The sequence below is a fragment of the Danio rerio genome, chromosome 7 (assembly GCF_049306965.1).
Source record: "Danio rerio strain Tuebingen ecotype United States chromosome 7, GRCz12tu, whole genome shotgun sequence".
Lineage (NCBI taxonomy): Eukaryota > Metazoa > Chordata > Actinopteri > Cypriniformes > Danionidae > Danio > Danio rerio.
The window spans coordinates 8084494-8228672 of NC_133182.1; the positions used below are offsets into that span (position 1 = coordinate 8084494).

The 144179-nt window shown below is 38.9% G+C and overlaps 6 protein-coding genes, 1 long non-coding RNA gene and 1 pseudogene across 13 annotated transcripts; 4 read left to right on the forward strand and 4 right to left on the reverse strand.

Annotated features, from left to right (window-relative positions):
- The window catches only part of LOC141375457 (B-cell receptor CD22-like), a 6716-nt pseudogene extending 4973 nt beyond the window's left edge, over positions 1 to 1743 (reverse strand).
- An 11811-nt stretch (positions 1744 to 13554) lies between these two features.
- Positions 13555 to 34157, reverse strand: LOC137496073 (uncharacterized). 2 transcript variants are annotated; one of them, XM_068222438.2, is made up of 6 exons: positions 34063 to 34157; positions 32067 to 32105; positions 30771 to 31022; positions 17763 to 18023; positions 14965 to 15105; positions 13555 to 14878 (listed from the first exon to the last, which is right to left on the reverse strand). In XM_068222438.2, exons 1-6 carry the CDS (start codon positions 34091 to 34093, stop codon positions 14856 to 14858), a joined length of 747 nt encoding a protein of 248 aa, XP_068078539.2. In that variant the 5' UTR covers positions 34094 to 34157; the 3' UTR covers positions 13555 to 14855. The 2 variants fall into 2 exon arrangements, with proteins under 2 accessions (XP_068078539.2, XP_073764136.1); XM_073908035.1 differs by lacking the exon at positions 30771 to 31022.
- Positions 34158 to 34441: 284 nt separating this feature from the next.
- Positions 34442 to 37087, forward strand: LOC141375292 (uncharacterized). The gene is made up of 2 exons (XR_012383094.1): positions 34442 to 35205; positions 36262 to 37087. It is a non-coding gene; the product is annotated as an uncharacterized lncRNA (long non-coding RNA).
- f13a1b (coagulation factor XIII, A1 polypeptide b) lies at positions 36707 to 81178 on the reverse strand. The gene is given in 15 exon segments (NM_001077154.1): positions 36707 to 37087; positions 41206 to 41342; positions 43789 to 43949; positions 46398 to 46673; positions 48734 to 48887; positions 52320 to 52408; positions 52808 to 52911; positions 54649 to 54787; positions 56421 to 56598; positions 61803 to 61910; positions 62011 to 62129; positions 62409 to 62657; positions 67497 to 67685; positions 75314 to 75515; positions 81087 to 81178. Coding segments are annotated over 14 exon segments (2229 nt in total). The 5' UTR covers positions 75498 to 75515; positions 81087 to 81178; the 3' UTR covers positions 36707 to 36945.
- Positions 81179 to 90464: 9286 nt separating this feature from the next.
- si:dkey-185m8.2 lies at positions 90465 to 107395 on the forward strand. Its single transcript, XM_005166357.6, has 3 exons — positions 90465 to 90810; positions 94828 to 95586; positions 101019 to 107395. Exons 1-3 carry the CDS (start codon positions 90792 to 90794, stop codon positions 107393 to 107395), a joined length of 7155 nt encoding a protein of 2384 aa, XP_005166414.1. The 5' UTR covers positions 90465 to 90791.
- Positions 107396 to 110818: 3423 nt separating this feature from the next.
- Positions 110819 to 128854, forward strand: jac7 (jacalin 7). 5 transcript variants are annotated; one of them, XM_073907180.1, is made up of 6 exons: positions 110819 to 111055; positions 118072 to 118270; positions 118601 to 118733; positions 124617 to 124705; positions 125138 to 125170; positions 127211 to 128854. In XM_073907180.1, the coding sequence occupies exon 6, from the start codon at positions 127235 to 127237 to the stop codon at positions 128213 to 128215; it is 981 nt and encodes a 326-aa protein (XP_073763281.1). In that variant the 5' UTR covers positions 110819 to 111055; positions 118072 to 118270; positions 118601 to 118733; positions 124617 to 124705; positions 125138 to 125170; positions 127211 to 127234; the 3' UTR covers positions 128216 to 128854.
- A 4853-nt stretch (positions 128855 to 133707) lies between these two features.
- On the forward strand, positions 133708 to 137592 carry zgc:172143. Of its 2 annotated transcripts, none has more exons than XM_005166352.6 (2): positions 133708 to 133873; positions 136232 to 137592. In XM_005166352.6, the coding sequence occupies exons 1-2, from the start codon at positions 133732 to 133734 to the stop codon at positions 137194 to 137196; spliced, it is 1107 nt and encodes a 368-aa protein (XP_005166409.5). In that variant the 5' UTR covers positions 133708 to 133731; the 3' UTR covers positions 137197 to 137592.
- Positions 137593 to 139151: 1559 nt separating this feature from the next.
- aep1 (aerolysin-like protein) lies at positions 139152 to 141077 on the reverse strand. The gene is made up of 2 exons (NM_001013304.3): positions 140973 to 141077; positions 139152 to 140697 (listed from the first exon to the last, which is right to left on the reverse strand). Exon 2 carries the CDS (start codon positions 140678 to 140680, stop codon positions 139733 to 139735), a length of 948 nt encoding a protein of 315 aa, NP_001013322.1. The 5' UTR covers positions 140681 to 140697; positions 140973 to 141077; the 3' UTR covers positions 139152 to 139732.
- Between the last annotated feature and the right edge of the window lie 3102 nt (positions 141078 to 144179).

The following is a 144179-nucleotide window of genomic DNA, read 5'->3' on the forward strand; positions in this document are numbered from 1 at the left end:
TTTATTCTAGCTGAAATAAAACAAATAAGACTTTCTCCAGAAGAAAAAATATTTTAGGAAATACTGTGAAAATTTCCTTGCTCTGTTAAACATTTGGGAAATGAAAAAAAAAAGACCTCATCTGTGTGTGTGTGTGTGAGACAGAAAGAGAGAGAGAGAGAGAGAGAGAGAGAGAGAGACAGAGAGAGAGAGAGAGAGAGAGAGAGAATTACCTTGAGCGTATGTAGGGAGAACGTTTGAAATGGCCACTAAAAAGACAAAGAGACAAATCACATTTATTTTGCTTCTTGACACACAGAATTTGTCATTTGTATTTTCACATCAGATTTTTCACATTCTGAGATTATCCTTTACTATTTATGGGTCAAACTGAGTTGCAATCCAGAGCTGCATTTAATGCTGTGTTCTCATGCTATCATAAAATCACGGGGAAATCTCTTTGCAGCCCAAATGTTTTGTGGAACTTCAGTCAATATCCAACTGATTATGAACTAACTGTAACACTCATTATTTAATAAATATATAAACATTAGTTTATATTAGAAGTTTAAGTCACAGTAAGTTTTGACTAAATAAAATATAAACAATGCTTAATTTTATTATTATTATTAATATTAGAAATAATAATATACAGTAAAAAAAACAACTACTTAGCAGCCTATTTGAAACAATAGATATAATAAAAATAACATACTGTATAGAAATAAATTAGTAAATCAGAAAAAGCAGCTTATTGCCCTTTTTTGTAAAAACAAAACAAAATTACATGACCAAGACAAAGAATTTCAAATGGAAAAAAGGTCTGCTGAAGCTGAGATCTCAGAAACATACTGTAATGCATTTTGAAAACCAAATAAGAAAATCCTCAATAAATCACGAGCTATGAAAATTGCTAATAACATACTTGCTTCAGCGTAAACATGACCATGAGAAAGCAGTGCATGTGGGGAAAAAATAATATATCTGAATCATGCATTTGTTCTCTTTTCCACAATGTTTAAAGTTAAGACATTCTCATCCTAAAAAGACCCCGAAGTATGTCACATGCATCACTCTGACCAATAGAAGAGCAGCTCGTCTGCACACAACAAACCGGATAATCAGAAAGAGAGACGATGCTGCAAGGTGGAAGCAGAAAAATTGATAAACGATTTGTGGAGCATCCCACTGAAAAACACTCTACTTTAACTTCAAAAACTAACAAAGTTCACAAAAGCTCAGCTGTATCCCTCTTTATAATAGCTAAACTTTTAAATCAATGTTCTGTCTCACTGTTCTGTCTATTAACTGTAAATCTATCTCTGTAAATGGTAGTCAATAAACTGTAAAAGAGGAAGAATAAAGAAAACACCTATGTGTGCATTTCTGAGAGTAAAGTTAATCTGAATATAGTCATTGCTTCAGATGGAAGTGCTTAATCACTGTGGTCAATAATGTCACAGTTAAGCGTTTGAGTAGAAAAAAACACGACCTCAAACCACATTTCACTATATCATTAAACACATGGTCATTCTGCTGCTGCTGGGTTTAGTATTGATTCAACAGCTGAACCCAGAACAGCAAAACCTGACATCAAACAGACAATCTGAGCTCGGCATCACTGCAGAGAACCAGTGAAGAAACTGAGACCAAGAATCTAAGGGTCAGCCCGTGAACTGCTGTATACCTTAAGAAGGGACAATTTAATGCATAAATGGTAAAACGATACTCACAGAGCAATAGAGGAAGTGCATTGAGCTCCATCCTGATCTATTAATGACACACTGCCTGTCTCAGACACAGACGCAACACTTCCGTACAATCACACACACAAAAGAGAAGTTAGAAATTCAGGGGTTGACAATGAAGCGGAAACACTGGCCAATTTAGTTTTGGAGGTTTCATGGCTAAATTTGCACAGCCTGGTGGTCAGTCTTCATTCTTTGCACATTCCACCAGTAAGAGCAGAGTGTGAAGGTTTATTTAGCAGAGTAATCTCAGTTCTGCTTAAAATATTGCAATGCACACAATTCAATTCATCTTTATTTCTATAGCGCTTTTACAATGTAGATTGTGTCAAAGCAGCTTCACATTGAGGATTATAGTAAATTGAAACAGTGTCAGTTTAGTATTTAGTGTTGAGGTTCAGTTTAGTTCAGTTCAGTGTGGGTTAATATTCACTGCTGAGAGTCCAAACACTGAAGAGCAAATCCATCGATGGATCCGGAACCTCTCCTGAAGCTCTAAAGATCCTGATCCATGCAAGCCAGTGGCGACAGCGGCGAGGAAAAAACTTCACCAATTGGCGAAAGTGAAGAATTAAAAAAACAGAGAGAAACCTGGCTCAGTTGGGCACGACTATTTCTCCCATGGCCAAACGTCTTGTGCAGAGTTAGAAGTCCATTGTGGCAATTCTTTGTGCTGTATAAAGAGCCACGATGCCCAGAGTAACGTCAGCAAACCACCAAGAACAAACAGAATCCAACAGGAGCCACTGTAGAGGCGAGAGAAAGCTTTCTGAAAGACTGTAAGCCAACTGTATAAGCTAGATTGTATCCAAAAAACATAAGATCACAGCTGCCCTCAACTTTCCACCAAAACCGCTCATCGGGAGCTCCACAGGGTCTATATACTGTACATGTCTGGGCCTCTCTAGCCAAACGTTTGTACTCGTGCGACTACCAAATGTCAGTTTCAATGGTGCCAGCAGTGAAAATCTTGGGCTGTGGACAATGTGAAACATGTAGTTCTCAGATGATTCCACATTCACTGTATTTCACACATCTGTGAGAGTTACGGTGTGGAGAAGCCCCAAAGAAGCGTACCACTCAGATTGAAGCTTGGGGGTGGATCAATGATGGTTTGGGCTACAATATCATGGCATTCCCTAGGCCCAATACTTGTTTTATATGGGCGCATTACTGCTAAGGACTATCAAACCATTTTGGAGGACCATGTGCATGTGTATCAGGATGATAATGCACCAATACACACAGCAAGACTGGTGACAGAGTAGTTTGATGACCATAAAATTAAAGTTGAACATCTCCTTTGGCCTGCACAGTCATCAGATTAAAATATTATTTAACACTTCAGGATGTTTTGAATAAGCAAGTCAGGAAACATTTTCTTCCACCAGCAAACAGTGACCTGGCTAAAAATCTCGCAGGTAGAACCGCTCCTAATCTCTCTGGGCACTGTGCACAGTCAATTCCCAAGATGAATTGACGCTGTATTGGCTGCAAAATGATTGAATTTAATTGAATTTTGACATTGAATGTGATGTAATCTGGATCTCTTTACTGTGTATTGAAAAATGAAGCATATACAATTATGGCAGAATATTAAAAATATTCATACTATACAGTGTGAATTGTTTTAACTAAAACGTGACAAGAGAACCTAATTCACGGTCTTAGGGGTATGGATGTGAGGGTGAGTACTTAACCCTTAACTAACCTAAACAGTACTTATTTGAAAAGTGAAGTTTATTCATGACATAATTTTGAGAAGATCACGTGCTTATGATTCATCACGGCCGGTCTTGTATTAGCTAATCATTATCTTCCAATCATATGAGCCCTGAGCTACTATAAATAACCACGGTTTTCAATCCATTTTATCTTCCTCCCCTATTCTCCTCCTTTACCACTTATTGGGCGGCACGGCTGCCCAGTGGTTAGCACTGTGAGCCCCACAGCAAGAACACTGCTGGTCCTGGTCCAGTGGCGTAGCGGACGGGCCCGCAGGGCACGTGTAAGCGGTGCTTCCCAAACCAGGATGATGCGTACTGGCGTCATTTGCGTCTATGACGTTTCCAGGAGATGAACAGCTGAGTTCAATTTGTAATGAGTCCAAGCCTTTAAAAGCGATTGTAGTTTCTGGGTCAGGAGGGGTTTTTCTTGGTTTTTGATTGCAGGTGCTGCTGAGCCGCTGGCCAAGGCTATCGTGCCGGGACGTGGGCATGATGTTGTGCGCGAGCGAATGACTGGGAGGGATAGTTGGTAGTGCTGGGGTTTCCCCGGACTAAAGTTTCGGCGGCCGCTGTTGACTTTCCAATCGCTGTATCCCACGTCCGGTAGCGGGTAAGCGGGCCAGCAGCACAGTTATACTGTTGCGGGGTCATTGTGTGTGCATTGCATTTTGTTCGCCGGGAGTTTGAGTGAGTTTGATTGCTCCCGGCGCTTGTACTCTGTCTGTCTGTCTGTCTGTGTGTGTGCGTGCGTGCGTGCGTGCGTGTGTGCGTGCGTGTGACGGGGGATGAGCGCAGGCTAGCATTACGCTCCGTAAAGGAAATGTTAAATGACGACGGCTTGATATTTAGCTGGAGTGGTATTGATGGTAGCTTATGATTTGATTGCTGTGTGGAGTCTATTTATGGGTGTTATTTATACATTTATATTTATGAGATTTACTGTGTGGTGTATTACAACTCTGGGTTGATGTGAAATGATGATGTGTTGCACAATTACGGTTGATACCCCTTGTTAAATGCCTTGTGGTGGTCATTTTAATTGCCTTACCTAATAATTTTTATGCAGTCCACTAACAATCTTTACATCATGAACTTTATGTCCTTTTGATTCCCTACCTGCTGCTCCCCTTGTGTGGAAATTTAATCTTTAGGATTATTGTATAAAATAAAAGTGAAATTAGTATTTAAATGAATTGAGTGTTTGACGTTTCCTTGATTATTGTGGCCCAAAATAAATACTGTATTTTGTCCAGCAAAGAACTTGTGTTGTGTGTGAATACTTTATTCCCTTTTTGGGAGGGTTACAACTTGGCGTAATTTTGGCAGTCTGGACTTTGGGCAATAATCAGGAAAATGTCAACCACACAACAGTTAGACCAGTCACCTTCTACATCTAGTGAGCAGCAGCAGGGGGCTGATAGCTCACCTAATATAGCCCAGAATCAAGCCATGCTTATGTTTCCTTTGATGATGGGGACACCATGGTGTCAAAAATTTAGTGGGGAGAAAACGGCACAGGAGAATAATTTTCAGGATTGGCATAATATGCAAAAATCAATGTTTGATATGTACCCTTTTTCAGAGGCTCAAAAAGTTTCAGCTTTAATAAGTAATTTAGATGGGGAAGCGAAGAGGGAAGTGTTAGCTTTGCCGATAGCAGAGCGTGTAACATCAGGACAGATATTGACATTTTTGAAAAATAATTATGGGGATACAGTCCCTCTTGCAACCCTTCGTTCCCAATTTTTTACTCGTAAACAAAGGACCGATGAGAGTGTGAGACAGTTTGCATTAGTACTTCAGGAATTAAGTAATCGGTTGGAGAGTAGGGGAGATCACACTACTGGAGGCTATGTGTTACGGGATCAGTTTATTTTGGGACTTTTTGATGCCGGGCTGCGGAGGGAACTTCAGGGTATGGTAAGAGCATCATCAGATATTGCTTTTGTTGATATTAAACGAGAAGCCATCCTACAAGCAGATGCGTTTGGAGAGGTAAGGCAAGCAGTAGCTGCAACCGTACAAATGAAACCAACTCTAGATACAACCAAATTGGTAGAGGAAATTAAACAGGAAGTATTTTTGCAGCTGAAAGGAGAAATAAAAGAAATAGTAGCTGGAATGATGAGTGAAGTCCGTGAAGGAGTACAGAATATGTGGCCTAAGAGTGAGGGTGTTAGACCTAGGTATGAGTTGATGGGGGGTCGAAGAAGTTCTGATCAATTCGACCATCAGGGAAGACCTCTTTGTCGGCGTTGTAAACAAGTGGGTCATATTGAAAGACGTTGTAGGACTGTAGAAGGACCACAAGGGCCTTTAAACTCATAGAGCCCACTGTACAGGCCCAAACGGTGGGTACATCAAGTAGTGGCCAATTAGAAAAGAAAGATCACCTAATAGGACAATGTCCAGTCGTGCAGGTAGAAATACAAGGAGTTAAAACATCTTGCTTAATTGATACTGGCTCGCAGGTAACCACATTGACTGAAAGTTATTTTAAGAAACATTTCAAGACCGAAGGGCCAACGATGTATCCACCCATTCAAAAATTTAACCTAGTGGCTGCTAATGGGTTAGTCATCCCATATATTGGCTACATTGAGGTGGATTTAAATATTTGTGGCAAAGTCATACCAAAAAGGGGCGTGCTTATTGTCAAAGATTCACACGGATCATCATATCCAGGGTTGATTGGCATGAATGTAATTAAGGAATGTAGAGAATTTTTAATGACAAAAACTGGAGATGATTACCTAGGCTCAGAAAGTGAAGTACAAGTTAAAGTATGGCGCCAGATGTTTTCTGTGTGTGAAGATTTATTACATTTTGCTGACGAGTCGGGGCAGATAAGTTCAATTTACTGGCCCCAGGGAAGGAAAAAAATAATACCACCACAGTCAGAGATGGTGATCGAGGCATGTGCACGGGTTCGGCCTGATAAGAGGGATTATGTGGGTTTGGTAGAACCATGTCCAGATGTATTGCCAGGGCAGTTATTGGTAGCCCGATCATTGAGTACAGTTTCAAAGGGAAGGGTTATGGTTAGAATTCTTAATCTGTCCCCAGTGGCTGTGATCCTCTCCCAACGCTGCCGGATTGGACAGCATTCAGATGTGGAGTTGTGTTCTTCTGGCCTGCAAGGAAATGTGGAATTAAGATCATTAGATGATGACACTGTGGAGGTAAGCGTGAGACAAAATAGAGTGCAGGATGACGAACAAGTGCAGATGCCATGGCCTGTTGCTGTATCGTTAGATCCACAGCAGTTTAGTCTAAAACAACAAGAGATGATTTCTGGTTTGCTGGCTAAACATCAGAAGGTTTTCTCAGAGCATGAGGAAGATTATGGATTTACAGATAGAGTCTTGCATGTAATACCAACAGGTGATGCAGCCCCAATTAGAGAACGTTACAATAGGATTCCACCAAAATTGTATCAGGAAGTTAGGGGACTTTTAAATAACATGCTTGAGAATGGTATTATTAGGGAGAGCTATAGCCCCTGGGCAGCACCTGTAGTGCTTGTCAGAAAGAAGGACGGCACCCTTCGTTTCTGCGTAGACTACAGGTGTCTGAATGGTGTTACACATAAAGATTCATATCCTTTGCCTAGAATTGAGGAATCACTAGCCTCATTGAAAAAATCTACAGTGTTTTCAACTTTAGATTTAGCACATGGGTATTGGCAAGTGGGGGTGCACCCAGCTGACAAAGAGAAGACCGCTTTTGTTACCCCAATGGGGCTATATGAATTTAATCGGATGCCAATGGGGTTATGCAATGCTCCAGGAACTTTTCAAAGGCTGGTTGAAAGCTGTCTTGGGGATCAAAATTTTGAAACTGTGTTGCTTTATCTGGATGATATAATTATTTTCTCCTCCTCTTTTGAGGCTCACATTGACCATCTGGACTTGGTTTTTAGTCGTCTTGGGGATTTTAACCTGAAAGTAAAACCAACTAAGTGTTCTCTGTTTCAGAGCAAAGTGCATTATTTGGGCCATGTGATTTCAGAAGGAGGGGTGTCACCAGACCCAGGGAAGTTGCAAGCCGTGGAGACATGGGCGGCTCCTCAGAACATTACCCAGCTTCGGGCCTTTTTGGGCCTAGTGGGTTATTATAGACGTTTTAAAAAAGACTTTGCAAAGATTGCAGCACCACTGAATTCAATGTTATGGGGGACATCGAAACGACGAACTCAACCAGCTGCAGGTAAAGCAGAGCGTTGGGCATGGGGGGAGATGCAAGAAAGCGCCTTCAAGAAATTAAAGGAGAGCCTCCTGCAAGCACCCATATTAGCATATGCTGATTTCCAGCTGCCATTTGTGCTGTATACGGATGCCTGTCAGACGGGTTTGGGAGCAGTACTTGCTCAGGTTCAAGAAGGGAAGGAGAGAGTAATTGCTTATGCAAGCAGAAGCCTACGCCCTACGGAGAGGAACGATAAAAACTATAGCTCATTTAAATTAGAACTGCTGGCTTTAAAATGGGCTATAGCGGAAAAGTTCAGGGACTATCTTGCTGTGTCTCCCTTTACTGTGTTCACAGATAATAATCCGCTGGCTCACCTGAATACGGCTACGCTGGGGGCAGTGGAGCAACGATGGATGGCCCAATTGGCTGGATTTCAGTTTGATGTGCGCTATAGACCAGGACGGACAAATGGAAACGCTGATGCCCTCTCGAGATGGCCTGGGAAAGAGACAGATGGCCAGTCTATAGAGGATGAAGCAGTGCCATGTGGTGAGCCGGGATATGTACCATCTGAAGTGGTTCATGCTTGTGTCCATGCCTTTGTTCCAGTAGTTAAGGACCAGGAGAAGGAGCCAAGCAAAGAACGAGAGCCACAGTTGACCCAGGAGGAGTGTGTCGGACCTAGTTTGTTGGATGACTGGGTGAGGTCACAGCGGGCGGATCCAGTGCAGTCACGATTGTGGATGTATATGGACAGAGGAAGAGGCCCTGGACCAAGAGAACGAGCAGCAGAGGATCGACCTACTCAAGTGGTGCTGCGACAGTGGGGTCGTCTGGGCACCGATCGAGGATTGTTGTGCCGTGAGGTATGTGATCCAAAGACATTTGACAAACTGAAACAAGTTTTGGTGCCTCAAAGTTTGCAGAACCAAGTCCTAGAATGGGTGCACGATCGTGCCGGACACCTTGGAGTGGAAAAAACTCTCGGCTTGGCCCGTCGCCGTTTCTTTTGGCCGGGAATGACACAAGGAGTGGAGAAGTGGTGTCTTAAATGTGTTCGATGTAATCTGCATAAGACCCCAGCTAATAAAGTGAGTGCCCCGCTTGTATCCATAGATTCAGATTATCCATTACAGATTGTGTCTGTGGACTTCCTGTCACTGGAGCCTGCGCGTAGTGGGAGGTGTAACATTTTAGTTATGATGGACCATTTTACCCGTTATGCTGTGGCAGTGCCAACCATGGATCAAACAGCGGTGACAACTGCAAGGGCGTTATGGGAACATTTCATTCAGCAGTTTGGGGGATTTGATCAGTTGCACTCTGATCAGGGTCCCAATTTTGAGTCTAGAGTCATAAAGGAACTGTGTGGATTATATGACATCAGAAAGTCCCATACAACACCCTATCACCCTGCAGGGAATGGACAATGTGAGCGCTTTAATCGGACATTGTTGAGCATGCTGGGTACATTAAGGGATGACCAGAAGGAAAATTGGGACCAGCATGTAGCAGAGATGGTACAAGCCTACAATAATACCCCCCATCCATCTACAGGGTATGCCCCTTACTTTTTGATGTTTGGACGATATGCTAAGCTGCCCATGGACATTATGTTGGGTCGGGGAGATGGGTTTTCAGGAACAGTTGGCAGCTGGGTGCATCATCACCATAAAAGACTGGTAACTGCCTATAGTCAAGCGAGAAAACAGGTCCAGAAGGCTCAACTTCATCAAAAGAAGGGGTTTGATCGTAGGGTAAGAGGGGAACCTTTGCTAATAGGACAGAGGGTAATGGTTCTTAATAAGAGGGCCAGAGGAAAAGGTAAATTGGAGGATAGGTGGGAGAGGAATACATATGTGGTTATTTCTCAACCTAATCTTGACATACCAGTTTATGTTGTAAAGAAGGAAGGGGGTAATTGTGATGAGAGGGTGTTGCACCGCAATATGTTAAGTCCCTGCAAATTTGAGGTAACCTCACATTCAGAGAATGAAGTAGGGGAGCAAGCTCCTGCTCTTCAGGTTGATCCACTGAACAGTAATTGGTGTATGTATCCTTGGGTCGGGGGCTGTCTAACAGATTTGCCTGCACCTGTAAGGGAAAATGAAAGGACTGTTATGGACAACGCTGAAACAACTGCTCAGACTATACAGAGAGAAGGACTCTCTAGCCCACCTGATGTATCAGTGGAGGGTTTGAGGCGATCTGCACGGGCCACCAAGGGCCTGTTGCCACAGCGTTACAGAATTTAAGTGGAAATGTGTGGACACATTTTGAGTAGGGGGGGTGGATGTAAGCGGTGCTTCCCAAACCAGGATGATGCGTACTGGCGTCATTTGCGTCTATGACGTTTCCAGGAGATGAACAGCTGAGTTCAATTTGTAATGAGTCCAAGCCTTTAAAAGCGATTGTAGTTTCTGGGTCAGGAGGGGTTTTTCTTGGTTTTTGATTGCAGGTGCTGCTGAGCCGCTGGCCAAGGCTATCGTGCCGGGACGTGGGCATGATGTTGTGCGCGAGCGAATGACTGGGAGGGATAGTTGGTAGTGCTGGGGTTTCCCCGGACTAAAGTTTCGGCGGCCGCTGTTGACTTTCCAATCGCTGTATCCCACGTCCGGTAGCGGGTAAGCGGGCCAGCAGCACAGTTATACTGTTGCGGGGTCATTGTGTGTGCATTGCATTTTGTTCGCCGGGAGTTTGAGTGAGTTTGATTGCTCCCGGCGCTTGTACTCTGTCTGTCTGTCTGTCTGTGTGTGTGCGTGCGTGCGTGTGTGTGTGCGTGCGTGTGACGGGGGATGAGCGCAGGCTAGCATTACGCTCCGTAAAGGAAATGTTAAATGACGACGGCTTGATATTTAGCTGGAGTGGTATTGATGGTAGCTTATGATTTGATTGCTGTGTGGAGTCTATTTATGGGTGTTATTTATACATTTATATTTATGAGATTTACTGTGTGGTGTATTACAACTCTGGGTTGATGTGAAATGATGATGTGTTGCACAATTACGGTTGATACCCCTTGTTAAATGCCTTGTGGTGGTCATTTTAATTGCCTTACCTAATAATTTTTATGCAGTCCACTAACAATCTTTACATCATGAACTTTATGTCCTTTTGATTCCCTACCTGCTGCTCCCCTTGTGTGGAAATTTAATCTTTAGGATTATTGTATAAAATAAAAGTGAAATTAGTATTTAAATGAATTGAGTGTTTGACGTTTCCTTGATTATTGTGGCCCAAAATAAATACTGTATTTTGTCCAGCAAAGAACTTGTGTTGTGTGTGAATACTTTATTCCCTTTTTGGGAGGGTTACACACGCACCGCGGGGGGGCCCCGCGTGATTAGGGGGCCCGGCGTCGTCGCGATTTTCAATAAACTGTTGGGAACAACTGTGGTCGGAACCAAAGTTCACAGGTCTGTGTTCTCTGAACACCTCTCAAGCGGTGGACTACTTCATTCTGATTGCTTGCCGCCAATGTTGCCAACTTAGCGACTTTGTCACTAGATTTAGCGACTTTTCAGACCCCCTTAGCGACAAATCTAGCGACTTTTTTTTGTGTTATTGGAGATTTTTTTAGACTGTCATTTTTCCATACTGTACCGTCCCTACTCTTCTCAACGAGCTGCGTGTGATGCCGCCGGCCCCTCCCCCGCCTCACAGCACTGACAGGCGGCCCAGTCAGTCCTCGTACAGCAGCCTCTCCCACCTGCAGCCCGAGATCAGATCACCCCTCTGCGTACCGACGACAAATGATTTAGCACAGGCAGTGTGAAGGTATTACCCTTGTACAGTCAAACCGATCTACTTCTACTTTATTTTAACAATTTATTTGGAGCGTTTATTCTTTTCTTGTTCACATTCACATATATTTTAGTGACAGTTTCTGAACTTGTCTGAGTTTATTACATATGAGAGATTACTGCACATTCACTAACGTTACACATCTATAATGATATACTGTATTCAAACAGCATTAAATTTAGTTAAATAAATATGCTTATAAAGTGTAGTGCAATTATAAATACCCCTTTATTAACCATAGGCTGTTAAACAGAAACGGTAGAACGTGATGACGTCAGTGATATGCAAATTGACGTATGACGTCCCCCCCACCCCCTCATCAGGGGGCCCCGTCAGCGATTCCTGCAGGGGGGCCTCCGCATTTTGCGCTACGCCACTGTCCTGGTCCAACCAGGCCGGTGGGCGTTTCTGTGGGGAGTTTGTACGAGCGTTTCGCGCAAATCTCTCGAATTCGAAAATCTGAACTTCAGCATACATTCGTGCCGCGTTAACCAATCAGAAGCTTGCTCTTGTGGGGGCGTGATTGTGACGTAGAACCTGTTTTCGGTGTTCCGAGGGAAATCCTTCAGCCTTCACCGACAACAGTTCATCAAACTCGGCTTGGCTTAGTCAGAAGCACCGCTGAAAGCCTCCGTCATCCAGGTTCAGTTTCTGGAGGAGTTTATGAGCTCACAGAGCTGGATGCACCTCTGAAAGAATGTAGTGGACTCAGACACGACCCTAAACATATCAACACTGTTTTTCAGTCTTCATAAAGCACATAAACACTGTTATTTTCTTCATAAAATCCATGTTAGCCATATAGCTATGAAGCTAGAGTCACTGTGCAGACAGAAGCCCTGCGTCTGTTCTGATGTGAGTTTGACACGTGAATGAAGCGGGGTTCGATGCGCGAATGAAGCGAGTAGACTCAAATGTTCACACGGCTATTTACGCGCGAATAGCGTGATTTATCCGCGCGTTCCGGGTCTGGTGTGAACACAGCATCAGAGAAGGCAGCCACATTGATGCTGATTCATTCTTCTGGATCAAATGAAATTAACAGTTTGCATTTGCGCCGTCCAGTGGACACAATTGGAACAGCAGTTTCTTTTATTAAAAAATTGCATCTCGCGGGCCTGATAAAACCCATTTGTAGGGCTGATCCGGCCCACGGGCCGTACGTTTGACACCCCTGCTTCAAGCCCTTGTTTCGCATTAACAAAAAGACCTTTGACTCTTGATAGACTGTATTAAGGGCAATTTACATAATCACTTAACAACAATCATCATTATTATAAACAACTTCATGGTCTAGCTCAGGGATGTCAAACTCAATTACTGGAGGGCCGCAGCCCTGCACAGTTTAGTTTCAACCTTGCTCCAACACACTAAAGCTCTGGTCACACTAGAGTTTGTGCGTGAAATTCTGTCATACGGTGCTGCAAAAAGGGGCGGGATTAAACAAGATAATTAGACATTACAAAAGCGAACGATTGCTCCATGTTTTAAATTTCTGTCCAGAGAGGTCATGTTTTTGCAGGTCAGAGTTATCCAAGCTTAAACTTTGCACAGCAGCAACTTGCGAAACTTGACGCATGACCTTGCGTTTCTTGTCTGATGCATTCGCGTGTGTATGAATGGAAATGTATGGGGAGACAAATCCAGTGTTTCCCTGTAGGTTTCAAACAAGCCTGAAGGAATTACAGTAGTTTCATTAGGTGTGTCAACTTAGGGTTGGAACTAAATTGTGCAGGGCTGCGGCCCTCCAGGAATTGAGCTTGACATCCCTGGTCTAGCTATTGTATTGATTGGAAAAAAGGGAAGTGGATTTCCAAATATCGACAGTCTTGATTCAGAGTAAAAAAAGGGAAGTGTGAGAACGTAATACAGAAAATTTCACAACAACATGGGCTTTTTGAGGTTACAGACACACTTTTATGCACACATTCATCTTAAATCAAATGAGTCACAAATATGAAGTGTCTCCATTATGTCTGTGTAGATACAGAGATATTCAGTTTAAAATGTCATATATATTTACTCCAACATTAATAACTGCAATTTCATTAAATCAAATGCATCATGCCACTTACACAGAAAAAAAGGGTCTTTTAACGACTGTCTTTATTGTTATTTTTTATTACCAAGTATACAAAATGCAAACACGTTGAAACAAAACAGGATTTGACACAAAATTACAGCAACTACAAAGACATGGTCATATTTGAAAACTATTTCAGCAAACAAACAATAAGGACATTTGATAATTAGATTAAGCATATTCAGACATAAGAAAAGAAACAAAATAATAGAGAAAGAAAAGCTTCTGTAATAACTTAATAACTAATAACTAAAAACTCTGGCGTTTATTTAGCAGGACTGCAGACTTTCACTCCTCCTCTCTGACGGCTGATTAAAGGTACAGTTCACCTCCAAAATAAATATATTACTCACTATTTACACACCCCAGGTGGTTCCAAATCTTTATAAGTTTCTTCTATTGAACACTAAAGAAGATATTTTGAGGAATGCTAAAAAAAAAAAAAAAAAAAAAAAACTGTAACCATTGACTGCCGTAGTAGGGAAAACAAATACTATAAACGTCAGTGGTTACAGATTTCCGCAACACAGGCTCATTGTGAATATGTATCCTCGTTTACATTTCTGGAGAGCACGAATTATATAGCCAGACGTAGGTATGGCTGCATTTTGTCTTTAAAACGAACGCTATGGGGCAGTATGAGGCCGCTGATGGCTTGTGTTTCTTTCTTGCTTACCGGCTGACTGCTTAACTCCATGTTGATGGCTTTTCTGCTGTTACTAGTTTGCAGAGTGGCTCGATAAGAATGTCTGAGAACTCGAGACACAGAGTGAAGGTGATGATGGGGTTCGAGTCCAGCGAAGAACGGTTTCAGAAAGCAGGTAAAACAAAGGCTAAGGCAAAAAATAAAATAAAATAAACAAGTAAATGACAGGGTGAGAATGTGGTAAGATCTTAAAACGGAGTAAAAATCAGGTGGCTGCGAGGGCGTTTCTTTTTCTGGATTACTTTTAAAACCTCTATCAGTTGGGTTTAGAGAAGTGGGTGGGTGGGAGTATTGGTCGGACGGTCCGTCAGTCGACAGTGGCCTCTGGTGGATTTATGTGAAAACAGCAGGCACTAATGGCTCTTGCGAATGAAATTTGATATGTGAAAAAGCGTACACAACAGCCTCTGGAGGATTCGCGAAAACAAAAACTGCAAAAAAAGTAGCTCCTGGGACAGATTTTCCGCTCTCCAGAAATTTATACTGGGGTATGTATCCATAATGAGCCTGGGTTGAATTTTCATTATTCTTCAAAAAATCCTTTGGAAGAAACAGGTTTGGAATAATTAGGGTGAGTAAATGATGACAGAAATGTTAGTTTTGGGTGAACTATCCCTTTAATTAATCTCCTCAGCTTGAGCTGGAAAATACAAAAAATGAATTAAGGGATGTCTAATTAAAAAAAATATAAAAAATTGATTTATACATTATAATTGGAGATCTCACCATGAGCTCTGTAGCATTTGACTCCCAATAAGATGGACACCAGTAGATATGGAGAAGCTGCTAGTAGAAAACTGACCAGTTTAAAATTGGTCAGTTTACTTTTGGCAGCTTCTGGTTGTTTTTTGATATTAGATGGATAAACTGGAAATAAAAACATGGAATACAACTGATTAGATTAATCGACATCAAAACATAAAGACTTTCACTTCTATGATAAAACTGTCATAAAATGTGCAGCTCCAATTCACCCTCTAGCACCAGCAACTGCTCACATTTGACTTTTCTTCTTATTAAACTTAGATTAAAACAATATTTTTCCTCTGACCTTTCATGTAATGTAGGTCTTTGTGAAATCATGGTTTGAATTTTTACTAATTGGCTGAGTTATGTGAGTTTGACAAAAACAAATCCAGTCCAAACATCAAAGTTAGCACTGGATGTTTAATTTAGATATAAAGTACATCTAGGAGGTTGTTACTGCAGAATAAAGCCCAGCAGGTTTATCAGGAGCCCATTGAAAAGCTGAGTACTGTTGAAGAAGACTTAAGGGCTTTATTCTGAGAGAATAAACAACCACCTGCGTGTACTTTATCATGCTTATTACAAGGCTACTTGCCACAAAACATAAGAATTACACACAAAAACTGTTCTGAGTCGTAATAGTTTATTAATTCTTTAAATAAATGCAAGGCTGACTGAAATGAAAACAGCTGATGGAGTATACACTAACCTATGGATTTGTCACAATCACCAGTGATCCCTTTCAGATCACTGAAGAACACATACTATCATTCACACTCCTACACATCTGCCACCGAACTGGACTATATATCCCATCATGCAACACACACAAACCCTTTCCAGATCAGCACTGATTGCAAACACACAGCTGAAGCTCATGAGGACTGATTACCAGGTTACACCTGATTACACCTCACTCACACACATTTGCTGAGTCTTGTTTCCTGTGGTGAACAGTCCTAGCATTGTCCATGTTGTCTTGCCACCTTTGAGCCAGATCCCCTTGAATCCCCGAAATGTCGGTCAGCAGAGCTTGTTGAATCCCCCGAATGGCAGGTGCCAGATCCTTTTGAATTCCCTGAATGATGTGGATCAGACCATCTTAAATCTCCTGAATGGCAGGCACTATATCCCCTTGATTCCACCAAATGGCCAGAGCCGCCGCCTGATTCCCACGAATGGTTCCAGAGCTTTGGGACTTCCCAGTGTCACCTGGGCCATGTGACTTTTCAGTGCCGTCATAGACGTGCGACTTAACAGGGCTGGCTGAGCTCCAAGAATGGTCGCCACCAGAGCTACAAATGCAATAATTGTCAATGCAGCTGTCTGATCCGCTAATGCCTCTTGATCCGGAACGTCCTAATCTGCCTTTGTTTGCCAGACCCAAGGTACCTGACCCACTGAGGTTATCTGAACCGCCAGTCCTTCCCGGCCCACTGGAGTTATCTGAACCCCCAGTGCCACCTGATCCACTTGGGTTGTCTCAACCACCAGTGCCCTGTGACCCGGAACCTCTTGACCCACTGGGGTTGTCTGACCTATCACTGCCAGCTGAACCAGAGCCCTCAGGCCTACTTCAGCAACACAGACTAGACTCTCTGCAGCTCCACACTCTAGGCTCTCGGCAGCTCCATGCTCCAGATCATCCTCAGCTCCACGGCCTCCTCAAGTCCACTTTCCAGGCCAGCCCTGTGCAACTCCACGCTCCAGGCCATACACAGTTCCACGCTCCAGGGCATCCTCAGTTCCACGCTCCAGGTCATCCTCAGCTCCATGCTCGAGGGCATCCTCAGTTCTATGCTCCAGGGCATCCTTAGCTTCATGCTCCAGGGCATCCTTAGCTCCACACTCCAGGTTCACCACTGCTGCATGGACCTGCCCCCCTTGTTCCGTCTCTGCTTCAGCTCTCTCCTGGACTGTATTTGAAACATCTGGAATCCTCTCCTACAGGGAAGGCTTTGCCAGGATCACCAGTGATCTACCCCTAGCGGATCACTGAAGAATACTCACTATCATTCACGCTACTTCACATCTGCCACTGAACTGTAATACATATCCCATCATGCACCTCACACACTCCAGATCACCACTGATTGTGCTCATGAGAATGGATTACCAAGACTATAATATACCTCACACACACACACTTTGCTGAGTCTTGTTTCCTATAGTGAGCAATCCTAGCGTTATCCTTGTCTTGTTCATGTTGTTTTGCCGCCATGCCTGTACGGTTTTGACCATGCCTGTACAACCATCCCAAATTAAAGCTGCATTTGGATCCTAACTTTTGTTTCCGACCCAACTCATTACAGGATTATTCAGACACAAGATGGCGCCAAACAGTCAAAAACTGGCTGGATGGAGCATATACAAGTACAAACCTATGTATTATTAATTTGCAAGATGCCTTAAACAGTTGAAAACTGCAGCAGGACAGACAAGCAGATACATATGATTGTGGATGTAAGTATATGGATTTCAAAGTATACACTAACAGTCAAGGTGATTCAAAGTGACTCCCGGGTAAACCTGTGTTATTCAGAGGTTGTTTTCTTGGAAAAACATAATTGGAATGTCGAGACTGACCAATAAGTATTGAGTATTCCAGATAACAAATGGTTAAGATATGGTATTAGGTAGCAACGCTATGGAGAGGATACCAACCAACATTCTTCAAGATAACTTATTTTGTGCTCAACAGTAGAAAGAAACGAGTGACAGATGAGTAAATGACAGATTTACTTTTTGGGTGAACTATCCCTTAAATGGTCACTCACCTACAGTCAAATTCACTTCATCACTCCACTGAGAGCAGCAAGTCCGTGACTGTATGCAGCAGTAACACATACAGGTTTGACTGAAGTGTACAGTGATGTTGATCTCCTTCCTCATCGTGGTGATATCTTTACCTCCACACTGCCATATACAAGCCCTGCTTTCCCCTTCTACATCACACGTGAGAGTGACAGTGCCTCCTCCGAGTATCCATGACGGTTCAGGCTGAACAGTCAAAACAGCTTTAGGTTCTTCTATAAGATCTGGACAAACAGAAATTAAGGTAAAACACACGAAGCAGCAACAATTATCAGCACATGTGGCAGTGTTCAAGGTGCTGACTTTGTGGTTTGGTACAATCAAATTAAAGTCTGCATGAACTAGAAGCTGCACCCATTTCTTTCCATATTGTTATACAGTTCCTAAAGAAATATAATATTACACAGTGGGCGTGACTTGTTGTTTCTACTGCGAGCTGATTGGATGTAGTGGTAACACCTTACAATAACAGTACATGAATAACGATGTATTAATATGTAAACTATACATGACTTTATTATGTATTAATGAGTTAAGGCATGCACTAATCATGAACTAACTTTAACTACAACATGGGTCAAAAGAGTTCATGAGTAAATAATGGCTACTTTAACTACTTGTTAGTACATGTTGTTAATAGGTGTAATAGTTAACATTTAAGTTTAAAGGGCACATAGTTTACCCCTTTTTTATTATTTAATACTAATATTATGGTTGTTCTGAGTGTGCCAGTTTAGGTTCAGTTCAACACACAGTTCAGATGTTTTTATTATAATGTGTTCAAAAGTGTCATGTTGGGGGCGTTTACACAGTTTGCTGTTTTAGGGGCGTGTTGCTTCAGTTTCGGCCTCCCACCCAACGTAACAAGGGGGCGGAGCCAAGAGCTCCCACGCTCTGTGTTTGCAACAGACAGGCTGACAGACAGAGATAGAAGCTAAGCTAAGCTAAGATGAGCATTCAGCCGTACATGTACGAGTCGGACACAGACCAAGCAGAGAATACAAAATCAAAATTTGCGTCTTTGTATAGTCTCGGTGTATAAGTGCCGAGCTTGTACACCGAGACTAATAACCACACACACTGAATTAACTTTGACTGAGGCACCGAATGAAGCCGCTGACCCGAAGCTCTGCCGCGTGCACCTCGACAGAAACCCACATCACGCAAAGCCGCTGACCTGAAGCTCTGCCGCGTGCACCCCAACAGAAACCCCTGGCGCGCTGAGCCGCTGACCCGAAGCTCGGCCGCGTGCACCCTAACAGAAACCCACGCCACGCCGAGCCACTGACCCGAAGCTCCACAGTTTGCACCCCGACAGAAACTCCGCCCAGAACTCCGAAATGCACGGCACCGCGCCACGCAAAAGATACAAGCAATAATTCAGATTACAGCGATAATGTGGAGAATATTGATCTTGTGTTAAGCCCAATGAGCTTTTCATCAAAAAATAGAGCAGGGGTGTTCCTTTAATGATATCCCTTTGACTCACACGCTAAAAATGGCAGACATGCAACAAGTAACTGAGGATATGATTGTGACGCAAGGCTGTCAATCAATATTGATGGGCGGGGGGACCGCACTCCTACGTAAAGTTGTGGTCGGTCTGAAAACTGCTCCAATTGGTCAACTGTTTTTTTTTTTTTTGTTAGATTGAAAAAAAAAAAAAAAAGAACTGTGTGTGTTTATATCACCCCAATATGACCGTCTATACCAAGGATGGGCAAACTTGATCCTCGAGGGCCGCTGTCCCTGCAGAGTTTTGTTCCAACACTAGTCAAACACACCTGAACAAACCAATCAGTGTCTTCAAGATCACTTGAACTCTATAGGGAGGTCTGTTTGAATAGGGTTGGAGCTAAACTATGCAGGACACTGGCCCCCCAGGATCAAGTTTGCCCACACCTGGTCTATACACTATACTTGCACACGTCTGTCCAAACAGCTTGGAAAGTAGGTTCCCCTTCGGTTGGGGAACTTCAGTGCCATGAATGGGAGGATTCGGATCAGAAGCCGCTTATCTGGAGAGTATTGAACGGGCCAATGAATGAAATTAATTGGCAGCGTAAGCTTGCGCAGGTGTGCGACATCTGCAATCATCTCAGCATATAAGCACACCTGAAGCCAGCAGACGCCATCCTTTTCGCTTCAGATCCTTTCTGAGTGAGTCGATGAGGGTTCCTCTTGCTGATCAGCACTTCAGAGCGAACGAGTGTGTCTCCCGGTCCAGAGTGGGTCTTCGCGGTGGCAGACGGTCGAGCTGGGTTACTCCCTTGCCTGCGGTTCTTTGGGTCCGGTCCTCCAGAGCGGTGCGTATAGTTGCAACTTTCCTAAAAGAGCAACACAGTCGTGCAGCACGTCCTTTTCAGGATGGCGCTCCGACTGTGCGTTTCTGGATGCGGGGGTTTCCTGTCTCCGGATGATGGACACGATCACTGCATTGCATGTTTGGGGGTCCAGCATGTTAATGCGGTGCTCGCGGGCGGTTCATGTCGTCATTGCGATGCCATGACCGTTGCACAGCTAAGATCGCGGCTAACTTTCGCAAGAGAGCGAGCCACCCCAGTTGCCTCCTGTTCTAAAAAAGCAGCGGGCGCTCGGGCAGATCTGAGGGTTTCAGCGGGAGCTAATCCGCCGCCCACGGGCTCGCGGACCTCTCGCTCCTCACGGCGCTCCATCCAAGCTTCGGGTGGTGAGAGTGATCCGTCTAACCAGATGGTAGCTCTCACACTCGCTGACACCGGAGATCAGATGTCCTCCGCGGCATCGGAGGGTGGGCTTTCACTGTCTGACGAAGATCCGGACCCGCTCGCCCCCTCCGGGCAGGTGAGCGCTGTCAAATCGGATCCTGAAGCGGACATGTTAGCCGTGCTTTCCCGGGCTGCTTCGGCCGTGGGGTTGGAGATGGTTTATCCCCCAGCTCCGCGGCCGGACCGACTAGATGGGTGCTACGTAGAGGACCAGAAGGCGAAGCCTTCGAAGCCTCTCGTCCCCTTCTTCCCGGAAGTGCACAGTAGGCTCACGCAGTCCTGGAGGGCACCTTTCTCTGCCCGTGCTGCGAGTGCCTCCGCCCTCACCGCCCTTGACGGCGGAGCTGCCAGGGGGTATGAGGCGATCCCGTCAGTGGAGCGCGCTATCGCGGTCAATCTTTGTCCGCGCGGCGCCTCTACGTGGCGGGGTTTGCCCCGCCTCCCGTCCAAAGCTTGTAGGTTGTCTGCCTCCCTCGGAGCCAGAGCTTATAAGGCTGCGGGCCAGGCTGCTTCTGCTTTGCACGCGATGGCCACCTACCAGCGCTACCAAGCGCAGGCGCTGGCCGAGCTGCACGAGGGCGGGTCCAACCCAAGCTTATTACATGAGCTGCGCACCGCGACCGACTATGCTCTTCGGACTACTAAGTCCGCCGCGTGTGCGCTGGGGAGGACGATGTCCACACTTGTGGTTCAGGAACGCCACCTCTGGCTAAACCTGGCCGATATGCGCGACGTTGACAGTTCGCTTTCTTGACTCGCCCATATCCCAGGCTGGCCTGTTCGGCGACACCGTCGGTGAATTCACCCAGGAATTCAAGGCGGTGAAAGAGCAGTCGGATGCGATGGGCAATGTCATCTATCGGCGTGGCCGTAAGCCCGCTCCGCCCGCCGAGCCATCCACCTCCGCTGTTCCTCGCCGAGGGCGCCCGCCAACGAGTGCTGCCCCGCCCCCGCCTGCGCCTCCGGCCAAGCGGGCGCGGCGTTCACCTCGAAAGCAGGCAGCCCCTCCTGCCCAGGGCGCCGTTAAGTCCGGCAAACGGACCGCGAAGCGTCCCTGAGACAGGCCATCCGGAGAAGAGGAAACTTGCTCTTTCCCCGCTGGAGGGCGGGGCCCGATAACAACGGTACTTTTCAGTGCCACCAAAACATCAGTAAAAGAGCACTTTTTCCCTTCCCCGGATGTGACTGCACGAGTTCTGCCAGTCCGGGACGCGCTGCCTTCCGGCTCGCAGACTCTACGTGCTTCGCCAGTGGCTCACGAGCGCAGGGGGGACGGTCTCCCTTCCCTCAGCCCTCCAGCCCCCTCTCCGGAGTCAGGGTGCGGAGCCAGAGCGAATCGCTCTCCTCCAGCTTTTCCGCGGGACCCTCGTGCTTCCCGGATCAGCACACCCACTCCGCGCTGCCCCACCGCTGGTACGTCAGCGATTGTAGCGATGACTCCATTAGCGAGGGCTCTGCCTGCCTGGTTAGCGCGGGCCAGCCCCTCGCGGTGGCTCATACGCACAATCAGACTCGGTTACGCGATTCAGTTCGCGAAACGGCCCCCCAAGTTTACGGGCGTGTATTTCTCCAGAGTCAACCCCCTGTCCGCCCCTGTCTTGCGAGAGGAGATTGCTGCCCTCCTGGCGAAGGGTCCAATCGAGCCGGTTCCTCCAGCCGAGATGGAGAGTGGGTTTTACAGCCCATACTTCATCGTACCCAAAAAGAGCGGTGGGTCACGGCCAATCCTAGATCTGCGCTTTTTGAACCGCTGTCTGCACAAGCTGCCGTTCAGAATGCTCACGCAGAGGCGCATTCTCCAATGCGTTCGTCCTCGGGATTGGTTTGCAGCCATAGACCTGAAGGACGCGTATTTCCATGTCTCCATTCTTCCACGCCACCGCCAATTTCTGCGGTTTGCGTTCGAGGGTCGAGCGTGGCAGTACAAGGTCCTCCCCTTCGGGCTCTCTCTGTCTCCGCGGGTCTTCACCAAACTCGCGGAGGGTGCCCTAGCGCCCCTTCGGCTCGCGGGCATTCGCATACTCAGTTATCTCGACGACTGGCTGATTTTAGCCCACTCGCGGGAGCAATTGATTATGCACAGGGACGAGGTGCTTCGGCATCTCCGCCTACTGGGGCTTCAGGTCAACCGAGAAAAGAGCAAACTCGCCCCCGTGCAGAGGATTTCTTTTCTCGGGATGGAGCTGGACTCGATCACCATGGTAGCGCACCTCTCCGAGGAACGCGCTCGCCTGTTGCTGAACTGTCTGAGGGAGCTCGACAGCAAACTAGTGGTCCCACTGAAGTTCTTTCAGAGGCTCCTGGGGCATATGGCATCCGCAGCCGCCGTCACGCCGCTCGGGTTGCTCCATATGAGACCACTTCAGCACTGGCTTCACGATCGGGTCCCCAGACGCGCATGGCACGCGGGCACACACCGGGTCTCGGTTACTGCGCTGTGTCGCCGCGCCCTCAGCCCTTGGAACGACCCCTCGTTCCTACAGGCCGGTGTGCCTCTAGGACAGGCGTCCAGCCATGTTGTTGTTTCAACAGACGCTTCCAACACGGGTTGGGGGGCCGTGTGTCGCGGGCATGCGGCTGCGGGCCTCTGGAAGGGTGCCCAGCTGCATTGGCATATCAATCGCCTAGAGCTGTTGGCAGTGTTCCTCGCTCTCCACCGCTTTTTACCGGTGCTGGAGCGGCAACACGTGCTGGTCAGGACGGACAGTACGGCGGCAGCGGCGTATATCAACCGCATGGGGGGTATGCGCTCTCGCCGCATGTCTCAGCTCGCCCGCCGTCTGCTCCTCTGGAGTCACCCGCGGCTGAAATCGCTGCGCGCCATTCACGTCCCAGGCACGCTCAATCGTGCAGCCGATGCGCTCTCACGACAGCTGTTACGCCCTGGAGAATGGAGACTCCACCCCGAGTCTGTTCAGCTGATATGGCGATTCGGGGAGGCCCAGATCGATCTGTTTGCTTCCCCCGAGAACGCTCACTGCCAGTTGTTTTTTTCCCTGACCGAGGGCTCTCTCGGCACGGATGCACTGGCCCACAGCTGGCCTCGGGGCATGCGCAAGTATGCGTTTCCCCCAGTGAGCCTGCTCGCGCAGTTTCTGTGCAAGGTCAGGGAGGACGAGGAACAGGTTCTGCTAGTTGCGCCCCTTTGGCCCAACCGGACCTGGATATCAGAGCTCTCACTCCTCGCGACGGCCCTCCCCTGGCGGATCCCTTTGAGAGAGGACCTACTCTCTCAGGGACAGGGCACCATCTGGCACCCTCGCCCCGTTCTTTGGAACCTCCACGTGTGGTCCCTAGACGCGAGGAAGACTTGGGTAACCTACCGACTGTGGTGGTTAATACCATCACTCAGGCTAGAGCCCCCTCCACGAGGCGCGCCTACGCCCTGAAGTGGAGTCTATTCACTGAATGGTGCGTCTCTCGCAGAGAAGACCCCCGAAATTGCCAGATTAGTGTTGTGCTCTCTTTCCTTCAAGAGAAGTTGGACAGCAGGCTGTCGCCCTCCACTCTCAAGGTTTACGTGGCCGCCATCTCCGCTTATCATAGCGCGGTAGCTGGCGGCACCGTGGGAAAGCATAACCTGGTCATCCAGTTCCTTAGGGGTGCTAGGCGAATTAATCCATCTCGCCCCCCTCTCATGCCCTCTTGGGATCTCGCCCTCGTTCTCACGAGTCTGCGATCCGATCCCTTTGAGCCACTCGAATCAGTATCTCTAAGATTTCTGTCCCTGAAGACAGCTCTGCTGGTTGCGTTGGCCTCCATCAAGAGGGTCGGGGACCTGGAGGCATTTTCGGTCAGTGACTCGTGCCTGGAATTCGGGCCGGATTACTCTCACGTTATCCTGAGACCCCGCCCCGGTTATGTGCCCAAGGTTCCTACCACCCCCTTTAGAGATAAGGTAGTGAACCTGCAAGCGCTGCCCCCGGAGGAGGCAGACCCAGCCCTTTCTTTACTTTGTCCAGTTCGCGCTCTGCGCATTTATGTGGACCGTACTCAGAATTTTAGATCATCTGAGCAGCTCTTTGTCTGTTATGTCGGCAGCAGGGAAGTGCCGTATCGAAACAAAGATTATCCCACTGGATTGTGGATGCCATTTCACTCGCTTATTCGAGTCGAGGTCAGCCGTGTCCCCCGGGAGTACGTGCACACTCCACTCGGAGCGTTGCATCCTCTTGGGCGCGTGCACGCGGCGCCTCTCTAACAGACATCTGTAGAGCTGCGGGCTGGGCGACACCCAACACATTTGCAAGGTTTTACAATCTGCGAGTGGAGCCGGTTTCCTCAAGGGTATTAGGTAACCCTTTGGTGATTGAGGAGACAACTCGGTAGGGTGTTGAAACACGCTTGCTGCGCCATTCTCCCTAACACGGAGGTACGTGCGCCTTTTTTATCTGTCAGTAAAGTTCCCCGTCAGGTGAGCCCTGCAGATTCCTCCGTGGCCCCCAGCACTGACTCGGCGGAGGAGTCACTTGCTGGCCCACTACGTTGTAGGTCTGCCCGCTGGTCAGCCCGCGTTTTGGGTATAGGTGCCTGCTATGCGTGATCCCCACTAGGCGATCCCATATGCTTATTCCGCCACGGTTAAGTCCCCCCCCTGGGCGGACCCGTGTCTTCCCTCTCCGCTAACCACTCTTTGCTATGCGTACTCCCCCTTTTTAGGGCTAGTCCATAGGTAAATTCTGCCATCTATCCCCCCCTTGGGTAACGGATGGCCTCCGCAGCGTCCTCCCTATCGGGATTGCACGCTTCCCAACGTACTGTCGTATTTCCTAGAATTATCTAGATGCTCACGACTTCCCAAAAAATATATCTAAATCCGTAAAACTTCTGTTGAAGTAGGATAAATTAGGGCCAGGGACACGTTGGAGGACCGCGCCCCCCATGATGTGGGTGCGTCACGCTTGCTTGACTATCTCCTCATCGGGGGTGTTGGTAAGGTGCAGTCATTATGGCGCTTTCCATATTCTCCCATTCATGGCACTGAAGTTCCCCAACCGAAGGGGAACGTTCGAGGTTACAGAAGTAACCCTTCGTTCCCCGAGGAGGGGAACGGAAGTGCCATTCCGTCGCCATAATGACTGTCCCTTAGCTGTTTGAAAGTCTCTTCAGCTTAAAAGGATGGCGTCTGCTGGCTTCAGGTGTGCTTATATGCTGAGATGATTGCAGATGTCGCACACCTGCGCAAGCTTACGCTGCCAATTAATTTCATTCATTGGCCCGTTCAATACTCTCCAGATAAGCGGCTTCTGATCCGAATCCTCCCATTCATGGCACTTCCGTTCCCCTCCTCGGGGAACGAAGGGTTACTTCTGTAACCTCGAACGTTTTTCATCATAGGTGCCCTTTAAGCTAAATGTCATCAACATGAACTTATGAGCTGTTAATGTCTAATTATGTCATGACTTAACTTGGAGGGGCACATCATCATTACCTCATCCTTAACTACTCATGAACTCCTGTGTTTAAACTGTTGATCTTGAGTGTACACTTTTCTATTGTTATTTAACATAAATGCACTAGTTGGACGTGCATAAGGAGTTCATAAGTAGCTAAGAATGGGTTAACCCTTTGAGAAGTACAGTTCCAAATGTGGAACTTGGAATGTACAGAATTTAGAATGGCAGAATTACAATCCAATTATCAAAATTGGTTGCTCATCTTAGCTGAAGCTTAATGTGTTGCTATGGAAACACAATGGAACAGAGTGTACAGTTCTAAAGCTGTTAAGAACTCACTCCAGGGAAACAGCTGACATATTTGAAACTTACAGGTGAAAAGGTTTACATGTTTATAATTTAGAACAGTGGTCACCAAACTTGTTCTTGGAGGGCCGGTGTCCTGCAGATTTTAGTTCCAACCCTAATCAAAGTCTTATTAGGTATACTTGAAACATCCAGCCAGGTGTGTTGAGGCAAGTTAGAGCTAAACTCTGCAGGGACACCGGCCCTCTAGGACCGAGATTGGTGACCACTGATTTAGAATGTTCATAAAACAGACCTGTTAAAGATCCCGAATAGTGCTTTGAAATGTGATTTTTTTTTATCTATGTTTGACGTAGTCTCAGCTGAAACATGAAGATAGGGCGGTACATAGAGTAGCTCCTCCTCTTCCTAAAAAAACACCCGATAGAGTTTTGTTTCTCACAGCTCTACCAGTGAGAGTGGTTGAGCTCAAGTGTTTCGACTGAAGTTTATTCATTTATTTTTGCGAATTTTATGGACTCTGTCTTTTTCTTTTTCCCGTCTTCTTGTTGTTTTTCTGTTGTCTCATAGGCTCCCATACCGGCGTCATCCCTTGTTCTGATTGGCTGCTGGTCTCGGAGGCCTGTATATAAGGGAGCTTCTGGCAGAGTTCGTTTTTGTGCGTTCGGTGTTTGGAGTGGAGCTCCTGGGTTTCCCTCACCCCTCCGGCCGACGACCAACAACCGATATTGTACTGATGTTCATCATACGTTAAAATATTTTGAGAGTTTGAGCGTGTAGGGGTGGCCTGCCTATTTATTTGATTACTTTTGACTATGTTTATGTGTAGGGAGTAAGGTAAGCTTTCTTGTATTTTTCTTTAAATAGTAATAGGTAATTTAGTGCATTTACTTTATAGATTCTTTTGTTTGTTATTTTGGCCTCATGTGGTCACCCTGAAGAGATGCTCATTTATATTAACCACATTTTTTCTATAATAAATCTATTCATATACTCTCAACTGAGTTTCTGAGTTTGGTTGTTGACCGAAGGGAATCTTTTGTCTTAGATTTTGTTGTGTTTGGAAAATCCACCACCCCAACACATTTGTTTTCTTTGTTTATTATGCCCATGTTGTTTTCCCTAGACTTGGGGCGTAATATCAAGCGAATCAAATGAAAAGCAAATGAGAAACGTCTTGAAGGGGGCGGGGCATGTCAGATGCAAGAGAGTATTTGATTGGTCAGAAGGTTTGATCAGAAACTAAAGTTGGAGGTGACCTCCAAAAATCATTGATTCATTTAGGTGTTTATGTTTATATCAGGCTTGCATCTTCTAAATACGAATTTTGACACTGTCTTGGACCATACTAGCTTAAGACTAACATACTGATACTAATACTCAGTGCTTGACATTAACTTTTTTGATCACCAGCCACAGTGGCTAGTAGTTTTCCAACGTTACTAGCCACTCTTCATTTTCGCTAGCTACAATTTTGTTGTTGGGAAAATAGTTTTATGCATAAATATGACTTTGACACGCTAAAATGGCTAAAATAGTAAAAATAGAGTGTAAACACTATAAACACGCTAAAATAGTGTGTAAAAATTGCCGACAGCTAGCTCTCTGCAACATGATCGGCCACTGAAGCTAAGCAGGGCTGCGCCCGGTCAGTACCTGGATGGGAGACCACATGGGAAAGCTAGGTTGCTGCCGGAAGTGCTGTTAGTGAGGCCAGAAGGGGGCGCCCAACCTGCGGCCTGTGTGGGTCCTAATGCCCCAGTATAGTGATGGGGACCCTATACTGCTCAGTGAGTGCCATCTTTCGGATGAGACGTTAAACTGAGGTCCTGACTTTGTGGTCTTTAAAGATCCCAGAATGTCCTTCGAAAAAAGAGTAGGGGTTTAACCCTGGCATCCTGGCCAAATCTGCCCACTGACCTCTGTCCATCATGGCCTCCTAACCATCCCCATATTCAATTGGCTTCATCACTCTGTCTCCTCTCCACCAATCAGCTGGTGTGTGATGTGCAGTCTGGCGCAATATATCTGCCGTCGCGTCATCCAGGTGGATGCTGCACATTGGTGGTGGATGAGGAGATTCCCCCCATTGTGTAAAGCGCTTTGAGTGCCTAGAAAAGCACTATATAAATGTAAGGAATTCTTATTATTATTAATTATTATTAAAAGTCATTATTAAAATGACTGGATTTAGATTTTGTGTTGTCCACATGCCTCATTCATTTCATGTTTTGTGAGTCGTGTATGAGAAATTGGGTCATGGTTTCATGGTGTTATACTGCAAACAGTTTTTATTTCACATCACTTTTCCGAACTCAAAATTAAGGATTTACCAAATTTATCTCTGACCACACCAAACAATAATTATTTCTTAGCCACAAATTTTAAATGTGTCAAAACAAGGTAATTATAGCCGTATACTATACTTTAAAAACAATTGACTTTTAAAAATAAGTATTGTCATGTATCAAAAATATGCACAGTAATCTGTCCTCGCTAAAGGTCTCTCAGATCACCAACTACACATAAATAGAGGGGTAGTCTCATATTAAAGCAATGTTGTTGTAAAAAAATGATAACCATATAAACAAAAATAACTGTAAGCAAAAGAAGGCAAGCAAAAAAAAAAAAAAAAAAACATACTGTGTGTAATAATGAAAGGATGATCACACAGTTAAGGCCAATTAATAATCTGTTCAAAGCAAAGGCAACCGATGCTGCTTAGATTTTTGTCTAGTCTAAATGAAAGAGAACCGATCTGTCAGGATCACCAGCGTTCTAACCACCAGAGGTTGCTGGAAAACATTCACACTCACACAAACTACAAGTCCGCCAGTTCATGGACTACAACTTCATACATGCACTCTGTTCACACACATGTTCTAGATCCTGACTGATTACTTTTGCACAGCTGAAGCTGCTCAAGGATTGAATCATAGACAATAGCTGCGACCCAAATTGCATACCTATGCACTATTCTACGCCATTTTGTATTATAATTAGTGTTCACACTGAAAACTCTAAAAATAATAAGTGCACTTTAATTACCCGGATGATGCACTCATTTAGCCGCTAAAATGAAGTGTGGAATGATGGACACTTCACGCACTCAACGACCGCAGGTTTGCTTACGTCGCGGAAGAGGCGGAGCTATCGGACGCACATGTTGGATAACTTAATTTATTTTGTATGATAAAAGCAAAAATCTCCTACGAGAGTGATTATAGCGCCTCCCGATGGTGAATGCGGCAATACTAACGGCAGGTATTATTTGATAATTCGGTCGCTTAGTTCACTGATTTGGCAACCGTCAAACGTCATAAGGAAAACGGTTTGAATTTCCGTTTAGTAAAAAAACATTAATGTGCCATTTGGGATGACACTACATACATATACTACTGTTGAGTGTGTAAGTGCATAAGTACATAGTGCATGAGTGCATAGTGTATAGTGTGCCATTTGGGACGCAGCTTACAAGTACTGCTCAAACACAAACACTATAGCTGAGTCTTGTCTATGTTTTCCAGCGACCTCTGGTGGTTAGATCGCTGGTGATCATGACACGATCACAGTTGCGTTCCAGCCACGGTTGCTTCAAGCAAGGAAACTTAAGCGTGCACGCACTTTAAACAGTCGCACGCATCACATCAGCTGTTAGCGCGACTGATCCTCCTCTCATTCGGTATTCATCTGCTTTCTATTGCTCGTGCGAATGCTATTATTTTTGCTAGTCGTGCCGTTTCTCGATTCTAAGATTACTTTTGCACGCATATTGGGTCATCCTTATAGTCGAACCCTGCTTTTAAGAAAACTACAATTTAAAAATGATCTTCAAACAGCCAAAGTGGCTAGTGGGAGTGACTGTCTAACCCACCTGCATTTGGCGGGTTGGTGGGTGTTGATGTTAAGCCCTGCTAATACTTAATTTCACAGGACCTTTAAAGATGTTTATCAGATCCTTGTAAACAGCAGATGTTTTCCAGACCCAACAGATCTTTAAAATACGTCTTGCAGATGTACTTGTGTTATCTATCGGGTCCGTGTTTCAATCATTGCAGAAAATTCCTCACTTCCCGCTTCTTCATTACACTATTCGTGAATTGAGATGTCATTCAGGATGACTAAATTTAGTTTTTCAGTCACTGGCTGACAAATGAAGGAGCGAGGAAACAATTAGAGAAGCGTCATTTTTTAAATGAAGTTGTATTAAGCAAAACCCCCTTTTTCATCCTTGACATCACCTTCATGATGATTTCAAAGTGTTTATTTTTGGGATGCTACTGAGCTCATTGTATTATATGCAGTGAATATGGAACAAAAGTAATGCCAAAAGTGTTTGTATTAAAAAGCTTTATAGTATATCTGCCCCTCAGAACTCAAGAGGTGATCCAGCGACAGACAGTACAGTCTGCAGTCTTTTTAACCTCTACATCTGTTTGTCTCCCATCCCGACAAGCTTTTTTAAAATTTCAAATAGTTTTGGCATTATTGTTGTTCCATAAGTGAAGAGCATCTGACTCACGGTATGAGAATGTGACGGCGTCGCTGATCTCTGACTTCACTTTACTGTTTTTCTCTCCTCTACAGGTGATGTTTGTGCTGCAGTTGGTAATATCTGTGTTCACACTCAGCGCTCTGGCAATGCTGAAGGGACGAGATGATCCCTCTATAAACCAGCTGTACGTCCAGTCGTCATCAGCTCCTGATATTTCACATTTGACAGTGACACTTTCATGATTGTTTGGCTCTACAATCACTGCAGCTTTTGGTCTCTCTGTAACATCACATTAAATATATAAGTTAGACGTTTAACTATTTTACACAACATGCTTTTGCTGTGTAAAAACACCATACTGCTTTTAATGGAGTATATGCACAGTTTTTCAGCCAGTGATAAACTTCTGGACTATTTTCAATTTCATAATGTTCCTTTTCCAGCATCGACGTTGTAATTTCATTAAAATACATTCAGTTAAATAGACTTCATCATTCATTTAGTTGTTCAAGCGTAAAACGAGATGAAAGATATGTAAGCGCAGTCAGGCTCACCAGGTGAGCCGAGAAACTCCATTCAAAATACTGGGGTAAAATCAACCCAGGCTCATTCTGAACACGTAGTCCCATGGACGTTTCTGGAGACTGCGAAATACATCCCGGGAGGAACGTATTTTTGCAGTTTTTGCTTTGGCAAATCCGCGAGAGGCCACTGAGCGCGCTTTTTCACATCTCGAACATCTCTCGAGCTGTTTTTTTACCGTAAAATATGACGAAATCAATATTTTGTGGAATAACCTTGATTTTCAATCTTAACAAATGAAACAATTGCTTTTCTGAACAATTGTCATTTTATGCAAAACAACAACAGCACTAACAAAAAAGACAATATTTATGCTGTGAACAAAATGACAGTATTTAACCGTTATATAAACTCTATTTTACTGTAGGACAGTTAAGTAAATTGTTGCTGCATTTTAAAGTTGCATTGTGAAAATTGTGGTATGTTTTAGGCTTACAGTAAAGATATATACAAAATTCTGTAAATATGTTTACAGCAAAATAAATGGTGCTCTAAATGTAAATACAGTATTTTTTGCAGGAATTGATTTACAGTAAGTTACTGTAGATTCTACAGAAACTGTTAGCAGTGTTTCAGATTTGGGAGGAATGTTATCAAAGCTTTACAGAAGAAAACTAAATATCAACATTTTACTCCAATCAAAGACCTACTAAATCCAGAGAAATCTGTTATTTTTAAATGATTAAATTTTTTTTTCATAGCTGAAAGTGTGAATATGAATAAATATATAAAATACATCACCTTCCAGGGTGTGTCCACGGTCGATGTTTGAAATAAGCACTAAAAAGAGGAGACAAGCAATTTTTCAAATGTATTTTTCATTACATTTGGCACATAGAAAATGACTATATAAAAATAGAAATCTGATATGGCACTCTATTCAAATGACATGTGACATAAGTACATGCCTGGTTTTTAAACATATAAATTCTCATATGGGGCGTCACGGAGGCTCAGTGGTTAGCACTGTCACCTCACAGCAAGAAGGTTGCTGGTTCGAGTCGGCCAGTTGGCATTTCTGTGTGGAGTTTGCATGTTCTCCCTGTGTTTGCGTGGGTTTCCTCCGGGTGCTCCGGTTTCCCCCATAGTTCAAACACATGTGCTATAGGTGAGTTGATAAGCTAAATTGGGCGTAGTGTATGGGTGCGTGTGGGAATGTGAGAGTGTAAAGGTGTTTCCCAGTGCTGGGTTGCAGCTGGAAGGGCCTCCGCTGCGTAAAAAATATGCTGGATTGACTGGATTGATTGTCGCTGTGGTGACTACGTCCAAGGAATATTAATAAAATTGTCATATATGCAAAAAATATTTCAAAATAAACCGAGACTGAGGCTGAAAGAGTAAAATATCTGTATAAACTTCTAAGAATATTTATATTTATATATTTATATGCTGTCAGGATATAAGTAAAACCAGACAAAGGACAGCAGCATTCAAATCAACCAGTACTTCACTGCAAAACCTGATTATTCAAAATATTTGTGGAATCATTTTGCTTTAAAAAATGTAAACAAATTAGAAATACTGTAGTGCAGTGGTTCTTAAACTGTGGTACGTGTACCACTAGTGGTACGCAGGCTTCCTTCTAGTGGTACAAGAAGGAATGAAATATGTCATGTACATGCTACACATTTCAAAATTTATCAAAAATGATCTATATAATATACCATATATGCCATATAGCCTATATTTCTGAGGTAATCTGCCAAGTTTTTTTTAACTGTGCAGAGTTGTAGCTGCTTTACTGGGCCTACTACGCTACTGTATTTCAATACTGCTCATTTTTGGTGGCACTTGGAAAGACCTTTTTTTTTCTGAGGTGGTACTGATGAAAAAAGTTTGAGAACCACTGCTGTAGTGTTTTTACCCATAGTAAAGCGTATAACATTGAAGTATTTAGTAAAACACTTTAGTAATGAATGCTCCAGCATACTGTAGTATTAACTATAGTGAACTCATAAACTGTATTAATATAGATATACTTTATCTAATAACAAATTATTATCCATTATTATCTTGTTTAAATAAGTTTTATTCATAAACTTTTATTATTATCTAATAAATTATGATCTATCTTTATATATATATATATATATATATACTGTACAATCAACAAATGATGTTTGCTGTTTGTTCAAACTACTTATTTAAAATGAGCTTTTGTAAAAAGCAATAAGTGAACTTAATTCCTTCATGTTGGCCAACACAAATTGATTTTTTACAGTGTATACTTTAGTTTTACTGCAGTAAACTGTGGTGTGTTGCATTATGATATATAGTCAAAAAACTGTGTAGTAATTTGTTTATATTACTATAGTTGTTGTGTTACTATAGCAACTATGGAATTACCCAAACATATTAATTCACACACTTAACTTTAATGTGGATCAAAAACACTGAAGGATTGCAATAAACAGTAAATATGAAAACAAATATATCAACTCATGACAGCATATTCAGTCCCACTCATGAACAATCACAAACCTTAAACAGTACGACTAAAGAAACTACAGTAATGATCTCATTCATAAACGGCATATCAGTGCATTTATATATATATATATATATATATATATATATATATATATATATATATATATATATATATATATATATATATATATATATATATATATATATATGTATATATTTATATTTATATATCATAAGCTACACATTTATCTTAAAGTCAGATCATTAAAAAAATAAAATGATGGATAAATGATATACTGATACTCACAGAGGATTAGAGGAAGTGAGATGAGCTCCATCCTGATCTATTAATGACACTTGCAGAACATCCAGTCTGTGTTTAAGATTCAACTCTTCCTGTGTGTGCACAAACACACACACACAGACAGATAGACAGAAACACACACACACTTACTCACACACACGCACACACATACACATGCACACACAGAGAGAGAGAGAGAGAGAGAGAGAGAGAGAATGCCCTCTTACCACAATTCTAGGATTTGATTCCATTTATGCTAATACAATCATCATACATATATATGCAAATCACATATATGACTTACAAGTTTGCTTGAATTTTTACACAAAATAAAAATAATAAAATAATAAGTTGCATTTAATAGCAATAAAAAATGTTTTTTGTACAAACTATATTAAGCAGTTTTTATTTTTTATTTTGCAAAAGTTAATATTTGCATAAATACAGCAAATGGAAAACAAATGAGGACAACTGAAAAGTAGCAAAATAAACAACAAGTGGGGTGAAATGGACTGAACAGAAAAACTCTTTAACGTAAATGTCCAGAAAACAGCGAGGACAACACAGGAGTAGTAACAGTAAATGACAGTGAGTGTTAAAAAAGACAAAACTTAAATAGTAGATCACACCACATTCTAAAAGTTTATACAAGACAAAGCAATTTTACATAGCATTGGATCTAGGTTCTTTAACAGGTTAAGTTATTTCAGTCATCTTTGAAACTTCTCCATTGTCTATTTCTGAAGCAACCAAATGTGTTCGTTCATTCATTCAATCATTCATTCATTCATTCATGCATTCGTTCGTTTATTCATTCATTAATTTATTCATTCATTCAATCAAGTATAGCAGTGTACCATCTTTGTATGTTTAAAGTCTTCAATTATATACAGTAGATATTCCAAATACTTACAGACAGGGCCGGATTAAAAACACATTGGGCCCTGGGGCTATAGCAAATACAAGGGTCCCCTTTTAATTTTTTTACCTCACAAAAGTATATACAGTATACTTGTTGTTATTCTTATTATTTTTATTATTATTAATAACTTCATTTATTCATTTTCTTGTCGGCTTAGTCGCTTTATTAATCCAGGGTCGCCACAGCGGAATGAACCGCCAACTTATCCAGCACGTTTTTACCAAGTGTGCCGCAAGCCTGCAATTGAGTAAAGGTCTCGGCCGTTAGATCGCCCCCTGGGGGCTGGCTACGGTACAAGTCATAAAGCCCGCCTCCTCCGTGTTAATGAAGGAGACTTGAGCCCAAATAAAAAAATTATTACACTTGCCATAAAATGTCCCGAAAGATGGTTCTGGTGGATTAAGGCACTGGTTATTGTGCTGAAATAGGTGCAGATCTTCATTTTTGTAAACAGTTTGTTTTTAGCAGTAATTTAATGCTGGGCGTGTCATCGTGATTGACAGCTGTGATTGACAGTTTCTCAAAGCAGCGCGTCTGAGCTTCAGCAGGAGTCTGAAGTGTTATTATTCGATTTCTGTGTTATTTTACCATGACAAAATGAGTTCAGCAGTAAACTACAGTTTCTGACATACATGATCCTGGTGGAACACTGTTTATTCGCTAAGGTCAGGGCTTTTTTCGGGCTTTATTAGTTTGCTGATACACGCCTAACCACCCAGATAGCAAAACGCACTCGGGCCAGTTCCGGCTAGATTCTCGCCTGCTGGAGACTTACCCCTCAGAGCTCAGACTGACTGCCTCTGCTGGACCTACTCCGGATGCCTGGACTCACTGCCCGATTCCAGCCCGAGTCAATCGAGCCAGATGCGGCGGCCGAGCGAGCCGGCGCTGCCGCATGCGAGCCGGAATCAGCCCGCGACGCCGCGAGTAGGTTATGCGCTGCGGCCTGGAGCTGGCGCGATTGAATATATAAAACCCTCATATTTGTTAACGTTATTACATCCATTTGTGTTGATATGACAGCAAACGCATGCTGAGAAGTTTGGGGGGCGTGGTTGATTTTACCTAAAGCGTTTGGTTGGAAGCTCGACTCCGCTCATTTTCGCGGCCCCTCCTCTGGCTCCATCAGACAGTCCTTCTGCGCATGTCAAGGCTCCAATTTCAGCAGTCTTTTGCGACAGTTTGTGCCCGTCAAGCAGGCGTTTTGCCCTCAAGGCGTTCAATGGGAAAAGGGGCTGTCGCGTCGTCCATATTTTTTACAGTCATTGGTTTTTACTCAGCGGATGCCCTTCCAGCCGCAACCCATCTCTGGGAAACATCTACACACACACACACACACACACACACAGCTGTGAATGCTGCTCTCTCATTGGCTGTAGGCGATCGCTGATGGTATTTTCAGTCAAAACTCATTTCACACAGCATTATTTAAATCGCCGACAGCTCCAGATATTCAGCACACCAAATATCTCACAGTCACGGCGACTCATCTGCGATTCTCTCAGATCGCGTCTTTGATAGGTTATACTGTGTGATTGACACTCACGTGCATGAGCATCGATTTGCCTGTGATTTCAGGAATTTGTCTGTGATTTCTCAAAACCTGTCGGCGAGCCAAAATCAGGGCTAAAATCATGCAGTCAGAACTCTGCATAAGTGTGAACTCTTGAAAAAGAGTTCTGCTTATTGAGATGTCACGTTCACGGAAAAAAGAAATGCAAACACTTTTTTTGTTGGTCGTTTATTTTCTATGCAGTACAGCATTACTCTTCTTACATAAAGGACAAGGATGGCTAAATGACAATATACACTGTGATAACTATTTAACTGAACACACAATAATATCATGCACTGGTAACATGCAGCAATATGATGTTTCTCTTGATTACTCTCGAGTTCACATGCAAATTCTCTTTGGTCATAGACTACAGACGCCAGTTTCTTGTCTTCATGTTCTGCCATTTTCATTCTTGGACAGTGAGCTCCGTCTCTCCGTACACCTGTCTGAGAGCAGCACAGTCCAGTTTGGCAAACACTTTAGTAGATCCGGCCCGTCGAGGGCTGAACGCCTCAGTCCACGTTATAGAGGTGCCTGGAGCAATCACACTGAAAAACACACACATCACACATAGACACACAGAGAAAAAACTCATTCATTGGATTTACTACATTGTTTTAAGGTAAGTCAATTTATATGGCCTGAATTTAAACAAACAAATTGGGCCCTATCATACACCTGGCGCAATTCAACTCACTTCAATTCAGCTTTATTTGTATAGCGCTTTTACAATGTAGATTGTGTCAAAGCAGCTTCACATAAATGGTCATAGTAACTGGATGCGGCGCAAGGTGCGACACAGATGTTATTTGCTATTTTCAACAGATGCAAGTGTCATTTTAATGTTTTGCACCATGCTGTTTAAATAGCTGTAACCAGGGCTTTACATTAACTTTTTTGATCACCAGCCACTGTGGCTAGTAGTTTTCCAATGTTACTAGCCACTCTGCATTTTTACTAGCCACAATTTTGTTGTTGGGAAAATATTTTTATATGCATAAATATGACTTTAACATGCTAAAATTAGTTGATTTAGATTTTGTGTTATGTCCACACGCCTTCTCATTCATTTAACGTTTTTTGTGTTGTATCGTATCATATGAGCAAATGGGTCACATGACTTTTCACAACTCAAAATTAAGGAATTACCTAATTTATCTTTGACCACACCAAAAAAAAAAAAAATTCTTAACCACAAATTTTAAATGTGTCAAACAAGCTAAATATAGCTGTATACTATACTTTTTATTTAGCATTTCTTTTTAAATGAAACCAAAAAAATACAATTGACTTTTAAAAATAAGTATTGTCATGTATCAAAAATATGCACAGTAATCTGTCCTCACTAAAGGTCTCTCAGATCACCAGTTAACACACAAATGAAGAGTTAGTCTCATATTAAAGCAATGTTGTCGTAAAAAATGATAACCATATAAACAAAAACAACCGTAAGCAAAAGAAAGCAGGTGAAAAACATACTGTGTGATAATGGAAGGATGATCACACGGTTAAGGCCGATTAATAATCTGTTCAAAGCGAAAGCAAGTGCTGCTTACAAAAAGACATGTTTGGAGCTCTTGAAAGCAGCAACACTGTGTGTGCATTAGCATTACTTTTTTGCCTGACTATTTGAAAGAGATCCGACCACAGTTGCGTTCCAGGCACGTGTGCTTCAATGAAGGAAACAGGAGCGCGCACACGCTTTAAAAAGTCACGCGCACCACATCAGCTGTTAGCGCGAGTGATTATCCTCTCATTCCGTATTCATCTGCTTTCTTCTGCCCGCGCGAATGCTATTTTTTTTGTTAGTCGTGCTGTTTCTTCACTCTAAGATCACATTTACACGCCTATTGGGTCATTCTTATAGTCGAACCCTGCTTTTAAGAAAACCACAATTTAAAAATTATTTCCAACCAGCCAAAGTGGCTAGTGGAGGTGTCTGTCTAACCCGCCAAAGCTGAAATCTACCCGGCGGGTTGGCGGGTGTTAATGTAAAGCCCTGACTGTAACATATGGGCCGCAGCTGAAGAAAGGGATGGCCCTTAAATACCATATTTCTTACTGGTGTGACATTCATGACCGTAGGTGCCTCCTGCTATTTTACAACACATGATGCTGAGAGCATTATAATAACTTATACGGCTTGCATTCTTTAATGCTCTGAGTTAAAGTCCATCTGTATGTTCAGGGAGGATCCTCATTATGCATATCAGCGGTCGAGAGACAAAGAAAATCTCCCGCTCAAAACTTTTCCACTAAACCATTGGTCAGTTAAAATGGGTGTGACTTGACCCATAATTAAAACCCATCTATGCCTCAAAATCGGGGCAGAAAGGTGCCGGCAGAAAGGTCTCCGCAGAAGTGCCCCTAAGGGGGCAGATCATGTTTCTGTACCCACGTGACTCGCCTGAGTCCACGTTTTTTTTTTTTTTCCTGCAAATTTAACTCAGTTTAAAGTTTGCGTCTCGCGTATCCTCTGATCTCCGTCACAAGCTCCACACATCTTCTTAAGACTTCTTAAAGGACTCCATCTTCCACGCATCAGAGAAACTCGAACAACAAGAGAAAGAGACAGACCCACTAAATCCAGGTATTCAGTTGTTTGTTTAAGGCTGAGCGCCCCTTTATTAAAAGCTGTTTTTATAATCTTGGTGGTCCCTAATAGTTATGTGGAACTGAACTAGATTTGCCATTATTTTACCTAAACTCTTAATTTCCTCGCTTTCTGTATGTTTTTCTTATATTGTGTACATTTGTTTATTATATGTTAGACTAGTCAATAAACCACGCTATAACCACGCTGGATCGTCTTTGTTTTGTCTCACAGAAAGGGTTAATTTAGACCCTTGCTACAAGCTACAAACAAGTTTATTAAAACTGCTAAACTATTCATCTACTTCACAAGAAGTAGTTATAATTCTCTTTCTAAATAAATAAATAATTACTTAGTCCACTCAGACGAGCGAGCAAAGTCATTTTTATATTTATTTGGTTAACTCGTCATTATTGATCATTAATATTCATAAACTGAGCTAATTTTGCAACACAGCAAATGCGTTTGCGCTCATATGTGCACCCATAAGCATTCTGGTCTAAAAAAGGAGGTGTGTTAAGGCGCATTGAAAACTGAAAAAGAATTAAAGGAGTTCTCTATCTATCTATCTATCTATCTATCTATCTATCTATCTATCTATCTATCTATCTATCTATCTATCTGTCTATCTGTCTGTCTGTCTGTCTGTCTGTCTGTCTGTCTGTCTATCCATCCATTCATCTATAGTATCCGTCCGTCCATACATCCATCTCTGACTGTCCAGCCATCCATAGTATCTGTCTATCCATCCATCCATCCATCCATCCATCCACCCATCCATCCATCCATCCATAGTATCCGTCTATCCATCCATCCATCCATCCATGTCTGTCTTTCCAGCCATCCATCCATCGGCCTGTCCGTCTCTGTCTATCTATCTATCTATCTATCTATCTATCTATCTATCTATCTATCTATCTATCTATCTGTCTGTCTGTCTGTCTGTCTGTCTGTCTGTCTGTCTGTCTGTCTGTCTATCTATCTGTCTGTCTATCTGTCTGTCTATCTGTCTGTCTGTCCGTCCGTCCATCCATCTATAGTATCCGTCCGTCCATCCATCCATCCATCCATCCATCCATCCATCCATCCATCCATCCATCCATCTCTGTCTGTCTAGCCATCCATCCGTCTATCTATCTATCTATCTATCTATCTATCTATCTATCTATCTATCTATCTATCTATCTATCTATCTATCTATCTATCTATCTATCTATCTATCTATCTATCTCTTTTTCTATCTATCTATCTATCTATCTATCTATCTATCTATCTATCTATCTATCTATCTATCTATCTATCTATCTATCTATCTATCTATCTATCTATCTATCTATCTATCTATCTATCCATCCGGCACAAGTTTTTCAGAATTTAATTAAAATGAGAATTTATTTTGATGTCATATTTTAAAAGAAGGTCAAGAATATTGAAGAATTTGAAAGCCTGTGGATTTACAAAGATAGTGATTGTTGTGCTCTGTCAAAGCTGAAGAACTAATATTTACAAAATAGCCCGAATTTGTTAATTGACTTTTTTAAATGGTATGAAATAAAGAAGTATTATACAAATCGAATTTCTCTCTCTCTGTTCTATATTAAAAATTATTTATGTATAGACTGCTAAACTACATATACAACTACATAACTATTCTTCTCATTTGTAAATCGCTTTAGATAAAAAAAAAATAAAAAAGTTTAAAGTGTTTGCTAAATGAATACATGCATAACCTGCATGATACTGTTAATGTGGGCAATTCAAAATCTCAATTTAAAAGTTTCTCAGCACCAAATGGTTCAAAACCATTTAATAGACTGTTAATAGGACAATAGGCTGTTGTTGTTGTTGTTTTATCAAACAATAACTATTGACTTACCTGTAAAAATTAACCTTATTTTAATATTGTGATAAAAACATATAAAGTGTCAGCACACATTCTAAATGACGTAGGACAAATGTTCACCTATGCAATAGTCAGATAATCCAAAGCAATTAGAATCTGTTGTGTAAATCTGATTATTACATGTATTTCCTGAAGCTGAAGAAAATTAAGGATCAGATATAAAGTTTCACCTGTACTGCTTGTATTTGAAGGGCAGGACTCCGGGACCCTCCACACGCAGATCCACGTTCTCCAGACTGAACTTGAAAGGGTTTGTGAACTCAACAGACACGTACATTTCCTCACTCACCCTCGGAGAGCCTGTGACCTACAGTGAAATGACAGAGATTTGGAAATGAGTCAATCCACCAGCAGAGGGCAGCAGACTCATTTACATTCTACTGACAAAAACGTGCATCAATACATCTCTCAAGATAAAAAAAAAATTTAAATAAAATGCTTAAAACGTACTTAGTGTATGTCTCAATTGCTGTCTAAATATCTAAAAAGCCTTTTCTTGACGAGCAAAAAATCTAGTTTTGTTTTCTGACATAAAAAGAGGCACTGTGGCTTAGTGGTTAGCACTGTCGCCTCTCAGCAAGAAGGTCGCTGGTTCAAGTCCCGGCTAGGTCAGTTGCCGTTCTTGAGTTTGCATGTTCTCCCTATGTTGGCATGGGTTTCCTCTGGGTGCTCCAGTTCCCCCCCCCCCATAGGTGAATTAAAGAAACTAAACTGGCTGTATAGTGTATGAGTGTGTGAATGTGAGTGCGTATGGGCGTTTTCCAGTACTGGGATGCAGCTGAAAGGACATCCCCTATGTAAAACATATGCAAGAATAGTTGGCAGTTCATTCCGCTGTGTCGACCCCTGATAAATAAGGGACTAACCAGAAGGAAAATGAATGAATGGTTCTGAAACAAGTCAGAGTTAGTATTTTACAAGCATACAGCCACCAATTTCAGAACCTTGATGTCACAACCTTCTGACCAATCCAGGCCTGACATTGGTCTGCTGTCATAGCTTTCGTGCATACAGTAATATCAAATATGAAAACATAGTCTGTAAAAGATGGATAATGATGAAAAAATTATGAATTATAGCTAATGTAGTCTAGCTGGGTGATCGTCTGTGTTTACTGTTGTCATTTGACTTATCTTGAAACTTTCATCATCTAAACACATAATCTAGTACATACATTCAAAGTAACGCAACAGTTACTTATCATTTTTAACACCTGTATCAGTTCATAGTTAAATCATTTTAAGTACAGGAATACACAGTTATTTCAGATGTGTGTCTTGCATTTTGAAACGAAATAATTTGATGTTAAATTGTGTTTTTTTTTAAAGTGATTTTAGTTTAATTAACAAAGTATCTTTGACTTACAGTATGTGTATCATCATATCTAAGCATTTGAAATTAAGTGTTAAGAGTTTTGTAAAAATTGTCAATAGTTGTGAATTTTGAGTCCTGGGCTTTGAAATGGGTAGCAAAACGATTGCTAAAACCTGTAAGTGGGTTTTTTAAAACAAGTTGCATAACCTGCCAATGGGTTAAGAAAAATAATCTTGCTTTTGGTCTGAAATAAAAAAGCACAAGCCTATTTTAAGGCTGGATAGATACTATAAGAAGCCATCTGTCTATAAATATATTTATTTGTTTAAACATACTCCCAACACACATTTTAACCTGAAATATTCACCTTTAATCTAAAATATGCATCTCTTTATATTAAATTTAACCTGAAATATTCAAAATATTAGCACCTCTTTAGATTTTAATCAGTTACTACTTAATGAAATGACATATTTTAACAGTCACCAGCGGATCTCATCCATGTTATGGGAATGCCCTAAATTATTTGATAATTGGACTAAAATATTTAAAACTTTGAAAGATGCATTCGACATAGATCTGGATACAAATCCACTTCTGGCCATTTTTGGGTTGACAGTAGATGCCAACCTTTCAGTAATGGTCCAGAAGACTTTAGCCTTTACTACTGTAATAGCGAGACGTCTCATTCTTTTATAGTGAAAACATGTCTCTCCACCATCTTTTGATGCATGGATAAAAGAAGTGTTTACTTGTTTTAAATTGGAAAAGAATTAGACTATCACTTACTGGTTCTTTAAAGACCTTTGACAAGTTGTGGCGCCCCTTATTAGATTATCTACTGGCAAACTCTTGATTCTTAAACTGAGCAATAATATATGAATAAATAAATATTTATTATTTATTTTCATCTTATTTATTTATTTATTTTTATTTATTTATTTATTTTACTTAATTATTATTATTATTATTATTATTGAAATATATATATATATATATATATATATATATATATATATATATATATATATATATATATATATATATATATATATATATATATATATATATATATAATGTATGTTTTTTTTTTTTGTTTTTTTTTCAATGGGAAGTTAGAGGCTGTTGAGGGAGGGAAATGTTTATTTGGGGTTGGGGTAGTGTAAAAATTAACATGGAAAGATAATTATAAAATGACTTAAGGTTGATATTCCATGTAAAAACCTAATAAAAGAAATTTGAAATAAAATGACATATTTTATTAATCATTGTTCTCTGGTGTGTCAGTTAATAGTGACATTACTTGCAGGAAAACTAAAAAAACAAAGAAAAAGTATGTTTTTATTAGGTTTTGTTTATTTATGTTGAGTATTAACTGCAGATCCCTCAAACTCAGTGCGCCTTTAATGTCTATGAGAATTACCAGTATAGAGTCTGACCTTGACGGTGAGTTTGGGATGGTGCATTGCGATGACTTTCATGGCTGTGATGATCTGTCCCGTCTCTTTAATCTTCCCTGTAGCGATGAAGTGGATGTTTCTCTGCTCCACCAGTTTGTTCATGTAGTCCTCGCTGCGGACCAGCACTTTCTCCTCTTTACCTGTCATCACCAGCAGGAGGCAGCAGTTAATGCAGGAACAGCATCATACTGTATTTCACTCTCTCATAGGGCTGGGCTGTTGATGACTCGTTTTCAATCAGACCTCATGTTTATAAACTGAAATGTAAAGCCAAAGAATTCATCTTGTACTTGAAAAAAATGTACAGAAAGGTATCATGCCCAATCTCATATAAACTTGAGTATCTACAGTATTGTCGGGTGACCGTGTGTCAATTTTATTCTGTAGAAGAGTACATGCAGCACCTTTAAGTGATGTTTTGTAAACAAATTTCTGAAGGAGCACGTGCAGAAGTTTCAGTATCGAATACGTCATTGACAATTATTCTATTATCAAATCAGTTCTTGACCAAACCCCTATACTGTATATACCAAAGCTGTCTTACCTGCAGCATCTCACGACTTTAGCATCCCTCTACCACCCCGACACCTCACCTCATAAGCATTACATTCCTATGGGGAGCGTTCTGGGATCGGGCTAGATACTTCGCTCAATCCCAACTCCTCTTTGTTTTCTGATAAGGGGTGTTATGAAGCATTACACCAACCTGTCCTGTAGAGGTCGCTAATGGACTACTTATCCTTTGTGCCTTTCAGAGACGTGCACACGAGAGAACAATGCAGTCAGAGTGAAGCCACGGGCAGAGAAGTTGTGTGTAGTGGTGGGCAAAGCGAGGCTTTGTGAAACACTGAAACAGTCGAAGCAAATGTGTCGAAGCTTCGAAACGTTTCGAAACCTCACTCTACAGTGACATCTAGTGGTCATTTTTTATGTATTGCACTGAAACAGCTTCAGCAAAGAACGATTGAACAAATTGAGGCATTAAACCCAACTTTGTACGTGAAATCCTTCAAGTAACATAGTACAGTGATTAAGGTGACAGACTTCCATGCAGGGTTAGTAGGTTTTGAAGCTAGTCTATCACAGTTGTTTTAAAATGCTTTAATACCAGTTGGTAATGCTTTGCTCTTGTATCGTTTTGTTTCAACATTGGTCTGATATCCGAATAAACAATTTGTGAATAAATATGTCTTGTTTTTTCTTAAAACAGGGTTGTTGCTAGATCAAAAACGGTGGCCTGAAGTTATCAAGAATTATTTATATTATTCATTAAATTTCCCATTTATTGTATTTTATTAATGTCTACCCTAACCCTAAACCCAACCATACTGTAAAAATATGTATTATTGTTTTACAGTGTTACAAAAATGATGCTAAATTGATGGCGTAACTGTAGCTGTATCCTATTTAGGCTACACAAAACAGAAACATGATTAAAATACATGAAACCATGATTTCAGAGTATTTGTACAAGTCAGGATTCGAACCCAAAACATCATGCAAAGCATAAAATCAATTAGCAAACACACAGTCCTCTAAGCCATATGAGACAGAGATTGTTTGGAGACCTTGGCAGTCAAATGAGGATTCGCCAGGTCTCGAAACGTTTCTAAGCTGATCAATGCTTTAAATCGCTTTAGTCACGTGACTAGGTGTTTCGAAACACTTTAGTCACGTGACTTTGGTGCTTCGGATCATGCTTCGGTGCAGTGTTTCGAAACACTTGCGCTTCGGGATCTCGACACTGTGTTGAAACATCAGTTTCACGTCAGCCATCCCTAGTTGTGTGTTGCTAATCATCGTTGTTTGGTGGATTTGTGCGTGTTTTAAACCGTGAGTACATAAATGTTCATGTATTGTATGTTTACTGAGACTTAAGGAGTACGTTAGAAGAGTTTTTATGCTGTTTACCAGCATTAATTGATGTTCTGTGATCGCCGTGATTTGAGATGACGCAGCAATCGCTGCCGCTAATTTGATACTCGCGTCGTTATTGAAGTTAGTAAGTTACCAGCTGTGTGTATATTCTTCGATTTCAACCTGTTTATATTATGTTAGTCAGTATGTATGATTATTCCAGTCTTAGTCTATATTTCATTCAACATGTGAACCAGTTTGTGTCATAAACACCCAGTTAGCAGCAATTTGGACTTCATATTATGCTGCTGTTAGTATCTTAATACAATTATCCATTTTCAACTAACTACTGTATAATATTTTGATCCAACTGTACTATGTTTAATGTTGTATTACAAATGTAACTTTGATTTAATATTGTTTATTGTTATTCCTTTTTTGTGGAAACCACATCTCTATTCACCAGTGTGGAATAAAGCAACATTATTTAATTACCTCGTCTCATGCATTCTTATCGATGCACCACAGTGATCATCACCTTTAAACTGGCAACTTAGTTGAATACTTCTCAACAGGGGAATAACTCGAGCCCTCTCCCCGGACAGCACACCAAATACGCCTTATTCTTAAACGACTGCAAGAGTGAACTCGTGAAAGGGTAGAAGTCGGATTGTCCTCAGTAAATATGTTTCAACAGCCAGCCCTGCCCTCTCTCTCCCACATGTACTCACTCTGCATTGGCTCTAGTTTGACTTTAGGTGTCTTAAACACGACCTCTCCGCTCGGGACTCCAGTATAATACACCACTGTCCCGGTGATGTAGACGTCTGCCGTGCGGCGCTGGTCACTGCGGTTGGTGAACTGCAGAGTGACATCAAAGTTTTCCCCTACATTAACATCCAGACTGTGGATCTCCACGTCCACATCGCTCAGAGCAGGAGAGGATTTCTCCCGCTGACAGCCGAACTCCTCAGCTTTCTCCAGCACACGCCGCTCCTCCGGGCTCCCTGAGGAAAACACACCATCAGAGTAAACTACGTCTCACATCTATGGACACAATGGATCCTTTTCACAAAACAGTAATCAATCAATCAACTTTTGTTTATATAGGATTGACTAAAGTGCTCTACACAAGTGAAAGCAACTTATACAACACAACAAAAAAAGCAGACAATGCAAAACAATACAGCAAATATTAAAACATAACGAAGTGTCAGTGCTATGCATTAAATGCCAATTTAAACAATAGTGTTTTAAGCTTAGCTTTAAAAAGTGGCAGGTCAGTGATTGCACGAAGCCAAGTAGGCAGGGTATTCCAGAGTTTAGGACCTGCCACTGCAAAACAGCGGTCACCAGGGCCAGAGCAAGCTGAACTGCCGCTCTAGGCAGAGGGTGGTCACGCCGCCCTCAACCCTAAAGTGAAAGCGGGATGGGGGCGCCTAGACGCGGATATAACTGAGGGCGCGGGTGGTGAGGGTAGTGTCGCTGACGCCGCCCTCTCTATTTTGCCACCCTAGACGCGGATATAACTGAGGGTGCGGGAGGTGAGGGTAGTGTCGTAGACACCGCCCTCTCTATTCTGCTGCCCTAGACGCGGATATAACAGGGCACAGGTTGTGAGGGTAGTGTCGCGGACGTTGCCTTCTCTATTCTGCCGCCCTAGACGTGAATATAACCAAGAGCGCGGGTGGTGAGGGTAGTGTCGCGGACGTCGCCCTCTCTATTCTGCCGCCCTAGACGTGATATAACCGAGGGCGCGGGTGGTGAGGGTAGTGTTGTGGACGCCGCCCTCTCTATTCTGCCGCCCTAGACGCGGATATAACAGGGCGCGGGTGGTGAGGGTAGTGTCGCGGACGCCGCCCTCTCTATTCTGCCGCCCAAGACGTGGATATAACCGAGGGTGCGGGAGGTAAGGGTAGTGTCGCGGACGCCGCCCTCTCTATTCTGCCGCCCTAGACGCGGATATAACAGGGCTCAGGTGGTGAGGGTAGTGTCGCGGACGCCGCCCCCTCTATTCTGCTGCCCCAGATGCGGATATAACTGAGGGCGCGGGAGGTAAGGGTAGTGTTGCGGACGCCACCCCCTCTATTCTGCTGCCCTAGACGCAGATATAACTGAGGGCGCGGGTGGTAAGTGTAGTGTCGCGGACGCTGCCCTCTCTATTCTTCCGCCCTAAAGAAGCGGTCACGCGGATATAACTGATGGCGCGGGTGGTGAGGGTAGTGTCGCGGACGCCGGCCTCTCTATTCTGCCGCCCTACATGTGGATACAACTGAGGGCGCGGGAGGTGAGGGTAGTGTCGCGGACGCTGCCCTCTCTATTCTTCCGCCCTAAAGAAGCGGTCACGCGGATATAACTGAGGGCGCGGGAGGAGAGGGTAGTGTCGCGGACGCCGCCCTCTCTATTCTGCCGCCCTAGGCGGGCGCCTAAGTCGCCTCTATGGAAGCGCTGGCCCTGGCGGTCACCCAGTAATGATGCATTTAATAGTCATCAGTTTCTAAAATCCTCAAAAGTTTTTTATTATTTATTTTTTTTTTACTTTTATTATTAAAAGTTTTTAATATTTATATTAATGACGACTCGTTAAAAGTGTTAATACTCATAGATCATTTTTTTTAACTGTGTCATTAATATTTAATGACATTTTAATGACAAATTCAGCTGTAGTTGAGGTAAAAAAAATATTAATGAAGTTATAAAATTCATCATATATTTATAATGGCATCATGACAGTGTTTACGTTATCGTTGTAATGTCAAATTGTCATGCCAGACAAAAACAGGTTGAGATGTATTTGTTCATGTCAAGTTGTCATGAACAATTTCATCTTTGCATTTAAAATGTCATAACTGATCCAATGACATTTAATAACAGTTATAAGCATGCATAAAATCTCATTCTCATTCACGACAAGCATCATGTCATGATAAGTCTTATAAACACCCCCTTCAAGTAAAGTGTTACCTTCATTCTTCTCTGTTCTCTTCTGATCGGTTCTGTTATATTCAGAAAGAAACTGATCCTGATTTGAAGTCTTTTATTAATATCTAAGAGCAGCTTCTCTCACCTTCAGGGAACTTGTACTGGTTTGTAATGTCTCGACGTCCACTGTGCAGCACAGCTTTGGTCAGCACCATCCGGCCCACATGAGTCTGATTCACCTTCACGACTTCCAGAATACCGTCTTTACGTCTACGATAAAAGACCACGTCACTGTTCACCTGCGGAAATATACAAGGCAGATGGAGTGAGAGATATGTACACATGTATCCTCCTTGTAAGTTACAAATGATAAAAAACATGAAGGATTATAATTAGGGGTGTGACGAGATCTCGTGTTACAAGCGTACTTAAAATTTAATGACATTTTAATGACTATAATTTAGGTAAAAAAATGTTATTGATGTTGTTATAGAAATCATGACGGATTTATAGTGGCTTCAAGACAATCATATTTACGACAAGTTTTATTGTGTTGGTAATAGGGCTGTGCGATTTGGGGAAAATATCTAATTGTGATTTTTTTTGACGCATATCGCAATTTGATTTACGATTTAGTTTAAGCTTCAAGCTGATTTTAATTTAATTCAAGCTTCATCTTAATAATCTGTAAGCCATGGCAACAGTTCTGCAACAGCTCTTTAATTCACCTATTTTTATTTGGTGTCTGTGACTTTGGAACCAAAAAATTCCCATATTACAAATGCAGTTTTTCTTTAATATTAATTCGTATATTAATGCTTCTGAAGCAGCAGATGCCATTATCCCACTTGTCACCGCTTTCCTGTTTGTTTTCTCTTCTTTATTGTGGGCGTAGTTCAGTTGCGCAATTCTGATTGGGCGGAACAAAAGTGTGCTCACTCAATTGGCTAGTTATAAAACCCAAGTCAGATCACATGATTTCGGCACAATTTCCTTGACGTAGGGTGTCGTAGGGAGTCGTAAAAATCAAATAAACGTTGTGACACAATATTCAATCGTTTCTTCACGTTTAAAGTGACATAGTTCACGACAACCGATACATGTCTGCGATGTCTCACGACACCATCGCAGAAAGTCTTGCATGTTTAATTTTCTGAAGCATAGTGGACTGGTTCTGAAGATGTTATTCGTTATTTTTGTTTACATATATACATACAAATGAAGTGTGAATTATTAGCACCCCCGAATTATTAGCCCCATTTATTTTTCCCCCAATTTCTGTTTAACGGAGAGCGAATTTTTTTTTTCAACACATTTCTTAACATAATAGTTAAAATTACTCATTTCTGATTTATTTTATCTTTGCCATGTTGACAGCACATAATATTTTTCTAGATATTTTTCAAGACACTTCTATACAGCTTAAAGTGCCATTTAAAGGCTTAACTAGGTTAATTAGGGTAACTAGGCAGGTTAGGGTAATTAGTCAAGTTATTGTATAACGATGGTTTGTTCTGTAGACTATTGAAATAAAATATAGCTTAAAGAGGCTAATAATTTTTTGTCCTTAAAATGGTGATTAAAAAATAAAAAATAGCTTTTATTCTAGCTGAAATAAAACAAATAAAACAAATATTATCAGACATACTGTGAAAATTTCCTTGCTCTGTTAAACATTATTTGGGAAATATTTTAAAAAGAAAAAAAAATAATCAAAGGGGGCTAATAATTATGACTTTAACTGTTTATATTTTATATCACAGCCGTTATTAACTAATCGCAACGTTTCAAATTGCAATTGCGATTCGATTTGGATTAATAGCACAAGCCTATGGTAATGTCAAGTTGAGATGTGTTATGAGATTTTGTCATTTTAACCTGCAACAAGATGGAGTGTGATGGTAAAATTAACAATAAAGATTTCTGCAAGTCAAGTGCTTTGCACACAACCTGGCCTCGGTGCTGTGGGCATCACATAACCACTTTTTTTTCCCACAGAAATGCTACAACTTCTGCCACACAAATGAATCACCACACGATGGAATAGCACTTTAGATATGTTGAAAGTCATAATCGTCATAAACACAAATCAAATTAAGCCTGGAGTATTGATATTTTTGATAACATACATTCTTCTTCAGTAGAATTGAAGACTATTTTTCCTTCATATATATCATCATTGAGGATCTCTTGAAAATAGTGTAAAAAATCTTGTCTCATTCTAGTAAACCCAATCTCGTGTCTCCTATCGTGGAGTAGGCGTCTTGTCACACCCCTAGTTGTCATAGATATATAAACTAGATATCGCATAGGGACCCTGAGCATGCGTCAATAGCGCCGCCACATTGGTACAGTGCTCCCAGGACAAATGTCATTCAACCGCACTAGTCAAGACAGTGTTATTACATGAAGATACGGGACTTTAGCGCTGTCTACGGGTGTAGTAACGAGCAAACAAAGAAAACAAAGCACAAAGGCAGAACATTTCATAGGTAAGATTATGTTTTTGTATGTTCTGAACTTTTATGCTAATCAGGTAACGTTATTGATGATAACAGTCACTTACTGCATTCACCATAAGACAAAGAAGCTCCAACTCTCTCTCCAACACTCGGCTTATGCTAGTTTTGTTGAATAAAATCAGCAAACAATGCAAAAGAAATATGACAACGAGATGCTGCGCTGCCAGAAACTTGTATTATTGTCGGCTAACGTTAGTGAAAGAGTCGTTCGGGGGATTCATTCACAAACGAATCGCTCCCTCCGTCAGTATGAGAAGTGAAAGCAGGAGAGGAGCTGTGTTTCAGACATGATTAGATCAAATTTAACAGGGAGGGTTAATAGTACATTTCTGTACACACAAACACAAGCTTTTTGTCAGGAATGCCCGTGCGGTCACTGATCCATCACCGTAGAAAAGTGATGGCAAATTATAATTTTCGTAATTAGAAAAAAAAATTACATACTAACATCCAGGAAAACTCCCGATCATAGATATATGTGTATATGTGTATATCTCTGGCTTCGGATGGCCACAGTCCTCCACTGTACCTTGGTCCCGCATTCATTTCAAAGGAGCGCTACCCTGTAGCAAGATGGCAGCGCCATTGACGCATTCCGTCCAATGGACAACAATAGGCCAGGCGACATCTAATGTATATATCTATGCCTAGTTGTAACAATGGGTTTTTAAAGCTTTTATTCATGGACTTGCTCGACTTCAAAGCAGTGCTACTGGAGAATAGATTTCATAGTCATTATTATCAAGGACTGCATCCATGTTTTTTTCTTCTTAAACCATGGTTTATCACCTGATGTACAGACGTGCGATTTAAACTCCCATTTAGCCAAATCTGCATTACTATATTGTTTTCAAATGTTGTGCAGTGATTCTGTAAGGTTGAATGGCAAAGGTGGAATGGCTTTCATGTACAGTAGTAACTGTATTTTTATGTAGTATATAGTTATACACTGAAAAAAAATATTCAGAGGTGACTCCTTGGATTTACTCATTTTTATTTATTTTTTTTACGTTAAGTGGCTGTAAACAATTTTTTGGGCTGAATTAAAACAAACAATTTAAGTTGAATTTTATTAAATTTAATTTGTTTGTTTAAATTAAATAAATTGTTTGCAACAGTTTTGCAGACATCGTTTTTTTCAGTGTATAGAGAATCTACAGTAGTTATAGTAATGTAATGTAATGCAATATAATGTTATAGTAGCATTACCTCTGCAAACACAAAGGGGGCATCAAACGGGTAGCAGATCTGACCATGTTTTATGGCAGCTACAGACGCAGGTCCACACCTAAACATACCTGACAGAAGACCAGCCACAATAACTTCACATGAACTACAAACAAGAGTGCGTGTGTATATGTTTGTGACATAACAGGACACAAACTGTATAACGACATAGATATGAATGACACATGTAAGAAGGTGGGGAATTATGAGGACCGTCCTTATAAATCATACCGAATTCATGTTTTTTTTTCCAGAAAGTAAAACAGCACACAGTTTCCGCTGAGGGTTAGATTTAGATATAGGGATGGGGTAGGGCAATAGAAAACACAGCTTTTATTTTATTATAAAACAATGCAAACCTATGTAATGTCCTCACAATTCACAAAAACAAACCCGTGTGTCTGTGTTTGTCTGAGTATGTATGACAGTATGAGTGTGTAAATACATGCATGAACAAGTGTGTGTCATACCATCGCTGGTCTCCTGTGGCGTTGCGTCCACAACCTGCCAACCTCCAAACCCTGAAGGCAGATCAGGCCTGGCCATGTAGCACTCGTTCCAGCAATGATAATTCCTGCAAACAGAAAGCAAATATAACACCAACTGCAGCTGAAGGGAAATTCATGAAGGTTTGTACATAAATAAGGAATTCAACATTTTAATTGTAGTATTACACGAGCTCCTAATTTCTTTTATTTTGGGGCACAAGCACTCCTCAAAGCAAGTATACTCCTAAAAAATGCACTGTGAAAGTCTGCAGCTTTAGCTAACTTAGCTGTTTTGTCATCACATGTATGTTTTTTTTCTTCTTTACAGCACTCATCAACAATTGTGTTTTTAATTGTTTTAATTATAATTAGCAACAAACTGACTAGCTAACTAACCTCTTTAATATCAACAGGCTTTGTGCTTGCATTAAATGTATTCATTGTCTCTCAGCTTCTGACAAGAATAAGAATGAAAAATCTTAAATGTCTTTTTCCATTTTATTTTATGTTTAACTACTGTAGCTATTAAGGATTTCATTAACGATTATATAAATTAACCTCAGAAAAGCAAATATATATCTGATATTTCAAAATCAGAGAGAAAAACGTTGGATTTAATTAGACAGGGCAGTATGATACCATTTATAACATTCATTCATTCATTCATTTTCTTGTCGGCTTAGTCCCTTTATTAATCCGGGGTCGCCACAGCGGAATGAACCACCAACTTATGCAAGTTTTTACACAGCGGATGCCCTTCCAGCCGCAACCCATCTCTGGGAAACATTCACACACACTCATAGACTACGGACAATTTAGCCTACCCAATTCACCTGTACCGCATGTCTTTAGACTGTGGGGGAAACCGGAGCACCCGGAGGAAACCCACACAAAGGCAGGGAGAACATGCAAACTCCACACAGAAACGCCAGCGACTTTCTTGCTGTGAGGCGGCAGCACTACCTACTGCGCCACTGCCTCGCCCCATTTATAACATGAAGTGCAAAAATGGATAGCAACACATTTACATACTGTGGACCTGAACTGTAATAAATTCATGTAATGAAATATACAATATTTCTTAACCCTACGTGGGTTTTGATAATACATGGTTCCGCTACATTCAGTCTTCCATGGCGGGGCACCACGCCAAAATTGATCCTGCCACGGCTACATTACAGCTTCTCATTCAAAACATTTGTTTTTTTTTAATAGCGGGTTATAATCGCACCAAAACGTATTAAAGGGTAAGTGAAATATAACAGCGCAAACTTTTCTGTAACTGTAGTAGTGCTGTGCCTCATTTGTTTAACCCTTAAAGGTTACGTGCTGACTGACTGACAGGTGCGTGATGCATGAGGCCAGCAAACACGACGTATAGCCGTTTCACTTGACTTCAGGACGCATTATTATATCGCTCTGTAGGTTTATTGGAGACATTCATAAATATTCCTAGCAAATGTAATAAATGCTGGAGACATACTCATTACATCAACGCACTAAATCACACTTCAGCAGTGTTTATTTGAGAGCGCACAAAATCTGCGTGCTCTTGAAGCGGCTTATATTTGAAGGGGGTGTGCAAGAAGTTTTGTGCACAAGCAGAGGAAATCAGCGCGCAAGCAAAGAGATCCGCATGCTGTAGGCTATTACATAATAGCAATCTCGACTAGTAATACTGCGCTTACGACATTTGTCACTGAAATAACGCCAAAGGTAGACCAGTGTGAAAAAAAGGCCTGCCGCCACAGCTGGAAAAATCCTAGAGGAAACACTGTACAATAATGTGACATAATGCAAACGATGTGTAAGTAAGCTCAAACCAGATGGAGTCTTTGGTGCGGTTCCGGTCCAGTTTCCCATTTTCATCCAGGATTATGTCCATCTTCAGGTTGCCGTCATTGTCGTGAGCAGAAAAGAAGTTGGTCACGACTCTGCTGGGGATCCCGAGACATCGCAGGACTGTGGAGGAGGAGACATAAAATCATACAATTATTTGACCTTTTGACCTACCTTTTTTTTAAGAACCAAACAATAACGTTACAATAAAAATATAATTTTAAATATTTTTTGAGATTCTATATATATTATATATAGAATTATAAAATTATAAAATAGTGTTCTCAGATTGATGCACAGTATTTAATTGTAAACAACCAAAAAATTATAAATCCAAAACGTTTTTTTATGGTTATTTAATGTTATTATTTTGCAAACATAAAATAGCATTCCATAAAGAGGGTCAGGAAACTTTGTGTAGATTAACATTAGAAAAAATTTATAACGCTAATCAAAATCAAACCTTACAAAATAATGTTCTGGGCATCATTTGCAACATTGACAGAACATTCTGGAAATATTCTGCGGTAACATTGGAATAACATTCTACAAAACAAAAACTAAATCTGAAAGCTTGTAATAAAAACTTTCATGGTCGACCAAAATCTAACCTTGAAAAGGAAGTTCTGGAGATCAAAATCTAATAATGACAGAAAATTCTGGGAACAATCTGTGGAGTATAACATTAGAATAACATTCTACAAACCAAATCTTAACATTCTAATTTTGAAAAGAAAACTTTCCTGGTTAATCAAAATCAAACCTTCAAAAAAAAAAAAAAAACAATGTTAACAGAACATTCTAGGAACATTATGTGAAGAATAACTTAATAATAATGATCTACAAACCAAAAACTAACATTCTATTCTCATATAGATAAACCTTATGAAGAACATTCTGGGAATCAAAAACTAGCATTGATAGAACATTCTGGAAACATTAAAATAATGTTCTACAAACTAAAAACTAACCTTGAAATCTTGTAATGAAAACTTTTAATGGCCAAACAAAATCAAATCTTACAAAATTACATTCTGGGCATCAAAACCCAACACTGACAAAACGTTCTGGAAATACTCTGTGAGGAATAACGTTCTACCAATCAAAAACTAATGTTGAAACCTTGTAATGAAAATGTTCATTCTTATTCCCATCCCCAACGTTCATTCTCAAAACCAAAATCTAACATTACAATATCATATAGAGAAAACCTTCTTGGCTAACCAAATTCAAACCTTAAATACAGCATTCTGAGAATCCAAAACTAACGCTGAAAGAACATCCAGGGAACATTATAGAACAACTCTCTACAAACCAAAAACTGACATTCAAATTTTGTAAAAAAAAAAACCTTCCCGACTGATCAAAACCAGACCTTAAAAGCAGCATTCAGAGAATCAAAAACTAACAGTGACAGAATATTCCGGAAACGTTTTGCGAGAAAGCAGTTAACAGAACATACTGGGAACATTAGAATAAAGTTCAGCGAACCAAAAACATTAAATCTTGTAATGAAAACTTTCACGGCTAACCAAAATCAAACCTTAAAAAGAACAATCTGGGAATCAAAAACTAACATTGACAGAACTTCCTGACAGATTCCAATAAAGTTCTACAAAACAAAAAACGGACATTGAAATCTTGTAAAAAAAAAACTAATCAAACAAAATCAAACCTTAAAAAACCTTTAATAGACCATTCTGGCAACCAAACATAGTTATCAGGCTATTATCAAAAAACGGATCCTAGTTCTCACAGGTGTTGAAGACAGCGGCGTAGACCCAGCACTGAGCATAGCAGACTGGAGTTCCACTACTGTTGGCGTAGTCCAATAGGATCTCAACGCTGCCCGTCCAGGACGTCGGCGGCACTCCGTACATGTAATCCCCACTCCAGTTTCCCACCAACACTCCGTCATCATCACGAGAGTTCAGCTGTGCAGATAAAGGTAACACAAACCATTTCACCCAACAAGAGCAGTTTAAAGCTGTGCCATGCTTTAGTATTGTTACTTTTAACCCAGGCTCATTATTGATACATACCCCTGCATACATTTCTAAACAGCGCAAAATACGTCCCAGGAAGTTTTTTTTTTTTTTGGCAGTTTTTGTTTTCGCAAATCCACCAGAGGCCGCTGTGTATGCTTTTTCAGATCTCAAATTTCTCGCGAGTGACATTCACACCTGCTGTTCTCGCGCAAATCCAACAGAGGCCGCTGTCGTCTGACCGATACCCCCATCCACCCCTTTCAGGTTAGAGTAATTAGGCAAGCTGTTGTATAATGATGGTTTGTTCTGTAGATTATCAAGAAAAAATATAGCTTAAAGAGGCTAATAATTTTGTCCCTAAAATGGTGTTAAAATTTAAAAACTGCTTTTATTCTAGCCAAAATAAAACAAATCAGATTTCTCTAGAAGAAAAAATTATATCAGACATTCTGTGAAAATTTCCGTGCTCTGCCAAACATCATTTGGAAAATATTAAAATTTTTTTTTTTTTTTTTTTTTTTTTTTTTTTTTTTTTTTAGCACAGCATCAGAAATTAAGTTAATGCATCGTAACATGTACTTCTCGAGGTATGGTCAGTCCTGCTTTCCATGCAGTCATCTTTCCATCCATCAAGCCTCCTTTGCTTAAATGTAGCCTATGCAAGACCATCTAGTGTGTGTTTACATCAACATGAACAGCCTACACAAAGGAGTTCATGAGTAGTTAAGGATGAGTTAATGATAATGCACCCCTCCAAGTAAAGTCATGACATAAACATACATTACCAGTCATGAGTTCATGTTAGTTGTATTTAGCTAAAACTAAAGTGTTAGTTAATACAATAATTAACAAACATGAACTAACAAGTAATTAAGGTAGCCATTATTCACACAAACTCATTTGAAGTTTGTGTAACGAAGTTATATTTTTCATTGTGAATCCTCCTGAATTATGCAGCAGTTGTGTGTTTTATAAAGTAAGGGCGCCCTCATGTGGTTCGTTTGGGTACTGCAGACATACAAGTTAGGCAGGAAGTGACCTAGCGCAGCAGATGCTGTGAGACAACCATGCTGTGGGTAGGTGTTTTTCATGCTCCGTCTCAGTTTATCTATAGCCCCTTTCACACAAAAACAGCTTTCTGGAAAATTACAGGCAATTTTCCGGAAAGGTGTATATGTGTGAACAGGCCCTTTTTGAAAATACCAGTAAATTCATTCTGTCTATTTTCCGGAAAGAGAAGTTGTAACATTACCGGTAACTTGCCGGAATGCTGCGCTGTGTGAACGCAGAAGGAAGATTGCCGGAATAAGCACGTGCACGTCTAGAACTTGCTGACGTAAGACGTCTGCTTTAGCCAATCAGAACAGTCAGACGCATTCACGTCCGCGCGATTATGAAAATAAAAGCCTTAGAATATTTTTCCAGACACATTTAGCAGCTAGAAATTAGCCAGATAACGTTTATATGTTCATCTTAATGCAAACAGTGTGATTGATTATCGATAAGATGCTTATGATAAGCCGTTGTTTGTTTACCTTCAAGCTTTGCTTGTGCCCATGAAACACACACATATCATGTACATCTCGACATGCAATAGTGTTTCTCTATAGGATTTCATCGAAGTTGTTCACAATACTGATCCATCAAAAGAGTTTGCGATGTAGTCAAATGTTTACAAACACAAGCGCAGCCGTTTAGAGCTCATTTCTGGTCAATGACATCAGAATTTACCGGTATTTTGGAATGGATGTGTGAATGCTCTTTTCCGGAAAAATTCCGTAACGTCCTCGCCTGTGTGAACAGCTCTTAATTTACCGCTAAAGTCGTTCCGGAAATGTTCCATATATTTACCGGTATCACTGTGTGAAAGGGGCTAATGTTAACTTAAAAGAGTAGCGATTTCACACATTTAGTTTATAATTCGGTTATATCATCATTAAGCATTCAGTGTGACATGTGACATGTAGTTTTTGTAAGTTAAATGGCTTTTTATAAATGTCTACTGGATTGTGCTCTTTAGCAAGGCCATGCGGTTGATTTGATTTTCTATTTTATTTAGATGTTGTATGTCTGCAGCAAGCAATCCACTTAAAAGGGCTGTACTGTTTATTATTATTTTAGGTATGTCAATGTTCATTTGTTAATTGTGAATGTTATGTTTTATGCAAAATGTTCATTTGATTTTCAGTTCATATTCAGCTTTATTTTCAATTCAGCTTTATTTGTATAGCGCTTTTACAATGTAGATTGTGCCAAAGCAGCTTCACATAAATGGTCATAGTAACTGGAACAGTGTGGTTCAGTAACTGGAACAGTGTGGTTCAGGTTTTAGTGTTTAAGTTCAGTTCAGTTCAGTTTAGCTCAGTTCAGTGTGATTTAATCATTACTGAGAGTTCAAACACTGAAGAGCAAATTCATCGATGCGTAGCTCTACCAATCCTGAACCATGCGAGCCAGTGGCGACAGCGGAGAGGGAAAAAAAACTTCACCTGATAGGAGTGAAGAAAAAAAAAAACGAGAAAACCAGACTCAGTTGGGCACGACCATTTTAATTTCTCCGCTGGCCAAAAGTCTTGTGCAGAGCTACAGTCACCGTGGTGGATAATAATGATGTAACACAGCAGATTTTGTGAGACAGCCATGCTGTGGATGTTGTGTGTCTGCAGCAAGCAATCCACGTAAAAGGGCTGTACTGTTTATTATTTCAGTAAAAGGATTAACCAGATACTGTGTCCGGGCCTTCATTAAAGAGTATAACACACAACGCAGAGGAAGAAGAAGAGTTGAAGGACCAGACACGTTACATTTGCATTTATTCATCATATCACCCCAATTTTATCCTCCCTACACTGGCTGCCTGTTAAGTTTCGTATTCAATTTAAAATATTACTTCTCACCTATAAAGCTCTAAACAATCTAGCTCCTGTTTATCTAACCAACCTTCTGTCTCGCTACAATCCAACTCGCTCTTTAAGATCTCAAAACTCAGGGCTTCTGGTAGTACCTAGAATAGAAAAATCAAGTAAAGGAGGTCGAGCCTTCTCTTTCATGGCTCCTACACTCTGGAATAGCCTTCCTGATAACGTCCGAGACTCAGACACACTCTCCCAGTTCAAAACTAGATTAAAGACCTATCTGTTTAGTAAAGCATACACTCAATGCATCACCTAGCGGGTTCCACACAGGTTTCTGCATCTCGTTTATATACACTATGAACAGCAGCTACGCTAATTATTCTCTTTATTCTCTATTTTCACCTGGGAATTCTCATCCCGAGGTCCTTAGATTATGCGGAGTCACTGATTGGATCCAAGACCAGCGACGAGATGATCCCAAGGTTTCCATATCCGGGACCAGGCCATATGCTGAGCTGCTGCTGCGCTGATGGTCATGGGCAGTGGAGAACATGTGTCTGATTCCAGCGACGCTCCAGGGACAGACGAGTCTTCGCTGAGGCCATCTTCTAGCCCACCGCGGTGACTGAAGCTCTGCACAAGACTTTTGGCCAGCGGAGAAATTAAAGGGCCATGAAACCCCCTCGTTTCAGCAGGGTGTTTTCACACCTCCACTTTGGAAAAAGTCAGAAAAGTGGGCGTGTCCAGCTCTGTTTAGGGGGGAGTGTCGGAGGAACTAAAGTGGGATGGTGTGGGAGTGTCTATTTGTGCACGCGCGAGTTTCAGAGTCAAAATACACACCCACAGCGGACAATGTGACAATGTGTTTACATGGACATCTGTAGTCGAATTATTTGCCAAATTATTAAAAGTTGGACTTTAACTGCAGTTTGGCTCTTTCATTCAGGGAATTCGTTCATGCCTCTCGCGACAAACGAGATATTTGATTCGAGGAACTGCTGCAAGCGTGTATTTTTCATGCAATGTTTGATACCGCACGGCGAATGAGAGAGAAAAAAACTCCGCATTTCCCGGAAACTTAGATGCACACGGCAGGTAGCGTCAGAAAGCCGCGTGTGTTATTCCGGTCACAAAATGCGGTGCTTACATTTCTGCACTCAGTGCAATAGTAACTTAATTCGATACGAACAAACTGAATAAACAAAGAGCACTGGTCGCTCACTTACCAAATCTGTAGAGACAGGACAATCACCAGCAACTAGAGCCGCGTCTTTATGGAGAGAATACTACAAGCGAATTCAGATTTCAGCGTTTGCAGATGAGAACAGCTCTCAGGTAAACAATAATCCTCAGACACGTAAGTTATTGTTGTCGAGCGTCGCGTACACTGTTAATCCACACGTGAGACTGAGCTCTCACAGAGAGAAAATGAAAACGAAACTTAACGGCAGCAAACTATAAAAGCAACACTTCACGCTTGTTTTGCCAACACAACGTGGCGTCTTTGTGGCGTAAACACGGTGACACTAATGAATATTAATGAAGTTCCACAATAGAGCGCGCTGATTGGTTTGAACCAAGCCTTACTCATGCATTAATGTATCACACTGTAAGACGTAATAAGACTCACTCAGGCACAGACGCCCAGTCTGCACGCTGGAATACACGCTATTATGTCATGACCATGACGCAGCTTCAAAAATTCGTTTCAAACAGGAAGTACAAATTAGCTTGAAATAACGCAAAAACAACCAATTTACACTTTTTAGTGAAATATAGGTGTCCTAATAGTGTTTTTAGCAGTGTGGGACACATATACAACTGTCAACAGCTCAAAAAATGTGTTTTGGTGTTTCGTGACCCTTTAAAATGGTCGTGCCCAACTGAGTCTGGTTCTCTCAAGGTTTTTTTTCTTCACTCCTATCAGGTGAAGTTTTTTTTCCCTCTCCGCTGTCGCCACTGGCTCGCATGGTTCAGGATTGGTAGAGCTATGCATCGATGAATTTGCTCTTCAGTGTTTGAACTCTCAGTAATGATTTTAAACCACACTGAACTGAACTGAACTTAAACACTAAAAACTGAACCACACTGTTCCAGTTACTATGACCATTTATGTGAAGCTGCTTTGACACAATCTACATTGTAAAAGCGCTATACAAATAAAGCTGAATTGAATTGAATTGAATCATTAGTTTTCATATTAGTACATCATTATTTATACGCAATTATTTAAGTGTCAGTTCAGCTTCCAGCGCATTTGAGCTCTCTCAGCCATTGTAGTTTACAGTTTCTCACCATTGCTGAAGCGACGCGAGTCACTTTAACGACATCACCTCGGTTTGACAGCGGCATATCAGCTTTATCCATGACGAACAGACATGCATCCAGAACTCCAAACTCAAACTAGAAAAGAAACAACACCGCACATTGCATTATTTGCAATGCAAGCATAGTCAGTTATTTTGACAATGCAAGTTAGATGCATTAATGTCGTCCTTCACACCTGTCCGTAGTTCCAGGCGCGTTCAGACACATCATCATATGCTCCATGATAGATGATCCCGAGTTCATTCATTACACACTCCTCACGTTCCTCCTCGTCATCCAGAAACACCGGATCAGCTGAGAAAGAAACAACACTCTAAATATGCCCGCTATACTTTCAAAGCAGGAGCGATATAGTCAAATCCACAGGCAAAACTACATTTATTCAGACACCTTCATACTTGCAGTAAATTTGGAGGAATGGAAAAAAAAAAACTAGACGTGTCAAACATTTATGCATTTTGCTCTCTGATGATTTGAAGTGTTTCTTTAATCCTAAAATCATCTGCTTAATTAATAAAAGTAAAGCTAGATTTTTAGTTTTAGTGTAAGTATCTCTGTATGTTTAATTCTGACCTGGTGACCACGGGTTGAAAAGGATATAGATGTCAGTGTTTGGGTCTCTCCTGGTCCTGCGGATGCCGTACGGTGTCTCCACACCGATGTAGGTCATGTATTTTCCCACAATGCACTCTGCTGAGGGAGTGATGCCCATCGTGACCACATTTTCACTGCTTTCGATGACCCGGCCGCTCCAGACGCTCTGCCGCTTCGCAGTGGGGAAGACGGGAATGTAGGTGCCTTTACTGTACTGAGGAACCGGTCCTGGTGCACAACAGCAGATCATAACACATTTAATATTTAGATTTAATTCAATTCACCTGTATTTGTATAGCACTTTTACAATGTAGATTGTGTCAAAGCAGCTCCACATAAAAGATCATAGAAAAATGAAACAGTGTCAGTTCAATTTTCAGAGTTTAAGTTCAGTGTGGTAGAGATTAGAGAATAATTAGTGTAGCTGCTGTTCATAGTGTATATAAACAAGATGCAGAAACCTGTGTGGAACACATTCATGTATCATACCACTAAGTGATGCACTTTGTGTATGCTTAACTAAACAGATAGGTCTTCAATCTAGGTTTGAACTGCGAGAGTGTGTCTGAGCCTCAGACATTATCAGGAAGGCTATTCCAGAGTTTAGAAGCCATAAATGAGAAGGCTCGACCTCCTTTACTTGACTTTGCTATTCTAGGTACTACCAGAAGCCCTGAGTCGGTCTTAAAGAGCGATTTATTCATTCATTTTCTTGTTGGCTTAGTCCCTTTATTAATCCGGGGTCGCCACAGTGGAATGAACCACAATCTCATCCAGCAAGCAATGCAGTGGATGCCCTTCCAGCCGCAACCCATGTCTGAGAAACATCCACACACACACTCATACACACACACACTCATACACTACGGACAATTTAGCCTACCCAATTCACCTGTACCACATGTGTTTGTACTGTGGGGGAAACCGGAGCACCCGGAGGAAACCCAAGCAAAGGCAGGGAGAACATGCAAACTCCACACAGAAACGCCAACTGAGCCAAGGTTCGAACCAGCGACCCAGCGACCTTCTTGCTGTGAGGCGACAGCACTACCTACTGCGCCACTGCCTCGCCAACTAAACATTTTGTTGAGCGATTTATTTGTATTAAATAAAGACCACCATTCAAACTGAACCGGCATTTTGGCTGAGGCCGAATGCACTTCATTTGCTTTCATTTGATTATCCTGTTTATTAAACAGATAATTTTGCAACAATAAATGCATCAAAATGAATAGCGCAATTTATCTGAGCGTTCCGCATCTGGTGTGAACACAGCATAAGAGTATAAATTTTTTTCCCCTAAAAAAATTATTAAATCCAAATTTAAATATTAGTTTGGCCTTGTCTGGTAACCCTTTATGCAATACAGTTCCACAAGTCAGAATTATTAGCCCCCACTGAATATTAATATTAATGGAGAACACATTTCTAGAAATAATAGTTATAATAACTAATTTCTAGTCAAGTTAGGGTAATTAGGCAAGCAATTGTATGTACAGTGGTTTATTCTGTAGACAATAAAAAAACTGCTCAAGAGGGCTAATAATATTGATCTTAAAATGGTTTAAAAAAAACTAAAATTGCTTTTATTCTAGCTGAAATAAAACAATCTCCAGAAGAAAGAATAATGATGGGAAATCATGTGAAATTTTCCTTGCTCCGTTTATGACAATGTGTTACGGTCTGTGGGAGTTTGTATTTTTTGTGCCTTCTCCCTCTGTTTTGCGTGTCTCCTTTCGCTCCCTTCGCATCTCCTTGTCTGTCATTCGCTCTTTGTCTCGCCCTATCACCTTTTGTTCCGCTACTTTTACTCTACTAGGTACCTGCTGATTGGATCCCAAGCCTGTCACTCCTTATTAGGGTGTTTCCTCGTGAACCAATTGGACTTCGTTCCGCGGACTTTAAATTCGACCGGCACGCCTTGTTTTTCAGAGTGCTATGTGCGTTGGTTTGTGTTCGCTCGCTGCTGTTTATAATGTATGTTTTGTTCTGTGTTTCTGAATAATTACATCGATGTAAATTAGCTCATGCTTAAAGAATTTATCATTCCTTTTTGGGGAAAAGGGAATAGTTTAAGTCGAGCGACATACATTTTGCCCGTAGGTAACTTCGATGTTCAGAAACACTAGGTAAGTGGGTGAGCGCCGCATTTTGTATTTTTGCTTATTATTTCAGGGAGTTTAGGTGTGGCGTCGCAAACGCTTAAGATTTCGGTTTCTTTTTCACATTTTGATTTTTATTAGTAAGTTTAGAGGGGGATCTTGTGTTCTAGTTTAGGTGGCTTTTTGTTTTGTTTAGATCTTTGCTTTGGCACCACTTTAGTTCCTTTGTCCCCTAAAACTTTTGATTGTATTTCTTTCTTCTTCTTCTTATTATTATTATTATACATGCATTGTACAAAGCGCACACATGTAAGCCTCTCTTTTGTTGGCTTCATTTTTCTTCTCCTCATAAGAGGAATAAACGAATGGAATGTAAATTGTGTCCTGGTGTATTTTCCATCCATCTACTCAGTAATAATTTAATATTATAAGCGTTACGTTTATTTTCAATAGACAATTTAGTTAAACCGTAACACAATGGAAAATTGAAAAAGAAAAAAAAGAAACATGCACAAGGCAGGGTGACAGTTGGGATATTCGAGTAAAAAGCACCTTACACAACTAGCCGTCAAACTGACTTCTTTCGGGTCCTGTGCTCAGTTTCCTTAAATATGAGTGCTTGAATGTGTTCATCATTATCAGGAAAACAGGGAAGTGAGCAATGTTTTACCACTGAAGGGAAGTGTGGCAACGAGAAGAGAAAGCTCTCTGAAATTTCACAAGAGTTGCCATTATTCTGAAATTTAAGTGTGAAAAATGCTCACTCCGTTACATTTACTGCTGCGCTGGACAATTTGCCTCTTTAAATAATTCTTTGGTATTGCAAAAGGGGGAAGCTGATAATTAAAGCAGAAGGAAACTTTAAAAAATATGTATGCTTTAAAACAATGAAAGCATAAAGTGACTTCTGACTTACTGAGACAATCAGGTTTTCTGTGGGGGAGGGGTTGGGGGCATTTTAATGAAATTCATGACATCATTTTTGGTATTATTATTATTTCTGGTTTTATTAAACATTCTAAAAATAATCATTATTTTGAAGAACATTCTAAAACTCTAAAACAGAATGTGGAGCTCCATAGAAGTTTAAGGTTTTTTAATGGAACAACAGAAGCCATACAAGAGAGAATCTTTTAAGAATGCAAACAGGAAGTGTGTCATTTATGGAATCTGTTTTGCATAGTGCATAGCATGCAAAACTCAAAGCATGTGCTGAATCACAGATTGTCACAAAAGAAACATATTAATCTCAAAAAATGAAATACACTCAATCACTGACTATACAGTATCCGCATTATTTTGCCCTTCACATTTTATAAAATGAGAACTATAATCTTATGACAAATAATTTAGACTATAGTAAATATAGTAATATATAACATAACTGATGCACTTATTAACTGTTTATTATTAGAGATGCATTACTGTTACAATATTAGCTGATAAGACAATAATTACTTTTAAGTTATGGATAACAATTGATTAATTGATAAAAAAAATTCTACAACAACATCTTTTTAAATGCTGCAGGTGAACATTTAAAAAACACAGAAAGCATAAAAAGCAGAAACATACATCAGAAAACAATTGTAAAAATTAATTTACAGCTAGTAAAAGTTCATTCCAGCTTCGTTGAATGCTTATAGATGACGAGTTCACTAGAGGGCGATGTCTACATTTTTGCGAATCTGAAATCTGTTACTTAGGGTGTGTTTTGTTGTACGCTTCAGATGACAAATCCACTAGAGGGTGTTGTCTACATTTTTGCGAATCTGAAATATGTTACTTAGGGTGCATTTTGCTTTATGTTTCAGATGACAAAATCTTGCTAATTTGAAACGTGTTACTTAGGGTGCATTTTGTTGTACGCTTCAGATGACAAATCCACTAGAGGGCGCTTTAACATTTTTGCGAATCTAAAATATGTTACTTAGGGTGTGTTTTGTTGTACGTTTCAGATGACAAATCCACTAGAGGGCACTGTCTACATTTTTGCGAATTTGAAATATGTTACTTAGGGTGCATTTTGCTTTATGTTTCAGATGACAAAATCTACTAGAGGGCGCTAGCTACATTTTGCTAATTTGAAACGTGTTACTTAGGGTGCATTTTGTTGTACGCTTCAGATGACAAATCCACTAGAGGGTGCTTCTACATTTTTGCGAATCTAAAATATGTTACTTAGGGTGTGTTTTGTTGTACGCTTCAGATGACAAATTCACTAGAGGGTGCTGTCAACATTTTTGCTAATCTGAATTACATTACTTAGGCTACGTTTTGTTGTATGTATCTGAGGACAAATCCACTAAAGGGCGCTTCTACATTTTTGCGAATCTAAAAAATACGTTGCTTAGTGTGCGTTTTGCTGTACGTTTCAGATGACAAATCCACAAGAGCATGCTGTCTACATTTTTACGAATCTGAAATATGCCACTTCCCTAAGCCAAACCGTTCCCCAAATCCATCCAATAGTAATTTTAAAAGCAAACTTAAGTGTAAGGTGCCTGCAATCACATAACTTTACACACATTTTACATAGATTTTCTCTCTTTTGTTGAAAAGTGCTTTACCAGACTCAAACCTAAGCACTCTGCAGTTCACGATGTGCAAATTGACCTACGAACAAAGTGACCAAACCAGAAAAGTTATCGATATGGAGATCGGTGCGGCAAATGTATTTCATCACACAACAGCATCAAGTTGACATATATTTATTTGGTGTTGTGCAAAAAACTTCACAAAAATAATCTTTTAATACATCACTGTGTATATCATTAGTCTGAACAGGAACAAAATTTGCCATCATCATACTGCCCCCTCGTGTTGGTTTTACCTAACTGCAGTCAGATGCATGTTAAATTACTTTTTTGTGGTTTTGTAAAAATGTAAACCAAAGCACACATTTCCAAGGAGCCTGTGTTATAATAGTTATATTTCAAAATTCTTCAATTAAAAAAAAACCTACCTATAACAAACTCAACCGCAAACTTGTCTTCAGCCGGTTTGTAGGGTCGATTGAAGGTGATCTTGATCTGAAACTCTTGAGCTCGGCGCACGATGAGGAAGTTGCTGGAGTAAAGGTGTGTGTGATGAGCCTGTTTATTCACTTCATTAGGCTGTTTGAGCACATCCACATCAAAGATATCCAGATACTCTGAAAAACAAACACATTCCATGCTTAAACTGGTGTTTTACGGTAAAGTCTAGATCGGATACGCAGCCTGCTGGAGGTATGATGTGCAAATTAATATAGCAGTGTTTTTTATGACACTGTATAACAGCAATTTATATTTTCTACAGTACTGCGACGGTTGCGTTTAGGGTTGGGGATTGCGTCAAAAAATACAATTTATTGGGTTATTTAATAGATAGCATAAATAATTCTCTGTACAACTACTGTTTTTAGAGTGCTCAGATGGTAGGGTTTAGATTTAGGATGGGGGAAAACGTTAAAAAAATACAATAAATGAGAAATTTAATAAATAATATTATTAATTCTCATTAACTTCCAGCCACAACCAGGGCCGGCGCGTCCATAGAGGCGACCTAGGCGGCCGCCTAGGGCGGCAGTATAGAGAGGGCGGCATCCGCGACACCTCCCTTACCACCCGCGTCCTCAGTTATGTCCGAACACCTCCCTCACCACCCGTGTCCTTAAATATATTCGCGCATAGACGACAGAATAGAGAGGGCGGCGTCAGTGACACCTCTATCAGCACCTGCGTTTCCTCAGTTATAACCGCGCATAGGGCGGCATAATTGAGGTCCGCGACACCCGCGCGTCCTCAGTCATATCCGCGCATAGGGCGGCAGAATAGAGAGCGCAGTGTCCGCGACACCTCCCTCCCTCAGCACCCGCGCGTCCTCAGTTATATTCGCGCATAGTGCGCTGGAAAAGAGGTCCGCGACACCTCACTTCATTTTCATAACTGGTCACTTTCGTTTTCATATTGGGGTTGAGGGCGGCGTGATCGTCCTCTGCCTAGAGCGGCAGTTCAGCTTGCTCCGGCCCTGGCCGCAACCATATCCGATCTGGCAACAACTGTTTTACACCACAATGACCTACACAAACAGCAACAGAGGATGTGGACATGAGGATGGTTTAAACAGAAAAAGACCCCCCCCCCCCCCCACCCCCCGAAAAAAGGTCAAGTCGTTAAAAAAATAGTGGTGTTTCCTGCAGTAAACCTTATCTTTAAAACAAGAGAGGTCTGCTTTCTGGTGGAAATGGTGAGAAAATGCTCATGTCATTAGATTGTTTGTTTTAGCCTTTCTGTTAAAGACTTTGACTGGATAAGACAGAGTAAACAAATAGTAAACAAAACCACTCGAACCCCAAATAGAAGAGTCACTCTCAGTAAAGAGTAATGAATTAAAACTCAAAGCTCATTTTAGTTTCATTTCTATGTGTATTTTAGACAAATGTCCCTTATTCTAATACTTTACACAACTAATATTTGATGTAAATGCCGATATATTTTTGGAAAATAATGAATTTGCCTAATTGAATAAATGAGCATTTTCCCCATTTTAAAATAAAAGAGTTTAATTATTTAATACTTAGAAGCAGCAAGAGAGTGTAATGTGTTGATTTGTTTTTGGCATCTTTGTATTCACCACACACAGTTAATCAAAATTCCCATTTTTGCCTTATATTCTATTTAACACAACTTAAATGAGCCACAAAATTTTAAAAGGACATTAAACGTGTATTTGACTGCTTGTAGCTTCCATTTTGTAAGCAAATTTATAAAGCAAATACTCATTCATTTTCAATTTCTGCAGCATTTCGTTACTTACAGGCAGGCCCGTGCAGAGACCGTCCAAAGGGCATGTGCAGGATAAATTTTTTGAAGAGCTAGGGGGTGGGGGGTGTTGTCGCGCGCGTACTAAAGAGCGGTGTTGTCTCGCGCGTTCTGATCAGCTGTGTTGTCGCGCGCCTACTGAAGGGCGGGACCAAGGGTGTGTTGCGTCGCGGGGGCGCTTTTGATCGTTTTAGAAGGGCACTTTCTATCCAAGACTAAAAAGGGCATGTGCACTGCACAGGTTGAGCCCTATGTGTGCACGTGCCTGCTTGCAGGAAACAATTGCAAATATAGTTGAGGTCAGAATTATTAGCCCCTGTATATTTTCCACCAATTCCTGTTTATCTGAAATATTTTTTCAACCCATTTCTAAACATAATAGTTTTAATAACTCGTTTCTAATAACTGGGTTATTTTATCTTTGCCATGATGACAGTAAAAAATATTTGACTAGATATTTTTCAAGAAATATATCATTTTTCTTTTATACAGCTGAAAGTGACATTTAGGTTAAGTAGGCAGGTCATTGTATAGGTGAGGTTTATTCTGTAGACCAGGGGTTTTCAAACTGTGGCTCGCACAGTGAACAAAGGTGGGTCTCGCTACGTCACATAGCTGCAGCTATATTTACATTGCGGTGAATCAAATCCAGTACGATTGACGGCAATAACTCAAAATCTCTTACCCTAAAAATATCTAAAGAGTATTTCCTAAAAAAAAGACAAAGCTGGTTTTGTTTCTCAGCTGTCTTTTTCTTTTTTTTTTCGCTCCACATTATGAGCACTGCTCCGTTTGAGGCCTCGCAATCTGCGTTAGCCGTTAGAGCTTGCGCTAAGCGGAGCTCTTAGTAAGGGACCGTCAGAAAAATGCCTATTTTTTTCGTTTTTTTTTTTGCTAAGTCTTGCGTGTTTTATTGTAAACACAACTAATTTTCTCTTAAATGAGCACAAACAGTTACTCAAGTAGTCGAATATTCATTATAGATCTGTGCATTCTTACATTAACACCTCTGTTATTAAACAAAACACAATAAGAGATTCATTTGCTGCTCTGCACTAAATAACTATAGTAACTGTAATCAATATCCAAATACTATTAAAGGTAAAGTAGATTTTATGGCTTTATTTAATTTCTGAATACGCCATTGATTTTAATAGGCTAAACCTTTTATTTTATTGTCAATATTTTCTATTGTTTGCTATCTATTCTATCATCTGAAGCAATTTGTTGTCCCATTTTTTTATACCCCAACGTTGACAGATTGCTAATCAATAAATAGCTACAGTGCTATCTGTTAGTTTTAACGTCAGCTAATGTTATGGAAGGGCATAGATGTTATGGAAAATAGTAATAGTAATGTAACTACCCCCATCCTTCCTTCCTCAAGCAAATGTGTAAATATTAGATCTATTCAGCAATAACGTTAATTGCATTGGCATATTTATCTGACCTATTCCCAGCTTGTACATTTACATTTACATTTAGTCATTTAGCAGACGCTTTTATCCAAAGCGACTTACAAATGAGGACAAGGAAGCAATTTACACAACCAAGAGAAACAATGAATAAGTGCTATAGGCAAGTTTCAGGTCTGTAAAGTCTAAGAAGGGAAGTATTAGTAGTATTAGTTTTTTTTTTTTTTTATGGTACAGTTAGTGTGATATTCAGAGAGGCAATTGCAGATTAGGAAGTGTAGTGGAGACTAAATAGTTGAGTTTTTAGTCGTTTCTTGAAAGTAGCTTGTAGTAGTTGATCAAAAAGCTATTTAGTTTCTTATGACTATATGCAGGGCTGATAGTGGAAAAAATTCCTGAGCCTGAACTTTTTTTCCTTGTCCCTGAGGTGAGTAGGGGTGGGGGTACTATGTATGCAACGCACTTTTAACACATAACTTGTGGGCCCCTGGGCCCAAATATATTAACAGCCTATGTGTAACCCTGATCATCATTGTTGTCAAGTGGCTGTTTTTAGACACATGCCAGTAATGTCAGTGACACATGCCAGTGTCAGTGATCTTGTGACATGTGCCAGTAGATGTCAGTCTAAGCACGTTATAAGCACATTAATCTTATAAGTCTCTTTGCTTTAATATTTAAAAATCATTAGGCAAATGACACCTGTTATCTTACATGCATATATGTTACGAGTTTTCAACATGCATTTTATTATAACTTTTTAAAGGATATTATTTAAAATACCTTAAAATGAAAATAAGTTAAATAATAAAATAAACGAATGAATTAAAAACATAGAACATGCAATAATATACAGTACAACAGATAAGTGTAACCCCTCCCATACATAAGCATGCCACAATAAATTTGACTGACATGTACTGTCAAATGACTATATTACGTACGGAAGTATGACTAGGAATACATAAAATAAATGCGTTTAAATTAAAACATCGTGGAGTAGCTCAGCAAATAAACTAATTTGCGACGCGATAAACTAGGTTAAAAGTCGCGCAATGATTAAATATGGTTTTGCTCGTGTTAATTAATGTCATAAGCTTCGCCGGGTGTCGATGTCACTGCAGTGACATGCAGCGCGACACTCTGAGTGACACAGGTCACTACACATGCCAATAGCGAGTGACACATGAGTGGAAAACCGTACGTGCCACCGGAAGTGTCACTAATCAGTGGCATGTGCCAGTGTCATCTGTACGTCAGATGTCGTGTCACTCCATGTTAAAACTGCTACTGCGAATCCGCGTTCAAGCGCACACAATAAGCTAAAACTCGCCCCAAGCACCGGCAAAAACAAACAACAATGAATGTGTCGAGGAAAGAGTAAGGACATATCTTAATTATTTATTAATAAACTTATTCTGAGTCAGTGTCGCAAAGATCCTGACTGGCAATCTCCTCTTGGACTCGCCTTTAGAGAGAAATTCATCTTTACGGATTACATGAAGGAGTTTTTTTGTTTTCGATTTGTTTTATTTCGTTAAGTAATAATTTAAAGCTTTCTATAAATATATTTATTATGTCTGTGAGGCATATACATTTTGCTTCATTTTGTTAAGCGCTCCTGTTCAAAAACCAGACGACAGAAAGCGCATAATTTTGGTTTTCTTTATTTTATAAAAACGCTGTAACGTTTTTTGATGTATTACTCGTACTTTGTGAGCAAAAATGACGGATAACTTTAAATTGCTCCCACTGAAAAAATGCAAGTGATTGCTCTGGCGCCTCGATGTCCTGCAAGCTTTTTATAAGCAAACTATGCGCCTAATAGCACACATTCTTTAACGTTTAAGCTACCATTGTTTTATACTTGAACTGTTTTATATCTTTTATTTTAGGCAAGTCGTGATGATCTGAGAAGGCAAACTGATCAAACAGACAAATACGCAACGCATACTCTCATTTAAAAAAAAAAATCACGCGACCATCATCTCACAATGTTTAATAATAAATAGCCTATCTTTTTTTTAATTAAAACGAGTGATTTAGCAATGCCGCGCCATTGACAATCCAACTGCAGAGAAACATCGTGGCAACGTGAGGACTTTTTCCGAAGTTCAGCTTATTTTCACTTGATTATGTGTTTAATGTCAAAAAAATCCATAATGTCTAGGCCAAAAAGATCGAATCCTGTGTGCGCGCATCTTTTATAACTGAGGCCGCTCTCTTCAAAAACCGAAAGTTGCTTCTTCTGTCTGGCAATATTTCGGCTTTTAATATATGAAAAGTTTATTTAGATGAGCCAATATTAAAAATTGCAATAAAGTAACTGAGACGTGCGGCCACACATCGAATCTGAGGACTGATTTCTCTTCCTCTCTCTCTCTCTCTCTCTCTCTCTCTCTCTCTCTCTCTCTCTCTCTCTCTCTCTCATTCAGACATCGAGCCACAACACAAGTCAAGTTGCAAAACTTAATAGGCATAAATGTCTTTGAGCCAAAAAAAAGTCTATTGGTAGGATATCTGTAAAAACGCAATTGGAGCCAAATATATGAGTTGTGTAGCCTATAAATTATAGGCCTATTAATTCTAATAAAATGAAAACTAAAATTAACAATTCATTGCATTTTTCGTTTGATAAAAATATACGTAAACGAAAAAAAATCAAAGGGTGGCTAATTTGTATTAATGTGTTTTGATTTTAATGAAAATATGCTCAGCATATTTAATTAACGGCTATACGCCGTCAATAGACAAGCCATTCAAAACATATAATTTTACCGTGTAATGGGTTATAATGTATATTTTACAATAAAAACTAAACGTAGCATGTCTCGCTGTCATTTAAAACGTTTAATTCATACCACACCAGAGCTGTGGACCTGTAGTGTTTAAACTTACAGGGCGGTTGGTCAATAGTCTTAATGCGCAATGAACTCCAATCCGAGGGACTCGATAGTTACTCGATAGACAACATTAACTTGAGAGAATTAAAAAAATAAAAGGTTTTTTTTTAAAGGAACAACGCGCAAATCTGCAAAAAAAAAATAAATAAATAAATAAAACGTCTTGGCAGTGCTGTGTGTATTCCGCCACTGACAGTGTGAGACGCCCTTATGCTGCGCCTGTAACTGCCGCTTGTAAGAGAGATCAAAGCTGTATCGATAAAACCAAAAAAGCAAGATCATTTAGTTATAAATATTCCATAACAATACTTATCGAAATATTTATACATTTACATGTTGTTTATTGAGATTGTGTGATCTGTATAGGTTGTCTGATCTTTCCAGAAGCTGTAAACTGACACATGTGCGGTGATGTTTAGCTCTGACGAGGCGCTTTGATTTTTTACATAATGTTCCAATTCTTAATTTTTTTTCATATAGTTTAAATATAAAATGAGTGCTCGCTTGTTTAGTTGTGATCATTATGCAAGGATCATATTTCATATTCGGTTTTTTCTTCAATAGCCTATAGATTCGTTAATAATGTATTTTATAAACGGATTGTTCATAAGGACTAAGCTGTTAATATATAACATAGGCGTTTATGGTTGTTATTTGTGTGGTTCCAACTTACACAGTTTTTTTCAGCCTGTAGCAGTGTTGTGTTTTATTCGTTATGTAAATAAGTTATGTTTTGTTTAATAACAGGAATTTTTTTTTGTAGTTTCTTTTCTGTCCATTCAATTGACACCGAATTGGCAACTCCCGCAAAACTGAAAGTGAAAGTATTATACGCACGCATTTATAAGCTATTTAAAAGCAGAAAAAAGGAGGAAATGAAAAAATGCCCACTCCCACGGTGATACCGGTATTACCGGTGTTGTCACATGTCGATTAACCGGTGGGGAAATTTCCTCACCGACACAACCCTACCCGCAGCCACAGTACGCCGGAAATCCGGCGTGGTGCCGGAACGCTATCACCCCTGCTATATGTACACTAGCAGTGGAATTTACTGCGATGTGACGGTGCTTGATCATAATCAAGGGTCTTGATCAAAGGTTGATCATATTCTCTTCTGAAAAATGAAGAGGATCTTTTTCAACAAAAAAAATAAACACAGTTACAGCCAGCATCCCACAACAAGCACTTCGAGCCTCATTTTGTGCATATCAAATCGCAAAATCCAAAAAGCCGCACACCATATATTTTGACAGCTTTGAATGGATACATTTTTTTACCCATTTTTCCATAATAAATATTATGGTAGGTCTTGAGATTGAACTACTTGCCTAAGTGGGTCCCGGAATTAAAAAGTTTGGGAATCCCTGCTGTAGACTATCAAAAACAAATATTGCTTAAGGGTGCTAATATTTTGACCTTAACATGGATTTTAAAAAATTAAGAACTGCTTTTATTCTAGCCGAAATAAAATAAATAAGACTTTCTCCAGAAGAAAAAACCTTAAAGGAAATACTGTGAAAATTCCCTTGCTCTGTTAATCATCATTTGGGAAATATTTGAAAAACAAAAAATAAAAATCACAGGAGGGCGAATAATTCTGACTTTAATTGTATATATTTTTATTCACCGATGCAGCAAATATTTCCTCCGACTCACCAGTGAGTGGTGGAGGTCCTCTGGGCATCAGCATGAAGGGCTCAAACTCCTCCACCTTGCCCTCTTGTTGATTGGAGCTGGCTCTGCCTCCTGCGCTGCGTCCACGGTGGGACACCCGCTGTTTGGGCCGAACGGTGGGTGCAGCAGCAGGGGTCGGGTTCTCTGGAGCCACTTGATCAGCCATGATAGATAAGGGAAGATCCTGAACACATACACATCAGATGCAATACAACAATGTACACTGAAAAAAGTGTTGCATGCAGAACTGTTGCAAACAATTTATTTGTGTTGAATTTAAACAAACAAATTAAATTAAAAAATGTTCAACTTAATTTGTTTGTTTAAATTCAGGCCAAATAAATTGTTTACAACCACTTAACGTAAAAATATTGAGTAAATCCAAGGAATTATCTTTGAATAATTTTTTTTTGCTGATATATATATATATATATATATATATATATATATATATATATATATATATATATATATATATATATATATATTTATTATTATTATTTTTTTAAATGCGCAGATACCACACTAGGGGTGGGGACATTTTTAACCCATGTGTATTGTCCAAATTTATCCTTTCATTATGTTGGTGGCTGTTTTTGCCCCATTGACTTCCATTATACCCACAGTTTTTGATTGTAAAGCCATGAACAATATGTGAATAAGCCATACAATCATGCATTCTTGATTGTTGCTGGTTTTCCCTGTTTGGAATGTTTTACTGTTGATCATCAGTTGTCAGCATTAACCCTTTAGATAGATTTCTGGCTTTGTAAAACAGATTATAGTGTGTGTCCATAAATACATTTACTATGTTTACCGTGTTCTGAGAACTGAGCTGCCTATTCTGATTTTCTCAGACAGAAAGATAAGTCCGAAAAGGTCTGTATCACACACACATCTTTTAAAATAACGAAACTTCGCTATTTTTTGCACAGAAACTGATGATGAACAGTAAAAATACCTTTTTTTTTTTTTTACCTCTTCCCAACAGAAAAAACAGAAATCTAAAATGCATATTAATATGCCTTGCAATTAAAACAATGTTATTATAATGGAAGTCAATGGGGGCAAAACACACACAAACATATTAGTATATTTGTCCAGAGTGTATTGTGTTTTTGAAAAAATCCAAAGCATTTTTGCAAAATATGTGTCAACATAAGATGTCATCAAAAATCAGTTCATTTGCTGAAAAACAGAAAGTTGTGACCAAATTACGACTCAAAATCATCCCAGAGTGGATGAAAACATCCCCAACAGCACATAAAAACATTTTTAAAAGAATCATTTTCTTTGAAGAACATTCTAAAATTCTAAAGAGCAAAGTTATAATCCGTGGAAGTTTCAAGGTTCTTTTGTGGAACAATAGAACCCCAACCCCCCAAATAGAAATCCTTTTAAGAATGTAAACAGGATGTGCGTCATTTATGGAATCTGTTTTGCATCGCAGATATTTTGCACAAAAACAAACTCAAAGCATGTGCCGAATCACAGATTTACTGCAGGGATTTTGGCTTTCTTTCAGTAATTTACTGCTGCAAATAAAGAGTCCAATGTTGTAACGTAAGCTAGACTAGCAAGTACAGCTTTAAATTATTACAACATTCTTTAAAAAAGTATGTCTTTAACAATTGAAGCAGTTTGTTATTGTTCAAATATAAAACATACCAAAGATAATACACCTTTAAGAATTACAAAAACAATCTAATTTGATAACGAGACAGTTCACTTAAAAATGAAAATGTACTCACTATTTACTCGCCCTCAAGTTGATCAAACTTTATGTATGTATATATATATATATATATATATATATATATATATATATATATATATATATATATATATATATTTTTTTTTTTTTTTTTTTTTTTTTTTTTTTAAACACTAAAGAAGACATTTTGTAAAATTTTAGAAAATATTAACCACCGACTTCCATAGTATTTGCTTTTCATACTATGGATGTCAATGGTTACCATTCTCAAGCATTCTTCAAAATAATGTCCTTTGTGTTTAACAGAAGAAATGTATAATAAACCGATTTTCAGCTTGTTTGTAAACCATCATTTTTAATTAGTTTTAACCAAAATGCTGTTGTGCCATTTATCAAGTCAGAAAGAAACAAAAGTTTTTGATTCCAATTGTGATGTATATATGAGTAACAAAAGTTTTTTTTAGATCACACTTAATTTTGATGGTCCGTTTGTTGAATTTAAGTTACACTGCATCTGTACATGCCAATTAGATTATACGTAGACTGTTAGGTTGGGGTTTGGGTTAGTGTAAGTTGACATGTACTTGCAAAGTTTCTTATAGTCAGTTAAATGTCTGTTGAAGGAGCAGTATCAGCTAATATTAAACAGACAGTAATACTCAAACGAACCATCAAAATAAAGTGTTACCCTTTTTTATTATTGTATAGAACTATACACTGTAAAACTGCTGGGTTCCACACAATTACTTCATGTTGTCCTAATATAAATCAATTAAGTTAACTTAATATGTTTTGTTTAATCCACCTAAATCTGTAAAAACAATTAAGTTTTCCTCTTAATAATCTCTTTAAAAAAACAACAACTTAATAATCTTGTTGGTGCAACTCATTTTAAATAAGTAGTTTAAACAAGCAGCAAATGTAAATTTGAGTGTATAAAAAGGGGTTTTGAAAACAAATCCATCTCTTGAAATTCTAAATAAATATGAGCCCTTAAAACGGGTACAATGTCAAGGCTTTACAACAGTCCACAGTCTTTAGAAGTACAAAAGCTTCTACAATGACAAAAAAAAATTTCAAGTGAATTGGTCTAATTGTTCAATTAGACAATCCAATTAGTATAATTGAAGTTGTTTGTATATTTTTGTTAAAATTGCTAAATAAAAACAAACAAACAAACAAATACACAAAGAAAGGGCTTTATTTTGTACATGGGGATTTGATTGGATGGATGTAGTTTACTATTAGTGAATCTAATAAGGCTGACAAGTTGATCCTGCCACCTCGTCAATATGCACCAATCAGAGATGTAGTTGAAGGAGGAGCAGTTATTTTAATCGGTGTTCATAATATGCACTGATAAATTATTTTTCAAGAATAAAATTAAAACAAGAGCCGTCCATTTGAACTATGGAGATTTAAATGACATAAACTAAGTTTCTGTGTGAGTTTTTACATGACACCTTGTCATTCACTCTTGGGTGCTGTTAATAATTCCGGATGGATATAAAAAAACAACATGCAGGTGACATTTTCCCATCCAGCTGCCTATTCCTGTATTTCCCAACATTAAAACATGGAAAACCTATTTTTACGACATGTTGCACAAACACTGGTTTCATGGTGCTAGAATATGTCACCGCAGACACACACACACACACACACCTGCATGACAGATTACATAAGGGCGTCTGCTGAATGAGGTGTGAAGTTTGAGGAGATGTTTGTCCCACCGAAGAGCATGAGTAACACCATGAACACACACTGAAGCCTCTGTTAGCTTCTAAAGCCCCTAAACACACTGATCACACTTTTCCACACTGGCAATTAAGGTAAACTAGAAGGAAAAAAATATTGAGGCTCTTAAAATAAAAAAAGCAGGCTTGATCTTCTGTGGTTAGCATGCAGATTTAAAACAGATGGTGGCACAAATTAAAATAGCTGCGTTCTGCAAACTGCACAAAATAATTGGCTTTGCATGGTTACACTCACAGACTCGCTTTCACAAACACAAGTATGAAAAATGAGACATGTTATTAAAACGAGACATATTAATCATGTATAATTAGTTTAAGATTCAAACATTATTTTCAAAGACAACTACTTGTCTCTTGCTGTTTTTTTTTTTTTACCCAATTCTGGGTGTTTACTTACTAAATCAAGTTAAAAGTTAAATCTATAGAACCAAATTCAACCAGTGTTTGGGTTTGTCAATATTTATATAATTGGAACTTGTTATAAATATCCTCAATGTACAGCGTTGAAGGTCTCAGATGAGCGGACTGCTGGAAGAGGATGGAGTTTTTCTTGTTTTTATTTTTTTTTAATGTGAGTGTTTTCACTTTCAATAAAGTTATATTGACCCCACACTGGCTATTCTACTTGTTGCTCTTTACATATCTATAGTTCTACATTGTGATTTCCTATCCTGTTTGAGCACTGGTTATCCAGATTTAATGATCCTGAAAAGTTTCTATCCGGATCAGATTGATCCAATCCGATGATGCTTTGAAAAACTGTCTTAAAAAGCAAGCTGCATGGATTATGTAACAGAATTACTAAATCCGGATTGAAACTTTTGAAAAACCGGGCCCTGGAGGATTAAAACATGTCTGAAGGACTCAATTAGTTGGATCAGGTGTATTTAATAAAAGTTAAAGCTATACGTTAAACTGAGTTTGACACCTGTGATCTACGCTCTTCTCAAAAACATACACTTATAGTTGAACCCAGAAGTTTACATACACATATTTTTTATTAAATGTCTGATGGTAAATCACACTAAACGTTTACTATTTTAGGTCCGTTAGGATTACCTGAATGATTTACATTTGCTAAATGCCAGAATAATGAGAGATTTTTTTTGAGAATTTTTTATTAATTTCTAAAGTCAAAAGTTTACACACATTTCCTTGGTATTTAATTTTTTTTTTTAGCTTTGCTTTTAAACGGTATAACTTTGGTCAAATGTTTTGGACATCCTTCCACAAGCTTCTCACAACAGTTTGAAGGAAATTTATATATATAGACAAACACACGATTATTTATATATATATATATATATATATATATATATATATATATATATATATATATATATATATATATATATATATATATATATACACAATCGTGTGTTTGTCTGTACATAAAAGTACATGTATGGGAAATTACATAAACAGCTGCAGGTCTGATTTTTCATCCAGAAAGAGTGCTTATTTCTAAAAATTATTATCTTTGTTGGTTATCATTTAAATTTAGTTTTTCAGCGTTTTTAGCTACATTTAATTTAAATTTTTTTTTTATTAATTGTGAATTTTTACAAATGCATTTCAGCTAATGAAAATGTTTTCCTTCATGTCATGTCTTAGTTTGCATGTACTACAGCAACCTTACGGGGAACTCAACCTGCTTCAGTGTGTTTTTAAATAATCCTCAAGAGCTTGATTGGCTGCTTCAGGTGTGTTTAATTAGAGCTGCAGATTATTTCTGCGGGACATATTTAGGTTGGAGACCTCTGTGAAGATCTATCTATTTATTTATCAAATTACCGGTTAGTAAAGAGCACAGCTATTTTCAACACAGATAAGAAACTTTCCTTGACAATTAAATAACATTAGAATTGTTTGTGAGGACACTCCTAAAATATAATGCCATATATAAAACCATTTTTGTTTCTCCAAAGAACTTTCAGGGATAATTTACTAAAATAAACAGTAGCATGAAGAGTATTTTAATAACTTAAGGAACTTTTGTCTCTCATAAAGAACATTTTGTGCAGTAAAAAAGCTTCCTTGAATGTTAAAAGGTTGATCATGCGAGCACTGGTGCCACGAAAGAACATTTATTTTTTAGATTGAAGACTAGATTAAAGCATGAAATATAAAACATATGAAAATAAAAAGCTGTTATATAAAAATGCAATAATATTTCAGCTTTTTTTCTAATTTGACAGTATTTTTGTTGAAATAAATGCAGCCTTTAGTGAACACCCAAACTTCTGTTTAAAAGTTGTGCAAAGTTTGAACAAAGTGTACTAACCTGGAACACTACTGGGTTGATAAATGGCGTCAGATCCTGGAGTCTGGGATCACATCAGGACGGCTTCTGCCTTCAGCTTTATATGGAGCTGGAATGACCCTGTGTGTGTGAGAGAGAGATATCCCACATGAATGGGTGTGTCCATGTATGCAGATTAGCACAACACTATAAAAGCAGAGGGTGTGTGTAAGATCAGAGTGGAAGTAGAAAACTGCTGCATGTGTGAGTTTGTGTGGCTTGTGGTGAGAATATATTTAACCAAATAACACACAAAAGCAGAATTGACCACAATCCTCTCTTTCAAATATTTCATGAAGAAATGACTTCATGCTGTCTGTCCACCATGAAGTCTTTTCTTCATGAAATATTTGAGTTTTCAACATTTTATGTGCTATATGAATCCCTATAAAGAGTTTAAACTATAAAGAGTTTCCTCTTCAATGATATCTATGCTCTTCTATGATTGGTGTTTACCCGAATAAGGGTGGAGTCAAGCTGTCAATCATTTAGACATTTAAAGAAGCAAGTTTCAGCTTCTGAATAACAAAATAAAATAGGAAGCGGTAACATTTGTGCAGTATCTGTCAGAGCTCACCGTGCAGTTATGTGTTTGAAAAGAGAGAGAGAGAGAGAGAGGAAAAGAAAACAAGATACTGTAAAGAAAAAACAGCTAAACGAAAGGTTCCCGAACTTTTTTAGCCTGTAATCCCTGAAATAACAACACTAGTGACTTGCAACCCCCAAATTCCCTCAAGGTGGTTCTAAATATACAAACGCTGCGCGCACAACAATAAGCCTATATAAACCTGAGCATATTGCCAACACAAAAAAGTGCAGCAGTCTAACAACCATATCATTTTTATAGTCATTTATTAATCAGTTCAATTTAATATTCATTCATTTTCTTGTCGGCTTACTCCCTTTATTAATCCTGGGTCACCACAGCGGAATGAACCGCCAAATTATCCAGCAAGTTTTTACGCAGCGGATGCCATTCCAGCCGCAACCCATCTCTGGGAAACATCCACACACACATTCACACACACACTCATACACTATGGACAATTTAGCCTACCCAATTCACCTGTACCGCATGTCTTTGGACTGTGGGGGAGACCGGAGCACCCGGAGGAAACCCACGCAAAGGCATGGAGAACATGCAAACTCCAAACAGAAATGCCAACTGAGCCGAGGTTCGAACCAGCAACCCAGCGACCTTCTTGCTGTGAGGTGACAGGACTACCTACTGCGCCACTGCCTCGCCCCTCAATTTAATATTAACCTTAACTAAAGAGACTGATAGACACAATGTTTTCAGCACAAGTCTATTCTTGGTTTAATTTTGGAGATCGCCAATCAGAGATCATCCTGAATGTTCAGTTGTGGCCTGTATTTGTGTTTAATGTATTTTATTGCCATAAAGGTATCAGAAAGTTTAACCTGGGCCCGGTTTTTAAAAATGTTTAATCCAGATAAAATTGATACGGATTTAGTAATCCTTTTTTTGTGATCCATAATTATGTAATCCAGCTCACTTTTTGAGACAGTTTTACAAAGCAACATTGGATTGTATCAATCTGATTCGAATATACCCTAGTAGCAAAGAATTCTGGCCCAGATTTGGCATAAAGCTGGCACAGCAGGCATTCATCCGGCACTGGCATACAGCATGTGGCCAAACATGGCCCGGGTTTGGCAGAGGTGGCACCACCTTTAAGGCGGCACACAAGATTTGGGACTGAAAAACGTAGTATTTGGCCCAGATTTAAAAATTTGATAAGCGGGCCATTTGAGTTTGGCCAGTCTTGACCCACATTTAAAATACACTAAAATCATTTTTGAGTAAAGAAAAAAAAATTCTACCAATCAGGTCACTTTGAGAAAAAGCGTGCCCAGAGTGTGCCTAAAGCGCATCACTCCATGGGTTTATCAATTTCATTGCAATCGTGACACACCAACCTATCTGGCCCAGTTCAGGCCCAGTTATGAGTTATTAACTTGGCTGAGACTTGGCCCAGATATGGTCCGTGTTTGGCCCTTGTCTGGAAGCCAGATTTGGTCCAGTCATGTACCGTAATTCACTGCGGCATGTGGGCCAAGCAAAACCTGATTGTGTGGGCCAGAGCTGGGCCAGAGAAATTTTGCTATGTGGGTAGGTACTTTTCAGGATCACTAAATCTGGATAACCAGTGCTCAAACAGGATAGGAAATTAAAATGTAGAACTCTAGACTAAAACTAGCAAACATGAAAAATATGGAAAAAACACTATTTAAACTCACCATTGCCAGAAAATAAAAGTTTTTTAAGATGAAAAAAGGTCATAATTTCTTTTTTTTTTATTCAGAGATGGAAACAGGCATCTATATGTTACAATAGAGATCAATTATGTACCTGGAATTTCATATTTACTTCAAGAAGATGATATATTGTTTATGCTGGTTAGTGCTTATTTGGTGTCTATTCTATCGATTTAATAATAAAGTAGTTAGAGCTGTCTAGTTAGTCTCTGATTAGAGATTCGAAAATAATGAATTTAACTACACATAAATAAAAACTCACAACATATAAATTTAATGACAACAGGAATCAGTCCAAGGCACTCAAAACATGTGGAAAATTTAAAAAGCCTTTCAAGAGTTCACACTTAGCTGATGATTGATTATAAGCAAGTTTGGCATGCTGTCCCGGGAGAGAGCCCTGAGCTCAAAAGGTCCTTGAGCCCTGGGCTCCCTCCCGTTTGCAGGGCGAGAGGGGAGCCTTGAGCTTAGGTAGATCTCGACAACTCCCCCTTGATAATACTGATGACTAAAAATTGAAGCTATGGAAAGATATGCTGCGGGGTGAGAGATTGACTGTAGTGCTAAATTTAGATTGATCAATTCTCTTGTTGTGCATGTTTTTTGAAATGTGGGAAGAAACCGGAGGACCTGGGGAAAACCCACGCGAGCACGGGAAGAACATGCAAACTACGCACTGAAACGACCACCGGCCTGTTAAAGGACTAGAACCGGTGACGTTTTTGCTGTGACGCAACAGTGCTAACCACTGGGCCACCGTGCCACCCTATGGAGGGAAAGGTGAAGAGGTAGGTGTGGAAGGGGGGATTCTTCAAATCGAAGATAACTGTAGTGAAAAACCCTGGATCTTTATAGTGGGTTAGAATGGCATGATTGGTGGATCATGCATGCTAATAACCAGCCATGTTCAATCATAATCACATGATCCTCTCGAAATTAGTTTATGAATAAACTTCACTTATTCACACGGCTAAATCTTAAAAAAAAATACGCGTTACGGCAAGGATCTGCCTTCATTCGAGTGCCTTGGACTGATTCCTGTTGTTGTTTTGATGAACCGCTTACCCAAAGAGCACCAACCAAATATCTGAATTACCCCTGAGCGCTTTTTGTTTGTTTTTCTATATAAATTGACTATTTCATTATAGTTTTTAAAAATGATTTAAAAAGCCCCTTTGGGATTAGATTTTGTAAGTTTTTTAAAAGTATCAAATGCTTTTATATCTCACAATTAATCCAATTCTTCATTGCTATTCATTCGTTTTTTGTTTTTTTTCGGCTCGCTCCATTTATTAATCAGGGGTCCCCACAGTGGAATGAACTGCCAACTTATCCAGCATATGTTTTACACTGCGGATGCCCTTCCAGCTGCAACCCAGTACTGGGAAACACCCATACATGCTCACATGTACACTACTACCAGTTTAGTTCATCCAAGTCACCTATAGCACATGTATTTGGACTGTAGGGGAAACCAGAGCACCCGGAGGAAACCCATGCCAACATGGGGAGAACATGCACACTCCACACAGAAATGCCAACTGACCTAGCCGGCACTCAAACCAACGACCTTCTTGCTGTTGAGGCAAATGTGCTAACCACTAAGCCACCGTGTCACCCCAAAATCACAACATATCAAATACTTCAATATATACAGTTGAAGTCAGAATTATAAGCCCCCCTGTTTATTTTTTTCTTTATTTTTGTTTAACGGAGAGCAGATTTTTTTTCAACACATTTCTAAACATAATCGTTTTAAGAAGTCATTTCTAATAACTGGTTTATTTTATCTTTATGGAGACCCAGAAAGCATGTGATGGTGGGGAAAAAACAAATGAGTGGGGAAAAAAAACAATGATAGGAAAGTATATATATTTTTTAAGTTTTTTTCCCTCGCAAAGATGTTTTGCATTATCTCGCAAAAACTTAAAAAATATATATACTTTCCTATCATTTTTTTTTCTCCCACCATCACGTCCCTTCCAGGTCTCAGTATTAGATATACTCAGAATACTAGATATTTTTCAAGACACTTCTATACGGCTTAAAGCAGAGGTAGACAAACTAGTCTTGGAGGGCCGGTATCCTGCATAGTTAAGCTGCAACACTAATCAAACACACCTGAACATGCTAATCAGTGTCTTCCAGATCACTAGAAATCTAAAAGCAGGTGTGTTTGATTAGTGTTGGAACTGTGCAGGACACCGGCCCTCCAGGACCGAGTTTGCCCACCTCTGGCTTAAAGTGACATTTAAAGGCTTAACTAGGGTAATTAGGTTCACTAGGCAGGTTAGGGTAATTAGGGAAGTTACTGTATAATGATGGTTTGTTCGGTATCATTAAAAAATCGTTGTTCTGTATCGTTTTAGATCGTTACACTAATCGGAAAAATATAACTTAAAGGGGCTAATAATACTGACCTTTAAATGTTTTTTTAAAAATTAAAAACTGCTTTTATTCCAGCCGAAATAAAACAAATATGACTTTCTCCAGAAGAAAAAATATTATCAGACATACTGTAAAAATTTCCTTGCTCTGTTAAACATCATTTGGGAAATATTTAAAAACGAAAAATTATTTCAAAGGGGGTTTTATAATTCTGATTTCATCTGTATATTTTTTTGAAATAATATTATAAAAAGTTGTTCTCTTAAAAGTATTAAATGGTTTTATTTATTTTAATTAATAATTATAATGTGGAATATAATTCTGTGCAATAACATGAAAGCAGTGACTCACAAAAATGAAAAGTAAAAAATAAAAAGTGTGTAAGGTTTCGTTTTTTTTTTTTTTTTTTTTTTTTTTTTTACTAAAGTTGTAATCTCCAGACAGTTGTGTAAAGCTAAAACAAAAATGTGTTCAAGTTTTTTTTATTTTTATATTAAATCACTTTCTGGTGACACACTTAGATTTGGGCTCAATCACATTCAGACTTTAAAACCAACCATAATTTACTGAAATAACTTTCAAAGAGGTTTGATTTCTGGAAGTCACAGAATTGTAATAATTATGTAGACATCCTTACAAGAAGATGCATTCAACTGAGGAGCATTGCATCTGATTTTAAGACCTGTTTTCAGGGAAATTATTATTTTTATCCATTTTCGCACTGCATTACGGATCTAATGGGCAGTTTGAGTCATTGCCTGAGGGATTCTATATGGAAATCTTGTGTTTTGCCAGTGTTTCTGAGGGGGAAACATGTTGTCGAGACCCTGCAGATGCTTTGGGAGACTCTGAGTCACAGGCATGAGCTCAGCTTCAGATCGGAGAACAGGCTACTTTCTTTCACCGTGAACTTTAAAAGCAGAAGATGTAATGGTTTGCTACAATGTGAAGGCTTGTCAAAGCAGTTTAACACATCAGTTTCAAGTCACATCTAGTTGCGTAACACAGGGTGGACAGGTTGATCTCTTATGAATGGGCTTTTCATAAAAAGTTTTGGTTGGCCAAGACCAATGGATTATGTTATGTGTGCGGATTATACATATATATATATATATATATATATATATATATATATATATATATATATATGTATGTATGTATGTATGTATGTATGTATGTATGTATATATATATATGTATATATATATATATATATTATATATATATATTTTTTTATATGTATGTACATATGTATGTGTATATATATATATATATATATATATATATATATATATATATATATATATATACATATATATTTATATATATATATTTTTTTTTATATGTATGTATATATATATATATATATATATATATATATATATATATATATATATATATATATATATATATATATATATATATATACATATATATATATATATATATATACTGCAAAAATGATGATATTATGTTAGATTTTTTTGTCTTGTGTCTAGTCCAAATTCCTAAATCAAGAGACATTTTCTAGACAAGCAAAACAAGTTGTCTTTTTTTATTAAATACATGTAAAAATTAGGTAAGTTTTTCCTCAAAACAAGCAAAGTCTGCCAAAGGGGTGAGCAAACTAATCTTGTTTTTCTGTTTGACATATGATTATTTTGCTTTGACCTAAGATTATATATTTACCGTGGTGTGAAAAAGTGTTTGCCCTTTATAGATTTTTTTGCATGTTTGTCAAACTTTAATGTTTCAGCTTATTAAACTAATTTAAATATTAAGTAAATTGTGCATTTTTGACATTAATATTTTTATTATTAAGGCAAAGCAAATTATAAAAATTCAAAGTCCTGTGTGAAAAAGTGTTTGCCCCCTTAACATACAGTAATAACTGGTTGGGCCGTCCTTACTGCACTCAAACGTTTTCGATTACTTGCAGAAAGTCTGTGAAGGAATTTTGGCCCACTCATCTATGCAGAATTGTCGTAATTTGAGCTCATTGGAGGGTTTTTGAGCATGAACTGCCTTTTTAAGGTCATGCCACAGCATCTTAATTGGATTCAGGTCAGGACTTTGACTAGGACACTCCAAAGTCTCCATTTTGGTCTTTCTTCAGCCATTCACAAGTGCTGGTGTGCTTTGGATCATTGTCCTGATGCAGAATCAAGTTCGCTTCAGCTTGAGGTTCATAACATAGGGCCGCATATTATGGTTCAGGGTTCACAGCAGAAATCATGGTTTCATTTATCACAGCAGGTCTTTCAGGTCCTAAAGCAGCAAAACAGCCCCAGACCATCACACTACCACCACCATATTTTACTGGTTGGTATGAGGATCTTTTTTTGAAATGTGGTGTTACTTTTACACCACATATAGAGACACACCTTCCAAAATGTTAAACTTTTGTCTTGTCAGTCCGCAGAGTAATTTCCCAAATATCTAGACCTTTCTGGCAAAACTGAGAGACTTTAAAAAAACTTGATGGCTTCATTCACACAGCAGATTTTAATGGTCAATACCAATTTTGTGACTGTATGTGATTTTTTTTGATTACCCGCTTAGATCATCTTTTAAAAGTGACTCGTATCCGATTGTCTGCATTTACACTGACAAGGCGCAATGACCAGGAAAAAAAAGCAGGCTCTGACTGACAGCTGATAATAAAAGTGCATTTTCTCCATTCCTGTTTTTAATGTGTGCAGGGTTTATTCTTTTTGACAAGCTGTTTTACTATAGTTTATGACAGAACAGTTCTTATTTGGCCACCATTTTTTAATCTAAGCTTTTTTAAATCAGTAGAAATCTTAATGTAATGGCCATGGCGTGAATTATGCAAGTGATGTATGCAATAGGGGGCGACGCAGTGGTGCAGTAGGTAGTGCTGTTGCAAGAAGGTTGCTGGTTTAAGCCTCGGCTGGGTCAGTTGGCGTTTCTGTGTGGAGTTTGCATGTTCTCCCTGCGTTCGCGTGGGTTTCCTCCGGGTGCTCGGGTTTCCCCCACAGTCCAAAGACATATGGTACAGGTGAATTGGGTAAGCTAAATTGTCCGTAGTGAATGAGTGTGTATGGATGTTTCCCAGAGATAGGTTGCAGCTGGAAAGGTATCCGCTACGTAAAACATGTGCTGGATAAGTTGGCGGTTCACTCCGCTGTGGTGACCTCGGATTAATGAAGGGACCAAGCCGAAAAGAAAATGAATGAATGTATGTAATAGTTTTTATTGGTTACGGGACGGCATTTATAATGATGCAAGACTCAAGCTGACAGGAAAATCTGTGCCACATGGGAGAAAAAAAAAGGAATTGGGTCACTTGAACCATGCTTATGTTCGTTTTGCTCAGCAGTGGTTTTTATCTTAGAAATCTGGCATGCCAACTATTTCTGCCCTGTCTCTTTCTTATGGTGGATTCATGTAAAGCCTGACGATGTTTTGGTCTACCTTACATTGTCAGGCAGGTCCTATTTAAGTGATTTTCTTTATGTGAACATGCGTGGCAGTAATCAGGCCTAGGTGTGACTAAAAATGTTAAAGTCCGGTGGCCAACACTTTTTTACACAGGGCTGTGTAGTTTTGGATTTTGCTTTCCCTTAATAGTAAAAATCTTAATTTAAAAACTGCATGATGTACTACTTGTGTATTTTCAATGAATATTTAAGTTTTTTTATTCAGTTTGATGATCTTAATAATGTGACAAACGTGCAAAAAAAATATTATAATTCAGTAAGAGGCAAACACTTATTTGTATGTCTATAAGCAGGGATGAGCCTGGTCAGTACCTGGATGGGAGACCACATGAGAAAAATAGGTTGCTGTTGGAAGTGGTGTTAGAGAAGCCAGCAGGGGGCGCTCAACCTGTGGTCTGTGTGAGTCCTAATGCCCCAGTAAAGGGACCATACTCTCAGTAAGTGCCGTCTTTCGAATGAGACATTAAACAGAGGTCCTGACTCTCTGAGGTCATTAAAAATCCCATGGCACATCTGGTAAAAAGTAGGGATGAAACCCTGTTGTCCTTGCCAAATTCCCTCCATCGAATTATATATATATATATATATATATATATATATATATATATATATATATATATATATTATATATATATATATATATATATATATATATATATATATTATATATATATATATATATATATATATATTTTTTTTTTTTTTTTTTTTTTTTTTTTTTTTTTTAATATATGTATATGAATTATATCCTAAAATGTAAAAAAAAAAAAATTATTAGGTGTCATCAAAATTTGATTAGATGTCAAAAATATTTTAATTTATAAAAGTTATACACGTTATTTTAATAAACACTGAATGAACCAAATTCATTTTTATTAAATATTACTTTTAATAATAAAGTAAAATAATAAATAAAAATGACAAAAATCGGCAAAAATTAAAATATGCATTACAAACTATATATTTTATTTATTTTCATATTAATTATATATTAAAATAAAATGATAAAAATGAAAATAAAAGCTAAAAATATATCATTCACATGTAAATAAACAGATTGTTTAACCTTGAAAATATATATTTAATAAAACATGACAAAATAAATGTATATGTAAAATTATAATTTTTTAATACTATTTCATAATAATAAATAAACCCATTTTTAATAGTGCTAATCACTCTAAAACACTGCTAAAGACCTATTTGACAAAAAACAAATAAACCTTCCTGTTCACCATAATTCAAAACAAAGCACCCAGACACAGAGTAAGTTAATCCCCATATGAAATGAGCAACACTGACCGCAAAGCCTCCTGTTTGATTTCCGTCAGACCAACGCGAGCAGTACATGCTGTTTCCTGTGCAAGTTACAGAAACCACAGGTTAGTCACATGACCAGCCTCCACGCTCAGCTCTGTTCCGCTCCACTGTTGTTCTGCGCATCACTAGGAAGTCAATTGAGCACTTTTTAAAGTTAATAAAGCGTAAAACAAAGCCAATGTCAAAACTATAACTCAAGAGGAAGAACACAGGAGGAAGAAGACAGACGGACAAAGATGGAGACCTCATTTTTAGGTGAGAGAAGTTTGATTATATGATTGAATAGACAATGGTGAAGCACACACACAGTCACACACACACACACTTCTGGAGACACGCACGCAATGGTGGAGACATGTCTGTATGTTATTGCATCAGATAAATAATGCATATCAAAATTAATGCATGTTTGTGCATTTCTAATATAATGCAAGACCTTTTTTCTTTGCAAATGACAATTCTTATTTTTTTTCACAATAATTACTGTGATAAACTTTACAAATATTTTTTCCTTTATTTTTAAACATAAAAACTAATTGGTCTTTTATGTGTCATTAGTATTGGTGTTTTTTACTTAATCCAGTAAAATTACTGTATTTTTTTAGGGTCTATAATTTCGTTTTGGAATCCCTGTATTAGAAATTCTTGTGATGGATGTTTTAGGCCTCAGCTTACAATGTCATCTATCTAATACATAAAGTATATATTTATGCACACACTACCAGCCAGAGTTTAGGATCAGTATGACTTTTTAATGTTAAAAAAGCATTTTCTACACACTAAGTTATTTTTTTTTATACATTTATTTGATAAAATACTAAACACTGTAAAAAAAAGTGATATATTGTTTTTTTTATTTAAATACATTCATTTTCATGTCGGCTTAGTCCTTTTATTAGTCCGGGGTCGCCACAGTGGAATGAACCGCCAACTTATCTAGCAAGTTTTTACGCAGCACATGCCCTTCCAGCCGCAACCCATCTCTGGGAAACATCCACACACAATTTGATACACTACGGACAATTTAGCCAACCCAATTCACCGGTACCGCATATCTTTGGACTGTGGGGGAAACCGGAGCACCCGGAGGAAACCCACGCGAAGACAGGGAGAACATGCAAACTCCACACAGAAACGCCAACTGAGCCGAGGTTCGAACCAGCGAACATGCTACCCACTGCACCACTGCCTCGCCTATTTAAATATTAATATTATTAAATTAAATAATATTTAAATAAAATAAAATGTTATTTAAATTAAATACTGATTTAAAATGTAATTTATTCCTGCAATTTAAAGCTCAATTTCAATCTTTAGTGTCATGTGATCATATGTTTATTTAAACGAGAATGTTTAAAGATCAAAGGTAAATTATAAATTAAGACAAACGTTCTGTATTTTAATAGCTTTCAAAAAGTTATTTATTCCTTTAATTTAAAGCTGAATTTTCAATATTATTACTCGATTCCAGCTTTTTAAACAGCTTATTATGTTTTAACATTTTATGTGAAAAGCATTTGCGCTTTCATGCACATAGTTTGATATTATTTTATATGATGCAATAAAATACATTTTAAGCATGTCTTAGGTTTGTCAAAATTTGGCTTACTGTATGTATGTAGGTTTTGCATATTCACATTGAAGCATTTAACACTGAAAAATGCACAAAATCAGTATCTGAGATGATTATTGTGATAGTAGTTTATGCTGCCGTTTAGCCACAAAATATAAAAATAATTTCTAAATTAAAAATTCAGGTAATATTTGGACAAAAACTCCTTTTAATATGAAACAGATTAGGCTTGATAATCAGGCACGCTTGCTCTTGTTAGTGTCGTCAATCTGGCAACCTGCATTTGCGTGAAGTTATCGAAGGTGGGGCTGGGTAAAAAAGTTTGTGGTTTTGGACTGTAATACCTAATTCAACCACTAGATTTCAATCTTACATACGGCACCTTGAAAAGTTACAAAGAGAGAAGCAAGCCTTATCCCAATAATCAGCAAAAACATACATGACATATGTTGTAAAAAGGTTCAATTTATAAGTAACTATATTTACTATTTACACACCCTCAAGTAATTCTACTATTGTATATGTTTCTTTCTTCTTTTGACCATAAAACAAGACACTGTGAAAGCAGGAAAAATATGCCATTGACAATCATTCATTCATTTTCCTTCGGCATAGTTCCTTATTCATCAATGGTTACCACAGCGGAATGAACCGCCAACTTATCCGGCATATGTTTTACACAAAGGATGTCCTTCCAGCCACAACCCAGTATTGGGAAAAGCCCAAGTATTCAAGAAATGACTAAAAACTCTAAAAACGACTAAAAACTCAACTATTTAGTCTCCACTTCACTTCCTAATCTGCAATTGCTTCTCTGAATATCACACTAACTGTACCCAAAAAAAAAAAAAAAAACTAATACTACTAATACTTCCCTTCTTAGACTTTACAGACCTGAAACTTGCCTACAGCACTTATTCATTGTTGCTCTTAGTTGTGTAAATTGCTTCCTTGTCCTCATTTGTAAGTCGCTTTGGATAAAAGCGTCTGCTAAATGACTAAATGTAAATGTACTAAATGAAAAGCCCATACACTCTCGCATTTACACACACACACACACGCACAAACTTATACACTACGGCCAATTTTGTTTACTCAATTCACCTACACCACATGTCATGAAACCCACATCAATACAGGGAGAACATACAAACTCCACACAGAAATGCCAACTGGCCCAGCCAGGACTTAAACCAGTGACATTCTTGCTGTGAGGTGACAGTGCTAACCACTGAGCCACCATGCTGCCCATTGACATACATAGTAGGAACAAAAAATACTATGGAGGTCAATGGCTTTTTACTCCAACAATCCTTAATATATATAACTCTTTGTGTTCAACAGAAGAAAGAAACTCAAACAGGTTTGGAACAAGTGAGAAGTAAGAAAATGACCCTTGTGTGCTGTTGGGGATGTTTTCATCCACTCTGGCGTGATTCTGAGTCTTAATTTGGCCACTACTTTCTCTGTTTGAGCAAATTGTATGACTTTTGGTGAAAAATCTTATTTTGACACAGATTTTGGGAAAATGCTTTGAAAATGTGTAAAACTTTAACAATACACTCAAATTGACTACCCTTTCCTTTCTTTTTCTACCATTATAGTGACATTTTTGATTGCAAAGCAATGTCACAATATAATCACGCATTCTTGATTGTTGCTGCTTTTCCATATTGGGAAGAAGTAAAATTTTCTAATTTTTACTGTTGATCATCAGTTGCAGAGCAAAAAAAGCTTTCTGCTTTCTATATCGAGTATAGTGAGTTTGTGTGAGAGACCTTTGCACACTTATCTTTATATGTCTGAGAAAATAAGTAGCTCAGCTTTCACAATAAACATAGTAGGTGTATTTAAGCACACACACTGTAATCTGCCGTTTTACTCCATAAAAAAGCCAGAATTGCTTTTACACGGGCCTATCTAAAGAGGTAATGCTGCCAACTGATGATCAGCAGTAAAATTATGTGTTCTGTGTTTATTTATAACGCATTTCACAATTATGAGAGGGGTCTCTTCACTCCACCACCAGTGTGTTGTATCCACTTGGATGATGGGACAGCAGCCACAGGACAACGGCACCTGTGCGCTCATCATACACCAGCTAAAGAGGGAGTGGAGAGACAGTGATACAGCCAATTCAGTAGATGGGAATGGTTAGGAAGCCATGATTGGTAAGGGCCAATAGAGGGAATTTGGCCAGGACAACCAGGGTTAAACCCCTGCTCTTTAGGAGAAGTGCCATGGGATTCTTGATGACCACAGAAAGTCAGAACTTATCCAAAACACAGCGCTCACTGACAGTATAGTGTCCCCTTCACTATACTGGGGCATTAGGACTCACACAGACCACAGGTTGAGCGCCCCCTGCTGGCTTCACTAACGCCACTTCCAACAGCAACCTAGCTTTCCCATGTGGTCTGCCATCCAGGTACTGACCAGGCTGACTTAGCTTTAGTGAGTCTTGGGCTGCAGGATGATACATTTGGCCTCTTCCCAACAGGGAAAACCAGCAACAGTTAAGAATGCATGATTATATTGTGTCATGGTTTTGCAATCAAAAAATGCGATTATAATGGAAGTCAATGGGGCAAAAACAGCCACCAACATAAAGAAAGGGTAGCCAATTAAATGGCATGCGTATGTGTTACGCCCCCAACCACATACTGATTAAAACTGAACATTACCTCTCTCTCCCACAGATCGTAGGCTGCAGTCAACAGAGTCCAATGGAGGAGGTCCCAGTCCGTCTCCTCTTCCTGAACTCCGCTTGGTTTTATTGGGCCGCAAAGGCGCTGGAAAGAGCTCAGCAGGAAACACCATCCTGGGCCTTGCAGGAGGCTTTGAGACCAACAAACCCACTGAAGAGTGTGTGAAGAGGCGCGCAGATGTGGCGGGACGGCGGGTTACAGTTGTGGACACTCCAGGCTGGGAATGGTACTACTCTGCGAACGGGACTCCCGAATGGGTGAGGAGGGAAACCAAGCGAAGCGTGTCTTTATGTCCTCCAGGCCCTCATGCTGTGCTTCTAGTGGTACGATCCTGCACATCGGTGACAGCCGAATACCATCAGCAGATAGAAGAGCATCTTGAGTTGCTGGGAAAAGCGGTGTGGGATCATACATTAGTGCTGTTCACCAGAGGTGATGAACTGGGCTCCGTCCCAATCGAACAGCGGATCCAAAATGGTGGCAAGTCTTTCCAGAGGCTCCTAGAGCGATGTGGGAACCGGTTTCATGTTTTGGAGAACAAGCGGAGAGTTGATGATGGGTCGCAGGTGAAGGAGCTGATGGGGAAGATGGATCGGCTGGTGGAGGAGAGAAAAGGCAGATATTATGGGATGGATCTGCTGTTCCTGGAGCTGGAGGTGGAGAGCAAACGGAGAGCGAGAGAACGGAGGAAAAAACAAAGGTTGATGGAGGCGCAGACGCACCGGGGGACCATCAGAGCCGTGCTGATGAGTGAGTTACTGCTAAATTATTCACATTAATACTATTTTGCAGAAAAAAAGTCAAATAAATACCTCAGGTGAGAGTAAAAGCTTTTCATGATATAAGGAAAGACTAAGAAATTCACACACTTATGCATAACATTATTGGCCAATAGAGGAATGCTGAGGAATGTTAAAACAGCATGCAATCCAACATTGGGGAAAGTGCTGCTCAAATAAAGCATTTACAGCCAGCGGCAACCTCCTGCTCTCCCTCGTGAAGCTAACACGGAAGTAACCGAAACTGCAATTCATCGAAATTCAGCGAGTCCTGGCTCCATATGGAGCAAATTTCTATTGAGCCCACTGTTAAAGGGTCACGAAACACCAAAACACATTTTTTGAGCTGTTGACAGTCGTATATGTGTCCCACACTGCTAAAAACACTATTAGGACACCTATATTTCACTAAAAAGTGTAAATTGGTTGTTTTTGCGTTATTTCAAGCAAATTCGTACTTCCGGTTTGAAACGAATTTTTGAAGCTGCGTCACGGTCATGACATAATAGCGTGTATTCCAGCGTGCAGACTGGACGTCTGTGCCAGAGTGTGTCTTATTACGTCTTACAGTGTGATGCATTAATGCATGAGTAAGGCTTGGTTCAAACCAATCAGCCCGCTCTATTCTGCAACTTCATTAATATTCATTAGTGTCACTGTTTACACCAGAGACGCCACGTTGTGTTGGCAAAACAAGCGTGGAGTGTTGCTTTTATAGTTTGCTGCCATTAAGTTTCGTTTTCATTTTCTCTCTGTGAGAGCTCGGACTCACGTGTGGATTAACAGTGTACGCGACGCTCGACAACAATAACTTACGTGTCTAAGGAGGATTATTGTTTACCTGAGAGCTGTTCTCATCTGCAAACGCTGAAATCCGGATTTGCTTGTAGTCTTCTCTTAATAAAGACGCGGCTCTAGTTGCTGGTGATTGTCCTGTCTCTACAGATTTGCTAAGTGAGCGACCAGTTCTTTGTTTATTCAGTTTGTTCGTATCGAATTAAGTTAACTATTGCACTGAGTGCAGAAATGTTAGCACCGCATTTAGTGACCGGAATAACACACGCGGCTTTCTGACGCTACCTGCCGTGTGGATCTAAGTTTCCGGGAATTGCGGAGCTTTTTTTTCTCTCATTCGCCGTGCGGTATCAAACATTGCATGAAAAATACACGCTTAGAGCAGATCCTCGAATCAAATATCGCGTTGGTCGCAAGGGGCATGAATGAATTCCCTGAATGAAAGAGCCAAACTGCAGTTAAAGTCCAACATTTAATAATCTGGCAAATAATTCAACTACAGATGTCCATGTAGGTTAAACACAATGACTGTAAAAAATACACCATCACTTTCTCGTGTGAGTATTTTGACTGAAACTCGCGCGTGCCCAAATAGACACTCCCACACCATCCCACTTTAGTTCCTCCGACACTCCCCCCTAAACAGAACTGGACACGCCCGCTTTTCTGACTTTTTCCGAAGTAGAGGTGTGAAAACACCCTGCTGAAACGAGGGGGTTTCATGGCCCTTTAAAACGGGGCAACTTTACAGCAGAAAAAAGGTGTTTACAGCCTGCTACAAAAAAATGATTTAGGTGCATATAGCTAATATCACCCTTCATAACAACGGTGAGGGGGGTACATTTTTTATAACTCATCCGTTTCTATATATTAAGTCTGCATAATTAAGGGCGTGTCCACTTGAGTGTCACTAGTGGCCCTATCATACACCCGGCGCAGTGTGGCGCAAGACGAGGCAAAATAGTCTTTTGGTAGTTTCAGCTTGGCGTAAGAGTAGTTTTGAGGCGTTGCGCTACGCTGTTTAAATAGCAAATGCATTAATGCTCATTTGTGCGCCCATAGGCGTTCTGGTCTAAAAAGGAAGGCGTTCTGAGGCGGACCGCTGGCGCGTTGCTAATTTGAGAAACTATGATAGATTTTTCATTAGACCAAAACTAACCCGGTCTAAACTCCGGCGCAGAGTTGTGCCTCGCTAACACACTGCTTAATACGCACAAGAGAGCAATAGGCAAATATCTTTACATATGAAAAAATGTAAATATTAAGGATATATATATACAGGATATAATAAGAATAGATGTATGATATAAATATAAAGGATTAAAATATTACAAAACATTATTTTCTAGCCTACATAAATATGAAAAACCACTGCTTTTATGTCTTCTTCATCTCGGGAGGCTTTTTCAGTTCATTCATAACAATTTGCTTTTGTATAATGTTATTATTATTAGCAGTATTATTTATTATATCCATATTTATATTTGTTTTATTAAAAACAGGCTTAGATTTGCCCACCTGTCAGGTTTTAGACCATATGGGGCATAGCAGGTGTATTTGGAAATAACTCAGTATTTTGACCACGCTTGGTCATTATTGTTCATTTATTCGTTTGCTAGAAAATAGAACTGAATTTGGAAATAGTTTTGAAACAAATCTTTGCGCTTAACAAACGAAATTAATTATTTATAGACTAATTGATGTCTGTGCGTTTCCCTATCCAAGAGCGAATGTGAAAGTAGTTCCATTATCTCTCATTGTCACGCAGTAGATGCTCTGTTTAACAGTTTTCTGTTAAAAAACTGTCAACTGTTAACTGTTTGCTTTTGAAATGCTAATTTTTTCCACTTAGACTTGCTTTGCGTCCTGTAAATAGCGAATGCGCTCTTGGCGTGACGCAGCTGACTCTTAAAGGGAATGGGAGACGAGACTCTAATTGGTTTATTCTCAAAACACACCTATAACTCATTAAGAAAATTAACTCAACCCTTTTAGCCCATGCGCCTTGGCGCAAAGCTCATTTTCCCATCCGTAAATTAGCAAAAATGCGTTCTGACACGCCCTGAAAGCGTTTGCCCCCTGCGTTTTGCGCTCTGCGCATGGACCGTCAAAATAGAGCCCTAGGTTTCGCTGATTCCAGCTGATTAGCCGCTGAACTTGGCATATACATTGTATTTTCGTTTTGTTTTAAGTGGCTTTACACAGTCAGGCCCCAAATGGGTTTAATCTGGCCCGCGAGATGATTCTGTAAAGTATAAAAACAAGCTGCAATTTTTCAATAAAAGAACTTGCTGTTCCAATTGTGTCCAATAGACGGCGCAATTGCAAACTGTTAATTTCATCTGATCCAGAGGCCTGAATCAGCGTCAATTTGGAGGCCTTCTCAGAGAGATAGAGCACATCTATGCCCTGCCATACCACACTGAGGTGATCTCACAAGGACACGTAACTATTTCACATTTTGTCAGTTTAGTGGCTAATTCATACGAGTTCAGTTGTATAAAAATGTATGATACAAAAAAGTAGACATGGCACTCAACCACACCCCTAAGCCCAACCATCATTGGGGGATAAGCTAATCCTACTAAACTGCACAAATAAATTAGTTTGAACTCATTCGAACAAAAAGTTACAAATTTCCATGAGATTGCGAAGTCCTCAGGCCCCAGCTTTATGCTTTATGTTGATCATATTAAAACAAAGAAAACAATCTGAAGTTGTTGTTTTTAAGTTATATACAGTGCTCAGCATAATTATTAAGCATAATTATTGAGTACACCCCCATACAAATGTATATTGTATATTTTGTTTTTTTGTAGAAAAATCTATATTTTTCTTCATTTCTCAATAAATATAGGAAATGTATTTTGGTGCATTTAAACATTTTTTTAAACATATATATTTATTAAAATAATATTTTAGTCACCAAACATATTTACAAATGGAAAGATAATACAATTAAATTTAACTAAAATATTGCAAAATACTACAAAATTTCAGGTATTTTTTTTTTGCTTCTCGATTTTTCCTCTTTTTAAAATTTGTATTTAATATTTTTCTGTAACATAAATTTCTCTGTACTAGTTCTTAGACCATTATCATACGATATTTTTGCTAGATTAGCTCCACATTTGGCTTCAGTACTGACTTATCTATTGTATATGCACAAATATGATATTGTTTAGCTTTCTATTAAAAATATTAATTTAAAAGTGAGATTTGTGAGAGGTGTACTTATACTGTATATGCTGAGCACTGTATACCTTAATCTTACCAGTCCGGCCCACTTGGAAATAGATTTTCCTCCATGTGGCCCCCCGAGCTAAAATGAGTTTGACACCCCTGATTTAGAGGAAGAATTGAAAAATAAAAGACAAATAAATAGTCCAATTAAAAACAAAAGATCTGGAGAAAGACAGAGAAATGAAAATACTGTGGGCAAACAAATGAAAAACAGACAGAAATTTTAAGTTTAGAGAAAACAATAATTTTGTGTGTGCAGTAAAACAGGGTGAGGGATACTACGATGGATTGCCATATGTTAAATGATTTTAAATGCATGAGCAGAAGTGCAATTAAAATCCTTTAACGAACAGCAAGACAGATTTTCCTGCTTATTCCATAGTTATTGGCATGTTAAAAATTGTCTAAATTACCTTTGCTTTTTGCAGCAAAATAATTTACCAAATTTGTCAGGTATGACCATAGACTGAATTTAATTATAGACAGTGTCTCTGACGTCACTTGTGGGTTTCTGAAGATTCCAAATGAAGCTACCGTATTTATTATTTTCACAGGGGTAGAATAACGTTACAGGGGATCAATGTGGAGATAGGCTAACATTAGTTTTGTCTTCCTTCATTTATTCATTCATTTTCTTTTTGGCTTAGTCCCTTTATTAATCCGGGGTCGCCACAGCGGAATTAACTGCCTACTTATCCAGCACGTTTTTTTACACAGCGGATGCCCTTTCAGCTGCAACCCATCTCTGGAAAACACACACACACTCATACACTATGGACAATTCAGCCTACCCAATTCACCTGTACCACACGTCTTTGGACTGTGGGGGGGGGGACCAGAACACCCAGAGGAAACATGCAAACATGCAAACTCCACACAGAAATGCCAACTGACCCAGCCGAGGCTCAAACCAGCAACCTTCTTGCTGTGAGGCAACAGCACTACCTACTGCGCCACTGCGTCACCAACAACTTAATATATGAAATAAATAATAACAGCTTTTTATCATTTATATAATGTTTACAATGCAAATCCATCTGGATCTATTTAGTCTATCATATAATATATTAACTAACAGAAAGAAAATATTACTTTACAATCTGTATTGTAAATAAATCAAATAAACACTTTCATATTAGTCAATATTATTATTAAAATAATTTTTTTTAATTAATTGAATAAATATGACTTTACACACATTTATACAAGCAAATAAATAGACTCAATGAGAGGCTAAAAATATGCAGAAATCTGCGGATTTGTGTGGCGCAGATTCCGTGTGGATCTAGACATGCGTTATCCCTTATATAATGTCAACAGCTTCAATAAATTAATATGTTGCATTGTTTCTTCTGTCTCTGCTAGGTGACAATCCTCAAATTGAAGACCTGGAAGAAAGAAATCTCTTCTCCAGAGGTTCAAGGCGTTTCCCGGAGCTGAGACTGGTTCTGCTGGGAGAAAGAGAGACGGGGAAAAGCTCTGCTGGGAACGCCATCCTCGGAGGACCAGGATACTTTCAAAGCAAAGAGGCTACAGAGGAATGTTCCAGACAGCAGACAGAGGTGTCTAATAGACTGGTGACAGTGGTGGATGTGCCCGGATGGGAAGGCGGACCTGAGGGAATTACTCCAGAGAGAGTGAAGCGAGAGATAGGATTGAGCGTGACTCTGTGTCCTCCTGGACCTCATGCATTTCTTTTGACATTGAGAGTGGATGCGTTTGTTCAAGCACAGGTGGTCCGGGAGCACATGGAGCTCTTAGGAGAAGCTGTCTGGAGACATACGCTGCTTCTGTTCACACGGGGCGACCAGCTACGAGAAGGAGTCACAATTGAGCAGCACATCCAAGGAGGAGGGAAGGAACTTCGCTGGTTGGTGGAACGATGTTCAAACAGATTTCATGTCATCAGCAGCAAATCATCTCCGGATTCGCAGATTTCCCAAACACAAATAACAGAACTTCTGGAGAAGATTGAGAAGATGGTGGCGGGAAATCGCTGTGAGGCATTCTTGCCACTAGTGCATGAGATTCAAGATTTGGGAAGACAAAAGAATGAGAAGTTTCAACTGAGAGTCAAGGAGTTCAACGAGAAGCTTCAACGGCAGGAGGAGGAACTGAAGAAGATGAAGGAACGAGAGGTTAGGAGCATTCGGTGGTTCTTCGAAAGACGCAAAAAAGATAAAGTGCAATCTCCTGGGAAGGCTGAGAGAGAGGAAGTGCAGTATAAGGGTGAAGATGACCGGAGAAGTGTGATGGGTGAGCTTGAGGAGAGGATGGCTTGGTTAACGGAAGACAAGGAGCAAGAGTTGCAAGAGCTGAGCTCTAAACTGAGCAAAGTCATGGTGAGTTACGATCACTTATTGAAAGAGAAAGAGCAGCTGGTGATGAAACTAGAGGTACAAGAACGTGAAGGGGAAGAAAAAGTGGATGAACTTCAAATGAAGCTGCTGGAAGTGGAACGATTGGGTGCATTGATGGAGCAAGAGCGGAAAGAGAGAGATGCTGAAATTCAGCATAAACATGTGGATGAGATGAATGAGCTTCTAAACCAATTGATGGATGCTAAAAAAGAGAGGGAAATGATGAAAGGGAAGGTTGAAGAGACTCAAAAAGAGATGGATGCATCACAACAGAGACATCAAGAAGAGATCACAATGAAAGAAAGCCAACTGAAGGCAAAGGATAATAAAATTGAAAAGCTTTCCAGAGAAATCGAAGAGGCGAAACGCAATGCTGTGAACACAGAAAAAGAACGAAACGATAAAGATGAGGAGAAAGAGAAAGAGATGGACAAGCTCAGAGAGATGATAGAGATGATGACCAAAGAGATGGAGCAGCTGCGGATGTCCTTTCAAGAGCAAGTGAAGACGACAGAAGCTGAGAGAGAAATGCATGACAGTGTAGTCGAGAAATACAACAAGCTCATTGATAAGCTTGTTGGGAAAGATGAAGAAATAGAGCGAACGATGAGAGAAAAAGAAAATGAGCTGCATCGAAATGCTGAAACGCAAGAAAAACTTCAGCTAAAAGAAGATGAAATGGTCAAATTAAGACAAAGAGATCAGGAAAAGGACAGAGAAATAGAGACACTGATGGAAAACATTACTGAAAAACAGAGAAACATTGAAAAGCTAAGAGACGTTGTCCACGCAAATACTAAAAAACACACAGCCGAACTAAAAGCTCTGGAGGAAGAGTTGACAACAAAAGATGATGAAATAATCAAATTAAAACAAGGCGAGCTGGAGAAAGACAAAGACATTAAAATACTAATGCAAAGCATTATCGAAAAACAAGCTGAAATTGACAAGTTAGGAGACAATGCACAAGAAAATGCTGCTCAGCTAATACATTTACAAGAGGCAGTCAAAGAAAAGGAAGGAGAAATAGAAAAATTAAGTCAAAGAGGCCAAGAGAAAGAACGAGAAATTGACATACTTAAGCAAAACATCGCCAAAAAACAGAACGATGTTGAAAAATTAAGAGAAAGCATCCAGGAACACATTACGCAAAGTGCAGCTCAACTTAAGCAATTAGAGGAAGAGGTGGAAATAAGAGAAGAGGAAATAACCAAATTAAGACAAAGAGAGCTGCAGAAAGACAAAGAAATTCACACACTTACGGAAAACATTGCAGGCCAAAAGCAGGATGCTGAGAAATGTAAAAACAACATGCTATCAAACATTGAGGAAAGTGCTGCTCAGATGAAGCGTTTAGAGGAAGAATTAAAAATAAAAGAGGAGGAAATCACTCAATTAAGAGCAAAAGAGCTGGAGAAAGACAGAGAAATGAACAAACTGTTGGAAAACATTAACGAAAAGCAGACAGACATTGAAAAGTTAAGAGAGAGTGTTGAGGAAACTGCAGCTCAACTACAGCATTTACAAGAAGAGCTACGAAATAAAGAAGATGAAATGGCTAAATTAAACCAAAGAGAGCTGGAGAAAGATAAAGAAATTCACACGCTTATGGAAAACATTGTCAGCCAAAAGCAGGAAGCTGAAAAATATAAAAACAACATGCAATCAAACATTGAGGAAAGTGTTGCTCATATGAAGCATTTAGAGGAGGAATTAAAAATAAAAGAGGAGGAAATCACTCAGTTAAGAGCAAAAGAGCAGGAGAAAGACAGAGAAATGAACACCCTGCAGGAAAACATTAACGAAAAGCAGGCAGACATTGAAAAGTTAAGAGAGAGTGTTGAGGAAAGTGCAGCTCAACTACAGCATTTACAAGAAGAGTTACTAACAAAAGAAGATGAAATAGCCAAATTAAACCAAAGAGGACTGGGGAAAGACAAAGAAATTCACACGCTTATGGAAAACATTGTCAGCCAAAAGCAGGATGCTGAAAAATATAAAAACAGCATGCAATCAAATATTGAGGAAAGTGCTGCTCGGGTGAAGCGTTTAGAGGAGGAATTAAAAATAAAAGAGGAGAAAATCACTCAATTAAGAGCAAAAGAGCTGGAGAAAGACAGAGAAATGAACAAACTGTTGGAAAACATCAACAAAAAACACACAGATGTTGAAAAGTTAGGAGAGAGCATTGAGGAAAGTGCAGCTCAACTACAGCGTTTACAAGAAAAGCTACAAAATAAAGAAGATGAAATAGCCAAATTAAACCAAAGAGAGCTGGAGAAAGATAAAGAAATTCACACGCTTATGGAAAACATTGTCAGCCAAAGGCAGGACACTGAAAAATGTAAAAACAACATGCAATCAAACATTGAGGAAAGTGTTGCTCGGGTGAAGCATTTAGAGGAGGAATTAATAACCAAACATGGGGAAATAACCCAATTGAGAGCAAAAGAGCAGGAGAAAGAGAGAGAAATTAACAAACTGTTGGAAAACATTAACAAACAACACAGAGATGTTGAAAAGTTAAAGGAGAGAACTGAGGAAAGTGCTGCTCAACTACAACGTTTACAAGAAGATTTACAAACAAAAGAAGATGAAATAGCCAAATTAAACCAAAGAAAGCTGAAGAAAGACAAAGAAATGGAAACAGTGATGCAAAACCTGAATGAAAAGCATAGAGGAAATGTAGAAAAGCTGCAGAACTGCATTCAGGAACACATTGAAGAAGGCGCTTCGCAATTAAAACACCTCGAGGAAGAGTTTGACGTGAAGATGGAGGCATGCAAAAGGAAACATTTGAGGATGAAGGAGGAGGTGGAGAATGTTAGGAAACATTATGAGGAGACTAGACTGAAAATTAAAGAGAAGGAACGTATCATCAGTCAATTACAACAACAGTGTGAAGATGCTGATAGATGCTTGGAGGAGCTAAAACAGCAAAATATAGAAGAGCAAGAGCAAAACAATAACCTTAAAAACGTGAATGGAGAACTGGAGAAAGTGCTGAAGATTTCCGATGAGCGCTGTGAAGAGCAAACTGCAGAATTAAAGGGGTTAAAAGAAGAGATGGATGAGGTGAAACAACTGCTTGACGAAAAGGAGAAGGATTTGCAAGACATGAAGGTGTATTATGATGAAAAACTAAGAGAAAGGCATGAGGAGAATGAGATGAAGGATATAGAGACTGAACAAGAGCTTCGAAGGAGAGAGAGAGGGGTTGAAAAGAGAGAAGAGAAACTGCAAACGAGAGAGGATGAAATGAATAGGAGAGAACAAGAGATAATAAATGAAAAGCAGGAGATGGAGGTGCAAGTGTACAGGATTAGAGAAGAGGAGAAGAATCTGGAAAATGAGAGTGAGAATAACAAACGCCTGGCTGAAGATCTGCTGCGGATGACAGAGGAGGTTCAGAAAAAGGAGGAGGCACTGAAGGACAAAGAGGATGTTTTAAACATGCAGGAGAAGGAGATTAAAGTTAAAATGGTTGACTTGCAAGCAACCGAGAATATACTGGAAACTAAACAGAAGGAAATTAAAGATCTGACTGAAAAGCAGGAGAAAGATATGGAAAACCTTAGACAGAAGTTGAAGAGAAACGAACAAGAGCTGATGGAAATGAAGGAGAGTTTTGATAAAGACCAACACAGGCTTAAAGAAGAAGAAAAGTTTTTGGAAGTGCTCAAGGCGAATCTGGAAACCAGAGAAAATGAGCTTAATAAACGTGAGCAGATGTGGGAAGTAAAGACCCAAGAGCTTTTAAAGCGCTCAGAGGAACTTCAAAACAACAAATGTGCAATGGAGAAATGGCAAGCCCAGCTGAGGAATCAGGAACATGATCTTCTGCAGAAAATGAATGGAGTAGAAAAAAAGGAGCAAGAACTTGTTCAGAGAGAGCTGGAGATTGAACTCAATCTTCAACAGATGCAACATCAAAATATGGAAAAACAAGATGATACGCAGCAGGTTTCATCTGACGAACGTGAAATGGAGCTTGAGAGCATCAGGAGAGCATTGGGAAAGATGGAGAAAGAGGTGATAAAAGTCGAAGAAGCGATTTCTCATAGAGGACAGAAACTTAAGGGGGAGGAAATATCTTCAGAGAAAAGACAGAAAGTCATGCAAAATAGGGAAGAGAGTGAGAAACTGCAGCATGAAGACGTGTTAGACAATCTGAAGCAACAGCGGGATGTTTTGAAAGACCCAGAACAATCTTTAGATACCAAAGAATCAGACCTGCGCCAACTGGAATTGGAGCTCGCCATGAAAGATAAAAACATGGCAGAAAAACAAGAACTTCTGCATAACCAAGAATTAGATCTTAAGAAGAAGGAGAGTGAAGTTGAAAGCAATATAAAAAAGCTTGAGCTACTAAAAACAACACTAGATGGGAAAGAAAAAGAGCTCGATGAACGACGCAATCAACTTGATTCAAGAGCGCAGGAGTTAAATAAAAATCAAGAGAAGCTAAAAAAGAAGCGGGAGGAACTTGAGAAATGGGAGAAGTACTTGTATAACACAGAGCTCAAGCATATTCAACATGAGTCTTTCTCAGGGCATCAGCAGAGGACAAACTCCACTGAATTCAACAGCAAACATGCAGACGTTGAAGAAATCAATAGAGTCGACAAGAAATGCACAAGAAATGAAGAAGAAAGTGAACAGCGATTGGATTTAGCAACGAAAAACAATGAAAACAACACCTCAGTGAAGAATCAAAAGACTCGACGTGTGCTAGACGTCATGCAGAAGGAGGAAAATACTGATGGGGACAGTGAGGAAGACTTCTTTGAATCTTCAAGCACCAATTTCCAACCAACCCAATTTATAAGAGTACCTGAGCTAAGACTGATGCTTTTAGGAGACTCCTGGTCGTCCCGTCATCCAACGAGATGCACAATTGTTGGCCCTGATGCTGATAGATCCAACCCTTGGAAAGGAGAGATATCCGGCAGACGTGTAACCATTGTAGAGCCTAAAGGCCTAAAATGGAGATCAGGAACTGACAGAAATAGCACATTTCAAAAACATCTCTCTCAAAGTGTCTCTATGTGTCAGCCTGGACCACATGCCTTCATCTTGGTTATACCCTCTTATATATCCATCACTAGTCAATACAGACGAGCAGTAGAACATACAATGTCTGCGCTAGGAGAAACATCATGGAGGCATGCTATTGTTCTGCTTACCTGGGGGGAAACATTGGGAGAGAGCCTCCAGCAGCATGTTAAGAGAAGCAGTGACCTTGAACGACTGGTCCGGAGGTGTGGAAATAGATGCTACGTTTTTAACAACAGACATCAGGAATCAAACGTGGCGAAGTTGCTGGAGAAGGTTGAGGAGATGCTGGGAGGAAACAATGGGCGTTACTACAAACTGGACTGAAAGAGAGCATTGATGACTGTGGATAGTAATTAAGTTATGATTATTATAGTAGATGGTTGGCATTAAACACTATTTATGTGTTTAGCAGTAACCTACAGTGCACGTGTAAAAATAAAGATTTGTTTTGCAAACATTTTCAAATGATTTCATTTAGAGCAGGGGTCACCAATCTCGGTCCTGGAGGGTCGGTGTCTCTGCAGGGTTTAGCTCCAACTTGCCTCAACACACCTGCCTGGATGTTTCAAGTATACCTAGTAAGACCTTGATTAGCTTGTTCAGGTGTGTTTGATTAGGTTCGGAGCTGAAATCTGCAGGACACCGGCCCTCCAGGAACAAGTTTGGTGACCCCTGATTTAGAGGAAGACTTGTTTTTGTACAAGAGTTCCCACATGAGAAAAGTATACGCTTGTTAAGTGTGACGTCACGCTTCCGGGTCCAAGTGCTCTATTAAACTGTATAGGGAGAATCAACAAATGGTAACAATAAACGTTTACAAAGCAGTGTAATACTTTCGAAAATCACGATCACATTATATATACAGTTGAAGTCAGAATTATTAGCACCCCCTTTGATTTTTTTTTTTACATTTCTTTAATATTTCCCAAATTATATTTAACAGAGCAAGGAAATTTTCACAGTATGTCTGATAATATTTTTTCTTCTGGAGAAAGTCTTATTTGTTTTATTTTGGCTAAAATAAAAGCATTTTTTAAATTTTTTTAAAAGCCATTTTAAGATCAAATTTATTAACCCCTTTATTTTCCGATAGTCTACAGAACAAACCATCGCTAAACAATAACTTGCCTAATTAACCTAACCTGCCTAGTTGACCTAATTAACCTAGTCAAGCCTTTAAATGTCTCTTTAAGCTGTATAGAAGTGTCTTGAAAAATATCTAGCCAAATATTATTTACTGTCATCATGGCAAAGAGAAAATAAATCAGTTATTACACACGAGAACTGAAATTGGGGGAAAAAATAAAAAGGGGGGCTAAAAATAGAGCCTTTAACTGTAAGTGAGGTCATCTTTCACTACTGACCTACTGTATTGTTGTTAAATAGAGACATTTGTTTTAATTTTATTCTTAAAAAAAAAAAAAAAAAAAAAAAAAGACCAATAAAAATGTATGAAGCACCAAAAGTGTCCCACACTGTAAAAAAAAAAAAAAAAAACCCGTAATTTTATCCCAGCTGCCGGAAATAAACCGTAAAATAATGGCCGTTAAATTAATGAAATCTACTTTAAAATAACAGAGGTTGAATTACAGAAATTTACCAGAAATTTAAACTAAGTTACAGAAATTTCCTTCAAAATCCTTTATCTTACGGTTAATTTCTGTAATTTAACAGCTGTTATTTTATGTTTTTTACATGGCATCCCAGCTGCCGGAAATAAACTGTAAAATTACAGATTTTTTACAGTGCATAATATTAACTTTATTTTGAACACTAATTTAATTATTTTTTTTCCATGACTTTTTAAATGTACTTTTTTTTACAAAAGAGGCTAGAAAAATTGTCAACATTATTATCGTTTCTTCTAATTAATTTAAAGGGCCAAATTCTGACTGAGGAAAGTGAAATTGTCTATTTGTTACAAATGACTAAATACTACAGTTTTTAATTTTAAACTAAATAATTTTTTTCTAAAGAAATGTGATGTAGAGCAATTCTCTGCAAATGTCAACCTTGCCATGAAACAAATTAAGCTTTCACCAAAATACGGACGCCATTTCTGGGTTTTTTGTATAAGCAAGTATTTTACAGTACTTTAGAAATACTCAAAAATGCTTCTGTCAATGTTTTCAAACTATTATATTTGATTTACCAAAGTCACACAAGTGGCAATTTCTCAACTGTCACATCCATAACGAAGAGACAGCACATCCATAACAACACTTTTTCCTCATAAATGTGAAAATATTAAATGAGATAAAACCAATTATTTTTGTTTTATAGAGAGCCGACTCTTATCCTTTTGATTATCATTGTTTCTTTTGGGTTGTGCAGTTTAATTCACAGAATTTCTACAAAGTTTGTTGTATACTGTAAACTTGCTGACTTTTTTGTCACATCCATAACGCACGTTGATTTCCACATAAAGTATCAAACATGTTTTCAGATTGATATTTTTCTGATCACTTAACTGTGGTCAGTTGTTCTGGAAAATATGAACAAAAGTTTCAATATAATGTTAACATATGCTTTCTATGCAAATTTATGTTTTGAGTTTTTACTGCAAATGTCACATCCAAAATGCTGGAATTGCTCTGTAATAGATTTTTTTCTTTTATTCTAAATCTTTTTGGTACATCAAAAAGTGTGGTTATGATGACCATCTGACAACCAAATCCAGCTAAAAAATTGTTTAAAATTGTCATTAAAAAGCAGTATTTAAATCTCTAAATTTAATTTTAAAAAATGGGGCGGATAACAGCAAAAAGGTTCACATTTTTAAGAAAAAAAAGAACCATCCATTTTACAGGGCTGGCTACGGGCCTGGTTCTTTTTATGTGGGTAAGCTAACCAAGTGAAAAAATCGTGTGTAATAGCACACACTTACCAGACGATGGCGCACCTGCATCACATGTTCAGTTGGGTCTCCACATAAACAGAGCCGTTGTTCACATTAAGTCATTTAAAAACGATCTATAATCAAATATGAAAGAGAAAACACTCTTTTCTCTCTCCTTTTTAGCATACAGCCAGATAAAGCAGCCGATTTATTTCCAAGCCTCCTCATGTAAACAGCTTTTTTATTTGTAACGATTATTTCAGTATAAATGTCATAAAGACATTTAGACGCTGCTTTTAATGTGATGTGAGATTGAAAATATATAAAGACGATGAATTAGTTACATTTAACACCGACCCAATCGCACATATTCAGGGAATCTCGGAGACTTAGGCTGTTTCTCAATTCCAAGAACGCAGAGAACGGACTTGCGTTCTTGTGGAGAGCGGTCTTGCCAGGTGTCCTCGGAAGAACGAACTCAGGAGACCGCGAGGGCAGAGAACGCGTCCTTTGAGAAATGGGATGCTGCGTTCTTCCTGATGGTCATGTGACCTTCACGTGTTTTAAATGGTAAATTATTTAAGCATTAAAGCACTCATACAACGATTTACTGTTTTTCCCCTCTTCAAAATATATACTTTGCATAAAAACATTATAAATATACTCTGCACATTATGAATAAAACAGATTTTAATACGAATTTCAGCAAACAAACACCCTTAATGTGTTTATTCCTTTATTAAGATGTCCATGTTAATGTTTACTTTCACCGTTTCATTTAGGGAAACTCCTGAGGTAAATAAGTGATATCTCTGAACTTTAATAATATGTCTAAATAAAATGCAGCGCTTCCCATCTCCAGTCGCAATGACTTCTGGGACTTCCAGAGCGAGTTCAGTGCTCAAGTCAGCATCAGTGCGTCCTCGATATCAAGAACACATCCGGGAAGTTTCACGCGTCCTCCGTACTTGCGATCTTGAGTATTGGAACTGAACTTAGGCAGCTGATGATGACGTTTCACGAGAACACGAGGACGCAAGACCGCTGAAGAACGCATATTGAGAAACAGCCTTAAACTGAATGGATTTTCCATTAGAGCCCAGTCAAAGTGGCGTCTTGCTGTGCTTCCGCTGCGGTTTTGACAGGTAAATTATCACCTTTTAAACACGGGGGTCTGTTTCGTCTGAAAGAGAAACCCTTTCCATCGAGTGAAAACACATTAGAAATGAAATTCTCTTTTTTGGCCCCACACAGAAACTCAAAACGTTTACATATTATCTGAGGTAATTGCGGGATGCCATCAGATATTCCTCCGCCGCCTTTAGTCCAGCATTTGGGTGAAATGTTGAAAAATAGTTCCTCAAGTGCATTTAATTTCCACCCACAACACTCATATCTGCCAGCAGGAGGTCTATTTCCAAGTCTTTTGAGAGACATCAAGACTTTATTTCATCAGACCACATTGTTAGATTTTAGGAAAACACTTCAATTAGACGAAAATAATATGCAATTTAACTGAAAGTGCGTCTGAGTGCATTAGGCGACTCCTTTCATTTGGTCCATTAATTGTTATTTTTGGGTTTTTCCAGTCATTATCTGCACTATAGCCTTTTAAGGTAATGAACACAGCCATGCTAACATCATTTCACTGGCATAAACTTCAAATTTCACTCTTGTCCTCATCGGCTAGACAGATGTGCGCTCATTGCCATGCTTATTTTATGTGGAGTGAATCCCGCTGTCTAATGGACGATAAAACCTCTTGACAATTCTAATTAGCCTAAATTTGCTGCAATTACCATATGCCCATTTCTCTTTTGGTCAGATCAGATCAAGCAGTGTTGGGTTTTTATGTTAGAGGATGTAAAACACTGCACTTCAGTCATGTTTCATTCTTTGAATACACTGCTTGCATGAAATGCTTTCAGAAAGTAATCTGTCCATTCTCACACAACCCAAAGTAGGTTTGTTGTCAAATTTGATGACAAGATTAAAGAACATTTTCAAGGGATAGTTCACATACAAATTGAAATTTACTCACCATTTACTCACCCTCAAGTGGTCCCATTCCTTTATGAGTTCCCTTTTCTGTTCTGAAGTATACTATTAACTGTGAAAGAGGCATACCAAACTTACAAGAGAACTAAACAATATTTTTTTCATGAACCTTCACATTCCCAATAGCCTGTGTATACGAAATATTTTAATTCATATAAGTAATAAGAAATTGGCTTGTTTGCTTTTTCTGCATATTTTATCCTTCATGCTTGATGGAAACAAGACATTTAATTTCTTTTACAAATATTATTGAGAATTTGACATTTTTTCTACTATAGTAAATAACACAAAATCCCTCACAATGTGAAGTTTATTTATAAACTATTTCGAGAGGATCACGTGCTTATGATTGCTTGCGGCTGATCCCGCATTATTCAATTTATGATTCACTAATCAGATGATTCCTAAGCCACTATAAATACCCTAAGTTCCACGTAACAGCCATCTTCGTTTTGAAGAATCCCCCGTTCCACCCCTACTCCTTCTATCCTAGATGGGTGGCACGGTGGCCCAGTGGTTAGCACTGTTGCTTGAGGCCTGTTGGTTTGAACATTTCTGAAGTTGTTTGAATGTGTCAAATTGTAAGTAGACTTTTCAAAATATAAATAAACAATAACCTACTTAATAAGAATAGTTTGTATGATTTTCATATGAGATTAGAATACATGTTTTATCTTTTAGAATAGAATATGCAATGTTCTCAATAATATTTGTAAAGGACATATGCCCTAAATATGCTGTTTACACTTCAATTAAAGAGCCCATATTATACATGAAATAGGGTCATATCTTGGTTGTAAGGGTCTCCAACAACAATTTAATATGCATGCAAGGTCAAAGAACACTTTCATGGTCTTATAATCTGCATTTATTTTAACCTAATTATCCCAGCGACTCCTGTATGAATCGTCCAGTGATTCATTTGTTCCCAAACCCCTCCTTAGCGCGAAGCTAATCTGCGCTGATTGGACCAATGACAGCCTGTTGCGATTGGTCGACTGCCTTCAGTCAGAGAGTGAAATGTCCAACAGCTAATCAGCAATATAAAAGTAATCACAGTTCATACACGCTCGATGGTGTAGGCGTGGATTTTAGCTGCCAGTGGGTCAATGTAAATACAGACGATGGACTTGAAAATACAGACGACTAACTATTTTATTGAGCAAAAACTCCAAAAACAGTTGAGGAGATCTCCTAGCTTGTCTCAATCTGCTCTTTTCACAGACACACACACACACACACACACACGCACGCACGCACGCACGCACGCACGCACGCACGCACGCGCGCGCGCGCGCGCGCGCGCACACACACACACACACACACACACACACACACACACACACACACACACACACACACACACACACACACACACACACACACACACACACACGTAACCCTGCTCCGGACGACAACGCACACACACACACACATACATACATACATACATACACACACACACACACACACACACACACACACACACACACACACACACACACACACACACACACACACACCTACACACACTACTCCTCCTCCACGGAGCTCCATAAACAAAGCAGCACGCGTCGCGTTTTAAACGTGACTTTGCACCCGATATGAGAATATAGCCAGTTAACCTGATACAGTACACTCGGTCACAAGTAACAAATCACAACTAAATACATTTGCAAGCTAGAGTCAACGAGGCAACTTTAATCGCACGTACTTACACTTGAGAAATGGAGGAAGAAACCCATCCTGACGTCCATCAGTAAGTTACTCTTTACTGATCCTTCCTTTAATAAACGCAGATGAAGTATTCTTTGTAGCATGTAGTTTCCAGAAGTTTCCAGTAGTTTCCAACTGCTTGGCTATAATGCTATTATGTTATAATGTTTCATCTTTGGGTAGAGGCTCGATAATATCCATCTGCAATGTGATTTCAATCGACCGGCATGTTTGCGTGTGTGTTTGTGTGTGTGTGTGTGTGTGTGTGTCTGGGTTTCTGCGTCAGAGGGCGGGGCCGCAGGTTTGAAATCTCCCGGGTTTGCGCGTGCACGTGAATAACTTGGTTTCGTTCGTACGTCATGGCGAAACTCCTAATGAATCGGTATCAAGGCGACTCGTTTGAAGCACTATGAGTCGACTCTTTTATAGATGAATCAACAGTTTTAAACACTGTACACTAACAGATTTAAGCCTTAGTTGGATACTTCACTTCACTTAGAGCTGTGTTACACACTACATGGAGGGAAATTTTCAAAAACCCATAATATGGGCTCTTTAAAATGGAAAAGGAGTGCATGTTTTTGACAAAGCAACTTCGGCTTTGGGAAACACTCGTCTCTACATCGTTCTTTTTCTAAACGATGCATCCTACTATGATAGTTCAGCCGCGAGTTACGTTGTTTGGGAAACGCACCCCAGACTGGTTTAGGGGTGGGGTTTGGTTTTACAGCACACTTTTGTAAAAATTAGCAACTGACAAAACATAAGTTAGTTACATTTCCTTTTGAGATCACGCTGTTCATCCAGTTTATTTTATTTGTGTTCTAATGTTAATCATAGAAAAGCAACTTTGTTGAACATGAACAATTTCTTTAATTCAAAAACATTTTAAAATGCACCCACTCTAAACCTTTCAGTTTTTTTTATATAAATTTTGTGCAAATGCTTTTTTTGTCTGTAAAAAGAGTCTAATCATTTGTCTCTGATATTCCCATATCAAACGGAATAAAAATAGAATCAGTTATGGTCTAAATTTGACATTGTGATTGAGATTTTACTACATTGATTCAAATAACACTTTGAGCCCTATCATACATAGAAAAATTGTCAACATTATTATCGTTTCTTCTAATTAATTTAAAGGGCCAAATTCTGACTGAGGAAAGTGAAATGGTCTATTTGTTATTTGCCCTACAAATGACTAAATACTAGGGATGTAACGTATCAGAATTTCACGGTACGGTAATACCTCGGTATGAATGTCACGGTACGGTATTTATTGAATCATTTACAGGAAAAAACAAAACTTATGAAAATACTCCAAAAAAGTGCCAAAAGTGTCAATGACATACAAATTAGCCATCTATCTGTAAGCTTTGAAACAGGAACTTCAATTTTAATAACAAAAAAATATTAAACCATGTAAAAAAATAAAGTTTCAATTTAGTATTGTTGAAAACTCATCACATTCAACATTTAATCACTCACTCACTTAGATAGAGATGGGTTTAAAGGAAAATTATCATATAAATATAATCTGGTAAAAGCTGGTATCTCTGGATATCTACAATGTCCCCTGCAACAGAAAAAACCCTCTCATTTGGGACTGAGGTTTCTGGGACAAGAGAGATATGACTTGGCCCAGGTTGACAGCAGTGGGTAACGTTGTGCATTGTCTTTCCCCCACTTGAGAGGACAAACCATGAGTGAGATAGAGATCTCATGTCTGCATCAATCTGAACAGTGTGCTGACAACACCGCTATTCAGTACGCGCGTGACAACACAGCTGATAAGAACTCGCGCGACAACACCGCTATTCAGTATGCGCGCGACAACACAGCTGATAAGAACTCGCGCGACAACACCGCTATTCAGTACGCGCGCGACAACACCGCTATTCAGTACGCGCGCGACAACACAGCTGATAAGAACTCGCGCGACAACACCGCTATTCAGTACGCGCGCGACAACACAGCTGATAAGAACTCGCGCGACAACACCGCTATTCAGTACGCGCGGTGTGACAACACCCGCTTTAGAGTTTTCCAGCTCTTTTTCATCCCCGCTTCTAGCAGCACACTCCATTTCCGCATTACTGGATCTGTAGCGACAACAGACCGCAAGGGATTATGGCCAAGCCTGGGCTGATGGGAATTGTAGTTTCCGGTACCTCCCGTTCGCTTCATTCGCCTGAGCAAATTTTCTCAGAAGACCTATAGTTTTACCGAGTCATGCGACTACGGTAATATCGAAAAAAATTAATATTGTGGTATGACGGTATTTACAATACCGTTACATCCCTACTAAATACTAGTTTTTAATTTTAAACTAAATAATTTTTTTCTAAAGAAATATGATGTAGAGCAATTCTCTGCAAATATCAACCTTGCCATGAAACAAATTAAGCTTTCACCAAAATACGGACGCCATTTCTGGGTTTTTTGTATAAGCAAGTATTTTACAGTACTTTAGAAATACTCAAAAATGCTTCTGTCAATGTTTTCAAACTATTATATTTGATTTACTAAAGTCACACAAGTGGCAATTTCTCAACTGTCACATCCAGAACGAAGAGACGGCACATCCATAACAACACTTTTTCCTCATAAATGTGAAAATAATAAATGAGATAAAACCAATTATTTTTGTTTTATAGAGAGCCGACTCTTATCCTTTTAATTATCATTGTTTCTTTTGGGTTGTGCAGTTTAATTCACAGAATTTCTACAAAGTATGTTGTATACTGTAAACTTGCTGACTTTTTTGTCACATCCATAACGCACGTTGATTTCCACATAAAGTATCAAACATGTTTTCAGATTGATATTTTGTCCAAATAACACTTTGGGCCCTATCATACACCCAGCGCAATGTGGTGCAAGGCGCGACGCAATAGTTGTTAGTTCAGCTTGGCGCAAGAGTCGTTTTGATGTTTTGCAGCACGCTGTTTTAATAGCAAATCCATTTGCACTCATATGTGCGCCTATAGGCGTTCTGGTCTAAAAAGGAAGACGTTCTCTGGCGCGTTGCTATTTTTGGAAACTATAATAGATTTTTCAATAGACCAAAACAAAGCCGGTCTATTGTCCAGCGCACAGCGCGTTAGTTATGACCTCGCTTACACACTGCTTAATACACACAAGATGTAGAGCAATACGCAAATATAATATTATTTTCTAGCCTACATAAGTTAAAAAACCACTGCTTTTATGTCTTCTTCATCTCGGGAGGCTTTTTCAGTTCATTCATAACAATTTACTTTTGTATAATGTTATTATTATTAGCAGTATTATTTATTATATCCATATTTATATTTGTTTTATTAAAAACAAGCCTAGATTTGCCCACCTGTCAGGTTTTAGACCATATGGGGCACAGCAAGTGTATTTGGATTTAACTCAGCTGTTTGAGCACACTTCGTTATGATTGTTCAATTATTAGTTTTGAATTTAGAAATAGTTTTGAAACAAATTTTTGCGCTTAACAAACAAAATTAATTATTTATAGGCTAACTGATGTCTGTGCGTACAAGGTCTCCCTATCCACGAGAGCGAAAGTGAAAGTAGATTATGAGATGCCTTATCGCTCATTCTCGCGCTGCAGATGCTCTGTTTAACTGTTTTCTTGCTAGTGAAATGTTCAGATTTTCCACTTACAAAGTCAGTCATATAAATAGCAAATGTGCTTAAGGCGCGACGCAACTGACTCCTAAAGGGAATGGGAGATGAGACTCTGATTGGTTTATTCTCAAAACACACCTATATCTCATTTCAAGAGTTCACACTTAGATACTGTTTGACAACTTGTTAGCAAGTTTGGCATGCTGTCCCAGGAGAGAACCCTGAGCTCGGAGATAGTTGAGCCCAGGGCTCCCGCCAGGTCCATAGAACATGTGAGGGGAGTACGAGATCAGGTGGTTCTCGAGAGCTCCCCTCGGCAAAAGAGGAAAGGAGGAGAAGAGGGTGGATGGGGGGGTTTCTTCGGGAAATTGAAGATAAGGGAGTAGTTCTTAGCTAGGCTACTTATAGTGTGTTTGGATCGATCTGATTGGCTAGCTAATGAGTGTAAATGAGTGGCCAGCTGCAGTCAATCATATCACGTGCTCCTCTCGAAATTAGTTTGTGAAACTTCATTAAGAAAATAAGCTCAACCCTTTTAGACCATGCGCCACAGCGCAAAGCGGATTTTTTCCGTTCTTATATTAGCAAAAGTGGATTCTGACACGGCCTGAAAGCGTTTGCGACCTGCGCTTTGCACTTTGAGCATGGACCGTCAAAATAGAGCCCTTTATTTTTGTAGTCACTTATTAGACTGTTGACAAACCCTGACCCTCCTGATGCCCTTTTAAAATGCCCCCTTTGGTTGTTGTATTTCTCTGTGTTCAAGAACTTTAGATGTGCAGTGAACTTATAAAGGTCAAACCGATGTCTCTGAGCTCAGACATATCAATTCTGATGGACCATGAGGAGCAACTGTCTAAATAATGTCTTCTGGTAGATGCTGAACCATGAGAAGGTCTCCTGGCCCAAAATATATCCTTACACTTGTGGAAAACAACAAAACCTCAGACCTCAGACCAGCCAATGTGAGTGTAAAGGTCAATCTTTATCCATTTACATGTGAACCATAAAGCAAAAGCAATGTTTATGCAATTTATTAATTTTTTTGGTGTACATTTTAAAGCTTCTGACTTTTTGGTACGGCACACATTGCATCTCAGCTTGACCTGAACAATCATGTGGGCAAATGATTCAATGCTGTATGAAATGTCAGAATAGTGTGACAAAAATGCATGAAAATCCACAACCTTACTTATTTTTCAAGCATGTGCTGATAAATTTATAATCATTATCCATATGGTCAGCAATCCTTAAGGCATCTTTTAAAATGTGAGTGTTTGTTTAACGCCTCACAGCAAGAAGGTCGCTGGTTCGAGTGCCGGCTGGGTCTGCTGGGATTTCTGTGTGGAGTTTGCATGTTCTCCCAGTGTTGGTGTGTGTTTCTTCCGGGTGCTCTGGTTTCCCACAATCCAAAGACATGCAGTACAGGTAAATTGAATAAACTAAATTGTCTGTAGTGTATGTGTGTGGATAAGAGTGTGTGGTTGTTTTCCAATACTGGGTTGCAGCTGGAAGGTGCATCCACTGTGTGAAACATATCTTGGAACAGTTGGTGGTTCGTTCCTCTGTGGCGACCCCTGATGAATAAAGGGACTAGGCTGAAGGAAAATGAATGAATGAATAAATGTTTGTTTAATAAAATGTAGAGCATGAACCAGACATAATGGACTCGCTGTATTTTAAATGCATCTGGGTTCATGGAAACCGTTAGGTCTGATTTATCACTAACTTTTAAGACCCTAGTTTAGCTCATGATGTTCCTTATTTGCATGTCATTTTGGTTATATGGATTTGCCAAGGGAACATGTGCAGGTGAAGTGCTGATATGAACACCCACTCTTTATAATCCTTCATTTTGCTTTTCACTCATGCAAAATACATATTTTCTTACATAACTTGAAATGTATTAATCTTTCTTGAGCATTTTACTATGAGCTAATTTAAAAAAAAAATACTAAAAGCTGTGGGTTTAGAAAAAGAAAGATCTCTTATACTTTAGCTGTCCTTCTGTTTTTTCCATTAACCCAGAGCTACAGTAAATAAACCCCTATGTGTTACAGTAGGTCTAAGTTTAAAATAAGTTAATGTGAATGCTTGATTCTGCATGTGGTCACAATGGATACATGATTTCATAATTGCAGCATTTTCATTAATCTGAGCAGTGGATTTAAAAGTAAAGCAAATTTAAGTAAAATGCCATGATATTACATCATTTTTAACCAAGGAGTGTTGCCTATTTAAAAAGAAAAAGTTGCATGGAACTGTCAGGAACATCTAACAAGTACACAGTAAAATAAAGTGCTATCCTAAAAAAAGATAAACCTAAAATAGAAAATCAAAAGCAGAACAGTCATACTGCAACTGGTGAATTTGGTGGGAGGATAAATGAGACATGTAAGATCCTGGTTTATTTTTAATAACAATTAAAAAACAAGGAGTAGTTATACACATAGACTAGTTCTGTTACATTTTTTGACAAATAATTATTTAGAATTTAATAACTGAGTAATATCCAAACACACGTCTTATTCTTTTCTCCTATAAGGTGATGCATATGTCTCCAAAACCCAACAGGATGGAAAATCTAAACTTGTTTTTGTTAAAACAAATATAAATATAATAAATAATACTGCTAATAATATTAATAATTATAATAATAAATTAGGTCCCACTTTATATTAAGTGGCCTTAACTAATATGTAATTTCACAGGAATTAATAGTTTGTTACAATGTACTTATTGTGTAAATACATGTATTTACTGTGTACTTAAGCTTGATTAAATACATGTAATTACATCTGTCATTAACTTTTTTAATTACATTTGTAAATACACTGTTGACCATCCCTTACACCTTAACCCACCCTTAAACCTACCCATGCCACTAAACCTGTCCATAACCCAACCTCTATCCCAACTTAAAAGCACCACAAGTGTTCTCAAATACATTATAAACACAGTAAGTACATTGTATTTATTTTTTTGATGTAAGTACATAGTAGTTAAGGACACTTATTATAAAGTGGGACCATAAATTATTATACAAACTGTCATGAATAAACTAAGAAAAAGCGTTGGACTAAAGAGCAGCTTTTAGTTGGTCAATGGCGTCAATAATGCGCATTAACACACCTCCTTTTCATACCAGCACACCCATGAGTCCACAAAGTGGTGCAAATGCATTTGCTATTTGAACAACGTGGCGCAAAACATGAAAATGACTGTTGTCCAGGTCTGAATAAAGCAACAAACAACGCAGCAAACGCGTCTTGCACCTTTTTTGCTGGGTGTATGTTAGGGTTGGGTACCTAAACCCAGTGCCATTATAGCACCAGTACCTTTGTAACCGGTAAATATCGGACCAAATCAGCGTATAAATTTCAGTGCCTAATTTCGGTGCCACTGGTGCTGCGACAAGAATGTAAGAAGCATCAAGGGGTGCATCAAAGGCACACATAGGTGCATGTTGTCACACCATCTCTAAACATTTCATTCTAAACAACTTCGAGGAATATGCACAGGCAATGTGAGGCATTTGTTCTTGTTGCTTAGGGAACGGACGCATGCAATGCACGCAGTACATCGCATTCGGTGAGCGAGAGCGGCTCTCTTTAGATCAACATGCATGATCGCGTTCATCAAATTTGCTTAAACGAAGCGTTCTAAAGCCTATTTTAAAAGCAAGGATTCTGACACAGCAACGTGAAGCAGACGCTTTACAAAAGTTGCGTGTAAGAAGGAAACACGTCAAACTTATTGACACATTTGAGAGCTCATGAAATCAACTTAGAGGCAGAGGAATACACTGTCTATAAAAGCTTGCGACATCATCTGGCGATTTCAGTGAGTATGTTTACATGGACACCAATGCTGTGATTTGAATATGATTAAGACAACACTCTGATTAAGAGCCTAGACTACCATGTAAACAGTGATTACCACAGACAACAGCGTTGCGAAATGCGAAGGTTTTTTCTTTCCATTCAAACTCCATTAAAAGAGCACTCTTACACCAGTCCTTACTTAATGCTCTGTTTAAATAACTGTTTGTCATGGGGACATGAACGAAATGTTCCTGAATGAAAGTGAAACTGCAGTTAAGGTAAAAAAAATAACAATAATGAAACACCTGAAATTACATGAAACTCTGGAGGAAACATGGATAGCGTGGTGACACAATGATCCATCTATAACTATAACGTTTAAGACAGGATCATAAAAGGAACATTCAAAAAGCAACTCATGTTAACACCATAATCATAATATTGTCTTATTCAGATTAAGGCAATGCATTAGATTACTGATAACCATGTAAACATAGTCACAAGCCCCAACCCTAGAAAAAATGAGTTCAGTATTTGATGACAGCCTTTCCTCAGGTTAGTAGTAAGCTAATGTAATTTCATAATGCAAATCTTAAATTCATGCTAACCAACAAATGATCAAAGGAAATAGATTAATGTAACTCAAATATATAAAATATGAATTGGTGTTTACCCTAAACTTTAATTATATTGTTCTATAACAATTTTTTTTTTATAAAGATTTTGTCATATAAAGATTTTTCTAGAGTCATCCACTATAATTTTGTGGCTCAAAAGTATCAGTTCAGGCATCGGTACCATTTTAAAAGCATTGATTTAACACTGGTATCAAAACAACTCCAAATGATATTAAACCCTAGTGTATGATAGGGCCCAAAATGTCCAGGCCTGATCTACTCTCATCTTCTCCTTTTAAGTTCATGTCCACACGTACGTGGGTATTTTTATAAAAGTTTTTACGAGTTTAAAAAAAAAAATATATTAAAAATTTCTGTCCAAATGAAAATGCAGTCACCTGACACTGCATATTCATGTCAACAAACTAAACTGCTTTGGAAAAAAGCGTGGTTTTGACAATACCTGCATTCGTGTGGCCAGGACCTAAATTTCCAAAGCTCCTCTTTGAGACTTGAGACAGGTGGTGCGCACAGGTGAGGGTCGTTAACACTCCCGCCCTTGGTCTCATACCGATTTCTCGGTCCCGCCCCACTTATACAGGTTGTTTAAATTCTGATGCAGAGTAGAAAATGCAGATACTGCAAAAAAAAAAAAAAGAAAATTATATATATATATATATATATATATATATATATATATATATATATATATATATATATATATATATATATATATAATAAATCAGGCACAAGTAGCCACGAGTCACTAAAAAGGTTTGTGTACCCATGTGTATCAAACAAGTTCTCTCAAAAATATTCATTTTTTCATCCTCAAGTGGTTCTAAATATTATTAAGTTTCTTTATTCTGTTAAACACAAATGGAAAATTTTGAAGAATGTTGAAAACCTGAATACACTATTCCTCAATAGGTAAAATAGGTTTATTTTCATAGTTTCTGTCAAAGTCTTATTTTTAGTCCTGTGTAAGATGTAAAACTTTCATTTATCAGCGCACACAAGGACCATTCAACTCATTTACAAAACTACAAGCATGACAAGCTCATAAAGTTCCTCATTTGTATTTCACTTTGGTTAAATGTATTTTCCAAAAGAAGATGTAAATGTACAGCAAAGTCCTGATAACACAGACAACTCTTCAGCGTTCTACTCATTTAAATTGATCACTCATGCAACACAGAAGTCTCTTTTTTCAACACAGTGAAATGATGTTTATCTTTCTGTAGATTTATATATTATAATACTTTAAAATATGCAAAGGGAAAACATTGGATTTTTTAAACATGCCTACTGCATTTGTAAATTTGGTTTGAACTTCAGGTTTGGTTTCAGGAACTTTCCTTAAAATAACTGACACCATTTAATTTATTAAGGTTTAACTGCAAATAAAGGCTGACCCTGTGTGTACAGTATGTGATATATATATATATATATACACACACACACACACATATTTACATATATACATACATACATATATACATACATATACATATATATACACACATATACACATATATATACATAAGCCCAAAAATAAGGGGGGTCACAGTGGTGCAGTGGGTAGCATGATCGCCTCACAGCAAGAGGGTCCCTGGTTCAAGCCTCGGGTGGGTCAGTTGGCGTTTCTGTGAGGAGTTTGCATGTTGTTTTTAATCTTGTTTCTCAATCTTTTATATAACTGCTCATCCAGTCCAGGCTACTCCTCTAATACCATACCTTTCTAATTTATTTACCAATATATTATGATTTATTGTATCAAATGCCTTCTTTAAATCTATAAAAAAAATCAGACTACCTTCTCATTTTTATCTATGTTATTAGTAATATCCTCAATAATTTTTGTTAATGCCAGAGATAATAATAAGAATTTTTCTCTGATTATTGATAAATCAATTAACCATTGGTTGGTTTAATACTACAGTACAGTACAAAAGACAAGTACAGTAACTCAACCTGATCAATTGAATACCTTAAAGCCGAATTCTAGCATCAGCATCTGTAATTGTTTTTTGACGCCTGTGTTAGATGTCAATTAGATGTCATTTTGCCATCAAGGTGGTGTAGATTTGTATATTATAATTGATGCTTCCAGAAAAATATAACTTTTCATATATTATAACATTTTGTGTCATTATTTTGATGGACAAAAGAGCACCAATGTGTAGAAGTCAAATGGACATCAAGGTAATGACATCACATTGATATGCATTTCTGACTTTTTTTTTTTTTTAGGTCAAGTCAGTTTTATCTTCTTTTGACATCCACTGTACATACACCTATTCACCTTATTTTTCGCCGACGAGCGGGCGCAGCCATTTGAATCTTTTTGGCTTGAGACTTCCGGTCTCATTCACTTCCATTCATTTTTTGACATTAAAAACTGCTCGTTTCGCTGTTTGATGTTGCAAACTGATCTTTCCTTATTATATTATTCTACCTGTTCTGTATAGTCATGCAAATTTTTGTTTGTAGAGCAAGTAGTTTGACCGTTTTCTGCCATTTCTAGTCCCATGGGTGACTGAATCGTAAGTTCTAAAACAATTGCGAGGTACAAAAGTCAACCTTTTGAAAAAAACAAAACCCCAGTGACCCCAGTTATTTTTGAGAGAGTGTAGACAGTTGTTACTTCTGAGCATTTTTTTTTTTGTTTGTTATTTAATATTAACATTATTAAAAAGGTATTCATTTTGACATCTCTATCAGCTTTTTTGACATTATACAGTTTAATCAACCATTGAAAATTTATGAATTGATAGCCCTGAATAGGTTACATAAAATTTAAATTGGAAACCTTATTTTCATTCGCAAACAGAAGATTCTGACTGATGGGCTTTCGGTGTCTTTTCCAGCTCTATTTAAACAGCTGCTCAGTTCAACACATTTCACCTCACTGACTTTTGACTTTTGAGTTTTTGACAAGAGATTCTTCAGTCTACATGTGAGTATATTTATATGGAGCAGGTATATTTATTTACTGTGTCTTACAGCAGTATTTCGCAAATACTATTTTCTAAGAGGTATAACATACACTGTAAAAATTGGTACATTGGTAAGTCAAAATATTTAAATATTTTGGGATTGGTGTTTATGCTTCTGAATTGCATCAGGAGACCTTGACAACTTTTGATGTTTGAAAGTTTGTAAAAGTGACTTGCAGTTACATTTTTGAGTGATATAATGTTTTGGTTGATGTTTACGGTACACAAAATAGCAATAAAGTACTTATTTTTATTCATTTTACAGACTTAAATCATTATATACAGTTTATTATAGTTTAAAGCTAACTCTGAAATATATATAAGATAATAGTTACAGTGAACGGTTACAGGTTTCCAACCTTCTTTAGAAAATCTTCTCTTGTGTTCAACAGAAGAAACTCAAACAGGTTTGGAACAAGTGAAGGGTGAGTAAATGATTAAAACTTTTATTATTATTATTAATGTACTGTATACTACCCTGCGTACAGTTGAAGTCAGAACTATCAGCCCTCCTGAATTATTAGTCCCTGTATTTTTACCCCAATTTCTGTTTAACAGAGAGAAGATTTTTTCAACACATCTAGAAACATAATAGTTTTAATAACTCATTTCTAATAACTATTTTACTTTGACTTATTTTCCAATAACTGATTCCTTCATTGTCCATGAAGACAGTATATTTTACTACATATTTTACAAGGCACTAGTATTCAGCTTAAAGTGACATTTAAAGGCTTAACTGGGTTAATTAGGTAAACTAGGCAAGTTAGGGCAACTAGGCAAGTGGGTTAACTGTATAAGCTTATTTCACGTGGCCACAATTTTAAAACACGAAAGAGAGGCTGGGGTGGGAAGAAACCCGGAAGTATAGGACCAGCACTGTAAACATCGCAACAACATGCTGTGAACTACAAACCTCCAGCTGTTGCCGCGATTTTAAAATGCTGAAATGGTGTAAACATCACCTTAATATCATTCAATTAAGTTTAATTTAAACAATTAAAAGCATATTAGGCATCAAACAATATTACAATCTCTTTCAGAGTAATACGCTTAAGTGTCGTAGGCTTTAGTTCATAGCACCAGGTAAACACCGTGACAACACTTCCCTGCTTCAGCCTATGTAACCGGGTGAGCGATAAAACACTGCTGTCATCTGTAGCACATCCTCGTGGCAAATCAGCGCTGTTTAAAAATGCCATCAACAGTGCTTAAATGTTAACAGGAATTTTTTTTTATTTCAGTACCGAAATTTTGTATCTTTACAAGTCTAATACAGTGAAAGAGTCAGTTCATTAACTTGAGTTTGATTGATGGCAGTTTAAATGTGTGTTAGGGAAAGAAAATGTTAGCTAACTAGTGCCATTTCCTTTAACTGAAAATGAAGTCCAATATTCCTTATTTTCACCATTCATTCATAAAGGACCTTTGAGTCACTCGGAAGGTGGTGAAATCACTTGCAGTGTGTCACTTGCTCTTCACTGATAGGATATACAGGCAGGTACACAACATTCCTGTATGACTCAGGTGATACTTCAGTGTTTATTCCCACCGCAGTCTTAATTTCGCCGTTTAAAATGGCGTGAAATCAGTCTAGAACAGTGGTTTGTTATGTAGAACAGTGGTCCTCAACCTCTCGTTGCGAAGAGGAAAAGGCCCAGTTGAGGACCCGTGAACTGCCAAAGAATAGATTCGCAATTCATTTGTCGACAAATCAGTAAAAAATCCAACTTCTCAAAATCTGTGTGAGTAGAAGATCAACTGCTGGAGATCACGAATGACAGTGGCCGTTCACATATTGTCTTGTCCGCATGCAAGCTCATTATTTCCAATAAAGGAGCGACGCAACGCGTTCTCGCCTTAGAGGCGCACCCAGTTGAAAACATTTTTAGAATGTTGAAAACTAAACATAAGTCACATGACAAGAACTGACAGATCAGCATCTTTTGTATAGAATACACAGATTTTGGTAGAATAATTATCTCAGACGAACACAGCAGTGCTTTTTAATTTTCTCCATAAATAAAACTTGTATCAGAGCTACAGCAATGTTTTGTCAGCTTGTCATCCTCTGAGAAAATGATTGATGGTTGCCTAGAAAAATAACCCCCCCACACACCCTTAGTAAAATTGTGAAGTGTTGAACAGTCTGCGGTAATAAAAAGGTTGAGGACCACTGCTGTAGACAAGCAGAATTTTTTTTTTTAATTATTGTTTAATATTGAAAATATTAATATTAAAAAAATATTAATAACATATTAATATTAAAACTGCTTTTATTCTAGCCTAAATAAAACAAATGAGACTTTCTCCGAAATAAAAGATATTATCCGAAATACTGTAAAAAATAAATTGCTCTGTTAAAAATCATTTGAGAAATATTTTTAAAAGAAAAATTCACAGAAAGGCGAATAATTTTGACTTCAATTGTAGATTCCCTGTGTTAATAATAATCTCTCATATAGTTTTCAGATCTAATTTCTTCAGACATGGCCTACACATCCTCAATTGAGCCAACTGGTGGTGGAGGAGGTGTGGAATTTTCATTTACTGGAGAAAGAAATGGTGCCAGACTGGAGAAGCTCTGGGTTTGGGAGGGGCCATCGCAGATCAAGGCTATTAAGGCTTGGCTTTCAGATGGTAGAGATGCAACCTTCGGAGAACCAGCTGGACCTCATCAAGAGTTTGTGTTCAAGCCTGGTGAGAGTTTCACCGCACTGTCCCTCTGGGGGAACGGAGCAGGAACACGCCTAGGAGGCATCAAATTCAAGACCATAGACAGTCAAGGTAATGCAAGGTTATTTTTCGCCAAGATGACAGAGTGGGGTTTAAAAACAGAATTTCCCGTCGATGTCTGCTCTGGTTATTGTCTTGGCATTGCGGGAAGAGCTGGTGCAGACATCGACTGCTTGGGGTTTCTGTTTCTCATGGCAGTTGAGTCAGTAGTCCTCACCAATGTTTACTATCCCACAATTCACCAAATAATACCAAGGGTGGCAGTGGAAGAGATCAAGTCCATGACTTTCAGAAACAACACCTCTGCCGCTCAACAACAAAAAATCGAAACCTCAAAGAAAGTGACCACAGCGTCCTCATGGTCTTTGTCTACAAGCCTGACAGCAGCCTTCAGTGTGGAGGTGAGTGCTGGGGTTCCAGCGGTGGCGGAAGTTAGGAAAGGATTCAGTATCAGCGTTACAGCAGAAAGCTCTTATAAGCAGGATTACGCAGAAGAGAAAAACGAAACGCTGTCTAGCACTATTGAGGTCCCACCAAAGAAGAAGGTGGTTGTTAACATCAGCATTGGCAGAGCCACTTTTGACCTGCCGTACACTGGTATAGTGAAGATCACTTGCAAGGGTGGCGGTGTGTTTCAGTACGAAACCAACGGCCAATACAAAGGCGTCACTTACACTGATATCAAAGTGAAAACTGATGAATGTGATGACGTCACGGCAGATTGTCCCTGTTAATACATAATTAATTATCCTGATTTTACATCTGGATATTTTACAATGATTTTTCAATTATGCTTCATGAAACTACAATTTTCAGTAGATGTGTCCAGTGTAATACACACACACACTTCACATTTAAGACTAAAATACTACTTTTAATCCAGATATATTCACATTGCTTCAAACATATCCACTTTAATAATTCCTATAATCACATTGTATTATTGATGTGATCATGTGTTTTATATGTGTTTGATGTGACTTTTAATTACCGTTTCTGTTCATGTGAGGAAAACCTTATAATCATATGCTTGTTTCCCAATGGTCTTGAACTCAATTCCTGGAGGGCCGCAGCTCTGCAGATTTGATCTCCAACCACCCCCAACTCACACTTGCTTAATAGTCTCTAGTAGTTTTGAACATCTTGATTATTTGCATCAACTGTGTTTGATGAGGGTTGGAGCAAAACTATGCAGAGAGGCAGCCTTCCGGGAATCCAGTTTGAGACCCATGCTCTTGACTTTGTATACAACCACTTTAACTGGTATATTATATATAAGGAAGCAATATCTATAAACAAATCATGTTTAATGTTCCGTAATCATTTCAGAATTTCAAATGTTTTTAATCCAACAATAAAAAAGTTAAAATCAAGTTGTACATTGTCTTGTGGATTTTTGTAAGGAAAACAACATGAATTATTCCTAGTTCAAAGCATGTTTCCATGTAGTCATGAATGTCATTATACACTAAAGTATTTTGCTGCTTGAACTATTTTTTAAAATTAGTTGAAACAACAAATTTCTTGAGCAATTTTTGGGAAAAGATTAATTGTCTTATGTTTAATCCACTTAAACTTGTATAAACGAATAAGTTAACTTAATAGATTTGTCTTGGGACAAGATAAAGTCATTGTGTGGAACCCAGGACGTGTTACAGTGTACATTGCTCAGCATTATTGACAACAGCCCAATTTGAAAATGTTTATCCATTTCTCAGAGAATATAGGCAATGCATCCTGGTGAATTTAAGTTATAAAACAGATAGATTTATTAAAATAATAGTTTAGTCAGCGAACATCTATAGAAATTGAAAGATAACACAATTAATTTACGCAAAATATTGCAAAAAAATAAAAATAAATAAAACTTTCAACTAATCTTTTCATTTCTTTGCTTCTCTTGATTTTCCCCCTTTTTTTAAATTTGTATTTAATCTTTTCAATAACATATAAATATATGTGTACTAGTTTCTGGACCGTTACCGTAAGATATTTTTTCTAGATTAGCTCCAGATTAGGCTTCAGTGCTGACCTATCTAATGTATATGCACAAACAGGCCTGGATTGGCTAATCGGGAGAACCGGGAGAATTCTCGCTGGGCCTGTCTGTTTTTTTGGGCTGCGAGGGCCGGTGTGCCTATCTGCCTGCACTCATAGCAGTCGCGCTTTTTATTTCATTTTCTTGTCGGCTTAGTCCCTTTATTAATCCGGGGTCACCACAGCGCAATTAACCGCCAACTTATTCAGCAAGTTTTTACGCAGCAGATGCCCTTCCAGCCGCAACCCATCTCTGGGAAACATCCAAACAAACATTCACACACACACTCATAGACTACGGACAATTTCGCCTACCCAATTCACCTGTACCGCATGTCTTTGGACTGTGGGGGAAACCGGAGCACTCGGAGGAAACCCACACAAAGGCAGGGAGAACATGAAAACTCCACACAGAAACGCCAACTGAGCCAAAGTCCGAACCAGCGACCCAGCGACCTTCATGCTGTGAGGCGACAGCACTACCTACTGCGCCACTGCCTCACCGCTTTTTATTTATTTATACAATTACTTATTTATTTGACCAAAGCCTCAGTCTTTTTATTCACTATTTTAATCACAGCTCCGCTCTTTTTATTTATTTTCTTGCAGCCCTATGAGCAAAATGCAGCCTGCAGGTTAAAGATAGCGTAATAATCATTTGACAGCAGCACCTTGCTCATCAGCAAAACCATTTGTTAAGAGATGAAAATAGGATGATAAAAAGTGCAAAGGTGGCGCCTTAACATTACCAAGCAGCAGTCATGAGCTCAACACACTAGAATGGGCAGGTAGGATTGTCATTAAGTGAATATAAGAATTCGAATAATTAATATTGATATTAACAAATGCTACACCTGTTGAATTAAAAATGCCCTGAGACAATTAATGAAATCAGATGATTCACTACTGTCACAATCACCAGCGACCTCTAACCACCAGAGGTCGCTGAAAAACATTCTTTCATTCAAACTACAAATCCGCCAGTTTATGGACTACAACTGCATACATGCACTTCGCCCACACTAGTGATGGTAAGTATGGATCATTTTACTGACTCGGATCTTTGAGTCTCGTTCATCGAGATGAATGAATCTTTTTTCGAATCATTTCGTTCATTTGGTTCAATTTGCCAAAATATTTTTAAAATGTTACGAATTGCTTCCAAACACATCTACAACTAACCCAAAAGGTTGATTGCACGACAAAAAAGTCATAAATAGAATATAAGAAGGAGAAAATAATAATTCAATGTTTACCTGCTCTTTTGTCTATGAAGGTATTGTTGTCTCTTTGCTCAGCTCACCTCTTCATGTCTTCATATGTCAGGGGTTCATTCACGTTACACTGACAGTCACATATAATCTTAACCAATGCACAGTCGAAGCTGATAGGAGCCATGATCGTTCGTTCATCACGTGACAGAATGAATCAAACCCGAGGACTCGAGAGATGTATGGATCAATTCTTTTTCCGGCTCTAAACGCGTATGATTGGCCCGTGAGGAACGAGTGACTTAGACCCGATAGAGGACTCGAGAGGTGAGCGGATCAATTCTTTTTCCGGCTCTAAATGCATATGATTGGCTTCTGCCAATGTGATGAAGACTTGAAATTAACGATACCTGAACAAATGTGCGCACGCGCGGATGAATGAATCACTCCCTGAGAGGACTCGTAGTTCCCGAGTCATATTGAAGATTCGTTCAAAATGAACGAATCGTTCATGAACGACCCATCACTAGCCCACACACACCTGCTTCCTCATTTAGACTGATTACACTCGCACCACCTGAGGATTGTTAAAGACTGATTACACACACTATTTAAGCAGCACACACACTCATTCACATTGCTGAGTCTTGTTATCTGTATAGTAACACTACACTGTGGTTTTCTAGTCTTGTTTTCTTCTGTTTTGACCTCAGCCTTGTTTACCTTTTGTCTCCACCTTCCGCCTGCCTTCTGACCACTCGCCTGATCCTCTGACAACGATGCTGGACTTCCATTGTATATCTGTTTGCACCTGTGCTGACCTTTGCTTGCCTGATTTTGAATAAACTTGCATTTGGATCCAAACCTCTGTTGTTAGTGTCACTCCCCGTGGTTACAACTACATTAATAAATCTGACTTAAGAAAGCTAAAAAATGGGGGGGAAACATGAAGCCATCATTAGAAAGTAATACTGTGATTAAAAATGTCTGGCAGATAACAGTGCAATAATTGCCTTATTCTTTCTTTATGTTTAAGGACTGGATATCGTTCAACAATTTTGCACAGAATATATATTCAGATATTGCAGAAAAGGACATTGTGCTGTTTAAAAGACTAGTGTTGGAGATTTAGCTACCCTTTTCTCATATTTATGAAAATATATATGAAGATATAAAGCAGCTGTTTCCTTAAAAAAGACGTGATGGTGTCATTAGCAAGTTCAATACATTTAATCTTTATTTTATACATGTAGCTTCATATATTTTTATTTATTTTATTTATTTATATTTCATTTTAAGGTTTGGATATTTATAAGCACTAATTTTTTACAGAAAACATATTTTGATTCTGTTAAACATTACATTGTGTTAACTGTTCAGATAAATCTACACTGTGAAGTAGGCATGGGACGATAACCGTTTTCAAGGTATTGACCTTATTCTAAAATGCGGAAGTGCGCCTGTTTTCGCGATTGTCTTAGAACTTCCGTTTCAGTCGCCTATGGGAGAAATGACAAAGAATAATAAACGGCAAAAAACGGTCAAACTACTTGCTCTACAAACAAATGTTTGCATGACTATACAGACCAAGTAGAATAATATAACAAGGAAATATCAGTTTGCAACATCAAACAGCGAAACGAGCAGTTTTTAATGTCTAAGAATGAATGAAAGTGAATGAGACCGAAAGTCTCGTGCCAAAAAGATTCAAATGGCAGCGCCCACTCGTTTGCGGAGAATAAGGTCAATACTGGGTTTGGAAAAGTCTAGGTTTTCAAACCGGCAACATTTTCTGGTATACCATTCCCAAGGTATGGGTAAGATTTTTATTTACTTTTTTTCAGCTTTTTAAAAAATATCCAAAGATGCCATTTTAAATTGTAAAGAAGTCTGTGTTTATTAACTAATGAAGAGAGCAGTCTGACGTGTTTACTGCTCCAAAATATTTGAAAGTTTCTAAAATAAAATATATTGCGTTCAAAGAGGAAAAAAGTTTTTGTTTTTTCAAATGTCTTAAACTTCAAAACCTAAAAATTCCCAAACTAATCTTGTTGAGGGTGTTAAATACTTTTAAACGGGTCATACTTTTCACTAATTATCCATGTACAGCTTTAGCCAATCAGTACAACCAACAAATCCATCTTAACAAAACGTCTAACAAAATTAACATTCATTAATTATTCAGTAATAAGGTTTAATTGTCTTCCTTACATCCTTACAATAACATTTGTTTAAAAGTTCTCCATGTTTTCATGATTTTATTTATGTTGTGCATAAATGTTGCTTACTTTACCTTTTAAAACTTTGAGACATTCTGATTGTTATCAGTTTAATATCGTTTATGCTAAATTAAATTTGTGAAAAATATTCTGTTTTGGTTTGATCTTCAGAAGACTTTTAGATTAGTATCTCATAGCTAAAACAGCTAAAATGTAGCTAAAATAATCTAGTTGTTAAAGGTGTAGTTACCCTCAAAATAAATATTAACCTTTGATTGACCTCAGAATTCTGAAAATATTTTATTGAACATTAAGAAACAAAATTACATTTAAAAAATGTAATTTATGTTGTGCACAAGATTTATTATAGCTTCAGTTATTATTATAGTTATGAATAATAATGAGAAACTGACGCGTCATCACTCCAATTGCAGATTTGCAATATGTCACCAATTTTGATCCTGCCACACAAATTATTTTAAACCTGGAAGATGAAATTAGCGGACAAAAGCTCAAAATTATCAATTATTTTTTAATCAATTAAAGCTGACAGGTGCCAACAACGTCTTAACTGATGCTCAACACACACAAAAGTGTGTTGTTAAAATAAAAAAGTACTCAAGGGTGTTTTGAACCATTAAAATGTTTTTTTTTTTTTTTTTATTAAATGTCAATTTTTATTTATTTTTTTTTTATGAAATGTCTGTTTCTTGTAGAATGTCCCATGAAATGAAGAGGGAGTTTTTTATTATCCGTTGCATGCCTTGCTGAAAACCTTATCTTATGCAAACAGAAGACTCTGACTGTAGAGTGTCTGGGCATGTTTTCCCGATTGCCCCCTTTATTTTTAGCAGCAGTTCAGTTAGACATGTTAAACCAGACAAGCTGACCTTGACAAGAAGTTCATCGGACTACAGTTACCCATGTAAGTACATTAGAAACTAACACTTAGGTTGTAATTTGTGTAGCGACAAGCTTCTTTTACTCCATGTGAGATTGTTCTAGGCCTGCAAATTAGGTTTCCTTTAATAATTTCATAGATATATATACACTAAATTCGCATACAGACCCTGAACATTTGTCAATAGCGTCGCCATTTTTGTACAGTGCTCCATGGACAAATGTCATTCAACTGCACAAGTCAGGACTAAAGCTAATGTGAAGATGCTGGACTTTAGCGTTGTGTATGGGTGTAGTAACGAGCAAACAAAGAAAATAAATGCATAAAGACAGAACATTTCATAGGTAAGATTTCGTTCTTTATGTTTTTGTATATTTTAATAACATACAAACATAATAAGTTATGTTTGTAAGATTGCATTAATTTAAGATGAGCATGCTCTCAAATATACGCTGCTCAAGCGCACATCTTCTTGTGTGCTCAAATAAACAATGCTGAAGTGCAATTTAGCACGTCTACGTAGCATGTCTCCAACTTTTATTAGATCTGCTAGGAATATTTATGAATGTCTCCAATTGACCTACAGATTGACATTGATGCGTCCTGAATTAAAGTGAAACGGCTATAAACTCCAGTAAGATAAAGTCATTGTATGCAGAAGCAGAGACTTTTATCTATAAATAAAGTATAATTATAGAAACTGTGTTCATCATAACTGAAAGCTACATCGTGTTTGCTGGCCTCACGCATCACACACCTATCATGCTGTTCAAACCAGACGCGGTACGCGTGAATAAATCGTGGTATTCGCGCGTAAATAGACACGTGAACATTGAGTTTACTCGCTTCACACGCACGTCAAATCCGCTTCATTTGCACGTCAAATTCACTGAGCAATAGACGCGGATTCGCCTCATAGGCGGGGCTTCTGTCTGCCCAGTGACTCTAGCTTCATTGCTAAATGGTTACCGTGGGTTTTATTGGGAACATAACTGTGTTTATGTGCTTTATGAAGGCTGAAAAACAGTCAATTCATCTGAGTCCACTAGACACCTTTCAGAAGTGCACCCAGCTCTGAGTTTATAAACTCCTCCAGAAACTGAACCTGGATGATGGAAGCTTTCAGCGGTGCTTCCGACTGAGCTGAGCCAGTTTGATGAACTGTTGCCCAGTGTCGGCAGGAGGATTTCCCCTCGGGACACCAACAACAGGCACTGTCATAAGCATTCCCCTACAAGAGCAAGCTCCTGATTGGTTAACACGGTGCGAATGTCCGCTGAAGTTCCGAGTTTCGTACTTGAACGATTCTTGCGAAACGCGTTTTAAGTGTGTCAATCAATCGCGCTGTGCCATTTGCTCCACAGGATGTTTTTTCGCATCTTTGCATTGACTTAACATGTCAATCACTCCCACTTGACGCTTCTTTCTCGTCTGGTGTGAACAGAGCATCAGTCAGTCAGTCAGCATATCACCTTAAAGGGTTAAACAAATAACGCACAGCACTTCTACGAATTCAGAAAAGTTTGCGCTGTTATAATTCACTTACCTTTTAATACGTTTTGGTGCAAATATAACTAGCTATTTAAAAATAACAACAACAATGACTGAATGTTTTGAACGAGAAGCTGTAATGTAGCCATGGCGAATTTAGTGTTGCACCCTGCCGTGCAAGAATGATTGTAAGGGAAACCATGAACTATTGATGATAATAAAGGCTCTTACTGCCCTGACCATGAGGCAAAGTAGCACCAATTTGCACTAAATTCTAGGCTTATGCTAGTTTTGTTGAATAAAATCAGCAAACAATGTAAATGAAATATGACAAGATGCTGCGATGCCAGAAATTTCTATTATTGTCGGCTAAGTGAACGAGTCGTTAATAATGGAGATTTATTAATGAATGGATCATTCCCTCAGTTAGAATTAGAAGTGAAAGCAGGAGAGGGAGACTGATTAGATCAGATTTAACAGGGAGGGAGGATAATACATTTCAATGAACACAAACACACACTATTTGCCGGCAATGGCCATGCGGTCACTTATCCGTCAGTATAGAAAAGTGATGTAAAATTATAATTTTTGTCATTTAAAATATTTGCATATTGACCACCGGGATACTCCAGATATATATGTGTATATGGCTCTGGATGGCCAATCCTCCACTGTCCTCCATTTCTAAGGAGTGCTACCCTGTACTACAATGGCGGCTCTATTGACACATTTCTTTCAATAGATATTTACATTAAATGTCGCCTAAGCGATTGTTGTCTAAGTAACAATGTTAACAGACACATGAAAAGTATTGTTTAACTGCTTTTTAAATATGCTATGTATTGTTAAAAGTGCTAGTATTATGCATTTAATCTGTGATTTCACTTTCAGACGTAATTTCTCTAAAGATGTCCGAATCAACAACTCTCTCGATAGTTGGCGGTGAAAGAGGTTTACCATTTTCATTTACTGGTGAAGACACTGGTGCCTTTTTAAAGAAGATCTGGGTTTGGCAGGGAGAATGGCAAATCAAGGCTGTCAGGGTCTGGCTTTCAGATGATAGAAGTGAAACCTTTGGAGAATCGTCTGGATCATATAAAGAGTTTGTGTTTAAGCCTGGAGAGTGTTTCACCTCACTGTCCCTCTGGGAGAATAAAGAAGGAACACGTCTTGGAGCCATCAAATTCAAGACCAACAAGGGTAGAAAATTTTCTGCAAAAATGACCAAAGTTTCACTGCCAAAAGAAATCCCTATCGATGTCGGCTCTGGGTTTTGTTTAGGCATTGTTGGAAGATCTGGCGCAGACATTGACAACATGGGGTTCATGTTTCTCAATGCAGTTCAGTCAGTAGTTCTCACCAATGTCAACTATCCCGCAGTCAATCAACTAACACCACAGGTGGAGGTAGAAGATCTCAAATCTGCCACTTATAAGAACAGAGGCTATGTCAAACAGCAGCATTCAATTGAAACCTCAAAGAAAGTGATCAAAAAATCTGTGTGGTCTATGAGTGAGACCTATTCTGCAGCATTCAGTATGGAGGTGAAGGCTGGGATTCCAAAGATCTTAGAAACTTCTACAGGATTCAGTGTCAGTGTTGGAAAAGAAGGCACTTATAGTCTGGAGCAGACGGAGGATAGAACAGAAAAACTGACCACCACTGTGGAAGTCCCACCACAGAAGAAGGTGGATGTTAACATCACCATTGGCAGAGCTTGTTTTGACCTGGCGTACACTGGCACAGTGAAGATCACGTGCAGGAATGGCAGTGTTGTCGAGTATGAAACCAAAGGTCAATATAAAGGCATCACTTACACTAACATTGAAGTGAACACTAAAGATTCTGATCTGTGATAAGTGTGGCAAGAAAGATTGTTTATAAATGGTCATTACCTAATTTGATCTAACCATGATAATCGTAGATACCTTTAACTGTTTTTGAGCTTTTTACCTATGTTTTTTTTACAACTGGGATCCACAACAAGACTTTTGTTAGGCAGTGTACATATGTTTATTTTATCATTTTAGACTGTATAAAACAGTTATGAATAGGCACTTAACTCTTAATTAAGAAGTTGTCAAAAAAAAATGTTGTCTTTTTACGGCAATCTGTGTTTTAGGTATATTACAGAGGGAAGTATATTATAAGGGAAGCCCTAACACAGGTCCTGAATCAGTTACAGGTTTTCTGTGTCTCCTGTGTGAAAAGATTGTCATATCTCACATTAAAATAAATTTTATATAAAATCATGCTGTACACAACCGCTTCTGGACTTGCTGCATCACAGACACCAATATTTAAACAATTTATAAATATATATATAAAAAAAAAAAAAAAATATATATATATATATATATATATATATATATATATATATATATATATATATATATATATATATTTACTTACTGGCCAACCAACACAATCTAACGGCAATTCGTAACTTTTTAATTTAGTGGGTAATTGGTATAATCACCTAATGGCGGTTGGGATTAGGGGTGGGGTTGGGTGCCACACTTCTTTTTTAAAATCGTACATTTTTGTACGACTGAACTTGTACGAATTTGTATGACTTGAATTAACCACTAAACTGACAAAACGTAAAATACTTACGTTTCCTTGTAAGATCAGGCTTGGCCATCTGATATTAGACATGGATATATATATATATATATATATATATATATATATATATATATATATATATATATATAYACACACACACACACACACACACACACACACACAYATATATATATATATATATATATATATATATATATATATATATATATATATATATATGCCTTCAGTAATTTCCTGAAGATAAATACCAAAAAATAACACAACTGGTAAAACTACAGCAGTCGCGATCGTCTGATCTCACATGAAGCAAGAGATTGCAATGACATATGATGGCGAGTGCAGGTGTTTCAGTGGTGTCCCATTTCTTAGGTGTAAATTTCGAAGCCCTTCCCCTTCACACTTTTAAGGGCCAAGGGAAAGGGGTACAAAAATAGAATTGGGATTGGGCCTCACGTCAGGACTCAGAATTGAATGGAATTTTGATGTACTCAACGGTATTGAAATCAAACCAAACCAGAAACAAGCCTAAAAACTAAATACTTGGTATTTCGTTTGGTGTAGCGGACATTCCACATATAGAAGTTGATCTTAAATGAAGACTGACTTCTTCGCAATCACACAAGTGGATGGATGCATTTGCAGGTTTGTATCAGCTAATTCTGATTGTGAGTAAATAAAGCCAACAGCGTTATTATTCATATTGTACGTAATGTAACGCATTACAAACGCCTTTTATAACAGTTACCAAATAACAAATGATCATCTATTTAGCTACATCTCGCATTTCACCATTTGATTTTTAAAAACAAAAGAGCAGCGGTAAACTTGAGTACTAATGCTTCCTGTCTATTAAAGGTAATTCCCGCCTTCTTAGGTCTGATTGGTAGTTCAGTTATTTTGAAATTGAGCATGTTACAGCATTGCGTTGTACAATAACTTTGCTCAATCACCAAAATACAGCTATTATTTTTTATACAGATAATTTGACAACCTTGTTATGACTAGGTCTTTTATTTACATTTATAAGAGCACTTTAAACAAAATTTATGAATTGACTACTTGAATCAATCATTACTTTAACCTTCAAATCACATAGGCTTGCCTGTTAAGTGCCTAATATGTAAACAATTTTCAGTAATAAAATTCATGTAGTCTGCGTGCTGATGGATGTAATTTTTGAGATCTGACACCATTAAAAAAACACCATTTCATTTACACACAGTTCATTGTAAATTCATTTAGTTTATTATTGTTATTAATTTTTCATTGAACATTTGCTTACATGAAGTGAATCACATAATCTGGTACTGATAACAAAATTACTGCAACCATGAAGCTATATGATCATTTTAAAACAAAATTAGAAAAGTTTATTTGAAAAAGACAATGCTTTTTTTTTTTTTTTTTTTAGAATATGCAAAAATCATACAAACACAATAAAACGTCAACAAATAACAAATACAAAGCAACGAAACAAAAACAAAACAAAAACAACAACAATATAGTCAGGTACTGGTATGTGTGTGAGTGTGTGCGTGTGAGTGTGTGTATGCATGTAAAGGTAACTTGGTGGACAGGTCAGAGTACATACATAAGGAACAATAACAGTCAATAAATGAAGCAAGTGTCACAGATATAGATAAAACATATAGAAGAAAAAGACAGTGCTGAGTATATATTTCCTCTTTTCTAAATTATTAAGCAAAGCAAGTCAGAGGAATGAGACCACACACAAAACCTAATCAATAAGCTGAATCATTGCTGGGAAACTCAGAAGCCAGCCAGGAACAATCCATCTTGACATTACAGATCTTTTTCTACTGTATTCACTTTGATATCAGTGTAAGCGACTCCTTTGTATTGACCCTTGGTTTCGTACTGTAACACACTGCCATTCTTGCAAGTGATCTTCACTGTGCCAGTGTACGGCAGGTCAAAACTGGCTCTGCCAATGGTGATGTGAACATCCACCTTCTTCTTTGGTGGGACTTCAACAGTGGTGGTCAGAGTTTCGTTTTTCTCATCCGTCTGCTCCAGACTATGGGTGCTTTCAACTCCAAAGCTGATACTGAATCCTGTAGAAACTTCAGCAATTTCTGGAATTCCAGCACTCACCTCCACACTGAATGTTGATGAAAAGCTCTTAGTCATAGACCATGAAGATGTTTTGATCACTTTCTTTGAGGTTTCAACTTTTTGCTCTTGCTTAACAGATGTTTTGTTCTCAAAACTGACCGACTTGATCTCCTCTGTGGCCACTTTTGGGATCAGCTGGTTGATGGTGGGATAGTTGACATTGGTGAGAACTGTTGACTGAACTGCATTGAGAAACATGAACCCCATGCAGTCGATGTCTGAACCACCTCTTCCAACAATGCCAAGACAATAACCAGAGCCGACATCCATGGGATATTCTGTTTTTAAACCCCAACTTGTCATATGTGCAAAAAATTCTCCACCCTTGTTGGTCTTGAATTTGATGGCTCCGAGACGTGTTCCTGCTCCGTTCCCCCAGAGGGACAGTGAGGTGAAACACTCTCCAGGGGTAAACACATACTCTTGATGTGATCCGGATGGTACACCAAATGTTTCATCTCTACCATCTGAAAGCCAAGCCCTGACAGCCTTGATCTGCCATCCTCCAACCCAAACCCAGATCTTCTCTAAACTGGCACCATTGTTTTCACCAGTAAATGAAAATGAAGAACCGCCTTGACCACCAATTATCTCTAGGTTTGTTGGGTAGGTCATCTCTGAAGAAATTAGGTCTGAAAATTGACATCACAAGATTAGTACTAGAATTATCATAGATAAGATAAACTATATGATGGGTTATTATATGTATATTTACTCAAGAAGATTCAATAAGCATAAACAACAATTTTCTACATTTGAAAGTGATTTGGATAAAATTTACCTGCTAACCAAATATTTCATCACTCAAACTACATTGTACTATCTTGTAACAACCTGATGCAAAATTTCAAGATATTTGTTAGCTATTCAATACATTTTAGATGCCCATCAGAGAAATTATACTCACATGAATGACTGTAGTCTGATCAGCTTCTTCTCAAGAGCAGCTCGTCAAAAAGCTGGACAAGTGAAGAATGTCTGATTGAACTGCTGCTTAAATAGACCTGGAAACACACCCTTAAACCCCAACTTGACATACAAGCAAAAAATTCTCCACCCTTGTTGGTCTTGAATTTGATGGCCCTGAGGTGTGTTCCTGCTCCGTTCCCCCAGAGGGACAGCGAGGTGAAACACTCTCCATGTGTCAGAAATCTGTGGCAAAAATGGTTGACCTCTTGACAGATGATTGATGACTACTCCAAAATATTGTTTCTTAGAAAATTTATGAAGAAAGTACGAGGAATGCACGAGTAAAGCTTTCAACATAATCTTAAAACAAGCTTTGCAACTGTTGTGGAAAAAGATTCTGGTCTGCAAAAATAATCTAAGTCTCTAAGTCAACCTTTTCAAAAAATGACAAAGTCTGAGATGTCCGAAGTCTTTAGGCAAAGCCGTTTTAAATCAAAAACGATCCGTGTCCACATTAACGTTTCTGAACACATCTCTGTCCACACTACACCACCAAACATGTATATCACGTGACCATTCGTGCATTCTGGGGTTGGGTGTTCTAGTATAAACAGGAAGCATGTGTCTCCCTCGGCATTTGATTATTGTTAGTCAACAAACGCCGGTTGAACAATGAACGCGATGGCAAAGAAAGCAACAGAGGTATTTTTGTGGACAGACAACAAGGTTGAGTTGTTACTAAACGTAACAAATGAATAACTGCACATTGGCACGTAAAACAGACAATAGTGCAAACAACGCTCCCATTTTGTGTCCGTGTTGTTGCTCACAGTGAAGGCTAGTCAGTTGTCTTACGGTAGCGTTAAAGCCATGTGTTATAGTCATGTGATAGGGGCTTGATGAATAAGGGAAGGATACGCAATGACACAAAAGCCCCAATCAGGTAGCGAATCTAAGCAGCCCCGCCTCCATTTTCAGATGTCTCCGTTTTCCCTCATCCACACTGAGACGGAGCAGCAGCGTTTCAGTATGAAAATGGCCTCTACAGCGTTTCCAAAACGCTCTGTTTTCAGAGCTCGAAAACTCCAGCGCAGTGTGGACGGATGGCTTAACCGTAGCAAAACTTACGAGTTTTCAAACTAAAATACATTAGTGTAAACGGGGCCTTAGTCACTCGACAGAACTACAGTTCGAACTGCTGTGGTTAAAACCCATTCTTAGATGGTGCCAAAACCCAGGATCTTTTGCAGTAAGTTTTCTGAAATTTACTTGAGCTGGTCTTAGCTGAACTTTTCACAGCTGACGTGGTAAATGGATTAAAACTGGACTTCTAACCACAAAAGTGTGTACGTCTGCTTTTATTGTTCCTCCATTTGCTTAATTTTTATGAAATAAAATTTACAAGACTGTAATTTGTTTCAATAGTTCTATTTGGTAAATTTCAGATAATTTCCTCAAGGATGGAAGGGTTAATTTCTAAGGAAATGATGAACCAAAAAACTTGAACCTACATTATGCAAATTTAGCAAAGAGGGACTTGAGTTAACAGACTCAGAGTCTACATTGTTTGCATGGTGGGATGTTATCGGCAAAAATGGAAAGAAATCAAAACGTGGTGATGTAATTGAAGTGCTAAAGTACATGTGTTACTCAGGACTGCTTAACGAGATGCCAGATACGTTCAATTACAAAGGCTAGATGTGAAGAATTTGATGATGTTCACAAATCAGAGGCAGAAAAGTCAGGCAAAAATTCTAGATCTCAAGTTACAGCTTGATCGTTTACTAGCTAAACAGTTAGCTAAAGTCAAAAAGACACCATTGCGATGCATCAAGCTTTGCTAAAAGCACAGAAGTTTGTCTCACAAAATGCTTAACAGCGGTGGGGTTGAAAAGCATGTTCACTTCTCAGATGAAGTTACTAATAAATCTGACATGATTTGATTTGAAGCTGCAGCTTAAAAGAGTTTGCCCATTTCAGTAGTCAAGGTGATGCCACACCATAGCTCAGCAAAGACGCATGGTGTAGAAGCATTAGAGAGTCTTAAAAACCCTCAAACCTCAGATAATCACAGCAATCAACCCTCAGGCAAACAAAACAGGCTGTGTATGACCTGTAAAAAGTTTGGTCACAGAGGAACAATGTTGGATATCACCTCAGGGAAGGCCTGCACCATATTTTCTGAGAAAACAGAAATTACTTAAGAGCAAAAATCAGTGGTCTTCACGTAGCAAAAACTCATCTTTAATAACATACTTGGTGAACTAACTGCATTAATACAAGGCCTGCAACTGTTAACTTCCTTTGCTGGCGGCTTAGAAGCCTAATAGCAATAAAAGTTAATAAGTGCTGATCCTGTTTGCATTTCCAAATTTGTTATATTTGTGTTATTCACATTTTCATTTCCATAGAACACAATGGTAATGTGTGATACTACATGTACACAGACTGAGTAATTCCTTAAAGCATGTTTTCTTACTGTAGGTGTAAAAACACTCAGGTCTGAGGTTTTAGACGCCACAGATGCATTCTAGATCGCATGTCACGTATAAAAAAGAAATTAACTTAATGCTAAAATTAATTTTAAGGTACTTGTGTTTATATATTGGATAAGTCTCATCTCCTAAAAGTGGTTAACTGTGCTATCCTCAATCGGTCTTTGTCAGTCATGTGCGTTTGTTGTGTGTGAGAACAGAAAACTGACCACCACTGTGGAAGTCCCATCACAAAAGAAGGTAGATGTTAACATACACACACATGCACAATATATCGGCGGCCATATCGTTATCAGCCGATAAATGCTATTTTTAAGATTATCGCTATCGATCCGATGTCTAAATTAAGCCGATATCTTTAAGCCAATAAATTATGTAATTGTACAGTCCTGCGTGCCGTGCATGTGTGGGCAGAACATGTCAAAAAATGATAAAGTCTGAGATCTCCGAAGTCTTTAGGCAAAGCAGTTTATTGTTACAGCATCAGTAACAACAGAGACAGGTCGTTCGAGTGTCTGCCGAACATAGGCTTACACACAGTTTAAATACATTTCTGTGTCTTAATACTCCACCCAAATTTACACATAACACACCTCCATCAGCTTCTCCGCTAATAGGATCTTAAATCTCTCAGGTGGGTGCGACTACATTTTGGCTGATGCGCATAAATTTTTAAGTTAGGAGCACCGGTGCTACCAAGCAAAAAGGTT

Coding starts and splice junctions, on each gene's coding strand:
- LOC137496073 (XM_068222438.2), bottom strand. CDS start 34,093: ATGGAGCTCATCTCACTTCCTCTAATCCTCT. Junction 31,023..32,066: donor CCGTGGACACACCCTGGAAG/GTGATGTATTTT, acceptor GTGATGTTACAG/AGAGACCAAAAGCTGCAGTG. Junction 18,024..30,770: donor CGCCGTCACATTCTCATACC/GTGAGTCAGATG, acceptor CTGTTTGTCCAG/ATCTTATAGAAGAACCTAAA.
- si:dkey-185m8.2 (XM_005166357.6), top strand. Junction 95,587..101,018: donor CATCAGAGCCGTGCTGATGA/GTGAGTTACTGC, acceptor TGTCTCTGCTAG/GTGACAATCCTCAAATTGAA.
- jac7 (XM_073907180.1), top strand. CDS start 127,235: ATGGCCTACACATCCTCAATTGAGCCAACTGGTGGTGGAGGAGGTGTG.
- zgc:172143 (XM_005166352.6), top strand. CDS start 133,732: ATGCAAACAGAAGACTCTGACTGTAGAGTGTCTGGGCATGTTTTCCCG. Junction 133,874..136,231: donor ATCGGACTACAGTTACCCAT/GTAAGTACATTA, acceptor TTTCACTTTCAG/ACGTAATTTCTCTAAAGATG.
- aep1 (NM_001013304.3), bottom strand. CDS start 140,680: ATGACCTACCCAACAAACCTAGAGATAATTGGTGGTCAAGGCGGTTCT.